Source organism: Phaethon aethereus, assembly GCF_964289735.1.
Source record: "Phaethon aethereus genome assembly, chromosome: 2".
In the NCBI taxonomy this organism is placed as follows: Eukaryota; Metazoa; Chordata; class Aves; order Phaethontiformes; family Phaethontidae; genus Phaethon; species Phaethon aethereus.
This window is the reverse complement of record NC_138582.1, coordinates 35,729,054-35,873,232: the sequence shown is the minus strand read 5'-3', so window position 1 is coordinate 35,873,232 and position 144,179 is coordinate 35,729,054. Positions and strand designations below refer to the sequence as shown.

Below are 144,179 nucleotides of genomic sequence, written 5' to 3'. Positions count from 1 at the left end.
GGAAAAGGAGCCAAAGTGCTGGGGTTTGGAAAGGAGTCTAACCAGGGAGAGGAGGCCTAAGTCATCCATCTTTATAAACCCAAGAGAACTGAACTTCCACACAAATTGTGATTACCAGACTTAAAATAGGGACAGAAATAACCTGCTCAGGACGTAGTCACCTGTTAAGAAAAAATATGTTAAATATCTCCTCACACAAGACATTTCTGCCATTAACTTCAGCAAACATTTCCCCCTGACCTTGAGGGTCAGTATTGTGCGCATAGAGTTATCACCATCAGGTTCTGACAGTAGAAGATACTTTCGGTCATGTGCCAAAAGCCTTTTTCCATCAGTGCTGTTCAGCTTTTCTCACAAGGATGGGGCTCATGGCTCCAGCCTGGCCCATCAGACCCAACTTGTCACATGTTTCCTTCCAGGGTATCCTCTGTCTGAAGCACCTTCTCTAGAGGAGAAGGTTAGCATCTGCTTTTCCCTTCTTTGCTAGCATCTATACCTTTGAGTGGCACTAATATCCCCTATATATTCAGCTAACACTAAAAGGTGGTTTTATTGACCATCTTGTAATTATTTTTTTACCCATGTTCTGAAACTTGGAAATTAGTGATTTACAGTAAGATTTCAGGTTTTTATCCACAAAGAAAAGAGCATCTCTAGACCACATGGTTCTAAAGGGGCAAAATGAATTAATGAGTCTGATTTATGATATTTTATCATTTTTGGTTGGCTTGGGATTTTGGGGATTATTTAGATTATTTGCACAACTAGGCAAAAAATGACTAACCTCACAGAACAGTAAAGGACTTCAGGTAATGTCAGTCCCAAGCTTTGGAAAACAATCAAAGCCCTCACAAATCAAACCCTCATACATGGTATTAACTTAAAAATTGACTGTAGATATGGGTTTTTTCCTCCTAGCTTTTGAGCTTTCAGGTGGTTTTATTTCTGATGTTTTATTCCAGCATCTTATAAAATGTCTCCAAAAGAAGATTTAGTTTCCTGATGGACACTTTGCTCCATGAATTGTGGCTACATGAAAAAAAAAAAATTGCATATTTTGAGCTTCATAATAAAATCTTGGAGCACCAGCAACACTGAAAATAGTGTTTGTGCCCTTTTTGCAACAGGTGTGTCAAGGCATTATTGACTGGGAGATCTGCAGAAATACAGGATTCTGACTAGTTTTAGGTCATATCTAAGGCTAAGGGGAACCTCAGACCTGATTAGAAACAGGGCGTAGCAAACTCTGAGAACAAATATGACCTCGGGTTGATTGAAACTATAAAACAGAGCACACAGACATAGATGTCCTGGTAAAATGATGCTCCAGCATATTTAGAGCCCAGATAAGCTTCCTATCTTCCTTTCTGTAGAAGTATGTAAAAGTTCCTGTGTACCTGCTTCACAACCTTCTTCACAAAAAATGTCAGGTTCAGTTACAGACAGACCTTGAGAAATACCAGCTTATCCATTTACTATACGTGTTTAGCGATGCCTTTTCCATATTGTAGCCAGTATAGTGTAGTACCACAGGACAGATCTTATTATGAAATATTTCATAATTTGTGTGAATTTTTCATAATACGTGATCAGAAATTAAAATCGATAATAAACTTGATTTATTAATATGCCCCATTTTTAGTAGACTAAAAAGTCGTCCCGCAATATGCAGGTTTGCCAGGAGAGGGAGCAATCTACCTACGGACTCGCAGAGCTTCAGCAGCCTTGCTTCGCCTTCAGCAACTGAGGAAGGAATGGGACTTTGCTTTCTTTTAGAAAAGGCATTTGTCACAGGTTCCTTTGTGCCTAAGAGCAGGAACATAGAAGGAAGAGAAGCGGGAAATATTTATGCAGGTGAAGAAAATAATTTGTGAAGTAATCTTCAACTACATCCTGAAGAAGAAAAATTTGCTGCTGTTGAAGTCTTGAAGGGCGAGAGGCCAGGCAGCAAAAACTGAAATTAGTAGAGTAGAGGTGGGAACCTCATGGTTCGCTACAGGCAATTCTCTAGGTGTTTTACAATCTGGTTTGGGAGGTTATGCTAAACCTAACAAAAGGGCATCTTGTCTGGGCAAGTACTTCTTGCACAAACTTCTTGTGTAGAGTAGAAAACTTGTCCTCATATGAATCAAGGCATCACCATTTTAAAACTTAAGGGCAGGAGGAAAATAATGGGCATTTTACTTTGCATTTGAATGTGTTTCACAATATACTTGAGCTTTAAATACAAAACCATTTTAAATTTATTCACTGTGTCATACAGACTCTGTGTTCTCCTTAAACAAACAACACTCCACTCAGAAGAAGAAATGTGTAAAAATAATAATGTAAACTTAATCTGAAATCCTTTAAATATCTTTCCTTATTTGATTTTCTTGATACTGTAAAAAATATTTGTGTTTTGCTGTTATTGAATGTTTCGTCTTTTTATGAAGAGCCTTTCAAACGCACATGTAAGCACATTGCCTTCAGTGACCCCCCCATCAGGTTAATATGCACAATTTTTCCACTTGTATCAAGGAAAATTCTTCCAGCACTAGTCTGAAGGGTTTCATTAAGAGCATTTATTGGCAGGCTAAATTATTAGTACACTTTAAAACAGTCTGCTTTGCAGCACTAAGAATATGTCCATGTATTAATATTTTAACATTTATTTATTGATGGCTTTCCTAATGATGGACGAACTGCAATTCTTACTCATGTGAGTAGCACTCTGGAACTTTTGCTGTAAAATGGCATAATTCATACGAGTAAATGCTGCCTTTTAGAGCCCTAAATGCTTTGCTAAGGTCCCAGTCTCGGCAAAGTTTACCCAAGAAAATAGTCATTACTCAGCGTAGGGAATACTTTGAAAAGTGAATGTTCAGAATTTTATCCTCAGTGAATCTTAATTAATCTTAATCAGTGCAGATGAGATAGCTGATACTTTCATCAAATAAGACCTCTGAGCTGTTGAACTACCCCTTGTAATCACTGGGAGCTGAATCACTGTTACCTCAGCAGCTAATTGATTTACACCTTGCTAGGAGGGTCAAGGCTGTGCTAAGTGCTCAGCATGCACTGTTGCCTCCTGCCATCTGAAAATGTGGAGACGGGACGAGTTGTAGCTTCTGCCAAGGAGAAATATAGCACTGAGTACACATCCTTCACAACCTCTCCCTGTGCTTTTTCCAGATACTGCAACATCAGAATATGGAGAAGGCAAAGTTAGGAAACAGAAATGGAGTGCTAAGTCAGATAATGATGGGTGAATAAAAAGCAAAGAACACTCAGCAAAAAGTGGGGGTATAGAGCAAATAGTGTCAGTCAATGAATTAATTTGGAAATGTGTTATGTGTGGTGCAGGGCAGTGACTGAAATTTGGAAAAAGACACTACAAAAGGATAAGTAGCCTTTTCCCCTTCAGTACACTTTGAGCTGACAAGCATTAAGAAGAGAGGGTACCCTTTGCTTCCTACTTCCTCTTCTCTCAGAACAGCTGTTATCCCCAGGACATACTCTCTGCACCAATCCATTTTTTAACTTAAAAATCTAATCGTGGACATGTGACCTGAGAGGGCTCATTGCTACCTGCAGCCCTTCCGCATAATTTGGTTGCCGGGTTCCTGTTCATTTTATCACACTATATCATTTATTTACTTATATTAAATATTTTATAATCTATTGTATATTTTAAATATATTTAGATATATTTCATAACGAGTCCCAACTCAAGATATTCTATGATTCTAGGAATATACAAATATATGATATTATTTATTTATTAAAAACAGCCATCATCTTAACAAGTCATGTTCCTGGCTGGTCCAGGCACACTTTTTCAGGAAGTATTTCTTTGCCAACCACTTACCTTAAAGATCAGAAAGAACTTGTGATAGACTTGGAGGGATAAGGTGACCCAAAGGAATTAACAAAAGATAAGGAATGTGTAATCTCTCTTTGAACTCCGTGAGACAGGTTCGGGCAGACGTAAGAAAGAGGCCCTTCTCTGGCAAGAATTCCACTCACAAGCACCTTGGCTCTGATTCAGCCAGGTACTTACACACAGGTCTGACTAGAGTTGCCCCACTGAAGTCACTTCCTAAAATTAGGAAAATGCCTAAATTCTTGGACAAGCCAACACTTTGAGTGTTAATATTGGTAGTAAAAGCCTGTATAAACAGTCCAAATACAGAAGCATTCAGACATGGGATCAGAAGGCAGGTTAAAATGAAGCTGTAACTGCACTTGTGTAGATAAGATGCCTTTTTGTCAGCCCAGCCTGAGTGAAAGTCTGTTATTTTCCTTTCCCATTACAATTCAGGTGGCTGGGACAAAGACTGCCACAGGAATTAGATCTACCAAGGGAATGGTCTGGATGTCATTTTCCAATATGAAAAGCACCAGAGATATTTTTCTATACAAATAAAAATAATCAAATACTTTGAAATAATGTACAGCTTTTATATACATTAAAGGTATACATAGATCATAGAATCACAGACTATCTCAAGTTGGAAGGGACCCATAAGGATCATAGATGACGAGGTCTATCTTCTGTTAGGACAAGAAAACAGGTAAACACACTTTCATTGGATCCATGTGGTTTCTTATGTTTCCCATGTTTTCTTCTTGGCCCTATGAGTTACATGACAGTAGCCCACAGGCAGAACATGACATTGCTATCATCTGGAGACCAAGGACAGAGTACGTGTTTAAAGTACTCACTGTTCAAACTGGTGATATATGGGCTGTTTGGGGTGTGTGGAAATGTTTGTGCGTGTGCCTGTGCATGCGATTGTGCAAAGTCCTCCATACTCTCTCTATTATCTATCCATGGTCAAGAACAATTTATTTAGGATGCCACTCAGTGTTTACCATAGCCTTGAGCATGTGGCAACCAGAACAGTAGAATATCCTTTCGATAGATACACAGACACACAGATAAAGGCATTCCTTACTACGACTTTGGATTAAAAAACCCCTGTGGCATCACCTGGGAGATCTGCACAACAACTTGCTAACTGAACTATTTCTGTGCCTAATACACTTCCTTTATGGGCCTTCATCCAACACCTTCCACATACATTTTTCTAAAAGGAAAGAAAAAGTTCACAGCTTTGAAGCAAAGATGTCCAGGTATTTTCCATAGCTATACTTTGAGGAGCTTGCTATAGTTAATCTTTCTCTTCAAATCAGTGCTATTGTCCTCAGCCTCACAACAGTTGATCAAGAAATAACCAATAAGCAGAATTTGCAGAATATGTGTACACATAGATCTTCTGTTCTGACAGAATTTCACTGATGATAGGATTAGCTGGTACCTTTCACTAAAGGCAATGAGAGTCAGTGATAGTTTTGCTCTTTGATTAGATAATGTCGATCTTACCTAAAAAGGACTGAAAGGGACCCCCAGGCCAATATACTACAAAAACCCTGAATAATGCCAGGTCATATAATTCGTTTTATAAATTGCTGAAACTCTGACAAATTATTTAAGCTTTGCCCCCAGATCTTTTTCTAAAACCTACTTGATAATCTCATGTTTGTCATTAAAAACTTTCCTCTAATATCCATCCTCGATTCTGTCATAGCTAATTTATGAGTTTGTCTTGTTTCACCACTGTCCTTTAGTTTAAACAGCTGTATTATCTTCCTGGTGTTGATTGAAAAAACACCCTCGATACATTTTTATAGAGAATATATCAACCTTTAATTTGTTAAAAAAATTGATTGCTGTCAGTTGTCATATAAAAGGCTTTTATTCTTGTGATCTTCCTAGTAGACTTTCTGTGCCTCTGTCCTATTCTGAATCCTCCTTCCCTGGACATGGACAGCTACTGTTATACATGGAGCCCTACCAATGATTCGTATAAAGGCACTATTATTTCATTCCCTCTTAGCAGATATATCCTTCCTTGCCTTTTTCACAGACACATCACGTCATCCAGGTTTCCTGTGACTGACCAGTATACACAAGTTTTCCTCCTCCTCTGTCATTCTCAATGGATAAGCTCCCAAGTTTATAGCAGAAATTCTTGTTATTATTCCCTAAGTGCATGACCTTATACTTTGCACTCTTGAATTCCTTCCCGTTTCTATTACTTGGGTCCTCAAGGTCATTCAGCTTTTGTGCTAATCCCTTCCTTATCCAGCTCAAATACTAGTTTCCCATAAAGCACACTATAACACAGCAGGCTGTCCTGAAGTTTGATTATAGTTTGGTTGAAGTCCCATTTGTTTCTGTGCTCTCATTTCCCATTAACCATCCTGTCTTTGCCCTTATGTTCAGTATAATTACTCTTACTGAGAAGGAAAGCAAAATATTAATCTGGTCTGGGACTATATTTTGATTATCTTTAAACAGTACCTAGTCATCACAGCATGACATAGTGATTCTTTATTCCTTGACCTCTTTTCCCACACATATACAGGTCTGGCAAATCTGCTGTTGGTTTTAACTTTTTTTTCTTTAAAGATACAGCTTAGTTTAGCCTTCAAAAATCCTCAATTTATCTCAGTATAGCTTGACTTTCTAGGCAGAGCTCTCTCTACTGACCTTTCTGCTGTATGATTAATCCTAGTGTGCCCCTCTCGGGCTTCAAGACCCTTCTTCATTATTTTGCTTATCTACAAGCTCCAGACAGCTTTCACACAGGCAAACTCAAGACTTCTAGTGCTTCTCACCAGTTTCCTTCATTTCTAAATTTGGCAGAGTCCCACACTGACACAAGTCATAGGCAGCATTCATGACTGCTATGTTTAGACAGACCTTTCTGAGAGTCATGAGAGTCCCATGTGATGCACAAAGGATGTTGAGATGCATTTGCAGGGTGACTTCCCATGAGACCCTGCCCTAACAATAGTTTTGGGATTTGCAGGTGTAAGATCGCAGGAACAATAGAACCAGAACAAAGGAAAAATTCTGCCAGAGAAACTCTGGAGAACACTGGTCAGGGCAACTTGAGTGATGCTGCAGAGCTGCAAGTGAAAAGCAGGCTACTGGATTGCAAATGGAAGGTCCTTTGCATTACACAGGGCAAAACATTTAAGGCAGTGTGCAGCACGGATTTCTGTTATTCTAGTTTCATCCGCTGTGTGAGTACTTTGAGAATACTCATTTTGTTGCTAAAGCTTGTTATTATATTTTTTTTCTCCTGACCTCATCTGTTTCTAGCTGTGTTAAGATACAATACCCTCAGTAAATGCATTGCTCTTGTCATTATTATTACACATTTCCATCATGTTGTCTCTTCTCTTACTCTTCAGTACTTCTTTTTCTGTTGTAAGATCTCCATTCATCTGATCTTCCTCCAGCTGTGCGCTAAACCTATGTGTGAATCTACACATTTCTTCCAAATGTATCCTACCTCTTTTAAAGATCTTTTTATCAATAGTTCCGTTGTTAATACTAGAAGACCCATTCTCCAAGAGCACAGGTAGACAAGATTTCCTGTTCAATGAATACCTTCCACTTGTTCACCATTCCAACAGCTTTCCTTACTCAGAATCACAGAATAGGTGAGGTCAGATGGGACCTCTGGAGGTCATCTGATCCAACATACCTGCTCAAGCAGGGCCATCTAGAGACAGTTGCCCAGGACCGTGTCCAGATGGCTTTTGAATATCTCCAAGAAGGAAGATTCCACAACCTCCCTGGGTGACCTGTGCCAGTGCTCAGTCACTCTTACGATGAAAACCTGTTTTCTGATGTTCAGAGGGAACCTCCTGTGTTTCAGTGTGTGCCAATTGCCTCTTGTCCTGTCATGGGCATCACTGAAAAGACACTGGTTCTGCCTTTTTGCATACTCCCTTCAGGTATTTACAGACATTAAAAGGTCCTCGTTGAGCCTTTTCTTCCCCAGGCTGAACAGTTCCAGATCTCTCAGCCTTTCCTTACAGGAGAGAGGCTCCAGTCCCTTAATGATCTTAGTGGCTCTTCATTGGACTCTCTTCAGTATGTCTGTGTCTCTCCTGTATTAGTGAGCCCAGAACTGGGCCCAGCACTCCAGGTGTGGCCTCACCAGTGCTGAGTAGAGGGGAAGGATCACCTCCATCCACCTGCTGGCAACACTCCTCTTAATGCAGCCCAGGATACTGTTAGCATTCTTTGTTGCAAGGACGTATTGCTGGCTCATGTATTCGTCATATCATGTACTTGTCCCTAAAACTATCTGTTATTCCTGCTGCATTCCTATAAATTATTTGGCATCTTTCTGAATTTTCTCAGTTGCATTCATTATTGCTTTTATAACATTCCCACTCTTTTTTTTTTTTCTTAATTTTAAATTATCTCCTTAGTGTCTCTGTAATAACTCTATTCCTGTCCATTGTATCTCCTTTTCTTTTCCCCAATGAATGTTTCCTCTTCCTGAATAAATTTACTTTTCTTGATATATGGCCCACTATTTTTTTAATTGCAGCCAATCTTGTTTAAATTAAAAAAAAAATCAATTATTCCTTTTTGAAACTTCAGTAGTTCTGCGTTAATGCTCTTCCCACACTTTTTAAAATCAGTATTTTAAATTTCATAAAATGACTAGGAGTCCAGCATCATTCACATTTCTTTTCAATGGCTGACTCAGACAAGGTATTAGGTCTAGAATAACTCATGAACTAATTTGACTATGCTAGAAGGAAGCAACATTATCTTTACTTTCTGAATATTTTCCTTACCAGCTATTGTTTCCCAAATGGTCTTAGTCATTTTAAATCCCACATGATACATGCTTTGCTTTCTCCCAGTTTTTATTTTATGATGTTTCCAACACTATGTTCTCCCTCTTTTACCTTAATCACAACTGTTAAGCCTTCAGCATCCAAACCACTAGTCTTTCTTTCATATGGCAAAGCACCAATCAAGTAATATATGACTTGCCACAGCAGATCAAACCAATGGCCTATTTCTTTCAATGTCTTTTTTTGGAATTGAGAGAATGCCAGACTTTTCAGAAAAGAAAAACAAAAGCTAAAATATCACTACAAAGGCTTGCAATAGCATGTTGTTGAATAGTTTTTTCCAGTGCAGGAATTTAGAGATGGATAACATCTTGAAGCATGAAGGTATGCATCTTTTTGTAATACACATGTTGTATTTTATTGAGTAGAATTGCAGACATTCTTAACAGGTGTAAAAATGCTGAATCCTCCTTAAAGCCCTAGTCTGCTCTGTAACATCTTGTGCCAGGGAGCTCCACAGCCCAGTGTGCAGATGGTGGTTCCCAAAGTATCATCCATATGACACTGGGGTCTTGTGAGGTAAGAGCCCATGGTCTGCAGCACATTTGCAGTCAGCCTACACTCTCTGACACGTGGTTATATAGGGCTCTGGTGACCCAGAAGAAATTCTTGCATGCTTGTCTTTTGTCAGTGGTGCCAAACTATGCCTGTAAACACATTCTTCTCCTTATTATTTTTATTGTTATTATGTAACATTTAAAAAAATAAAATCTCTTAGATGTTCCTATGCCCTTTCATTGTGAAATAATTCATACAGATTTAAGCAATCTCCTCTTAGAGTACTGATTATCATAAATGCTTGTCTTGTCAGATCCTGTTCCTTCACATAAAGATTATTCCAATCTCTAGTAATTCGAATTGCCTTCTGCTGGGTCTTTTCAATACAAGTGACTAAAACCAATGCAATATTATAGGTAAATAGTAAAGTTATATTATTTAATTGCAGCATTACCTCTTGACACACGTTTGTACTGTGTAATACTGTATATTATTTTGTACCTTATGTCAAAATGAGCACTTATTTTCAGTTTGGGTCACAAAAAATTTGTTAGGAGTTTATCTGAGTGGGTGTACTCGATGTAAAAGACATCAGGAGCTCTGAGTGCATGAAATCATCCCTCCCACTATCACTGATGCTGAATATTCTTTTCTGAACTTAACCTATCACTGACTTGGCAAATTACCTATGTAGCTTGGTTTCTGTAACAATGCTCATATTAACGTCTTTAATCTGCATCATTCCCATTTTTGCTTAATAAAGTCTTCACTGAATTTTAGGAATTCTGTAGTCAGGTCCAATTAGATAGGAGAGATATATTAATTATGTGAGAAATTGTGAGATTTAATACAGACAAATATAAAAAAGAGGTCATAGTATGTGTGTAGTTTGGATTCTCTGCTACAAGCTCATGAGTCACACAGGAAGCTCAGGGACAATCTTTCCCAATGCAAGAGAAGTCCTAAAATGCTGGCACTGTAAGAGATACATTAACTATCTCCATTCAGGCACAATTTCTTTAAGAACTTTTTCAGATACCACATGGTCTTCTGTGGAAGACAAATTGGAAACATTGTCTATAAAACTAGTATCTTTTCTCAGAGAAAACAGTGAGAATAACTCAGGTGCTAAATTTATACCTATGGTTTTTGTTACACATTATCAGGCTACTCCAGAGCAGGAAGGGTCTAGTGAGGACCCTGGCAATGAAAGGGATATATGTATCCCTTTAACATAAAAATAGAACGGCTATTTCACTTTATCTATGTGATCTAATCTGCTATTGTCAGTAAGTATTTGGGATGCTATGCAGTATCTGCACAATTATCCATAAATTTCAAACGTTCACAGTGGAAGCACATTATTATTGGGTTGTATTCTTGTTGAGCATCTGCTTAAAATGTTTGTTATCCATTTAATCAGGAAGCAAACCTCCCTCCTGATCTATGAATTACTCACTGGTCAAATGCCAGATCACCATCAGGAGCCAACAGTAAATAATCTACATGATTAGCTTTTAGCATTTCAGAGAGTGGGTTTTGATCTCAAACAGTGAGTACCATATGCCTCATTGCCTCGTTGTATGACTCCTGGAGTGCTTTCCAGAAATTAGCATTACATTATATTTTTATGATACAATTACTGTCTCTATTTTTTTCTCCTACATTTTGGGTATCTAAACTTCACTGCATAATATGCAGAATATAAGGAGTGGAGAGATATTTCTAGTTCATTACTGCATCTCTGTAAATAATCAGCATGGGTGCTTTAACAAGAACATAAGACTAAGGCAACTATATAAAATTCTAGATAACATTTCCCAGGTTTTGGCAGTCTGTGGCTCATGGACTTCCTCAGGCATGAGAGATATATTTGTGTTTGATATCTTTTGATACTTTTTCCTTCTGTGAATTTTTAAACTCATTTTTTGAGCCCATAACAGCTCTTGTCATCTAAACTGCCACATGATGGTGAGTTTCATAGTTTAAATATGACATTGTGGTGGTTCCCCGCTTGCATGATAAGCCTTGGCTTATCGAGCAGAGAGTTTGGTGGTTCTTGGAGCAGAGAGTTTGGCAGTTAAGGGCCCCTTGACTGTATCAAGTGCTCTTGAGTAGATGGGAGTAACTCATCATCCCCAGACAGCCTTGGAGCATATCTTATCTAGCTGTGATTCAGGTGGATCAGTACCAGTGCCACTGGGATGTCAAGAATTCTAGCAATTACCGACAAATGATCTGTGGCAAGGATGGAAATTTATTGATGCCTAAAGCCAGTCATCTCCTAGTCCTATCAATAGCGGTCCCAAGAGAGACTCTTTAAGCTCTCCTGGACTGCAGCAGGCTGTGACCAGCATCTCCCTCTAGGTGGGACGCCTCTTGGAGCCCATGAACTCTCAAGTTCGCAGTCAACTCAGAGGCTCGGCTGATCACCCGTTGAGCGATGCAAAGCATTCCGTGTGAGTATTAGATCAAATTTGATGAGGGCATTTAAAGGTACCTTTGTACATACTTTTTTTTCTTTATATGTCTTTAAGTGTCTGATCTTAGTATGTTTCTATGATTTAGCACTGTGATTTGTCTCAACATCATTAGTCTTAGTAAGTTTTAGGTTAATTATGTTACTAAGTTATATATATATGATTTGATATTGTGATTTATCTCAATAGTGCTAGTGAATTTGATTGCTGTTATTTTAAAGTTACACCAAGCACTACACTACGCTACACATACCCTATCCCTTAGACATAAACCGTTGACCAAGTCTGGGACTAGGGGTGGATTCTGCCGCACCTAGACCCTCTCTGAGAAGGAGATTAGAATGAAAGGGGGTCCACTCTGAACTTTGTGACTCAATGGGAGGGCATTCCTTTGCTTTCCTTACCTAACCTTAGACATAAACCGTTGACCAAGTCTGGGACTAGGGGTGGATTTCGTTCCACTCTGAACCTTGTGACTCAATGGGAGGGTCTCCTCTACTTTCTCTCCTCAATATACATATAAGCCACATTAGCCCAGTTCGATCCGTGAGCAAATCATTCCAACCTAATTGTAACTTGTTTTCTCTTTGTACACCTTTTCATGTTAAGTGAGTAATAGAGTGAACCTTGCCATCGAATCCTGTTAAGTTGTACCTGTTTACAAATCTGTATTAAAATCATTCGCTTTCTGATATCTTTGGTGGTGACTCCTTAAGCAGCCCTACCACTTGCTAGGGACAGACAGGTATTAATAAATACCTCCGTTTGGTTTGGTTTTGGTTTGGTTTTTTTTGACTTGTTACAGCGCTATGAGAGAGAACTGCTGAGTTCTCACAGGTATCACTGAATTTATTTGCTGCAAGTGAAAGTGTTTGCTTGCACTTTTTTGAAGGCCTAAGGCATCATGAAAAGCAGAAGGGAAAAGCCTGAATTGCTGCATGTTGAGTAAAAGTTGAGTCAAGTAGAAATTCCAGGATCATTTAGAAATGATGACTGGACTTGCAAGACATAGTATATTTTCTGAGGCTCTTTGGAAGATTTCTTTTCAGGCTTGCAGGCTCCACATTTTCACCACGTGACAGACGACTCCAGCAGAGCTCAACGGAAAAAGGAAATGGAAACAACTCTAGTCACTTAGTAGATGACTGGCATACAATTAAGGGATGTATACCACTATGAAGGCTTCATGCTAGATATGTGTTACTTTAAATGTATGTTACAAATCCTTGTTTTTTTTCCTGGAAATTAGTAAGATATCTGACTATTTGCCCAGATATTATAACTGCCTCTGGCCATGTTTTTTTGTTGTTTGTTTGTTTGTTTGTTTTCTTTTCCTGGATGGAGTCTGCCATTTTCTTCAGACTGTAAAGAAACTATCTATCTATCTATCTATCTATATACACAAATTCAGGCTGAGAGGACACTTTAAAGGTTGAGAAAAAATCTTTATAAAATCAGAGTCTTTATGCATGCAAGAAAATATTAAAAAGTAATTAGTTTGTACTAAGTTTAAAAAATCCTAGCTGCATCAGCAAATATGGAAATTTGTTTAAGGAATACCAGTAAATCTATTGCTTGATAGTTTTGCTAAAGGAACATTGAAAGTATTTTCAAAACTGATGTAATTTTTTATTTGCACTTGCAGTTTTATTAAGAAATTAATAAATAGGAATATTATTTGGGTGCAATGCGTTTCCCCCTTGCAAAATCACCAAAGGTTAAAACTGTGCTTTCTGTTATATCAGTGACAGATGCTGATGTGAACAAGTAAAATGTAATAGCTGGATATATATTCTTGCTTCAGTACCTTCCATATTCCCATTATACACACACAACAGCTCTTAAAATTCAGGTTAAATGCGTTGTAAATTAGCAGATTAAGTAACCAAAACACCAACATTATATCAGAAATTGTTCTTAGCAAGACATAATTTTCATAACCACAAATTAAAACAACAGAAAAATAGAATAAGGATGAAAACCTTCACCGAGCTAGTAGGCTCTTTATCAAAAGCTCTTTGCTCTTTTCCTCTTGCTTAGAAATCCTCTATATGGACACACATACTAGAAAGAGAAAGAAGGCAGTAAGAAATTTCTTGTTTGCTTACTAGTATTCATGATGATTACACAACATGTTTTTTGGGCATGAGAAAAAGTTACACTGAAAAATCAGTGGCTGTGCTTAAAAATGTGGCTTATATCACCTTGTTGAAAAGCATACCACACTGAACAACAACCGTTCATGTAGAGTTCAGTTCTCTACTGCAAGGTGCAAGGGAGAAAATTTGAGAAAAGGGCAGTCATATGCAAATTGTTGCTATTTATCAGTAGAACACATACTAACACAAACTTGAAAGCAGTATGACTGCTATTTCTCCAAGGAAATACAGAAATGCTACATTAGACAGAAAGAGAGGTTGAAGAAAGGCTCTTAAACAACTGCAAGATTTTCTGAGTGAGAAACACCTGATTTTCTTCTCATGCATGTCTTCTGCAACGTCCATACTACATCATACCCTGCACTGCCAATTCCTCTCTCATGCTCCACAATACCACATCCCACTGTGGCTGCCTGGCTGGCTCTGTCATCAACCACTAAACTTACCCGAGAGATAGTAACTCAGTACAAGAGATGTTGTGAACATCATGCATGACATCATACACAGCTGAGGGACTTGAGGGACCCTGTGTTCACCTGATTGTACTGGTACACGACCCAGCATGTGCAGTCTTATACATAGGGTCTCCAGGATAGTGAGAGTACTACGGTATCAATAAGTAAAGTACAGCTGCTTCTCTGGGAAACTTTGTTTTTCTCAGATATAGCAATTAAATGCAACATGTCTTCTCAATATTCGCTTTTCTACATCGGTTTTTGAGCTGAAGCCAATAAATTAAAAGGATTGCCTTATAGTGAATACCATATGCCATAAAATGTCATATTATCACAGTATTTTAGCCTCCGAGATATCAGTGCTACCTCCTGTGGAACTCTGTTGAAAATGTGCTCACGCTTATATTTAACACCTCTAGTATCTGAAAGTCTATTTTTTCAGCGCAGGCAGCTTCTTGTATGTAGTTCCTTATTTTATGAATGCTAGTTTTGTGGTTGCGCCACTGTGGGGCTGTGGCTGCAGTGGTGATTACTGTTTGTCTTCACTGCCCAGCGTGTCTTTTTTACCACTTATACAAGCATCCTGATGTTGTGGTGGGGATAGCGGCCAAAGGCTAGCATGTGAAATCCAATATACAGAAGGCAATTCTGTGTGACTGCTTCTTAACATATTAACCTATAATTAGTCAAGAGCCAGTAGGCTATATGGAAGAGGAGAAGCTTAAAACAGAGCATTGAGTCAGATGGAAAGGATAATTCATAACTCAAATAACCTCTCTGAAAAAGTTCGCCTTTCGCTTCATGCAAGCACTGAAATCTTTTGTTTTGCAAATCATTTCCTCTTGTATAGCCATCTGCTTGCACTCCTCAACAATACCCAGCAACTTTTTTACTGGTGTGAGCTACTTTTATACTTCACTCTACAGGCTGTTTTGGTCTGGATTACAACTCTAAAGCTGCTGATGGTACTTGAGACCAAACTCTGAGTTGGAAAAGTGTGTACAGCCCTTCCACACATTTAGCTCCTCAGGGTTATGTTGCAGCCTCTCTGAAAACAAGAATATTACTTCCAAATTACCTTGTGTGTGCTTTTTCCTTTCAGACTGATGTGCCAGCAAGCCATGATGAACCTGGAAGCCACTGGAATCATAGTTTATCAGTAGCTATGTGACAGATGACAGACTGCTAAAATTTCCTATAACCTTAATCTAGGCCATATGATTCAAGCCAAAAAAAAGTAGCAATCCTCCACCTATATTCTTCTGCATTATAGCATTATGAAAAATTAGAAGTAAGCTAAGTCTGTGTCAATACTGGAAGAAATTATGTTGCTTGAATTGCTCACTGCATACAGGAAGCTATCAGAAAACTGAAGGAAGCATGCAGAGTGAGGTGCTTGCACATTTAATTTGTTAAATATTTTCTGAAGGAAATTGTAAATGTTACAATACACTGTTGATTATAATGGTAGAACTGAAGGTGCTAGAAATTAGTCCACTGACAACGTAAAGAAGATGAGGAACTGAGACAAAGTAGAAAAAGTGCTGGCGTTCACTTTAAACTTCATTGCTCAATGAAGGCAACTTTACCAGAAATGTAGCAGTCACAACAAAATGTGGCTGGAGGTTTGCAGGTAACACAAGTTTGGAGCTATCGCCAGGAAACTGCTCCATGGGAATGTGGCTAAAAAAAGAGCAACAGTTAAAGTGTCTTTGTGAATACTTCGTTTAATGATATCCGGCTTTTTGCAGAGACGTAGAGAAGAGGTTATTCGCACTGCCGAACTTCAGGCACCTAAACTAGGAGACTGTAGCTTCTGTATAGTCAATGTTGGCTTCTTTAGAGGGCTGGCCAAGACGAGGAGGTTAACTTTGATGTTCAAAGTCATCTTCATAATGGACATATTTGTCATAAGTGATGAAATAGGGACATCATCCTTACTTAGCTACCTATATCACGCTCCCAGTTAGAAGTTGTGAATAAACTCTATCAGATGCTGTCACATTAACAGGCAGCACATTTGCTCATGAAGCAGAAATCACATTCCAGGTGTGACCATTTGACATTATGTTAGGAACGTGTGTTCTGAAATTGTCACTTCAATTTGCATAATTAACAAATGGATTATTTGTTTTATTACTGATAACTAAGTCTAAATGAGGTTATTGAAATAAATTGACTCTGCTTTGTGAGGAGAGTGAAAACCATGCTTCCCCAATGAAAACATTAATAAGTAATGAAAGGACAGAATAAGATTTAATTAAAAAGTCATATAAAAGAAGACAAAAAGGCAGAATAAAAAGGCAGAGAAGCAGCACTAACTAATAAATGCAAATTAGATGTCTTATTCAGCACTCCAGGAAGGAACAGTGACAGAGACAAGAGTGTCTCTCTTATTTTAAACTACAAAGACTTACCAACTATAGTATAGCCCTTACCTGGAGGAAAATATTCTTCTTGTAGGTATGAAAAGAAGATGATGATGCAAAATCAGAGTTCTGTGTTAGATTGCTTAAAAAATGGTAAATTATAAATCCAGATTCTATTAATAGTTTTCTGGTAACTACAATTAATTTTCAAAAAACAAGCATCTCTCTGAAACTATATCTGCATAGACCTAAGATAATCTTTTAAGTAAGGAGGATTATCTCATTAATGAAATATTATTACAGGTTTTCTTTTAATGGGGGAAAAAAAGCGAGGTGCATTGAAATCAGTTGCCTCACCAGGAGACCTTGGCTAACAAATAAAAGAATTTAATTCATTATGAGTTGTCTTCATCAGCTTTTTCTCATCAGCTCATCAATTTACCTGTGCCATAGCAACATTTCTTTCGGTGGATTTAAAGGCTTACCAAAGAATTTCCTTTCTATCCATCTTGTTTTCAGAGCTTAGTAACAAATCTATGGATTTTCTTCAAAGACAAATAATCTTTGAAACAGTTACAATTAAATGGCACACCTGGAACTCACAGCAGTTATTATATTATAACAAGCATACCAGTTTGTTACTATCTGTGTAAGATCACTGAAGATGCTTTCAGAGAATTAACAGAAAACTTCTGTATAAACCAAGGCAGACTATATTTTTCAGTTCCTTACAGAAATCTGAAATGGTACTTACTGTTGTTCTTTACTCACCGATATTCCATAGTAGGTCTAATAACAATAAAACAAAAATCAAGAATCTCAAAGCCAGTATCCATATTGTATTCTGTAGCCAAATGAGAGACTGAAGAGTTGGGTCTCAATCAAGGAGGCAAAGAGAATTATCATGACACCAGAAAGTGATCGCACCTGAGAGACACAGTGTTATCTGTCAGAAGCTCCATACTCTCCCTACATACCATGCAGCTTCTACTTCTGTTTTATTAATTATTTTTTAGCAGTGTTATTAAATTGGTATTGTACAGCATTGCATCTTGAAGGGTAAAGATAAAGGTAGACCAAAATCAAAGAAAAAATACAGGCACTTGCCATTTAACAACAAAAAAATTTTTTTAACCTTTTTTTTTTTTTAAAAAAAGACGCATCTCTCTTCTGTCTTTACTATATTTGGCATTTATAGCTGGAGAAGATATGTTTTTCTCAGTCTCATTGAATGGTATTAGCCTGAACTACCATGTCAAGATGGTGGAGTAGGAGGGAAAGACAATGGAGAGAAGATGATAAAATAAAGGCAAGGAAAGTGAAAACAACTGCTGAGGAGTTGAAGAAAGAGAGACATTGAAACAAATGCCTGCCCTGTTCCAAGAATGAAAGGAAAAGGAGAGTGATCATAAGAAAGGTGACAGGGAAGAAGAGTTCAGGCTCAAAAAAAGAAAAATAAAGCTGTGAAATGAAAGAGACTGAGAAAATTCATTCTGGCAGGCAACAACTGGCTGAAACAATATTGTGGTGAACAAATTGTGGAAAGTATTTTTAAAGGGCTAACTGGAGAAAAATACGGAATTTTACAAAAGGCGGTTGTAAGTGCATGAAGTATAGGGTATAGTATTGAATACTGCACAAACAAATTTCAATACATTCCAGTTAAACTTAGTGGATTCCTTGTATTCAGTAGATGGTATGGAACTGTTCATGAGTTATTTATACAAGCCCTCTGGAAATGCTTCAAAATGTATCAGTCCTGGTTAGGCATTTTTTTAGGCTCTATCAAGAATAGGTGGTTGTTCACAAGGTCTGGACTGCCAGCTGGCCTTCCTGAGGGTTTCCCAGGACAACTGGATACTTTCCATTTTGACGGGAGATGTGTGAAACTTGCCTTGGCTTGTGTTACCGAATGTACCGTGAGATTAGGGGAAACGAATCACCAGGGCTCCAAAGCTTGGTCTGAAGAACATCTGCAGTCCTAGAAAGAACAAACGTTTCCCAAACAGATCTGGGAGTAGCATCTCATATGGAAGGGAAGGCTGGGACTAACCATGGAGATACCTCTAAGAACTTAGGAAGGCACTGTACTGAGAGCAGCAGCCTGGCGGGGTGTGCAAGTTGGATAAGCAGTTGGATATGGGAATTGTGAAATAGAACAGAAATACTTTCACTTGGGTGTATTAAATCACTCTTCTACACATGGAAATAGATACATTATAATTAAAGATTCTTATAAAAGTCTTTAAAATTAGAAGGACTTTGGCCTTACAGCAATCTTTATAGACATTACCAATGCCAAACCATCTTTCCTGCACTTAGTGCTGTTTCCTTTATGTGCCTTTGTCACTTAAACTGCCTTAAATGTTGGAAGAAGCTGCATTCCTAGCATTTTTAAAAGAAACATGCTATTTATTATACATCTGGAAATAATGCATTATATAGCTCCCTCAGAGCATTCTTTCTAATGTATATTTTGGGAACCTTAGAAATTTCAGTTATTTTTATCATGATTAGTTAAGTATAGATGTGAGTTGTGCTGACAAGTCATTTTTCAAAACCTTATCAAATGTCAGTGAATGGGTGGTCCTGATGTCAGGAAGTGATTTTGAAGGGGAAACCTGGTTGAAGAGAGAAAGTGTGTAGAGTTAAAATTTGCCCGGTGTCAGGTGGGTCACCACATTAGTGCATTGTGGCTTTTTATTACGATAATATTATTTTGACTATGTGATATGCTATCATTCATACATAGTAATTCATTTTAAAATTCGTATGATATGAAATATTTAGGAGAAAATGCCACAATACATAAAAAATGTCATCTACAAGTTTTCACCGAAACCACAAGGATCATGTTTCCCAATTTTCTCAAAAAACTTTCAACCTCTGAAAATTTTCTGAGAAATATTTACCCCAGGCATAAGCACCTTTTAATAAAACCTCCTTACTATGCACCCTGACAATTTTGCACATAAGTGGTAGTGTTTTACCATTTTACTATTTTTCGAAGTGCTACGGTGAGATTTTTTTTTAAACTGCTGTGCACTTATCAGATCTATTACAGAATATATTACAAAGCACCAAATATTCAAATATTAAAACTTTACTTCCCTAATGCTAGACCAGAGACCAGAAATAATACGCTATTCCATTACAACACTGACAAGCAATAGCAGAGAACACAAACACAGCAGTATTTTGATTTGCTAATTGCAAAGGACACAGAGACTATCAGCAATATTTGAGGGATAAGTCCTTTTTTCCTCCATTACCGAATCAATATGATTTGCACAGTGGAAATAAATGAATCAAAGTCTCCCCTTTCTAGCCACACACTTGCATGTGGGGAAGTTACAGGTTTAGTTTATTAGTGATAATGGATGCAGACAGTGATACCTTTCCCACGTTGCACAAGTGTCCAGCGCACTGGACCCTATCAGGTATACGTCTCAGTTGCACAGTGACACCGTGCCAGCCATAGACTCCTTGACACCCTCTTTGATGTGTGCCAAAAAACTTGAGGAAGCTGCCTAACTCCCTGTCCCCTGCTAGATCCAGACTGTGATTCCAGCAGCTCCACTGCATTTTGAACATTTCACACCTCCTCTGTAGTCAGTGTATTTCTTGCATGGTAGAAACTAAATAAAATGAAGCCACATCAAATTTCTTTTCCAAAGGAAGCGAACTTTGAGTAAACACTGTTGCTTCCACTTGGCTGCACTAAACTTTATAGCATCCTCAGGAGGACCAGTCACAAAAGACCATATGCCTCAGAAAGTTTATCCTCAGATTTGTCGGGTACCATACCACTGTAAAGATGCCAAGATCCCAAAGCTCTCATCCCCATCGGGAAAGACCTGTCCCTTTTCCCTCTTTTCTCAAGGCAAGAAGGAGCTGTGGTGTGAAAATATTGCAGTCCATACTCTCTGTAACTGTCTTGTTTGCATATATAAACATTGCTCCTTTAAGAAAAACAGACACTGGCACCCGTGTAAGAATGTATGTTTTAACATTTGTGCATATACAGATATCAGTCTGTTTAGAGTGAGAAGGCTGAAGAACAGGCACACAAAACTGGCACAAAAGGGAAGCTGACCTTTCAGTATTTACCTTGGTGGTGTTTTCAATGGCACCTACCTGGCTGACGTTGGCGACGCCGTTCCGGAAAGTGCCAATAGACTTTGCAAACCTGAAAGCTTCTTTGCAAAGCGTTTACTATACTGCTTGGTTGAACTTCCTTTTCTGGGGCCCCGCATTCTGTAAGCAATTAATTGTGTTTTATAACATAAGCATTCAGAGAACAGGTCAGTGTTTTGATGTGTATAACCTGCACTCCTTTAAAGGTGCTAGTCCTTCAAAGCAGCAACTCAAATCCCCACATACCCTCCTTTAGCTGTAGCTGTAGCTGTAGCTGGTTTGCTGCGCGCTGCAGCAGCTGTGGATGCGGCGTATGCCCCAGCCCTTGGCAGCAGTGCTCTGTTTTAACCGTGGGTCAGAGGAGAGAGTTGGGATTGCTGCATGCAGAACAGCAGAGTATGGAAGACTGCTGAAATGGGAGATGCCTAGGAAAAAGGAGTTCTCTAATAAACATCCATTTATATTTTTCAGCCACCAGTATACCTATGCCCACACTGCTGCCAAAGACAGGATTTTTTTAATGCATAACCCATGCTACACAAGCAAAAAGGTGGTAAATAAATGCTGTATCTACTAATATGTGCACAGTTATTCTGGGAGGTGAGATAGGAAGTTAGGGAATTGTAAAGAGGCTGCTCCTGAGGAGGAGAGGAGTCAGAGGCCCCAGCATGAGGCAAGTAAGTACATGCAATAACAAAGTTGAAAAGGCAGAAATAAAGGGCTGGGTCTTGCTGTGAGGGAGTAGGAGTGTGGGGTCTGGTTGCTTGTTGGTGGAAGGACACAGTAGAAGTGCGGAGGAAGGTGAGGGGAAAGTGGGGGGGAAGCATGGGACCGGGACAGAAGGAAGTAGAGAGGAGAATTTGGTGCTTGGCTGCTCACATTCATTAACATTTGACACCATTAAATTTAAAGAAGAAATGGGGGAAGAACAGTTCTTCCCACACTGCCTGCACTGCAGGCGCAAGGCTGGAAGCTGCTGCTGCTGCTGGTGAGAGTGGCACCCATCCACATCATGGTATCCCTGCAATGGTCTTACTCTTCTACGATCATATCCTTCTCTCCTTGACACAACCAAATGTGCCACGTGGATCAATTCCCAAAGCTATCATTGCCTCAAAAAAAGATCCTGCGTCACAGACCTTTTCCTGATACTGGAAAATAATTTATCCAGTGTGAGGAATGAGTATTTAGAGGTACTAACAGTCAAGGCTACGCACTGAATTGTAAATGACTGGCAAATAAGCTATTAATTAAAATAGAAATTGATTCCATCTTGTGGGATTTAAGGAGAAATAAGATTCTCACAAGGTCTCTTCTGAGTGCTCTTTTAGTACAGCTAAAGGCAGTATTTTAATTTTCAAATAATCCAACCCTATAATTAAAGTTACATTTTTTGCGACAATTTTTAAAATATTAATGAAACTTGAATAAGTCTGGCTAAAATGCTCCAGGGCAAAATATAGAAATATGTTAATGAGCACCTTCTTCAAAGATCTACTTCTGAAAGAGGCATATTCCAACTGACAAAGTTCATTGCTTTCATTGTCCTTTGTAATTCTAATTAAATCTTCCTTTATGAATCAATTTTTAAACCATTCCTTCCTTTCATGTGCTTGTGGAATTGTATATTTAGTTGCATTTATCTGGAAATCTACAGGAAATATAATAATAATAATAAAAATTAATAATATTAATGTCTTTGGTTTAAACATTTTGTTGATTTTTGCTACCTAGAATGAGTTGTTATTGAAAACTGAGGTGATATGTAGGATGACATAAATTAATTCTTAATAAGTGGTTCATAACAGTCCATGTTGGTATAATTTGTAAAGACACTGTTTTGCACAGCAGGTTATGAGTAATTTATATAGAAGATAAAAGAATTACTAACAACCTATAATAGAAGAATTAGCATTTTTAGTCATGCCAACATAAAATCAGAATTAAATATTCTTACTAATCCTTGAACAGTCTTGCTTCAGAGTGTTCCAGTTGCACTATCAGGATGTGGATAAAGGTAATTTCACCTGATCTTTAGGCTGTGGTATTGTGAGATACTAAAGGACTCCCAGCACCAACTCAGAAATGTAATAGCTAAATAATACAATTTTCCTGCCTGATCTATATGCCTGTACTAGTTCAGATTTGTTCAGGAGAAAAAAAAAGTGGATTAAATGTGTAAGAAGTTATTCTGTGTTATCTAAAACTAACCTGTGCTCTAGATGTGCTAGCTATATCACAGACATGATCTCCAGTACCACCTTTGTTCCTTTGGCCTCTGGTGCTCCTGAGGGCTTCTGCCACCCAAATCCCTTAAAAGTGTCAATCCTTTCTTTAGGGGAATGCTGTCTATGATCAGTGGAATTATGATGCCTCTGTCTGGTTTTGCCCACATTAAAAAGACCTGTGATTCAGACATAGCAAGGTCTGAGCCTTGTACATCATTCTGTATTTCTCTATGGGATCTGATATCAAACATCTATACCTAGGCAGAAGTGCTGGATGTACCAGATCTCTAGGAGAAAGGCTGCTGCCAAGGAGCCACTTACTAGGGTGGCATGGATGGTGTGGAACGTTACAGATACTGATGCAGATGATTCTGTATTTGAACCTGAACATGTTTCTCAGATGAAGCTGCTCTACCAGTGTCACTGTCAGCCTTGTTTGTTGTTCTTTTCCAGTCATAAGAAACTTGGTATAAGTAAGTAGACCTGTTCTTCTCCTCCATCCTCAATATGGCACACAGCTTTTAAGACCCAGGATGATGTGAGAAGCAGAAGCTGAGTTCAAGATAAGGGCACAGTTATGGCAGAGGCTGTCCCAGGGTGAAAATGGGTTTCTTAGAGTTAGGTTGTTCCAGGCCAGTCAAGACAGAATCATAGAATCATAGAATCTTGGGGTTGAAAGGGACCTTTAAAGGTCATCTAGTCCAACCCCCCTGCAATGAGCAGGGACATCTTCAACTAGATCAGGTTGCTCAGAGACCAGTCCAACCTGACCTTGAATGTTGCCAGGGGTGGGACCTCTATCACCTCTCTGGACAACCTGTGCCAGTGTTTCACCATCCTCTTTGTGAAATTTCTTCCTTATGTCTAGTCCGAATATACCCTTCTTCAGTTTAAGATCATTACCCCTTGTCCTATCCCTACAGGCCCTGCTAAAATGTCTGTCCCCATCTTTCTTACAAGCCCCCTTTCAGTACTGGAAGGCTGCAATAAGGTGTCCCCGGAGCCTTCTCTTCTCCAGGCTGAACAACCCCAACTCTCTCAGCCTGTCCTCATAGGATAGGTATTCCATCCCTCTGATCAGTTTTGTGGCCCTCTTCTGGACCTGCTCCAGCAGGTCCATGTCTTTCCTGTGCTGAGGTCTCCAGAGTTGGACACAGTACTCCAGGCGGGGGAATCTGAAGGAGACTGGCTGTCTGAAGGACATTTGAAGTCCTCTGATTATGCTCCAGGTAATTCTGAGTAAAGAAGAGCAGCCTGTGTAGAAGCAGTTCCATAGGTGCTTTTTATTATGTGTTTAATCTAAAAAAAGCCCCCAAAAAAACCTTACATAACAGAGACAAACCAGACCCAAACATTTCTGTCATCAGGAAAGTCAAACATTTATGCCTTCACACCGTTGCTAGCTCTGGGGTCAGGACAGTGCTACTTCCATTATTTCTCATCTCCATAACCAGCCATGCATTTCTCCCAGCTCACTTACAAGAGTCTATAAAACTCTCACCACTGAATTAATGATTGATCCCCCCCTGTGGGCCTGGTATATTAGGTGACCAGCATGGTCTGCAGCATGTAAGCACATGGGTCTGCAGGAAACAGGATTGCCAATCTGCCAGAGATGTCTTTGGGAGGAAGAAGTAGGCTCTGCTCCCCTACTGAGGCTAAGCTTGGCTGTAGGTTAGGTTTATGGAAACTTTGGTACCTATGTTGCTAAGACATAGGGGGTTGGAGGATTAGGGATAGGAATGGTGGGACCCTTTGCTGGCATAACATCCAGGTACTGTCAAGACCTCAATGCTCTAGAAGAAGATGGGACAGGGCAAAGATAAAGGCCCACTGGAAAGAGTTGTCTTCCCCTTGTGTCTTTTACAGAGCCCCAACCTCCCTAAAGAGGCCAAGTGCCTCTCTGTAAGAAAAGTGTAATGCCTGGTAGCTGTTGAGTCAATGCCTCAGTGGTGAGTGGAGGTGCTGTTGACACAACACCTCTGAGCTCTCCCCCACTAAGAGCTCCACAACTGGAGGAACAGCAGAGGAGTTGCTCCCTGCAGCTCTCTGTGCCTCTGTAGCCAGCTCTACCTCCTGGGCCTGCTCTGGGCCATAGTCACAGGCCCACAGGTTACCTTCTCAGGTGTTTTGAGACTTTTTACACCTTAGTGAGGAAGGTGCGAGGCCCATTATTTAAACTTGCTGCTTTTGTCCCTCTCCCCAAGATAACTGACTAGGGGATCTGGATTGAGGGTCATGTGGCAATGTATTCCTCAGAAGGCAGGGTAAGGAAGGAAATGTTGTCCCTTCTGGAAATGCTCCTCTTCCATGCCAGACACACGGTTTCTTCTAGTTTCCTGTTCAAAGACCCTGTGTGGCTTTGTCATCTCCAGCCTGCTTTACTGGGTGTAATGGGAAAGGTATAGGTGCTTGATTCTGCACCCAGGTGTGCTCTTTGGATAGCGTTACAAAGGAACGGTGACATTCAGCTGAGGTGAGTCAACAGCAATGATGTGGTCAGTGCAATCTACTGCCTGGCGCACCAGAGCTCCTCCTTGCTGCACCAAAGGGCTGTCCCTTCTGAGGTACTCCCACAGCCAGCAGGAACAGCACCAAGTTGCTCTTGCAGAACATTTCACTGGCTAGAAGGATCTCTCCTTGACAAAGAAGGGTGACAAGAACATTTCTGTTCCTCTCTGTCACACTGTGTGCTGCCACTGACATTTGGATGATGCTTTGCTGGCAAAGGGAGAGCGTGTGGTAGAAGGCAATGTATTTGCACCCCAGTGGGAGAGGCTGTGGGGAAACTGGCTTACTGAGGCTAGAAAAGGCAAGGAGAAGGGCAGCACAGGGAAGGGAAAAGAGGAAAGGTAGAAGGGGGCTGAAGACTAGTTATAACCATAGAGACTCAGAGGGGGTGGTGATGCTCTACACGGAGATTTCCTTCTCTACTGCTGTCAGGGTCTTATTCCCCAATACCAAGAAGACCTTCTTCTTGTACATCTTAGAGACTTATCACCACAGATGAGAGCCCCATCCTCTCCTCAACGGCTCTGTAGGTCTCAGATTGGAACAAGACATATGACCAATGAGGGTAAAAATTTGCCTTAACCTGCCACCAAACAAACAAAAAACATTTACCTAGACAAGCAGGAGGAGCAAAGGAGAAAGGTGAAGCAAGGGGGGAACAGGACAGAAGCCATCTGGAAGGATTTTTCTCTGTCCCTTCCCTTTCAAGGGGGGATAAACTGGGGAGGCTAGGTGTAGCAGGAGATATCATTCCTGGCAATAGCGAGACTGGTTGCAGCACTTCAGATGGTAAATGCTTGATTCTTCTTCCCAGGCCTCAGTCTGGCAGTAGGGATTTCCATTTCTGTGTTGCTGTGCCCAGCAGGCCCTGCCATGAACACAGACAGTGGGTCAGGGCTTGTTCTTCTGCCCTGGCTGGCCTCTGCTGGGCTGCAGCTCAGTCTGCAAGGGGAGCAGACAGCAGAAAGCTCACCTAAACTCCCTGCACAGCCGCCTCTATTGCTGGCAGTGGAGACAAGGTGTTGGGCTAGATGGACATTTGGTCTGACCCAGCAGGGCACTCCTTATGTCCTTCATTTATTCTTACTGCTTAAAGATTTCCTATGATTAGATTTAGATGTTCAGAAGAAGAAAGAAATGCTTCTAACTGCCTAAACTTCATAGCATCTCTGCGATACTCTTTCTGTGCCAGCCAGCTCAGGCAACCAATCAGGATGCTTGGGAAGATGGAATTTACTCCCTGGGGAAAAAAAACCAAAAAACCACCCAAATCCCCCAAAATTTCAGGCATTTTTATTAGAAAAGTCTTGGTCCAGGGACATACTTCTCCATAAATTCTCATTTTCAAACATTTTTCTCCCTTTTTATTTTGACTCCCAGCTGTAATTCATATATTCATAAAGATGCTACTTTTAGCAGTGATATGAAAAAATAATGATATTTCCATTTCACTTTAGAAAGGCTAATATGGCTAATCAAGCCATTTCTTTTCCAGACAGTAAACAATGAATTAATGACTCTCACAGGATCAAACTGGACAGGACTGCACCATTACAATTAAACTGTTAAACTGTTAAGCCAGTGCAATGTTAAATGCTCTGTTCTAACTGGTAGGAAGAGATTCAAACTTTGGTTTGCTCCCTCATACATGCAGCTCAAGTGATTCATACCTATAAATTTATAAATAAATTGTCAGCCACATTTCATATAAAAAAACATAAGAGAAATAAATGTAGTTTAGTACTAGGCTTTGTTCAAAACTTATCATGACAAAATCCACCTACCTTGAGTAAAAGTTTGTTTTGGGAAAAATGCTCCAATCCTGTTTCTGCAGCAACACTGAGCACAAAAGCAACATTTGACTCAGTTAAATTATTTTATGGGACAAATAGCTGGAGACAATAAAAACCACCAACAAACTTCTCAGTCCTATTCCAAATCAATCAGCAGCAAAGGGACTTAGAACAAACTTTTTCTGCGCTTTAGGCTTGAATTTGTTGGAGCTGCCTGGGTATATCTGTTCAGGCAGAAAAAAACAGCATGCTCATAAGTCCCCTATCTCCCCAGAACAAAAAAAAAAAACCTGAAAGTATATGGCTGTGAGCTTGAGAGTGAGCAGAAACAGGAGACTAAATGAACAAGAATATATATGGTACCATACACCCACCCTCATTAGTACTTTATTTCAAATACATGAAATGTAAATATCGGTTTTCAGTGTGATTTCATTTTACCAGAATTGCTCTCATCAGTAGGTTACAAAACCATTACTACACGTCTTCCTGGCTCAAAGTATACTTGATTATTTTGTGAAATGGAAGTGACAGAAAAAATGCCATCCTGACTCACTGTAATGTAGAGGTTGGGGGAATTAATCAAGGACAATCAGGCTCAAATCCTTTTAGAGAGGGCTGGAAATGGAAACTTACTCTTTCAGATGTTGACTGGTTATCTCTTGTGGTCCTGTGTAAAAGAAAAGGGCGTATGTATGTCAGCTGGCAGATCTTTAAGGATGCTTTCTATAGACCGAAAGAGCTCTCGATCTCCAGGTATAAGAAATCGGAAAGGAAGGCAAGAGGCTGGCAGGGCTGAGTGGAGACCTGCTGGTCAAACTAAAGGGCAAGAAGGAAAAGCACAGGCAGTGGAAGCAGGGACAGGTATCCTGGGATGAGTACAGGGATGCTGCCCAGTTGTGTAGGGATGGGGTCAGGAGGGCCAAGGCATGGCTGGAGCTGAACTTGGTGAGGGACACAAAGAATAAGAAGGGTTTCTACAGGTATATGTCAGCCAGAAAAGGAAGGTCAAAGGAAACGTACCCCCCTTGATGAGCAAGGCTGGCAGGCTGGTAACAACAAACGAGGAGAAGGCTGAGGTACTCAGTGACTTCTTAGCCTCAGTCTTCACTGGCAGTATCTCTTCCCACACCTCTCGAGGGGAAGAGCAACATCCCTCTGACTGTAAGAGAAGATCACATTTGTGACCACCTGAGGAACCTGAACATATGTAAGTCTATGGGACATGACCAGATGCCTCCCAGAGTCCTGAGGGAATTGGCTGATGTAGTTGCCAAACCACTCTCCATGAGATTTGAAAAGCCATGGCAGTCAGGGGAAGTCCCTGGGGACTGGAAAAAGGCAAACATTGCACCCATTTTTAAAAAGGGTAGCAAGGAGGATGCTGGGAACTACTGACCCATCAGCCTCACCTCTGTGCCTGGGAAGATTATGGAACAGATCCTCCTAGAAGCTATGCTAAGGCACATTGGAGATGATTCGAGACAGCCGGCATGGCTTCACCAAGGGCAAGTCCTACCTGACCAACCTAGTGGCCTTCTAGGATGGAATGACTACATCAGTGGACAAGGGAAGAGCTGCGGATGTTGTCTATCCGGACTTCTGTGAGGCCTCTGACACAGCCTCCCACAACATCCTTCTCTCTAAATTGGAGAGAGAAGGATTTGATGGGTGGACTGTTGGGTGGATGAGGAATTGGTTAGATGGTCGCATCCAGAGGGTAGTGGTCAACAGCTCAATATCCACATGGAGATCAGTGACGCGTGGTGTCCCTCAGGAGTCTGTACTGGGAGGAGTACTGTTTAATATCTTCACCAATGACATAGACAGTGGGATCAAGTGCACCCTCAGCACGTTTGCAGATGACACCAAGTGCAGTTGACACGCCTGAGGGATGGGATGCCATCCAGAGGGACCTGGACAACCTCGAGGAATGGGCCCACATGAACCTCATGAGGTTCAACAAGGCCAAGTGCAGCGTCCTGCACCTGTGTTGGGGCAACCTCCAGTATCAGTACAGGCTGGGGGATGAAGGGATTGAGACCAGCCCTGCCAAGAAGGACTGGGGGTCCTGGTTGATGAAAAGTTGGACATGAGACACCTATGTGCACTTGCAGCCCAGAAGGCCACCGTATCCTGGGCTGCATCAAAAGCAGCATGGCCAACAGGTTGAGGGAGGTGATTCTGTCCCTCTACTCCACTCAGGGGAGACCCCACCTGGAGTCCTGCGTCCAGCTCTGGAGCCCTCAGCACAGGAAAGACATGGACCTGTTGGAGCAGGTCCAGAAGAGGGCCACAAAACTGATCAGAGGGATGGAACACCTCTCCTATGAGGACAGGCTGAGAGAGTTGGGGTTGTTCAGCCTGGAGAAGAGAAGGCTCCGGGGACACCTTATTGCAGCCTTCCAGTACTTAAAGGGGGCTTGTAAGAAGATGGGGACAGACATTTTAGCAGGGCCTGTAGGGATAGGACAAGGGATAATGATCTTAAACTGAAAGAGGGTAGATTCAGACTAGACATAAGGAAGAAATTTCACAAAGAGGATGGTGAAACACTGGCACAGGTTGCCCAGAGAGGTGGTAGAGGCCCCATCCCTGGCAACATTCAAGGTCAGGTTGGACTGGTCTCTGATCAACCTGCTCTAGCTGGATGTCCCTTGCTCATTGTGGGGATTTTGGACTAGGTGACTTTTGAAGATCCCTTCCAACCCAAACTATTCTATGATTCTGTGAGTCTCTGAGTCTCTGATTCTATGTTTCTATGATTCTATTTGTCTTTTGTTCCATTTTGTGAACAGCCATATTGAAAGAATGAATATATGTGCTACTATCTAAACTTCAGAGATTACTTCTGTAAGAGTCTAATTATTGTTCATTTTCAGAGTATTTTTCTTTGGTAAACAAACTACTTTTTGGTCTTTATAGGCTTAAAAGGCAAGGGAAGCAAATTAACCACTTTTATAATAAACAACAGTTCAGAAATCAGAAGAATTTCATGTATCTTTCTTTTAAAATGTATCTTCAAAGTAATTTAAATCATGACATTTTTCTTCTCAATGATAACCTGCCTTCCATTCACCCCAGCTCCTCAGTGGCTTGAAGCTCTGACATTTCTCCATTGGCTAAAATCATTCTTGGATTTCATATTAGTTGCAGAATATTAAGTACTGATATCTTTTGTTCATTGTTGATCTTGGACAAAGTTAAACTAAAATAATAAACTTTTCTTAATCTCAATTACAGGCAAAGTAGAAGCTCCCCTTAGTAAAAATAATTGCTTCCAATCACTGTAAATGCACAAGAATGACTTTTTCAAAGTAATACAATATTAATAAAATTATATTTCTGTCCTCATGTAATCAATGTAATAAAATTTTAAAATGAAACTTTTTAAACTAGTAACATAAAAGTAAAATCTTCATGCCATCTATTCATAAATTAAGTTTAAAATGTTATGTTCAAATAATTGCTCTAGAAATCATTGCATGACTTTATTTCATGTATCTTTATAACCCAATTTTTATTTGACTGTTTACTTTGACAGACCTTTGTGATTACTTTTGCAGTCACTTGTGTGAAATAACTGGTGAGGCTGGTGCAGAAAAACATTTCTGCCAATTTTGCTCTTCATCATAGTGAAGGATAATACATGATAATAAGTATGGTTCCTTTTCCCAAAGGCCAGGAACTGTGGAATGTTACGAGTATCTTTAAGTTCTGTTCTTTTAAGTATTTTTCAAGCTTATTGGGGAGATAATGGGCAGCCATGATTTTTGTGAACTCTGCGGGTGAAATACCAAAAGCAATGGATATAAAATTTTGTTTCTGATGCTACAATGTCTAAAGATGATCAGCTTTTGAATGAATAGCATATTGCACAAACTGTACGGGAAAATGTATATTGATGCCTCTTGATAAAAGGAAATGCTTTGAAACGTTACCTGGTACATGCAAAGTGACCAGGCACTTATATGACTTCCGATAGACAGTATGGGATTTTATGCATCTTTTTACCCTGGTAAATCTGGCCATAGAAAAGGACGGCCCATTGCCTTTTTGCTGAGTTCTGTCTCCGAATCGCCAAGATAGCTGTGCTCTTCGAGAATAAAACAGTTCATGAGATCCTCAACAATAGACGTAGCCAAGACATTTTCAGCTGAAGGAATCATCTATCAAAAGATCTTGCAACATTGGAACAATTTTGTTTTGGATAGAGGCTTCCCACCACACCCAGAAGAGCACAAATACCAACACCCATCATCCTTTTATTTCACTTATTGTCCTTGCCAGAAGCCCTTTGTGACAGTTTTTTAAACCTGAGCAGGCAGAAAAAAAAAAAAAAAAAATGCAGAGGCAGCTTGAGCAAAAACATAAAGCAAGGTTTTGAGCACAGTTCCTCAATTGTAGCCACCAACTTGCAGATGGATATATTTACCTTTTCTAGCTCTATATATATTTAATTGTAAAGTGGAACAGATTAAACAAGAGCCACCAAAAGCAAAATCAAATCAGACTGCTCAGCAACATGGTGGGCACATTAGATCTCAGCAAAGGAGCATTCAAGAGCCTGCTCCACATCAGGAAGACATTACATTTGAAAATTTGTCTCCCACCTAGCAGACAGGTCTCCTGAAAAGTCTCCAGCTTGGCCATTTTCGTGGGAGTCTGGAGCAAGTTGCCACATTTTTAGGACAGATAGGCAGAGAGGTGCCTGATTTGGGAGAGTCACTGGAGCTTAATGTGCCTGACGGCAGGTTTGTGATATACGCAGTCATGTACACCTCCAGGGGTTGAACTTCAGGTGTATGGGGTGGTTTCTGGCAAGAACTGTTCTCATGATTACTATTTGCCTGCAGGACCAGGCAACAACTAAACACTGTTTTTGTGGGCCTAATTTTTGGAAAACAAAGTGGCACCAAAGTCCTGTGATGGATCAGACTTTTTAATAGTACTTTTTGGTTAATGCAGTGCTGTGATGCTGCAATGTCAAGCAGCAAACCAGAAAGCATATTAACTAAAGATATTTAAAATCAACAGAAAGATGGCCTGGAATTTTCTTCTTCCTTCTGTTTTCAGTTAAAAGCCCAGATCTTACCATTTAGCAGAATTGCTAAATATGTGTTTATATGTATTAGAGTCTTTGTCTGTCTTTCTTACTTGGTGGTGTCACTCTTTCTTAACCCAATTATCCTTACATGGGGGCCCTGTGTATTATTTCTATTAGGAAAACAAATTGATGATGAAGTAAAATATCTTTCATTTAGGCCATTGTTTACTTACCATGACTGATGGAATTCTGTCTTCTTGAACCCAGAAAGACTCAAGCAGTAGAAGACACTCTTTCCATCAAACTTTAAGTCATTTTTAGCCAAAATTTAGGTTAAAAGTCTTCCTTTCTAGGATTTTTTCAGTGCCATATTCTCAGTGCTTCTCCAACATGTACCTGGTGACCCCTTACTGGGGTTTTGAGTGGGTTTTTTTTGTTGCAATTGTTGTTGTTGTTGCTGTTCAGAAAACTATTACTGAAACCTGTAGCTATTCAGAAAACAGTTACTGAATCTGTCTGCCTGCATATGCCCCGTCTGCATGTGCCTTTGGAAAGAGAGGACAGTTAGTTTTAGTTTCTGGAGATGTAACGGTGCATAACTGTTTATTATAACAGTTTCAAATTATGGATGGCGGTTACATCCTCAGTGTCAGAGGTTTAAACCAATCCAGAAAAATGAAAAAGGAGAAAAGGGTCTCTCCCAACCTGATTAAGACAACAGATGCATGCAACTGTGTTTAATTATATACACAAAATTAGTGTATAGGTCAAAATATCATTTGTCAAAGTCATGACACTTTTATGCGGTCACAAATCATACAGCCATAAACCAAATACAAAAGACACAGTCATAGACCGTAAAGGGTTTATTCACTTACTGATAAATTAACAGATAAAAAAATCAATTTCAATAAGGCTCTTGCTTTTTGTTTTAGTATTTATTTTATTGTATCTAAAACCTGCATTAGAATATAATAATGTCTTCAGTCTGACAAAGACCAAATATGGTCAAGTGCTTTCTAAAAAGTATGATGAATACTCAAAATGAAAGAATGAAGGTGATGTTTCATGTATATTCTATTTGAAGCCCAGCAGAGGTCCAGTGCTGACAGAAAGGTGCAGCTACTGTGCTTTCCAATGATTGATGGGAACCCCATAAATATGTTCACTCTTTTATAATTTTTCAGCTTCTTGTGTGCAACCGCTAATGACTATAACAGTAAACCTTTTCTGATGCTTTATAATGGAATAGCATTTGTGTCTGTACGCACAATAAATGGTTCAGTATGACACATATTCTTTGCTAGGTGATGATGGTGAAGCAGTGCCTTGATGATATAGTCTATGTCTTGGCCGCCAGAGGTCTAAAACGGATAGAAGTCTAGCAAGACAAACGGGATGTGAGCATTATAAAAAACCCGATCTGATGTGTAGACTCCAGCAAGTCCTTCTCAATTCTGGTTTCCTTCCCCTTTCTTCGAACTCTTTTGATGGCCAGACTATAAGTAAGGCTCCTTCTTCCCTACCAAAAATGTCAGATGTTAAGGCATCTTGGTGAATAAACCCTGCAAAAACTTGCATCTACTCTGTGTACCCAGCTGCATGGTGGCATTTTACCTCACACAGTTTTGCTAGGAAAAAAGTTTAGTGCCTGATACTTGGGTGCAGAAGTCCACTTCCCAGCATTGCAAAGAAAAGCTCATCAAGATCAACCAATACAGAGCACAACAATTTTTGCTTACCACAGTGTGTAAGTAAAAAAGTACCTATAGCATCCTGCAAGACAGGTTAGTTTCAAGGTCTTTAGGGAAATTAAAACTAAAACGGAGAAAACGAGAGTACAATAAGAAGCAGTGTGTTACTTGCATGGCATTGTTTCTCTTGGGCTCATGAAATTTGGAAGCATTTGTAGAGCCGGTCTGAAGCCAGCTGGATTCTGATGAATTTTAACCTCAGCCTCTCAGTTTCTGAAAATGAAAATACAGAAAACCTTTGCAAGCTGGTACAGCAGTCCTGTGAAGACTGGAAGCTGGTCAATCCTGCCATTAGCTCAATGTACCAAATTATACTTAATAAATGAAACATTGTACTGATCAACATGCATAAAAAATTCAGGCTAGAAGACTTTGATGAGAATACAACGAAAAAGTACATATCCGATGCCCAGTCTTGCCGGAAGCAGAAATAAGTGATTACAAGCTTTTGAATTCTACTTTGTAAAGAGAAGTCTCAAGCGGCTTGTCCGAATCCACAATAAAACTCCTGTCCTGATACCTCCAGCCATATTCACACGTTCTGGACTTTTGCGGCGCTCATGTGTGAACACCCAGCTTTTTATCTTTGCTGTGCCTCAGCGGGAGCAGGCTGGCTTAGCATCCTCTTGCCAGCTACCGACGGGTGGAGGCGGCAGGGGACGGGGCCCCGCTCGACTTTTTCGGGGCGATAACTTTTGCGGGACCGAGGCCAGCTTCTGGCAGGAGGCAGCGGTCTCGGCCAACCCTTGCTGCCCGCGGGACTCCAGGCACCGCCCGGGGAGCCGGTGCGGGCTCCGTCGCCCTCGGCCCTTCCCGCCACCGCGCAGGCGAGGACGGGGGGTGCCGGGGCCGGGGGCGGGCGCGGTGCCCGGAGCGCGGCGCGTCCCGCCCCGCGGGGTGCCGGGGAGGGGTGTCCGCCGCACGTCAGCGCCGCCCGCGATAAATGCCCGGCGGGGCGGGAGCCGGGAGGAGAAGCGCGGAGCTCCTCGGGGCGGCGGCGACCCGGAGGCCAGCGGGGGAAGCGGCGGCGGCGGCGCGCTCAGCGGCAGCCCCTCGCCGCGGCTCCGCTGCTGGACACGTCCGCACCCGCCGCGCCGCTCCCACCGCGGCTGCCCGCCGCAGCGAGCGGGGCGAGGCCGTGCCTGCGCCCCCCGGCCCCGGCCCCACGCGGGCCTGGAGAGGAGGTGGGCGGCGGAGCGACGCTGGCTGCGGGGAGAGGAGGCAGCCGCCGCCGGAGGGGTAAGGGCGTTCGCTGGTGGGGGGCGCCCGGCGGCCCCCCGCGGCATCCACCCCGCGGCGGGGGGAGGACGGGGGCCAGCGGCATCCAGGCCCCGGCGGCCGCGGGGCGCTTCGGTCGGGGAGCGGCTGCCCCTCGGAGAGTGGGGCCGGGGCCCGGCCGCCGGCTTGCGAACGCCGGCGCCGCGCTGAGGAGAGCCCGGTTCTGCCCACTTCGCCTCTTTTTGTTTCCCTCCCGGCGGCGGGGTTCAGCGCGGTCGGTGTGGCGGGATTCACGCTTTTTTACCCAGGGTGACGAGTGACCATGGCTTTCCTACCTAAAGCACTCAGTCATGGAATAGACGGTGTTGGAATGTCGTGTTCTTGGAAGTGATACTACTTTTTCCGAGAGTTTTCTGTGTTTTCCTTTGTTCCGTGAATAGAATAACCCCATTTCCCCCCATTTTCTTGGCGGAGTTGAATACCTTTAGTTTTATTAGGTTTTTGGAAATTATAAACCAAAAGCTGTAATCAGAGTTGTATTTTGAAATGCACCAAGAGGGGACATTTCATATCAACTTTATTGTGTTTTGTAGTTTGCATTTTGGCAACGAATGCAAGCCTTTTAACTTTTTTTTTTGTTGTTCATAAATTCCAGTACTGGAAAACCTTATCAACAGTCTAATCTTCATCTATGTCTGGCTCCTTTTAAGTAGATATGAAAAGCATGCTTTCTTGCATTCAGGCAGTGAAACGTGCATGCCAGTGTATCACATAAAATCACTTGAACCAACTGAAGTTGGCATGGTTGAAGACAAGCTATCTTCCCAAAGCAACAGTGTATACTTATTAGAGTTAAAAAAAAAAGTAGCATCCTCGTTTCTCCCCCTAAAACAACAGTGGCAAACTCTGGACAAACTACAGTTTGACTTTTTTTGCTTAGTAAGTTCATACAGGCCAGTACTTCAACCTCCAAATTACATTACTCTCTCTTATGCTTTTACAGCCAACAGACCTGGAAGAAAGACTTTGTCTCGGAGCTAACTCCTGTGCATTTTGAGATCATTCATCATGAAGTATGTAGTACAGGAATGGCTCAGAGTAACTACCTTGCTATTCATAGCTCAAGCAGTTTCTGCAATGGTTCTTCCCAATGCCACGCTCTTAGAGGAACTTTTGGAAAAGTACATGGATGAAGATGGTGAGTGGTGGATCGCCAAGCAGAGAGGGAAAAGGGCTATCACAGACAGTGATATGCAAAGTATCTTGGATCTTCATAATAAATTACGGGGTCAGGTGTATCCACCAGCTTCCAATATGGAATATATGGTAAGGAAAAACTGATAGTGACATGCAGAAAGAAATGTTCTTAGAATAGTTACTGTCACTTTATAGAACAGCATACTTTCAGGCTTAGCTTGTTTGTTTTCTCATTTAAAGCGCTTATTACTTGTCTTTTTTTGTACAGGGGTGGACTGTGAGATAAAAATGCCTGTTTGTGGATCAAGTGTCATGTGCTACTGATATTAATCATTTTAATTGTGGTTTAATGTCTCACAACTCTCCCGAATTTAAATGGCAATTCATCAGTGTAAGGGGCCAATTTCCAAAATCGCATTACTCGGAATAGTCGATTGTGGCCTAAGAAGTTATCGTCTAAGAAGTGTACTGAACTATGAATCTTCAAAATAACATGAATTCTCTCCCATGCTTCTAGGTTGTATGGAATTTCTGAGCAAAATGAAGCTGCTATAACAAGAAAGTCTTCTATTTAAATTGACGTGTGCTGCTAGACTGGAGTCTTTTATGTTCCTATGTTTAACAGATTAATAATGTAATACATAATTTCTGTTTGTGTTTTTCCCTTAAGAAGCCTCTATGTTTGGTTTGTTATTGGTAGACTTAAGTCTCACATGTTTTTGAACTTTGATTTTATGCCATAGTTCAAGGCTAACTGTATCTGTCCTTGCTAATTAGATCAAATCAAGTCATTAGAGCTTTTAAGTCATCCAGAGGTCTGACAAGAATGGGCAACTTTTCTTCTGTATTCTTATTTCTGCAAAAAAGCTCAAATCTTTTTCCTGTGTCCACATTGTGTATTATTTATCTGTCCAGGCACCAGAGAAATAACATTACTATAGGTTGGGATGTTTATACCAAATATTACACAGGTTTCTTTACACTTTCTATTGTAAGGTTATGACAGAGGATCATATTATCACATTACAAGTTGTAAATGTCTTTCCCAGCTTGGAGATCTGATTGAACTGAGCATATGTGTTTCATGGGTTTCTCCATCCTTGCTTAAATCATCAATAAAAGTAGTTTAACTTAAGTTTACCTATATGAGTGTTACTATATTAGACTAAGAGCCATCAGAGAATTAGTTACCACATTCCATCTCCAAACAAAGGGATGATACTACCTGAAACCCCTTTAACCCTTTCAGTTACAACTGTCTGCACATATCCTTAAACTTTGTTTTCTGTTGTGACTTCTTCAGGCCTTGTTGTGGTATAGGTTAGATTTTTGTTCCCAAAAAATTAGGTTGATTTATTTCTGGAAAACTTAGGAAAAAGCTGTCCAGCCTTTTTGTAAAATGAGAACAGGGAAGGTTGTATTGTTTTCCCATGTTAAAATACTGCAAAACTTTTTCCCAAAATTCTACGAAAGGGTAGCTTCGATTTGTAGTTATGTGCCTTTTTCCATTCCTAATGCCATTCTACATTTGCTCGTGTAATATATCTTGGAAAGAAGAGTTTAGATGTATTCATTGGAGTTAGATTTTTAGCAGCTGTATTCTTCAATGATTCTTCCTGCACTGCACACACTTTGTCCTAGATTTTGTGTTAGGTCTACAACTGGAACAAATTTTGTTGTTGTTGTTTTTTCTGTGCTCCCCAATGACCCCTGACCCAGAGAACAAGTAGCATGGAAAAGAGATTATCCAATTATAATGTAGAGGAGGTATTCTTATGTCCTGTTACTCAGAGCAGGACAGGAGTTTTCAAGAGAGTGGGACTCAGTTTTTGGCATAATATACAAGAGAATCAGGGGTTGGGATAGGCAAGAGTTTGGGATTTGTGAATGTGAAGGGTCTGTATAAAGGGTCTGGTCAAAGGGATGGATACATATTCAGGGACAGGGATCCCTGAGAGGCTGAGAGTTTGGGAATCTGGTCAAGGAGATGTTGAGGAATTGGTGGTGTGGAGCATTTGATGAATACATGTGGTTAGGGGAAGAACTGTGACTCTCTGGGCAGAGAAAAATTGGGAGCAAGAGTTTATGGAGGGAGGTTAAGAGCACAGAAATTTGCTAAAAGGCTATTTTAAAAGACTAAGCCTGGGAGTGAGTGGGAAGGGAGATTGTACCTGGAGGAAGCAGGTGGGAGTCAGTTTTGGGAACCAAGAGAGGATGATTCAGGAGACAGTGAGAGCTCTCTGCTGCTTGAAAAGAAGGAGAAAATCGTGGAATTTCTCCTTGTTTGCACATATATTTTTATGATACAGTTTGTGATTGTGTGATTGTCCACCATCTTTTCTACATGAGGTGTGATAAAGGAATCGGGGCTGTTTTATTGTGCAATAAGAGCAAAATTTGAGTACAAATTGTAAACGAGGTGTGGAGCCACAGACTGAACAGCAAAGAACAGGCAAGAAATTATAGTTCATTAAGGAAGAATGATTTGTTATGTACAAAGAGATTCCCTTGGAAAAACTAGTTTCTGGTCATTATCATAGTGTATATAGGCAAGAAATAAATTACAGAGGCAAACTCCGTTCTATCATTTCATAATTTCTGACAGATATTATAGCTGTATAACTTAGTGCTAGTTTTTGTCCATAATTAAAACAAATGCCTCTTTTAACACTTAGTAGTCACTTTATTTTTCTACTTGCGTATTAATAATAGGATGGACAAATTCCACTTTTCCAGACAAAGAAATAAGCACTCTTAGATCTGGTTTTCCAAGGGTCTGTGACCTTTGGATCAGTTTTGTGAATGATAGAAAATTCAAACACCCAAATATTAAAACTGTACTTGGCTATTTTTTGTAAAATAAAGGATGGGGATAAATGAGGATGTTTAATTAAAAAAAAAGTTTCATCAGATAGACCTATACCGCTAAAAAAAAAAAATCCTTATAATGTAAATCTTTGTAAGGTAAATCCTTGTAATGTAAATCTTATATTACAGAAGAGGGAAACAGTCCCTCCAAATGTTTGCCTAGTGTTTAGCAAGCTAGATAAGTACAGCTGAAATACTTTTGTCTACTTTTGGAGTGCTTTATTAGTATAGACATGCTGGCAAAAATTCCTTGTAAATAGAGCCAACTGTGCTTGTGGAGGTGAAGTTTTGTGTCTTAGTGAATCCAAACAGAGGTGATCAAGGTCCATGTGCCTCACTTCTAGAGAGACAGCTTTATAAGTCTGTCGTATAGTTAAGTTTGAAATCTCCAAGAGTGCTTGGAGCTGGAAGAAGGTATGTGGAAGCTGCATGCTCTCATTCCACTATGTGTAGCAACTAAGCTAACCTAGGCAGCTCTAGCTGAAAATGTTTCTGTCCCACTCCTGCCACTGGGATGTATGAGTTGATGATGAGATCGATCCAAGTACTTAAAGAATAAGATTTTATTTTTTAAAATTTAATTTTTTTCCCAGTCCCAGTCATGGAATTGGCTCCCCACATGGCTGAATCAAATGAGTACCAGTGCAGATAAAAGAAGGTGGGAATGCATAGCTAAGGAATGGGAGGGATCAAGAACCACACTTTGGATAGGAGCTATTGGTTGTATGCCTTATTTGCAAAGTCCAGCCTTACTGTTGAGGGAACTGCAGGGCTAATGCCACATTTTAGTTTAAGATCTGCAGGGGAGAAAAGCTTTTGAGGATAGTCTCTGGCATATAAGATCTTGGTTCTATTAAAAAAAAAAGAAAACAAAAAGGTTAAATTACTGATTTTCTGTACAGCTATACACTTTCCCCTTATGCCTTGAAAAAGAAGAAGGGTACCAGCCTATCACGGTTCAGAGACCTACAGTTACTAGCTGTACTAAGACTCACAGTAGATATGTCTAATGAACAGAATGTTCTCATGGTTGTCTGGCTGAACTTACTGGATGAAAAGTTCATCTTCCCAAGTACTGTGGCTCTGGTGGTGAGCCATAATGGATTCCTAGGGCAAGAGGATAAGAATAGAGCATGTGAAAAGAGAAACTTCTGCAGTGAAACCTCCCAGCTTCCAGCAAACAGCAGCTTAGGGACTCCCTAAATCTGCTGTTGTACTTTTTGTGTCCAATAGTCTTCGACGGAGTTTTCGAATCTGAGTGCTCTTGAGTCCATTCGTATTCTTCGAATCTGTGGCATCAACATAAATTTAATTATGCACTGTGTGAAAAAGTACTTTTTTTGCTTTAAACCTGTTATTTTATTTGACACCTTGTTTTTCTTTATTGCAAGGAATAATAATTTCCTCAGTGTCATATCTTTTTCAGCTGAAAAGTCCTACTCCTCTTGCTTGAAAACTGTTCTATCTGAAAAGCTATTCTATGTTGTTTTCCTTTTCTATCTGCTATGGTTCTACTTTTTTCCTTTTAAGTCAAAGGGAACAAACAAAACTCTTGATAGTTGTGGTATACTGCAAATTGATATAGTTGTATTTTTTTCTTTTTTTTCTTTTTTTTTTTTCTTCCTAATAATTTATAGCATTCTTTTGCTTTTTAACTGTGGCTAAACTAGAGCCAACATTTTCACAGAGCTGTTAACAATGGCTCCAAGATCTTTTCAGTGTGCTAATAGGTCATTTACTACACTGCAGTGTATGTATAGGTGGCTGTAATCTCCACTAATGTCCTCATTATTTTGCATGTGTTGACATTAAATGTTATCTACCATTTTGTTTTCCAATCAATTGCTATTATCAAATCTTCTATCTTTCATTTTCCTATCTTATTTTTAACTACCTTAAGTAGTTAATACCACCTTGCATTCTCTTTCTTGGGCTGTCGTTAGAAGGTTATGTAGCAGAGGACCATGGACACATCTTTCAGGCAATTTAAAAAATGATTTCTTGTTCTTAAATCTGTTTTCTGTCTTTTATCACTTTTTTTTAATCTCATGGTAGCTTAATTCTATTCATTTATTTTTAAATAACTTAGGAACTCTGTAGAAAGTTTAACTACACAACCCATTTCCACATGTTGTTCACACCTTCAAAGTCTACTATATTTGGGAGGGATTCGTATTATCCATATATTTAATATCTTTTTTAACTTGTTCTATGAAAACATCTCATTAGAAGTCAGTTTTTAGTCTGCAGTTTCTCAGAATCTACTAGAAGCTTTTAAAAATATTAGCACCCATGCACTGTTTTTTGTTATTGTGGTAATAAGGCCATTTTAAGAGAGGTTGTGTACCACACAGTAATTCAGCAGTTTCATAATCAAGTTCTTCCAAAATCTTGAAGGGTATTGTCTGGTCCTGGCAATTTGATACTGTTAGCATCTTCAGTTCATCTCATGTTTCTTAAGTCTGATATGGACACTCCAACTCGCCTTCTGTCTCCTTCTCTGTAGAGAAGGATTCTGGCATGAGAACCTGTGTAAGTTCCTCTGTAGGGAACAGCAGTCCAACAAATTCAGTTAATTCCACTGCAATGGCCTTATATGACCTTATGACTGCACTTTAGATCATTCTTTCCTAGACTTTTTCCTTCAATGCTGAGGGAGTTTTTGAATTGTCAACATTATGACTTCAATAGAAAAAAAAAATCTGTCTTGAGATTATGATGAGTAGTTTATTACGAAAATGTATGGGAGATGCATACTGTATGTATGTTTATCCTGCCATGTGCTGTACACTCTTGTTTCCTAGTAAAGAAAGGAGTAAGGAACACTTTCTTTTTGGTGTGCACAAGAATTTAACAGCACTGGAAAAAGAACAGAGAGGGATGACATTTCCCTGCTGCCCTTCCAAAGCACCCAAACAATGCTTATCAGAGCATTGAATAAAATATCACGCTTTCGACATTTCCCATCCTCGGCCATTGACATCAGCATGGCCTTCAGACCATGGGGTACATCTGTATGGAAGAGATATCTGAGCTAGCGCTGAAAACTGAAGCTAACTGCTGCTGGCAGTAGTCAGTCTGACCGGAGCAGTGTGCTGTTGTGGCTCTGCCGCCCTGGTGCCCCTGCCTATTCCTCTACTGTGTTGGAGCTGCCTGTGCCTGCCCAGCCTCCCTTGGCAAAGACCTAGCCTTTAAGATAAAAATGGGAACCATCCTGCTTTGTTATATACTTGTCAATGTATGTAATAATCTCGGAATATATAAGGCAACATGTTCTTTCTGTGGTTAAAACTGCTATTTGGCAGATTGACTTTAGACAACCTTATGCACTCTATGCCATCAGTCCCACCCTTAAATAAGTATCATACAAGAGACTGACCAAATCAGGAAACCAGGTCATTGGTTTGTGTTCAGACTGGATTGATGTGGAAGGCCTTATTCTGTTATTCAGTTAGAAAGGGTTTTATTGCATTATTATTAAATTCTTACTAGATTGTAAAGTGTTAGTAAAACTTGAAAAACTTGTTTTAGGCACCATAACTCTACAACTTCCTAACCTTTTGATCTTTTTTTTGTAAGAATTATTTGTGTATTATGGACTGAATTTGCGAAAACTTTTTTTTTCCCCCGATAAATTAATTGGCAACATTGCACCTTAATAAATCTGAATGTATTAATGAAAACTGAGATTTTTTTCATGGTTATCATGGTCAATACTTTAAAAATAGTCATTATTATTGCATAGTGGAAGTTGTTGGTTCCTGTGTATTCCAAACAGTTTGTACTCTGCAAAATAAAAGGACCGACCAAGAATAAAATTTACAAAAGCAATTTTGATTAATGAATTTATAATGCATTCTGTTTTAAGCTGTTCCTTTAAATCCTTAAATTCCTTGATTTCATACACATTTTCCAAAATAAATGAGTAAGTCTAATAGCTCATGTGAGATCCTCATAACATGCATGTGCCGTTGCAGTACTGAAAAATGTTTAGGTTCCCAGCTTGAAAGATAGCAGTGCATTTCAACCTGGTATTTCTTGGCACCTAGCCACACACTGCATTTTGTAGTTACTGTAACTGGAGAGCATCAGTATCCTCCAGGGCAAGGAAGTATTTACTTCTTTAATTATTTTTATTTCTCTTTTGGCCAGATCCTGCCGATAAATGCTAGGGATGTCATTGCAAAGCCTGTGCCTTGCTTCTATAAAGTTTTATTTTGCAGACCTTGTGAAGAAAATACAATATTCTAGAGGTACTTTTTAAAAAGCTCTCGTTAGAATAATTTATGTGGTATAGCTGCATGGATCTTAGGGACAATTATGGATGTGTATCTGGCAGCAGTATTGGATCCATATTTTATTCACAGAGGAAAAAAAATATAAATATATTTATATTTATTCTTACGTTGTGTTGGTATAATACCTCTGAAGGTCTTAGTTTGAAAACCCTGATAGTGATGTGTTCTAAGTGCTGATACCATACGATTCCTTTCAAAACCATGACTGACTTGTGACTTCTATGGGGCCTTATATTTTGGGAGGCTTGAAAGTTTGCCTCTCCATTTCAGTAACTTCATGAAGACTTCAGAAGAAGAAAATTAAGAATGATTGTAAATATTTCTCATTTAGATTTTTCTTAATTTTTCCTCAGGCAAGTTCCTGCTGTGTTTAAATACAGATCATTGGACTTTGGATCCTATGAACCCATTACTGAATAGAGCTCTTGCATGGATAATAGTAAAATGTTGTTCATGTCATCATAGTGACTGAATAGCAATTCAAATACATTTTTTGCTCTTTTATAATGCTTTTAGATCCTATGATCTGCATAAGTCTGGATGTAACAGTTTCTCTCTCTGTGTGTATCTGTCAGCTCCCAGCTGAGATTTTTTTGTCTGTAGTATACTTAGTAGAATTGAAACAGCATTAGGGAACATAAAGGAAGGCCTTGTAGTAGACTTACACATTTTGGCAAATTTTTCTGTACTGAATAGAAGTACCGTGTTAAATTTCCTAGACCTTTCTGACAAAACATCTTCATGTCTCTGTTTAGTGTATCTTGTCCATTTTGCCAAAACTCTTCAGGGATGCTTGGTTAAAAACAATTCCCATTCCTTTTGAGCAGAGAACTTTGGTTTGTGGAATCGCTTAAGTGGCTGGAGAGCGCTTTGGGTGCCAAGAACAGAGCAGCTCTTTTTCAGAGTGAATCTGCATGCCTTCCCTCTGGTTTTCCACTTCTCTGCTCCACTTCAAAGTTTGGTAGAAGTGCTTCAGCTCCTTTGCCTGTGCTCAAAGGCTACTGACACTGCATCAAAGAACACAGTGACGTTGACTTACCCTCTTATTCTCTCTGGCAGTTTTAGCAAAGGATTGTGCAATGTGAAGTGGCCAAAGAAGCAAGTGGATAAGTCCACGGTATGACTTTTATTGATGTAATGCCAACAACAACTAAGCAACTCCAAGTAAAGAAACTGAAAGTGGAAAGTAGCAGAAAGGCTCACTGTCTCAAAGTTTAAGTAAGCTTTCCCAAAATAAAATAATTAACAACACAGGACAGGCACTGTTCATCTTTTATTTTTGCTGTCATCCTCCATATCAAAAAGATTATTAAAAATTAATCATTAGTAGCAGAATCAGAGCTGAAGTACAAAATACAAACTGAATACTGACAGAATCATTGAGGTTTATAAAAGTAACTCCATGTAGCCTCTCATCTTCATGATAGCCTGGGAATCTTCTTTAACTTAAGATTTTTTTTAATTGAGAAAAATATTTTTCTCTTAACATAATTTCATTGAAATGCTGTTATCTATAAATATAGTCCTCAACCTCAGATTTGGCACAAGTAGAGTGCCTATCATAGTTAGAAAAGTGTGATTCATTAAGACGACTATCTTCTGTCCATACAGAGAAAGACAAGTTTTACTTCATTATGAAGGAAGATAACAGTTTCTTAAAATGAATATTTCACTCATTAAAACCAGAATTTTGGCTGCCCGATACATATCACAATATATTTTCCTGAATTCTCTGTTGGATCTCCAAATGGTCAGGAACTCCTTTAATACATTTTCCAACTCTCTTTTTTTTAGATTTTATTTAAACATATTTCTAATAGTAGTGCCAAGTCACATATGATCAATGGGTGCTCTCTGGCAGAAGTGCGGTTCACTTGCATCAAATCACAGTGGTCATCTTTTAAAAGCAAACATTCGCTGGAACACATATTTGAGATACTGCAACTAATTCCTGTTCAAAGTCCAGGAAATTCTGTAGCATCTCTAAAACCACTGTATGAATGCAATCAGTTACAGCTAGTTTATCGTGGTAATCACGACTAGGATTTGAGGTAAGGACACGTGCTCTGGTCAATTTGTAACTAGCTATAAATATTTATGAATACTATTTGTAATGAATATGTGTAATTCATACTTTGACAATGGACAAAATGCAGAAATCAAGATGAGCTTTCACAGCTGCTTCTCTTCCATTTGTGTCAGAATATAGAAGTGAATAGATGATTTTTAGTCATGTTCTAATAGAAGGTCTTTATGCACTGCTTTTAAAAAGTAGCAAAGTAGATGTACTGTTTCAGAACACCTTGGAAAGCTGAATATTCCAGCAAGGTTTTTTTAACATGCTTAGAGTACACACAGAATTAAATGTGATTAGTCATGTCTGCTGGTTCCTATTCCTGGTTTTACTTTTTCAACAAAAATAGCTCAAACACATGAAACTGTAATAGGGAGATACTTCTAAATATTCGTGCAATTTATTCAGTGCTCAGGAACAATATTTTTGGCCTCATACCACTTTCCTGTTTCCAGGCAAAAGGCACAGTTTTCCTGCTTTTTACTCTTTTCCAAAAGAGTAGCTGAAACCTCAAGATCTATTCAGGGATCTCTGCCCAGTTTAAAGCTCTATAAACTCCAGCCTACCACATGGTAGCATCTAAGGTCCTTATCATTTCATGTCTAGACAGGCAGTAGTCCTCCAATGGAAAATGGATGCCTAACTTTCTTGATAGTGGAAAGCTTAACAATTTTAGCTATCCTCTTTCTTTGTGCTTAAATGATGTATCAGTACTAGTTAGTATGGTTGGTTTTGTATTTTCAAGGAGAGTTGTCTGGTGTTTCAGTACTCCTGAGTTTTTGTGCTCACTCTGCTGTATACTGTAAGGGATCTCGGGCTAGTATGGAGGCCACTTTTTTTTCAAACTCAAATGACTGAAGATAAGCATCTGAGTCATGTGCAATTTACTGACTTTTCGGTTGTGCTAATTATCAGTAGTTTCTATGGACTTCCTTCAGCAGCCTTGGTACGAATGAAAATGCCTCACCTAAGCATAGCTGAAAGCCAAGACGACAAAAATTGACAATGTCTGTTCATCAAGAAGAGATCATGTCAAATCAATTTATTTTACTTTTTGGGTTTTTTTTTTTTTTGACACAGTAATTAACCAGCATAGTGTATCAGAGGAAAGTCGTAGGTGTCATATTTTTGACTCTGGAAAGTTTTTGACACTTTCCACCCCAACATTTTTGCAAGTGAAAATTGACAGAAGCTTCCTGTTAGGTGGCATTAGATTGAAAGTGATGCTGTTGGAGCCCGCCCCTTTTTAATTAAGCACTTAGGTTATGACTTATGTGAGCAAAGAATGCACTTGAAAACTGCAGAATACATTAACATGGGCACAGGTTGGGGTTGTTTTAGGAACATGATCAAAATTAGAAGAACTTCACAAGTGGAAGTTGTGAATGGCCTGGGATGAACATGATGAAATTTAACTGCAAGGTATGGAATAAGGAAGGAATCAAACAGATAAAATACAAGGGATAAAAGGTAGAGGTAACACTGCAATAAAAAGGTGAAGGAGTTGCATTGAGTTAAAGAGTAATATGAGGCAGCAGTCTTTGAAAGGAGACTTCTCTGTGTGAAACTGGTGAGACCTTGTCTGAGATGCAATGTCCAGTTTCGGTCATTTTTTAAGAATGGTCTAGCCATTCTAGAGAGAATGAAAGAGATTAATGGGATTGTTTATAAACATGGAATATGTGATTTATGAAGAAGATTGAAGGAATGAAGCAGCTGCATTTGTTTAATCTGGGAAATAAACAAATGTTGTTACAGGAAAGAGAGTGATTGTTTTTTTCTTGACAATACAACATCAGCTAGCATTGCAGGGCAGAAGGTTTAGGTTGTATTCCAAGGAAATCCTCTTTAGTCTTACAGTCATAAAACTCCAAAAGAAAACTACATTAAATATTATTCCAAAACTCCTTCTATTAGTTTTAATTTAAAAAATGTGGATAATGCACATATATTTGGTTCTGGCTTGGTGGAAGAGGCTAGCTAGACTACAGTCAAGATCAGTCTCTTGAATTAATTTTCAGCTGTACTTTTCTGTCATTTTATGCTGGAGCCATGCAGATGATTTCTAATTCTTAATTGTATTTCTGGCTTATTTGCTCATGGCATTTCTCATTCTATGTTTCCTCTTTCCTTTTTTTCCTTCTCAGTGTCATTAGTCTTAAAGAATACAGTCGATTCTATTAAAAAATAAATAAATACCCATACTGTACTGTAGTATTTACTTTACTACTCTCTCCCTATGTTTAGAATGTATACAGCAATGAGATATTTATACTATGCCATGGTAAATGTTTACTTTCAGTGGTACCCACTGTACTTACTTTTCCATCTTTACTGAGCTTAAATTTTAGCTCTTTTTTTCCTTCCATGTAGTCTCTTTCCAGATGATGTTTTCTGCCTTCCTATGTATATGAAAATCTCTCCAATTAAAATGTTATCACTGGAATGTTTTGTATTTTACTGGAAGACATTTTTTGGGCTACTGAGCTTGCCAGTTCTGTTGTAATACCAGTTGGTATAATTGGTGGACTCACTCATGCTGGTCTGCCTTGGGTAAGAATGTACTCTTTTGATCTAACACTCACAACACAAATGGTGGGATTCATCTCACCAAGCTTTTGATGTCTGTGGTGTAGATGTTTGAATTTGAGCCAGTCTGCTTTATAATTAGTAGAGAAAATGAGAATTTCCAACACACAGTTTATCTCAATTAAAGGTGGGTAGCTAAAATTATCTCCCTCTATAAATGTTTATTTGTCTATGTAACTGCAAATGTAATTTAGATAATTAGCTCAGCTGTAGGTATCTGCTTTGAGGCTGTTTAAATTCAGGGGAGGTTAATCCCAGCCCATGTGATTAGTTTGGCTGTTGATGAATTGTAATTTAAGCCGTGGTATCTTCACTGAAACATCAGCTCCTCTATAAGCAGAACATTGGTTTCAGTCTACATGGTACCTGAATCCCATGTTGACAGAGGTTAAATACCACCATTTGTAGTCTGGTCTGTAAAATTAAACTGTGTTAGTTGTGGTTTATTTTAACGCGATAAGTTGGAAGCCGGAAGCATTCAGAAGATCCATATTGGATGCAACTTCCCTGCTGCAAAACTTGTAACCTTCTGGCGTAGAAGAAGAGTCGGCAGATGGAGTCTGCCGACTGCTACTACCATTCAGTTTCATCTGCGGCCTGGGTTTTAACCTCAGCTAGTCTAGCACATGTGGAACATGTGTGAAACACTGATAGTGCCATTGTGTGTGAATGTCTTTGATGCTGCACTAGGTTGTTTTTTTTGCCTTCATCATTGGTGATGAGGGCAATGCCTGTGTTGGCAAGTGTTGCAGTGCAATAGGAGCAAATTTGTAGAGCAAAAGAATTGGTGCTGAGGACCTGGCATTCATGCTGTCTGCTGTTTTTATTTTGAACTAGGTTTAATCTCAATGGACTGAATACCCATGAACAACTGCAAAATGTTAGATGCACTCCTGGACCACAACTCCAGGCATTTTATCTGGAAAGGATCCAGTTTGTACTCCAAGAGTGCTCTGTGATGCACAGTAAGTGGGAGTGATCAGGACTGCCATTTTTGAAAACACATTCCTGATCTAAATTTTAAAAAAGTACGAATCCACTTTGAGTTCAGTCATGGTGGTATTGCAACCCAGTCTAAAAGGTCAACATCATTTCCTAACTGCTGGCTTCATGAAAGGGAATGTTTTAGATAATAGATGTGCATGAATTCTAAGAGATGCAGCGGAAACAGCGTAAATAATCATGATACTTGGATGATATGCAAGTTGTTTTCCAAAGCTGAAACAGGAAGACACTAGATAAAGTATACAACCCTACTGAGACTGTAAGGCTGAAGTATGTAGAGCTAAATGGTTTCTTCTCTTACTGTAATATAGATGCTTGTGGGGGCTGGAAGTTTAGCCAATGCTCCTGCCGTACATAGTGGCTCGAATACAAGTTTGAAATAGCAGTTTTACTGTGTGGATTTACTGTTTTTGTTAGCAGAAGCATCTGAGCTGTAGACCATGCCATCTTGTCGGTGGTAGAGTGTTCAGAGTAGATGATGAAATCAAATTTAGAGCAGCACTGAGCCTTGAACTAAGGGGTTTTGTGTGTGGATGAATTATACCATGGGAGGAACATGCTTCATAGCAATGGTACCTAAAGAGTTAAGGCAGACCATTTCTGTCACACAGGAGGATACAAAAGTAAAAGGGAAGTGGTTATGCTGGTAACTTTCTACAGAGAAAGATGTGTCCTCTTGGATGGCTAAGAAGCTGGATTCCAGCACCTGGATCTTCTCTTCTGAATGTACATGTTTCATTAGATGAAAAAAATTGTTTGTCATAGAGAGGGGTATTACTTGAGAACTTAGTCATTTCTGCGTGACCTTGGGTTTTTAGGAAGAGTACATTTGGCAAGGTTAAAAGCTAAGAGAATATCTTGATTAAGTCCTGGATAACACTTGTTTGAGGAAGTCTGCCTTGCAGGATGTTGCTCTTGAATATCATTAAACTCAGTATTTCTTATGACTGTTTTGTTCGGTTTTGGTCCTCTCCTGAATTCAGAAATTTTTATATCAAAAACTGAAGCACAATGAACATCTCTAAAATTATGGTCAGAATCACTACCCTACCGCTCAGCAACGTCTGTCAAATATTTCAGTTTTTCATTTTATTCAACAGAGCACAGACATGCTCTTGTGAATGCCACAAAAAAATCATTAGAGTAATAAAAACATGATTTGTTTTTGTAGAGGAAGGTCGCAATTAATGAATCTGTCCACCACTTGGAACTAGACCAGTAGGCAATAATAGAGGAGGGATTAACATCATCTTTTGCCTTCATAAGAACCTAGATGTCTAAAGTGGCTTGTTGCTGCAGTCTTCAGGAATATGTGTGTACTCAGTGCTCCAAACAATAGCTATCAGCATAACAGTACCCAGACCTCTTTGTCTGTTAGCACCATTTAATGTACCAGAGTCTAAATTAGTTGTATGAATCAGAAGAAATGTATACCTGTATGCTCACATAGCAAATGTAGACCTGTGGTGATACCATCATCAGTAGCTGAATTAAAACAGGTGGGTTTTTTTTTTAATAATATAGTCTATTATAGTCTATCCTTAAAGCAGATGTGGAAAAAAATCTAAGAAAAATTTCAAAGAGATGAAGCATCAGATACAGACTGGAATATAAGAAATCAATGTCTTTCTAGTTAAAGCCAGGTCTATAAACTTGCAAAACCAGTACACGACTTTTAAAAGCCATGTACATGACTTGTAGAAGTTGATAAAGTGAAAGTCTGCAGTACTGCAGTTGTAAAGAAGTAAATTTGTTAGATACAAGTAGTTATTTGTGGAAGCTGAAATTAGGAAGGATTCAACACCAAAGTACAATATAGAAAAGAGGTAAGATAATGGAATCAAGTTTTCACAAACTGAAATTTCACATTTCATATTTTCAACTCATTATTTCCTGGAGTTTGATGCACAATTATTTATGTATACAGAAGGTTAGAAAGCACTGAACCAAAGGCCATCTTGAAAATTTTACTCTGGGAAAAGGTAGTTTATGATCCAGAAAGCTGTATTTGTCATGATAACACTGTGTTCAATAGTATCATCAGGGAAGAAACTGTGGCACTGAAGAGACTGTGGAGCACAAAATGGTACCATTTTCTTAGACTTGAGTATGTATTGAGTTGCACTTGTCTTATCCTCTTATGCCCGAAGTAGAGGAGTACAATGTGCATTTCTGAAGCCAGGTGCAGATGTGAACTTGATGTACATGAGATGGAGGGAAGGAGAGGTACATAACTTAGTAGCTACAATCACTTTGATGTCGTGACTAGTGACAGATGAGAGGGCAAAACACCTCTTTAGTTTCTCCTGATCTCTGCAGTAGCCCTGTGTCTTGCTTGCCATTGCTAGGCAACATCTTTCGGTGTTTATGGTTAGCATCACTGAGTGATCTTCTCTTGGAAGTAAGAAATGCAAGAAGAATTTGGAAAGTAGAAGGACATTTTTCAATTTAAGACACACTAGCAACTCCTTTTACAGTAAAATTTGTTGCTACTCTAACAGAGTTCTGTGAAACAAAAGGAATAGCTTCAAGTAGGTTTGTGTTGCTGAGCAGTTGGTCATATGTTCAATGTCTACCTGTCTCTATCTCAATGTAGAAGGCCAACCCTGATGATGATCCCTAATCCAAAAGGTAGACCACATGTAGTTTTCCGACAATGTGAGCAATACTTTTTCTTGATAAACAGATTGAATTACCTTGCATGTAGTACCAAACAATTGCCGGCCAAAATGCTTGTCAGACCTCGGAATCAGCTGCCTAGTTGCGCTTCCATCTTCTTGTGCTCCCATCAGTACCCTGTATTTACCAAAGAAATCTGATTGTGCAAATTCATTGAAACCTGGTCATGTCAGAGCATGAATAAGGGAACTAGCAGATAAGGAATCATGCAAGTAAGAGGACTCTGGCGTATAGCTATGCAGAGGTTTCTTTAAAACTTTTTCTGTTCCAATTCTTTCAAAGAGTTAAGTTGTTTTACAAGTGTTCTTAGTATAAATCTGTAAAATACCAGCTGATGATGAATGTTGTGGAAGAACTTTTTGAATTAAGTTTAAAGCATCAGAACTATGTCAGCTGGGTATATATTTCAGTAGCCAGAATTTAATATCACTAATGACATTGTGGTTAAAGCATGATAAATGCTTTTTATACTTCTGGTAGAATGTAAAATACCTATGTTGCTGTGACTCATCATATTCTCCCATTTTCATTATGGCTTTTTTTGAAAATGCCAAGCACCTTGGCATTTTAAAGATTCACTAATTAGTGCTGTATTTGTTCCAGGTTCTTCATTGTGTAACTTGCTCTGAATGGACCTTTCTGTGTTTTTGGAAACCTTTCCTTACACATTTGCTTTCCTGCCTTTATCTTTTTTCTTCACTGCTTTAAGAAGGAAGGGAACACTAGGAGAACAAAAGCCTTTTGAATTTTATGAAACTTGAAAACCTATGTGTATATCTTTGTATATGGAGATGTTTTCATTGTTTGAAGCCAAAAGCTTGCCATCATGTAATTGAAACAAGGTACTGCTCTTAAGAGCACAAGAATAAAACTCCTGTTCCGGTGAGGAGGTAGGTTTTATATACTTATACAGTTTATTTTATGTGTTTGTTTCATTAGCCTGTTATTTGAGCAAACACAGAACAAATATGATAAAATGTGTTATATTTAGAGCTAATCTGGCTGGATTGGTCTGAAAATACTGTAAAATTAACAGTTTTCTAGTCCTCAGAGTTAACATGCTCAGTTTTTGTTCATGTAACATCAATCAAAATAATTTAATTTAGGAAGGATATTTGGATGTCCTATTTTAGCTACTGGAAGAGAAGGGCAAAACTGAAGGTGGCCTCACTGATGTAAAGCAGCTTCTTCCTGTTCTTGATCCAGTCTCTGAAGCAATGATTAGGCATGTTGGCAAAGCAATACAAAACCTTTTGAATTGTTAAAGTTCCAACTACATGTAATTGTAGAAATTACCTTTAAAAATACCTTTAAGCTAATTTCCTTTGTATTAGCTGTGATATGGGATTCCAGTCTGTCAGATTTCCTTTACAAGTTTTTGTTTTGAGAAATTGCATAACTGTTCATAATGTTATTAACACCTGTGTAAAATTTTTGCATCACCAGCATAGTCAGATATAAATTTAAGATAAAGTCTTCTCAAGAATTGCATCAGAAATTAGGGTATCAGTTTCCCCTTTTTTATTACAAATCATTAGAGTGATCCTGGAGATTGAGAAAAAACTTTTTCACTTCTACATTGTGATTTGTATTGTATTGGAAACAATTGTGTTGTCTTGGTAGGGCTTGGAGGTCCAAGTAACTGTGACTTCTAATCTCTTCTACCTTTTCTACTGACTTTATGAGGTTATTGGTGGTTTATCCCCTTTTAATTTTCTTTTGAAAGTCTCTGGCAATCAAGAAAGTGATCGGATCTCTAGGAAGTTCTTTGGAACTGGGACATTGGATCATTTCTTCCCGAATATTTCATAGATTTGATGTAACTTAGGAGACGTTTTATTTTAATTCTAACTTCTGTTACAGACGTTTCAGGAAGCAGTGGCTTTGATAAGAAAATGAGACAGTTGGATGATGAATACTGCAATTAAAGAGATTGTTTCCTATACATGATTTACACTTCACAGATTTTTTACATCTGAAAAAGTAATGGTTTTGAGATTTACTCCATCACACCCCAAACCAGTACTTAAATAATTAAAATGAAGAATAAATTAAGCTATATCTTGGTAACCTACTTGGTGTACCTCCATACTGTGGACTGCAATTTAGCACAGAGATACCTGAAGTAGTTTTGAAATAACTGGCTCCATTAACAATAGTCATTGTATATTTGAGCACATTAGAACTCAAACATAGTCTTAATGAAGAATCAGCATTGCTAAGTTCTACCGTAGGTCAATATTTCTTCATGACCTCCTTCTCTTCCAAAAAAACCCTGAATCAAACTAAACATTGGCTGGCAGGATAATAGGCAGTGTTTTCTGACAATAAATTATGCTGGCTATATGTGCACAACATACATGCTGGGTAGCTTTTTTATATGGCTTTAGTATGATTATTTTTATCATTAAACTTTTTATTCACTACTTTTAATCAATATTTTAGTGATTAAACTTAAATAAAAATTAGTGAGTGTATGAAATTTATGCTGTGAAATTTTATGGCATATTTTTGATAAAAGATATACCTATCTTTTTATGCTTGCATTTGAATTCTGATTTACAAGATGATTCTCATGAGACAGTATCACAGATATTTTACAAAGGTACAGGAATACCAATTATTCAAGTTTTAAAAATAATATTTTTTCTCCAGTGTTATAAAGATTAGATTGTTAAAGCTTTTTTTAAGAGAACAGTTGATAACTGAATAAATGATACAAAGATATTTTTATATAAAAATTTACTATGCTAATGAAAACAATGTATCTTATTAGGCTAAATAATTACTTACTTAGTACATTTTAAAAATTTCCAATTTCTTTGACACACTAATAAATGACAATTTTCTAGCTTGTTAATGCTAGTTAGAATACTTTTAAATTTTTGGTTAGAGAAAGGAAATTTGAAAAATTTAAATTGAAACAAAATTTTTTTTAATCCTCTAATTATTTGTTTTCAGTGAACAATGACTAAAATTTTAATTAGCTCAGTTCTAACTTCCCTATTACTTCATTCCCTTCCATCCCTCTCACATGTCATGAACTGATGACTCTGTGGAGTTTCTGTCATTAGACCTGTCATTATGATTGACAAGGAAGGGCAATGATCAAGGAAGGCTGATGTTATCACTGTCTTGGAGGACTCCAGAGCAGAATCATAAATGAAGCTGCTTCAAGGAAGGTGCACTATGATGAAGCTCACTTCACCATAAACAGTATTAAATAAAAACCCTGGAAAGCACCAATGGGACATATTTAAACTCTAACATAAAAAGAAATAGGGTGATTCCTTCACGATGAGCCTTAAGCTATGACCTCTTGCCCTTAATTAATTGTGCAGATTCCTCTATGAGATAACCTCAGACACACAAACCTATTCTTGGGGAGAGTGGAGTTGGCTCTCTAACTCATACACCAACCTTTTCTGAGTCAGGAATAACTGTGCAACGAGCAAAAATATCCAACCGCCTTAAGCTCCTCATTGTCTCCTGCACTATGCTTCCTGCAAAGAGCTTCCCTGCATCCTCTCAGCCATGAAGATTATTTCTCTGATGCAGCCTAGAAGTCTGCCTATCTCTGGCTGGTCAAGCAGCAGGGAGTGAAGACAATATTTTATACTTGGATGAAGGCAGAGAAACAATTGAAAAAAGAACTTTTTTGAAGACAGTATCCAATCTCAACAATACCTTGTAGTGTGGGTGTTCATCTGTCAGGAGGATTAATGATGAATTTCAGTTTTTCATCAAAAGGCTATTCTTGCAGAATTTTGGATGGCTCTGTCTTGCATAGCTATCATCAGTCTTTAAAAGAAGTTTTTGTTAAAGATAACTACTTCACAAGCTTGCGGAATTGATTCAAGCAGCTACTATTGACTACCTGACTCTGATCTTCCAAAAAATAATTTCAGTTAAAATAGCTGCATAAAATATTTTGAAACTTGCATGGAGAAAAATAACCTACAAAACCAGTACAATTCCTTTAACCATGACTGCTGTTTTCAGAGTTGAAAATGCAGAGGGATGCTTTACAAGAGACCGTATTGTGGCATTTGTTTTAAAATATTACAGTCTCATGATTCCATTGTAGAATGATAAAGCAATTGTACTACAATTCATAAGAAAAGAATATGTGTGTGGAAGAAGTGTGTTAATCTTTATGTTTTTTACAACAAGTAGAATAGGAAGAACTATTTATGATGCTGTGACAAGGAAAGGGAAGAGGAAAAGATTTATACAAATTATCATATAAAACTTTCTTAATTAAAATTAGAGTATTTTCTTATGAAGCTTAAAGGATGTTATAGCTTATGACATTGAAATACAGGTCCAGTAAGGTAAATAGAAATTTCCTACTGTTTCCTAAAGTCAGTGGGGTTTGTATCCATATGTGGGTTAAAGGCTTTGTCCTCTCATTATTATACTGTTAAAGTAATTCTTTCAAAATAAATGTTACATTTTGGGAGTCAAAATGTACCTTGCAAATTTCTTATTTGCTGATAATAATAACAGACAAAATGGAATTCAATGCATTAGAGATTGCTGAAGAAGAGAACCAAGAACAGATATTCTAGGATGGGTGATATTAAAGTTTTTACGTAATCATGATCTTGCATGACCAAGGACATCTTTGTTTTTAATGAGTACTGTGATTGATAAGGTGAAAACTGCATGTCAAAATCAATAGAAAAATAAATTCTAGCACATGGAATTTGTCTGTTATATTTCTGTGTTCTTTGGCTGTGTTAAGGGTTTTTTTTACCTTTAATCTGTGCTAAAAATTTGTAGACATGCTCTCCAGTGTCGGCGTGGGAATTTCGGTTTGGATATACTGAATTACTGTTATTTAGATAACACAGTCTCACTCTAAGAAACTTAGACTGAACTTACGATGAAATAATTGAGCGTCTATCAAGAAATGTGTTTCCGTCCTGCAAATATTTCTGTTTCCTAACCTGAACATTGGTATCAGAGTCAGATATCTGGAAACTACTTCTGCAACTGTCATGAAATTTAAAAAGTCAAGCAACGGTATGCATACTTTGCACAAGAGGGACCACTTTGAGCAAAGCCCAGCTTAATGCAGTAAAAGCTATGCATACACAGTATGGTATAGTTGCTTTCAAGAAGAGTAGGTGTTCGTATGCTTTTGAAAGAAACAAACTTGCATTTGCCTTTCAGCTACAAGCCTATACTTCCATGTCCCTTAAAGAATAAAAAATAAGGATAAACAATTGTGATAAGCAATAATTCATAACCTTTATTGTTAACTTGTCCTAAGCATGACTCTTAACAACATGAATGCCTCCTTTTTTGCCAACCTATCCATAAAACCAATGAATGACAACCTTACTCTATTTTTCATATTTTGTGTTTGCACTGTGTATTATTTCAACAAAAGCTGATTATAGAAAAGGGAGAGAAAAGCACTTTCATTTCAAATAAACTATTGCTTTAGAGGAAATAAAGTCTTATGTTGAAAATGTGTTGGATAATACCCTTTTGGCTAAGAAAAGTGCTTATTATTAAAAAGAAATCTCACAAGACAGAAAATGCACTTAATTTAGCTTGGAAAGTTGAACTAAGCCTTTCAGTTTCATATTTGTCTTTTATTCACTGCAGCATTGGCTGCACATGCTTTTAAAGAGAATGCTGTGCAGGGATTAAAACTTTTTCTTGGTGAAAACATGTTTTTTTTTCTTATGTAACACAAATAGAGTCATCAAGTCTTGCTTTTGTTTGTTTTTTTTTTAATAAGAGATAACCACTACGTATTTCTAAGAAGATGTCCCTTTCTTGTCTTTCAAATTTCAGACATGGGACACAGAACTGGAGAGATCTGCAGAGGCATGGGCTGAAACGTGTCTATGGGAGCATGGGCCTGCAAGCCTTCTTCCATCAATTGGGCAGAATTTGGGGGCACACTGGGGAAGGTAGTTTAAGATACTGTCTTATACTATTTTTTTTTAAATCTAACTAAATTTGCTTAAAAGTAGAATGCTAGAAGCTACAACTTTTGAATGACCTAATAGACTGCTACTGGCTTTCATAGGTACAGACCTCCAACATTTCATGTCCAAGCATGGTATGATGAAGTGAGAGATTTCACGTATCCCCATCCTCATGAATGCAACCCATATTGTCCTTACAAATGCTCTGGTCCTGTTTGTACACATTACACACAGGTATGTAGGTGGGTTTGGCTTTTGTCAGCTATGGAAAAGAGCAGTCAAGACCTCCAGTTAGTTTGCTGTATGACATGTAGAACATATTAATCTTGCAGTATATAATATAGCACTAAAGCACAGAAGGGACTATTAGACTCCATAGTTACAAGCATTGGGTATTGGTGACATAGAGTAGGGTTGTCATACAAATCTTTAGAATTCATACTCATAAATATCACTTCCTTAACAGGATTAAGGAAAAAGCTCACAAAACCCAGTACTGAGTGCACTCAGTGCATTTTGCATAATCTAGTCTCTGTGCTGGTATGCTGCTAGTCCTTTCCATAATATGCTGAAGAAAGAGCACATTTAAAAAAAAAAACAAACAGTTTTCTTAGGTGAATTCCTCAGATCAAACAACAGTATTTAACACGTTGCTTTAACTTCAGCAAAATTTTGAAATTGCATAAGAACTAATTTATTCAGTACTCCTGAAATCTGTGTATCTATCTGGAATTTTTCCAGAGGAAAACCAGTCATGTTTTCAGTGAATGAGAAATATGTGATCCTCAGATTATACTAAAATCCATGTATTCAACATAATACTAGAAACTCTCAAAATTATTAATTTTAAAATCTTTATTTTGTTTGTTTACTAGCACAATTTACAATTGTGTCTAATTGTAAAACAGAATTAACTCCATATTTTTATTTACCATTTCTGTAAAAATCCCTGTAATTACACTTACCCATTACATGCGAGCTCTACAATGCATATATTTAGTTCTTTGTGGTACTAATTCTTCAGAGTACCTATCTCTTTCAACTCCTAAATCCTTTTGGAACTACACACTTGGCTTATCTTGAATTAATACAAGTTTAGCACCTGTCATACTTATCTAATTTGAATGTTTCATATTTATCTAATTTGAATGTTCAAGCCTTTGTCATTCAGATTATTTTGAGAACTGCAATGAAAATGGTTTCAACAGATGAAACAAGGAGCGCAGCCAGCTTAGATTGCAATGACATGAAAGCATATTAATTTAAAATCCATGACTTGAGTCTTTTCAGTGTATGAGGTTTTTTGTGAATAATTTTATCAATTATGTTACCTCCTTTCACTGCTGACAAATACCTATTCTCTCAATCTTACCAATTCAAACCCCGCTGAGTCCTTAGGTAGTTCTGAGAACTTCAGGGCACAGGAACCTGACTTCTTCTAACTCATGATTATTGACTAATTGTAATTCCGAAAATCAGTTCTTCAGATTATGTTCTGTAAATATTTTGCTAAACTTTCAAGTAACAGCTTAGGCCATTTATATAAAATGAGAGCCATATTTTTTGTATCAAGGCAAAGTTTTTCCTTCTAACAAGGATATAACTGAATGGCCCTTTGACAGTTGCAATTAGGTCACTTCAACCCATTTATAACACAGGGGAATATAGCATCACTTTTGTGATTTGAGTTTTATACATTGAAGTTTGGAGACAGTTTTGATTTTTTGTTAATCAGCTTTGGTTTTCACACGCCCTTCTCTTTCCTTTTCAATAGGTTGTTTGGGCTACTAGTAGCAGAATCGGTTGTGCAATTAATTTGTGTCATAACATGAACATCTGGGGACAAATTTGGCCAAAAGCAGTCTATCTTGTATGCAATTATTCTCCTAAGTAAGTAAGCTGACACACAATAATATCTTGAGTGGGCAAGATACTTTATAATAATCCAGAAAATAATCTGAAAGGAAATCAGTCTGCGTTTTCTATTTTTTGTGCTATTACAAAGTTGATCATTGTTTCCAAGGCAGCCTTTGGCTGCATAAATATTCTTGTGATTTTCTAGAGCTTTGGTTTTCTGGCCTGTGTTTTAGCATACATCAGAGATCTTTGTTGTAATGTAATATTTGTCTGAAAAATAAATGTATCTCCCCATTGTGACTTTAAGGAATGTGTGATGTGAAGCCCATGGTTAGGATCGAATTCTATAGAATGTTCCATTTAGGAGAGTGGAACCTGTTCTCATGTAATTGAGGAATTTAGTCTTACGGTGCTATGCCAATCTAAGAAGATCTTACAGCAACTTATGTCAGTACTTCAGTTTTTTCTTCGTGAACTTTTCAATTACTTCCTGTGCATTTGGTATATCAAAACAATGCGATGGTCTAAGTGTTTGCTGTTTTTCATAATTTATTTGTCCACATATTAAATGCTGCTTAATGTTAAAATGTTCATTTATTAAGGCATGTTTTGCTAATTTTTTTTTTTTTTTTTTGATGTAAAGGGGTAACTGGTGGGGTCATGCTCCTTATAAACCTGGCCGCCCTTGTTCCGCATGCCCCCCTAGTTTTGGAGGAGGTTGCAGAGAAAATCTTTGTTACAGAGGTATGCACTATTTCAGCAGTACAGCTATAAGTGAGCAGAGAAATGCAACCTTTCTTTTGCTTTGTTTCCTCATTATGCTTTAACATAGTGGAATAGAACATAGTATGCATGTGCCCAAAGACCTGGTAGAAGCCTACTTTACTATGATGAATGAGGTCATGTGCTTATGATGCATGAGTCCGAGCCTCACCAGAGGGAGTGGAGTGTACTGAACTCCTGCTGAATTAAAGTGCTGATTAAGGGCTTTTCATACACAAAGATGTAAGCTGTCACTGTGTGCTATTTGTATGCCGTTCTGTAATTATAGTGGAAGTCTATGCAGTGACTTGTTTATAGGAAAACATGTTATCTCGGTGACATAGCAGTGTCCATTACTATAAAAAAAATCAAGAACAAGACTAGAAGACATTAGTATTTAAACCACATGTCAGCTAGGATGATTATTCGTCCAGTTTTCATAAAGCTATTCATATTTTGTAGCGCTGAAACACAGCGTATTGTGAAGCTGCTATTTCTTTTTGTTTTATTCTGTGTACAAGTAATTTAGCAATTTTTGTAACTTTTGAAAGTTACTCATCTATTCATATGGACCATAAAAGCTGCACCAGCGTGCCCAAATACCTTCCTTATGGTTTTTACTTAAGTAAGAAACGTAGATTCAGTGATGAGTATTTCAAAATTATTGTCATTATGTGTAAATAGAAGGGCCTCATTTTCAGGTGTAAGGTTTTACAAAATTATTTTCTTTAATTACAAGTTGTCTATGAATTTGCTAAACCTCTTCCAATGTACAAGAGAAATACTGCCTTTGTTCTATTGTTTTTCTGATGGCATAAAGAAGATACTAAAACCAGCAGTGTTAAGACCACTTTCATACCTCAGTTGTGCTGCCTGCACTAGAAAAATTCTACCTTTTCTCAGCATCAGAAAGATATTTGAGATGTATTATTAAGCTTGAGGTCTTCATCTTACGAAGTAGCAGAAAGTTTTCCTTGCTTTCTTGCGTGTATTCATCCACCATGTTGTTAGAAGAAAGCCATCCTACCAAAATGTGGTAAGGGATTTACATTCCACAAACACTGAATTTTTTTGCCTGAGAGATTATTTTTTTCTGAAACAGAGGATTCAGAAAGGCCTTATTCTCCCCACGAACCAGAAGAGGAAACCAATGAGATTGAACGGCAGCGATCCAAAGCCCAGGATGCAATGGCGCAAAGCCGGCCGAGAACTCACTCACCTTCAGGCTCCACAGGCAGTGATGACAGTGAGAAAAATGAAGTAATAAGCACACAGCAAATGTGTAAGGAATTTACCTGATTTGCAAGTGGTTAACAAATTTGAATTATATAGTACCAAATTCATTGCAGTGAAATTGCTTTTTGCTTATTTTAGCTCAGATTGTTTCATGTGAAGTAAGACTAAGAGATCAGTGCAAAGGAACAACTTGCAATAGGTATGGTAACTTTTACAGTTGTCATTCTGCGATTATTATAAAAGGCTATATTTGTATGTGAGCTGGAATATTTTCCCTTTTTGTAATCCCAGGATTTAAGACCAAGTTGTATTTTATTTTCTTAGGTATGAATGTCCTGCTGGCTGTTTGGATAGCAAAGCCAAAGTTATTGGAAGTGTACATTATGAAATGGTAAACATTTTAAAATTAGATCCTGTATCAGTGGATTGTTTAATGAAATGTCTTTTCTGTTGGAATACTAGTTAAAATAATATTAAGAATAGATTTTGAAGGAATCCATATTCACTAAAAATAAAAGCCTACACCAAATGTTTACGATAGCATCCGACAATGCAGTTTGCATCTGCTGTTCTATATATACTGTTTGAATGTACCTCATACTTCTTAAACATGCACAGAAGTAAAATTTTTGTGTCTGCATGTTTGGCACCTAGAAGGTGCGACTTAAGGAGAAATACACCAATTTGTGAGTACACTCATATAAGTAAGGCAGGCCTACCTGTGTAAGCTTAATGCTGGCTAAAAATATATAATTTACTCTGTAGAAGTAGAAAAATTATATAGGTAATAACAGCTACTGTGAACAAGTATACTGTAAATGAGTATAGTTCACCTCTGAGTAAGGCAAAGTGGTGTTTTCTTCATTTGAAATAATACCTACGTAGACCACATCAAACTTAATAGACTATCTACCAAGTTTTTAATGACACATGGTAATTAAAACCATATTTTTTCACAAATAAATTACAATGTAAAATAGTGGCTTTGTCTGACATGGAACTACTTTTCTTGCTCTGTTTTTCAGCAATCCAGCATTTGTAAAGCTGCCATACATTATGGCATCCTAGATAATGAAGGTGGTTGGCTTGATGTCACTAGGCAAGGAAGGAAAAATTACTTTATCAAGTCTTACAGAAATGGCATTCAGTCAATTGGGTAAGTTTTCTTAAAATGTATGGAAAGTTTTTCACCTTTTTCTTTTTATTTCATGCAAAATATATGATTAATAACATTTTGTTCATACTTTTATCATAAAGAATATGAAAATGCTATAAATAAGCGTATGGATATACAGGTAGTGTATCCATTCTGAAACTTTAGCCAGTGTCTAATGGTGCACCGAAAAGTGATGCGATGAGGATGCGAAAGAAGGTGAAATAATTTGCAAAATCAGTTGGGCAGTAAGTTAATATTTGTGGTTAAATAATCTAAATATTTGTGGTATTCAGTTAATTAATTTGTAAGTGTATATATTTATTGTAGAAAACTAGTACATACTGGCACTGAACTAGATTGTTTTACATGTTTTGGACAGAGCTGGTAATATTTCCAGGGTTGGCCCATGGACACAGTAATCTATGACAGCTAAGGTGGCAATAATATTTCGTGTTTGGAATTTACCCTCTGGTACTGTGCATATGAGCAATATGAACCAAGTAGAAAATATACCTCTTCCTATATGTTTGATAGTTTCATCACAATTCCACAATTTACATATGATATTTTGTGCCAATATTTTTCAAAATTTCTGCATTTGCCAGTGATGGAATAATATCGCATACTGTGGAAGCGTCATTTGGAGAGACACTATGAACAGTGGTTCAGGTGCTTGCCCTAAAACTGTTATGTGAAAATAGGTCCAAGTACTTGTTGACATGCTAAAAGGAAAACCAGAGAAACAGAGTGTAAAAGTGGAGAATACTTGGTTGTTTCCATATGTAATTATCCAATCATAGGACATCGATATTAATATCGCTATCTTGAATCTAAGATATTAATAGTATTTGCAGATTACACTTCAGTGTATCTAGGGGTATTCTGCAGAGAGGTACTTTGCTATCATCATTTCTGTCTATAGCTAGTATATGTGTAATTGTAGTACGTGTGTAACAATTAATGTACGAGTAATGTCAATCTGAAAGAAAACAGAATTTTGCCGAGTGATGTTTGGCTCAGGTGTGAACCCGAGGGTAAGGAGATAGGTAATCGTTAGAGGCTGTTCTCACTCTGTGCTATGCAAACGAATGTCACATGCTATAACACCTTTCATAATTTCTCTTTTCAAGAGATTTACCTAGTCCTGGAAAAAAAGAAAGATCAGGTAGACTAAATTCACTGGCCTACTGGCTACTTGGGTAGCACTGAAGGTGTTGATATCAGTCGGTTTCTTTAGGTGATCTGATGATTTGACTGTGGTTAAGTTAACCCCCTTAAAATGAAGAGACATGCAGACAAACATCTCTTTTTTAAATGCTTTGAGACAAAAGAGAGAAGTAAATCTTGATTATATCAATACTAACATATTATGAGCCAGCTTTCTTACAAATGTAGGAGTAGTTAAACTGCATAAAATCTTCAAACTAGATGGAATTATTTCCCATCACTTGACAACTGTGTTTCTATGCCATCTGAGACAAAACTGTATGAGTGTCCAGTCTACAGAGCGTGTTTAGCACTTATCCTCTGAGAATCAGAACACAGAGCGTGGTAGTAACACTTGGTTTTGTTTGCTGTGGGCATGGATATTCATATCATTGCTGAAAAGTAAAGGTTTTGTCATTCGAATGTTGTAAAGAAAAATTAGATGCCTTACAGATGAAACACCATTAAAGATCTATACTTTCCTATCTACAAGTATACTTCAGGAAACACCTGCCTCTATGTGTGCACACAGATGACGTAATTCTTCATTAATGTCCTATAGTATTTAGGTCATCACCTTTTAGAGTAAATTTACAAAATACTGTGATCAGCCATCAGCTTCATAAGTCAGTCTATAAATCAAAGGCTTTGTGATAAATAAAGATGGTTTACCAAAGTTTCAACCTCCAAAAGGCCCATCAGTAAGGCCAGGGATACCCTGCAGCTGCCTGACTCTCACCAGTGTCACCAGATGGATCCTTGCATAAAGTACATATTTGTTCAATGAATAGACAAAATGAAGTGGATCTCGCCTCTAGAGCATATTCCAAAACAGAAAGGCAGAAAAGGGAATGTCAGCGCAATGTACAGCAAATTTCCTAAGCTTCAGCTTCATATTTATAATCAGGATTGCTAATACAGATGCTTTTTCTACTCTTGCATTTTCGTAGCATAGAATACCATTTCTAACAATATCTCAGCAAGCTAATCTACAATAGAATACAGTGAATTATTCCCACATCAGTGTTTGACGATGCTAGGGCAACGGAAGTATGAGCTAAGTCCGTGAAAGCAAATTGGAATCCAATAAATGAGCAAATGTGAAATTCATGGGCCATACAACTAAATAAACCAATGCAGGCAAACAGTTGCTGAATACAAATTGCAGTGCTATGGAGCACACAGGAATTATTTGCTCCAAAGGTGAATAAGGAGTAATTCCCTGGTGGTTTTTTTTTAAATAATTAATAACTTTATGGGTGCCAAAAAGCATCAGCTTCTTTGTTACAGATGAAAAATATTAGAGGCAGAGGCATAGCCAATGAGTTACAAGAGTAGAAGGGGAGTAAAATGAAAGATAAAGAGTAGTAAAATAGAAGTGTTTATCAATTGTAATGTAACAACAGAATGTATATAACTGACTATGTAACAACAGGAAACAGATACATCTGATTACCATATAATTACTGAGAAAAACAAACTGTTACATGCTATACTGGGTTTATGGTGATACTGGTAATAATTTAACATAGACAGAAGATCCAAAAATAAAATTTAATGAAATTTTTCAAAAAGGCTGCCAGGAGAACTCTTTTCAGTGTTGGAGCTTTGTAAGAATGAACCTTTGGGGGGGAAGCGAATGATCTCTTCTGGTAGATGGATGCTTCTGAGCAATTCTCAAACACAGATTTTGGTTCCTACATTTTAAGGGACAAATGGATTGCATAATTTGTTCCTCTTAGTAAGTTAAATTACTGAAAGAGTTTAACATGCATTCCTGGTTTTCAAACAGATTTACTGGGAGTAAAAAGTAAACTTATAGTAATAAATAGATTAACAACTGTGGGGAAGGGGTTGCTGTGAGTAAAAATTGGCTGTGGAAAATGTCTTGAGTTTTTTTTCTAGATTCTCTAATAATTGTCCCAGCTGGAAGGAATCGTTGAGAGGTGTTATTTAATAACTATTTGTATTATTTCTTTTTCAGAAAATATCAATCTGCTAACTCCTTCACTGTCTCTAAAGTAACAGGTTAGCATTTTTACTTAACTCAGTACTACTTTGAGTTGTTTTTTCTAAATATCACACATTTATTCATTTCTGTTTTACTTTCTTCAGTTCAAGCTATCACCTGCGAAACAACAGTGGAACAATTGTGCCCATTTCAAAAACCAGCCTCACACTGCCCAAGGTAAAATTCTTTGAGTCTTATTAATTCAAAGTGCTGCCATATTTTCTGTCCGTTACTAATTGTCTATAGTTGTCATTGATAAAAGTGACCACAGTAGCTGTAAAAATGAAGCCAGAAATGTTTTACCGGTATTATAATGTTTGGTGTAAGGTAGGTAAAGATGATCTGCAGTCTTTTTCATTAGGAGAATCTCACATTCTTTGGCCCATAAAGATTTTTCTTTGGTCCCTTGGCAAATCTTAGTGAAACCATTGTGGGTTAGACCAAAGATTGCAAAGTAAAATGCATTTTACTTTTTCATTGTCCACTATTAAATCTATGCACCTTGGGAAAAATACACTTTATTTCAGTTTATTTGCCTGTAAAACAGATACAATAAAAGGTTATGATACAGTTATTTATCATAGAAGTTATCAAGTTGTTTGGGAATTTTGGAAGATAGAGTAAGCAAATACATTTGCAAAAAAATTGAAATGTGTACTGTTAAGGTAAGGTATGTTCTGCAGGTCAGTTAACAGCTTTAAATATATATGTGCCATTTCTTTGAAGCCTATGTTTTAACTCTTCGAAAGGAGCCTGTGCCACAATATTTTGAGGAAGGAAATTGGTAACAGTTCTTAAAACCATGGATGAATCAAAGGTAAATACACTGTAGCATGATTTACCGCAAGCTAAGCTGGAGATATCCACAGGATTACTTTCATAGCAATCCTACAGCCAATACAGGAAGCAAGTACAAAGCCAGAACTGCTAGGAAAACATCCCTTCATGTAGCATTTGGGTCCATGGACTTGTTTGGTATTTGGCTATGACTCCTGGCTTTCTAGCTGGAAGATGTGGAGAAGTGGAGTGGAATGCAGGAACGGATGGGTACAATGTCATACTTACATTTTTTTCCTTTTTACTTTGTTATTAAAAAGTAAAACTAGCTTCATTAAGAGAAAAATAAGGTCTGTCTTTAAGAAAATTTAAAAATAAAAATAAAATTAAAAATGACTGATTAATTCTGATGCATCAATTTAAGGAATTTCACAAGAACATTTATTCATTCAAGACTCTGTGTATGCTCTTAACTTAATTCTGAAAATGTAGTCTCAGGAGTTACAAGTAGTAATCAGCTGTGGCATTGATTGCACAACCATAAATCAGTGGATCTTCAAAAGGCCTCTTTGGCATCTTAGCTGCTTCAGACAAAAATCCCCTTCCTAGCTGCATCAGCCTGTTTTAATTACTCGTTTGGTAAGACTGTAACATGCCCAAGTGGTGTGACATGCCAAATCTCAATTAGAGCATGGATAGCATCCCAAAGAACGCTTGCCCAGGGCTGCCCCGTGGAGGGTGGTTCCAAAGCCATTAGAGCATGACCCATTTTTTAAATGAAACAGCTCAGAGTAGACCTGGAGCTGACTGGCACTTCTTCCTTGTAGCATATCGCAATTGCCAAACAAGATGCTTGACACCTTCTATACTGCTGTTAGCTTCCCACGTGGTTTCCCTGTGCATTTTGGAGCTATAGCAGGCATGAATCACAGAGAGAATTTTGCGCAAAGGTTAACAAAATGCCATTTCATGAAGACAGTCTTTGTTTCAGTAGCTTTCTGATCTGCTAGAATCAGCTAGGAATGTCATCACCTTCCAAAGTTTTTCATTTTAGCCACAGGTGCCAAGTTCTCACCCTCATTATAACTTGCTGAATTGGCTTGCATCACCAGGTCACCAGCATCATAGAAGATCCATATTCAGATATGCCTCTCCTGTGAAGGTATTCAACTATACAGTTTGTATAGGATGCTTTAGAAACATAATAATATGAGTGAACAGTCTCTCTTCTCACTGGCTGTTCTACTGGACTCACATATGTTGAACAAGAACACCATCTTCTTTTACAAAGGGAAGAAGACCAGACGTGTTGAATTATGTTTTCAAGCACTTTATTATGAACCACAACTTACATCAGCAACACTTTCATGCGTATTGTCAAAGCCTCAAAAACTGACAGCTTTTTGTATCAGTATGGACCCATATGTATGCATCATCACATTGATTTATACTCAATAATGCTGATGCTGAATACAATATAGTAATACTCTGATATCATTCTTCCTAATTGTATGTGGTTTATTTTTGATATTTCAGGGTGTATTGTCCTCACAACTGTATGCAGGCAAATCCACACTATGCTCGTGTAATTGGAACACGAATTTATTCTGATGTAAGTATAGTGATTTATATTGCATTATACAATGAAGTATAAAATCCTATGAAAAGCTACAACGTAAAGATAATAAGATATAATACAGATATCTGTATCAATACAGATATTGATTTTTCCTCCATATGCTGATTTTTACACAGTCTTTTCAAAAGTTCTTTCTCAGATGCGCCCATTTAAGTTAGTAGTACTCAGCTGCTGAAGATAAAGAAAGTTATGTGAAAACTCAGTGTAGACCTTCAGTAGACTCTGGACTTACATTTCAGTTTTTTATCAAAATTCCCACTGATTTGTTCAGTATTGGCAGTGTTTATTCATTTAAACTCTTGCTCTTTAGACCCTGATGCAATCATAACTTCTGTCAGATTAAATTAACAAAAAAAAATTATTCTGAAAATAAATCCCCACAGTCTCATTATTTTGTATATTTCTTACCTATGTAGATAGCTAAATATTTGCAGCAGGATTTTGTTATGTTTGTGTAAAGTATCTCACATTGTCATGTTATTTTAACAGACTAATACTGCATTTTTTGTTGTTGTTTGGTTTCCTAGTCAACTTTTGTTTTCTGTCTTTTCTACCTCATGTTTAGTTCTGAAGTGGGTAGAAAGAATGAAAAGAAAATTCTTTTTCATGCCTCTCCTTTGTCTTTGGAGAAGCCAGGATGTAGCAGAGCGAGCGGTTCGCTTTTTTGCCAGTAAACTGTATGTTTTAACTGTCTTTTAGCTGTCATAAGGAATAGTTTGGCAACTAGCTGGGTCAGATTATGATTTTCACTACTTTACAGTGCTTTGAAATGTATGAAAATAATATGCAAATATTTATTCATAATTATTTTGAAACTAACTAGCGTCTATTAGATCACCTGAGTAACTTGGATCCCTGTCCTGAAAACACTCTTGTCTGTAAGTAGCGTGACATGTGTGAGTACTTCCAGTTCAGGAAGTAAATTGATTTCTGCATGTGGAACTGGGCCTATGTGTATCAGAGGAGCAGTGAAAATACATTCAGTGAAAGTCCATTTTGTGGAAGATGATTTTCTTTCAGTCCTGTGGTTGCAATCAAAGGTTACAGCCCAAGTTTCCCAGTGAGTTAGAAAAGACCTTGTTGGAGGAGAAACAAGATCCATTTCTGTTTAACTTACACAGGGGACCAACTCAGAATATCTATGTGCTTTGGCTGGAGAAGTAAGTCCCAGATGACTTGAACTGGCATTATAGTTATGCTTGAAAATTATTTTAGATGTACTATCTCATTATTCATCTCCATTGTATAGAAATGTGTGCAGCCATACTGCTTTTAGGAAAAATGCACATAAATACAGGTAAGAAACCAGGGATGGGCGTCTTCTTATCAACTTCAGATGCTGGCAGGGTAGATATCTACACTGAAGGTGCTATTCTAGGTTAAGTTTATAGTAGTTTGTACTACATAGAGTATAGTGGTAAAGGAGATAAATAGGCATCTGCAGAGCAGAATTCAATTGACCTTTTCAGAGTGTCTACTTCAGTATGAGATGACCTGCCTGATAGAGATGTCTATTCCTCTCCATTTCTTACAGGAGGGTCCTAAGGAACTTAGACAGATTTGTTTTACCTATATTTGTACAGATGTTCCCATCGATGGTATCAGTGTTATGCAGTTTGCTACAATGTTGCTTTGTTGCTAACATTTAAATTATTTTAAAACTAAGATGCTTTTTATTGAAAATTTTACTAAATAATTGGGTATTTTGTATACTACTGAACTAGTTTCAGATGAAGTATTTATAGACAATAATCTATTTAATAAGTGTGTCCTCTTTTGCAGTTTTTCATGTATTCACAGACAGATTTGTTCATAGATACAGAGAATTCATTTCCCACTTGTCATAGCAAATGTGTTTGAAATTGCAGTCCATGACCTACTTGGTTGATTCCACAAACCAGATGGGGCTTTTGTGATGTTCCTGCAAATTCTTTTATTTCAAAAGTGCGTATATACGTATGTGGATGCACATGACTGTTTATTTGCACTACAGCTTAGGCCACTTGCATTCAGTAAATGATGAAGATTTTGCAGAGATATTAAGAAAAAAAAGCAAGCAACATAATAGATGTCACTAATGCAAAAAGATACATTTATAAAACCATTTTTGTAGTATTAATGAAAATCTAGTTAAAATTTTCCTTTTCTGGCTTTGGTCTGATTAGACATTCATTCTTAAACTCATTTCATATTTTACAGTGACTTCTTTTCCTCCCTGTTCCTGGCAAAGGTTGTTCCCTGGTTTATCAGTAGTGGCCCACAGAATTTTTATCCTTTTTTCCTCCCATTGTTTTTTTTGCTTTGACATTGCAATGACTGTCCCTAACTTTATTGAAACAAACCCCCCATTATTTCATACTGCATTTTTCCAGTCTGCTAGCTATTACCTCTTTGTGGCAGATAAATTACAGCCATGTTTCATACAGCCAGCTTCTATAAACTTATGTGTGTGGGGAGTTTTCACATAATACCCATCTTCTGTGCTCTTTACTTTCTATTTTGATGTCCTTTTGTTTTACTTTTCTTGAGGTAGATTGCAAGCTCTTTAAAACAAAAATATCTCTTATTCTCAGTTTATGGTACAATTAGTTTCTTTGCTGAATAGAACTATTATGGTAATGAATAAGAACTGCAATATGTGTCGTTCTCAGCAGACAGAAGTACAAATTACTCATTCTTCATGCAGCCCAAAGGCATCGCCACGTTTGTGCTTTGTGTCCCTGTTGACCCCACTGCTAAGACTTTCCACATAGCAATGCTTTGTCTTGTTGGGAGACCAGGAAAAAAAAAGTGTTTCCTTCTATCTTGTGCTGGAAAGTTGGTTCCACCTTTCAACTTTGGTTAATCCATTCTGAGTCTTATGTCTGGAATTTCATAATCGTGTCATGTTGACAAGCATTTTAACAGTATATTTTTAAAGCACTTTTAAATATGACCTCGTTTGTGAAATAAAATAAAAACCTTCCCAAGAACTGAATCACGTCAGGCCCATTGTGATTGCCTGAACTCTCTTGGAGATGATCTTGCAGCACCTGCCTATACAGAGATTGTACTTTGTTGTTGCTGTTAGTCCCTGGATTATCAAGGTACTAAAATAACAAACATTTTCACAGAGAAAAGGAGAGGCTACAACAGTTCACTTGAAAATTCTTTCACTCGCAGATCTTTTTGATAAAATTTTATTTTAATGGGCACACCTTAGATGTGTATATGGTAGAAGTTCTTAACCACATTCCAGTTGCCTTATAAGAATTTCTAAAGAGATTAAGGTTTATATTTATCCTGCTGTTTTCACAGAAGGCAACATTTTTCCAAAGAGAATCTCTTACCTTACTTTACATTATGGGTGTTGATTGAGCAAATCTAAAAAAAAATTGAGCCTCCTTTTGGGGATTAAAGATCAACAAAGGTCTTTTATCTAAAGAATTTGATGGAGTTGTATATTTTCATACTGTCTGAGGACTTTGGACATTTTAATTTTTGTGTTAGTAACCGTATATGGAAATACTTCCCTAATACTTGTGCAAAAGTATCCATAATTCTCTGCTGTGGTAAAATATAAACAATATGATGTAAAAGAGCTACTAAATAGTTCTATAGTCCTGTGATGGTGAGGGAGAGATGCTTGTGGTTAAAATGCCTTTGCAGTGTACTGCTATATGTGGTAGATATTTGGTATTTTGCTGAGTAGCTGAAGAAGGAAAATAAACAACTTGCTATTCAGATTCTATGATCTGTTAAATACCAATGAATTTCAGAGGGTTCACAACACACCAATAAAGCAGGGTCATATAATGCTGTATGAAATGTTTATGTTAACTTAAAAATACTGCCTTATATATCCTTTGGAGTGAGTTCATCAAAATTAAAGAAACAAACTCAAGTATCTGATGAAGACTTCACGAAAGTGGTATAAGGTTGCTAATGTAAAATACCAATAATATGCTGAAATTTGTGGTAGACCTAAGTGTGAAATCCTGTTCTGCTTAAATTTACAGGCAGTTTGCCTTAACAGTTCAAGGAAGTATGATCAGGATGATATAATATTACTAAGTATAGGAAATATTATGGCATCAGTACTGGAATCTGATTCCATTTAGATGAAGATTGCCAAGCCCATGAGAAGTTCCTCAAAGCTCAAAGCAAGTGATACTTTCTCAAAAAAATTATATTCTGTACAGCTTGATAAAACTATATGCATTTATTAATCTCTGTTCTTACAGCCTAGTTCATAATTATGAATTTATACTAATTTAATTGTTCATATATTCAAAAAGTATGGACATTTGTTCTCCAATCTCATCTGGAAAGCAGCATCAGAATATCAGTTTATTTTTCATTTGAAAAACAATTTGTCATCAAAACCCCATTCTTCTGACCTCTCCTTTTTCACATATCCAATACAAGCGTCTTGCCTTTAGCTTTAAAATGTTGTGCATTAGCCTAGCCATACTTCATTGATCCAGTAACCAACTGTGGTACCAAATGACCCCATCCTTTATGGAAATAGTTTCTAACAAGTAGTCAGCCTCTTCTGTCAAAATCTCCATCCCCTGACTTTTCCTTTCTTTTTTCACTTGACTAGAAACTTCCAGATAATGTTGGAACAGCCAATATCTTAGCTACCCTCAAATGTTATGTGAAGGTGTCTACCTATCTAATGACATACCAAAAATGTAGCCTTTTGGTTACTATTACAGAGGTGACAAACTTTGATCTTTTGTTTGCCCGGTTGTACCTCTAGCTTTATTTAAATATCCAATATGAACTGAAAACAAAGTTGCTACTATATTATAGTATTGGTAATTAATAGCATTCTTCTAGTTTTTCACTGTAGTTAGTTAGTTGCTTGTAAACCTCATCTTTTGTTTCTTTAGACTGTAATCCTGTACTGCAGAGGCCATTTTTCCCCCTGTATTTTTGAAATTGCACACGATCAATCTGATCTTTAGGTACTGCCATAGTATGAGTACATAAAGGATGCTGTAATCCTAAAAATAAGGCAACTACTGGTGTTCAGGATATGACAGAAGTTTTGCAGCCTTGAGAGGAAGATAAAAAATACAGAGGAGCGTAAATGGCATCCCTTCTGGCATGTTCAAAAAACTGCAGCCAGCAGTGTGAAGAGAAAAACTCTAAAGCGTCTTTGCAAAAGATTCTTTGCATAAACAATTTCAAATCTTTACTCCTAGAAATATTCTTACATTAAATGACAAACCATATAACAGTGAAGCTGGCAAGTTCTGTGCTTGGAATGAGAGTAGGAAAATCATTGCCATTTTAAATTCCTGACTTTATATAGCATTGCAATTACAAAATAGCTACAGTAAGAGGTATAAATTATTCCAGTTATAACTGGAAGAAATGCAATTGTTGTTTAAATAGTGGTCTGTGTGACCAGCTGTTGATATTTGTATTGGCTACATATTTAAGGTTGGGTGTGGAGAGACCTATTGCAGTGAAGACTTTTTCCACAAAATAACTTGGCTTTAAGTGGAGATTCACTGTAGCTGGAACTACACTTTGCTGTGCTGTGTATTGAAGATTGGGACCTACATTCTGGAGTATCTAAGAATTTTCATTCTTCTGGTGACAAATTTTTAAAAAGCTGAAAGTTTTTACTACAAGTTTAAATCAATTATTTAAATGAACTTTATCAAGATTGTCACTGAGCAAACCTCCTGCAGATATTATTTATGCTACATAGGTTCATGAGAGCAATTAGTGGCCAGAGAATGTAGGTTTCACTCAGATGAATCTGCTGTTAACTTCACAGAGAATGTTCATAGAATCATAGAATCATAGAATACCAGCTTGGAAGGGACCTCAAGGATCATCTGGTCCAACCATTCTTGGCAAAAGCACAGTCTAGACGAGATGGCCCAGCACCCTGTCCAGCCAAATCTTAGAAGTGTCCAACATTGGGGAACCCACCACTTCCCTGTGGAGATTATTCCAATGGCTGATTGTTCTCATTGTGAAAATTTTTCCTCTTGTGTCCAATCAGAATTTCCCCAGGATTAACATGTACCCATTACCTCTCCTCTTTTCCATGTGACTTCTTGTAAAAAAGGAGTCTCCATCTTCTTTGTAGCCACCCTTTAAATACTGGAACGTGGTGATAAAGGTCTCCCTAAGCCTTCTTTTCTCAAGGCTGAAGAAACCCAGTTCTCTCAGCCTTTCCTCATATGGCAGGCTTCCCAGTCCTTTGATCATATTTATGTCCCTTCTCTGAACCCTCTCCAACCTGTCCACATATTTTTTGTATAGTGGGGACCAAAATTGAACACAGTATTCCAGGTGTGGCCTGACAAGCACTGAGTAGAGTGGGATAATGACTTCTTTATACCTCCCGGTGATGCCCTTGTTGATGCAACCCAGCATACTGTTGTCTGTCTTTGCCGCAGCAACACACTGTTCGCCTATATGGAGTTTGTCATCTACCATGACCCCCAGGTCCCTTTCCACAGAGCTGCTTGCCAGCCAGGTAGATCCCAGCCTGTGCTGCACTCCTGGATTATGTTTTCCCAGGTGCAAGACCTTACACTTGTCCTTGTTCAACTTCATAAGGTTCTTGCTAGCCCACTCTTCCCACCTATCCAGGTCTTCCTGTAGGGTGGCTTTCTCTTCCAAAGTGTTCACTTCCCCACTCAGTTTCATATCATCGGCAAACTTCATCTGGGTACACTTGATCCCATCATCCAGATCACTTATGAAGATATTAAACAGTGTGGGACCCAATATCAATTCCTGGGGGACCCCACTTGTGACAGGTTGCCAGTTTGAAAAGGAGCTATTTACCACCACATTCTATGTGTGGCCTGTCAGCCAGTTCCCCACCCACCGCACAGACCACTTGGCTAGACCGTAACACATCAGTTTCTCTAGGAGGAGGCTCTGGTAAACTGTATCAAAAACCTTGGAGAAATCCAGGTCGAAAATGCTTGCCCCACATCAACCAAGCAGGTTACTTTGTCATAGAACGTGATCAGGTTTTTCAAGCACTATTCGCCCTTGGTGAATTCGTTCTGTCTTTTCCTAATCATGTGCTTCATTTGTCTTGTGATAGCACCCCAGGAGGATTTGTTCCATAACTTTCCCTGGGACTGAAGTAAGTGATGTGCTTATAATTTCCTGGATCCTCCTTTAAGCCCTTCTTGTAGATGGAGGTGACATTAGCCTTCTTTCAGTCTTCTGGGATGTCCCCCATTCTTCATGACTTCTCAAATATTATGGAGAGTGGCGTCACAATGACATCAGCCAACTCTTAACACCCAAGGGTGGATATTGTCAGGGCCCATCGATTTGTAAGATTCAACTTCTTTTAATAGTTCACATACAAACTCTTTCTTCACTGACAGTGGGTCTGTGTTTGCATCAACTTGGAATTTTGTTCTCAAGGCCTGGGGCCCAACAATGCTGTGTAATTTTGCTTACATAAAGTCTATGGCATTAGACCCTGATTTAAAAATTATTATTCTGAAGCAATTGGAGAGTCTTCACCTTCTCACTCTATTTCCTCACTCAGATTTGAGGAGCTAAAGGCATTAGTCTGCCATTAATGTCTGTCATAGCTAAGGAATGATTTTAGACTTCTATCTTCTGTTTGATGCTCACTTTATACCCTTAATCTAAGTATCTTCTAGTATTTGTCCATGCTGGGGTAGGATATTGTGATGTTCCCTTTGAATATGGACCATTTCAGTGCTGTTTGAGGTTTTGCTCATAGAGATGGAATTATTGAAGTCTATCCGTCACCTTTGGGGTAGGACTTCCTCCTAGAAACACATGACTGCACTGTGCCTTGGCTGTTCTACGGTCCTCCTGTTTGGCTCTGGCTGGAGATTAAACTGAATCTCCTGGTCTATAATAATTGACTAAGGATTGGGTTTTACTACCTCTCTGCTGCTGAAGTGAAGGCTGATCAGGCCTTTCATTTTGAAAGGCTCAAGAATTCAAACATGTTCCTGATCTTTTAACTGAAATAGCCTGAAATAAATGATTTTGGAGTCATGCTGCAGGAGGTCTTTGAAGAGACAGTGTCTGTATTCCTATAAACTGGCCTGATTCCTATGAAACAGATTTAAATACTGTAAGATTAATAAAATTAGTAATGCAATAAATATAATTATTTTATCTTTCCTAGAACTTGGTTTAAATGTCTTTATTAGTTTTCTTCTAAACAGTTGTGAAATAAAAGGATGAATGAAAATTCATTTTCTCCTCATTCTTTCGTAGATATCCAGTATCTGCCGGGCAGCAGTACATGCTGGTGTAGTCCGCAACCAGGGCGGTTATGTTGATGTTATGCCAGTAGACAAAAGAAAGGTGTACGTTGCTTCCTTTCAAAATGGGATATATTCAGAAAGGTATAGAGCCCACTTTACCTTTCACCTCGATAAGACTTTGAAAGTTTTGCATTGTGTCTGTTTGTACCTGGGTCAGTGCTAGAAACCAAACAAATAAACCAACATAGGTGATTTACAGAGCTTGTGTAACAGCTGTGGTGACTTTGGAGAAGCTGTGGTACCAGAGCTGCCTGCCGCCTCTAAGCTCATAAATCATTACTCTAAAAAGCTGCTTATGAAATAAAATAATCCTCTTGTTTGCTTTGCTAGTTCTGTTGCAACTAACACAATATTTGATAAGAAAATTGCCCTTGCTTTCTTTTGGATTTTTTGATAATTAACATTAGTGATTTATTCTGTCCAAGTTAGAGCATCTGCAATAGGCGGGTACCAGTAGCTGATATGGGTTCATTGGTTCATGATGAAATGTTCAGTACTGATTTACATGGTGTTGAACCAATGAGCCTGGGTCATAAATAATATTCACAAACATTAAAATACGCAATCATTAAAACATATTTTTAATTTCTTTTTTTAATGGTTTGACTGTTTTTAATAGTGTTTTTCTGAAAGACATGGAGATGCTGTGAAAGTCTGTTTAGTTGTACTTAGTGTATTCGTGCGTTCTATATTGATATGGTTGCATGTTGCAGATTAAATTTAATCCGTGAAAGAGTTCTCCAGGTTCTAAAGGAAGAAAGAGAAATTACCTTAAAAAAAAAAAATTATCCCAGTCTTTCAGTCCTGTAAGCTAAGAATGACTGTTACCTCTAAAACTATAGGCTTTCCAAGAAATTTGTGTGGGAAAAAATCTCCAAAAGTTTCTGTAGAGTACGTGGAAATAGGAAAAGATAGAGTATTTTTTTGTTATTTTTAGTTGAGGGTGGGGGAATGTCTTGCCTCTTTCCCACAAACCTTTCAACAAACCTGGAAACTTGCAAAATACAGATTTCCTTTGCTTAGTGGATGACTTAATTTACATACTCTTTGGCCTTTCTCCATTACCATCCAGTTCCTTCAGAAAGAGTGCTTCTTTACTGACACTTTTGCTCTCCGTATAAATCTCCTCATTGGGTAGAGATGTAGCCAGGAAAATTGTTGCAAATTTAATCATTATTTGTAGTTTACCATCTTGGTAATTTTGGAAGGTCAGCTGTTTGGAAAGCAGTTCCGTGCAACTTTTCTGGGAAGCAGAAGATGATGGATTGTAATGCTGTTGCAGGCAACCTGTTTCATTGTGCCTTTCCGTATGTTCACCTCCATTTCCCTTTCCTTCCTCAGACAGATATGCCTCAGACAGGGTTTGCAAAACATAAAACAATGAGACCATTAAATATGACATGCTAGTTCAGTTTATAAGACAAGAATATTTATTCTAACAAAATTTAATTGCAGTTAGGTATTTTGTTTCATTTCTTTTAAAGCCAGATATTTCTCCATTCAGAAGGCATTTCCCTTGTTTTTGTAACATACTAATTCTCTTTAGAAATATATTCTTCAGCATATAAATAACTAACAAACAAATGATCTCCTAGGTCTGCAAATTCTCTCCAAATTAGTTATTAGAATAGTGAGAATAGGATGCATGCTTCTCTTTTTCCTAAAACCTTTTTTTAATATGTTCCTTCAATAGAGCTTTATTTTTTAAACCAGACTCCCTCATCAGAAAGGATTATTTGAGTATTTTTATGTTATGATTTGTTCCTAATAATCTGCTTGGGAGAAAAAAAAATCTTAAATTTATGTAAATTTTGTTTGTAAATGTTTTTTAAAAAATTCTTAGATATCCAAAGTTATCAGTAGTCACAAGAAGAGTCACAGGATCCTAGAATTGTGTTTAACAATTCAAAACAGTTGTCACTGGAGTGTTGCAGTCTTAATAATAACATCAGGAATGTTTTTCTCTTTCAGTTTACAGAATCCTCCAGGAAGCAAGGCATTCAGAGTATTTGCTGTTGTTTGAGTCTAGCAAGTAAAATGTAAAACAGGCAAGTGAAACCAGAGCACTTGGAAGAGAATAATAAAGGCCATTTCTTATAATTCATAAAATTTGTATAAAGCTGTAACATTATTGTACAGAAGATGTATACTGCTTTCCACCAAAAAGTTTAAATTACATATATATCTTAATGAAAAAAAATCTGTAAAAGTAAACATGGGAGAAAAATTAAGTTGAAAATCTATGATATATAACAATATTTTGAATCCTGTGTTAAATATTGCTATATTTTCTTAGCAGTTACTCCTATACAGTTAATTCAAAGCTCATAAATGTTCTTTGTTTTCTTCATCTTATCGTATGGTGCTTTATATATGCCACTAACAGTAACCTTAAAATTATGCCATAGGGAGGCCTGAGTTTTTATTTCCAATGTACATAAAAGAAGCCATCCAAATAATTCAATATAATAAATCATGCCTTAAAGTAAAATAAAAATACATATAACTTTTTGATGATTTACAGTAGCAATAGCCATGCAAGCATAAATGAAGAGCTAGACTGTTTTCAATTTCACAGTAAACATAACAAGTATAAATACCTATTTTGAAATGAAATGGAAAATTTAAAATATAGGGAAGTCCTTGGTCATATTAGCATGTTTCCCTCTAAAGAAATATTATTAAGAGACTGGGCCATTCATGTTTATTATTTCTTAAATATGTTAATAAAATGTTTATTGGATGCTGCTAAGCTCTTTAGTTCGAATAACGAATTCATTATGTCCCAGTCCTTCACAGATATTCAGCTAACTTGGGATGGGTGAGTGAGAGCAAGACATATATAACCTTGAAGGATCTGGGAAAATTTTTGTCTTGAGAAGCGGAGTAACATGAAATTAAGGAATAGAATCAGTTCTGCAATGCAATTCTGCACACGTACATGCTTTATTTTTCCCATGTGCTTTATTTTTCCCAAGTGACTTCTTCAATTTGCCTAAATTGGGTTTCAGCAAAAACGTAGAACTCTGCACATACATAAAAACTTGCAAGCTTGAGGCCTTAAGCTGTACATGGTATCCGTATACTATACATTAATATGAGGGTAAATGTTCAAAAAAAACTTAAAGAAAATGGTAATAAAGGCTAACCTTGCTCCTCATGACCTGGCAAATACTCCTGCAGGCCAGGAAGTATAGTGGTACGGAGCCCAGTGACAATTAAGTCATTTGTTGCTTCACCATTTTTAAAGATTCATTTATGGTGAACAGCCTTGTGCATTAATTTTACCATATTATGGTATATGAAGAACATGTAGTGGTGGTACTATGTTTCTTTCTATGAAAAGTGTATTGGTGCTTTAAGACTGAAAAGCTGTTAAACTTTATTTTTGGTATATTTTGTTTCTGTTGTTGAATTTATTTCCTTCCAACTTGTAAACTTATTCATATTCTTCATATTTCAGAATACTGTATTCTGCCTTCTGTTTTGCTACATGTACTACCTCATGTAGTTAGGCAAGCTTTGTTAGTTTTTTTAATCTGTTTTGAATAAAATTAATTCACATAGTGAGAGTACCTTTGACAACCTTTATTTTTAGAACTGTTTATCCTTCCTCTAGAAGAAAAAAATAACAGCCATGCCAAATTTACTGTTGTTTTCTCTGACCTAAACATTGCAAATGTAGGAACAAGCAAGTAGACATAGTCTGAGGTTCTAAAAGCTGTAAAGGCAATTTAGGCACACAGCTTCCATTAACTGCACTGAGAGTTTTGTGGATAAAAAATCTGGTCATTTTTTCAAGTTTTGACCAGGGTCTTTGGGAACAGACTGCTATCTCTTTTTAATCACAGAATCGTTAAGGTTGGAAAAGACCTTCAAGATCATCAAGTCCAACCATCAACCCAAGCCCACCATGCCCACTAAACCATGTCCCAAAGTGCCACGTCTACACTTTTTTTGAACACTTCCAGAGATGGTGACTCCACCACCTCCCTGGGCAGCCTGTTCCAGTGTTTGACCACTCCCTCAGTAAAGAAATTTTTCCTAATACCCAGTCTAAACCTCCCCTGGTGCAGCTTGAGGCCATTTCCTCTCGTTCTATTGCTAGTTACTTGGGAGGAGAGACCAACACCCACCTCGCTACATCCCCCCTTTCAGGTAGTTGTAGAGAGCGATAAGGTCTCCCCTCAGCCTCCTCTTCTCCAGGCTGAACAACCCCAGTTCCCTCAGCCGCTCTTTGTAACACTTGTGCTCTAGACCCTTCACCAGCTTCGTTGCCTTTCTCATCCTTCTTGTAGTGAGGGGCCCAAAACTGAATACAGGATTCGAGGTGTGGCCTCACCAGTGCCAAGTACAGGGGCACCATCACTTCCCTACTCCTGCTGGCCACACTATTGCTGATACTGGCCAGGATGCTGTTGGCCTTCTTGGCCACCTGGGCACACTGCCGGCTCATGTTCAGCTGGCTGTCAACCAGCGCCCTCGGGTCCTTTTCTGCTGGGCAGCCCTCCAGCCACTCTTCCCCAAGACTGTGACCGAAGTGCAAGACCCAGCACTTGGTCACGTTTAACCTTCATACAGTTCACATCAGCCCATCGATCCAGCCTGTCCAGATCCCTCTGCAGAGCCTTCCTACGCTCCAGCAGATCAACACTGCCGCCCAACTTGGTGTCATCTGCAAACTTACTGAGGGAGCACTTGATCCCCTCATCCAGATCATCAATAAAGATATTAAACAAGACCAGCCCCAGAACTGAGCCCTGAGTAACACCGCTTGTGACCAGCCACCAACTGGATTTAGCTGCGTTCATCACAACTCTCTGGGCTCCGCCGTCCAGCCAAAACAGCCTTACAAAGTTATTTGCTTTACTTTGGTGAGAAATTTGACCTTATTCAGCAAAAACATTTTGTTCTTTAGCCCCATTTTGAGGCCCATAGACATTATAGTGCGACCTGGTGTGTAAGTGATTTTTTTCCCTTACGGTGCCAGAATGAAACAGACCTGCCTCCTCCCACATGCACCTTTAAGATAGTGCTGTCAGCGTCCTCAGGATGCAGTTTTTATCTTTAACTGCTCTTGAAATGAATGCCTGTTCCTGAGAAACTCAAATTCTACTGACCTCTTTAAGCCTTTGTTGAGATTATAATCACTAAATTCATTCATTCAGGAAAAATAGCATGTGACATACAAGAATAATTACAATTAACAAGCCTCCAGTCATCTGAGACCTCCTCTGTTAACCAGGACTGCTGATAAATGGTGGAGAGTGGCTTGGCAAGCTCTTCCTCCAGCTCCCTCAGTACTCTTGGGTGGGTCCCATCAGGCCTCATAAACTTGTGGGTGTCCAGATGGCATAGTAGGTCCTTAATTGTTTCCTCCTGGATTATGAGGAGTTCATTCTGCTCTCCATCCCTGTCTTCCAGCTCAGGGGGCTGGATACCCTGAGGATGCTTTGTCTGGCTATTAAAGACCGAGGCAAAGAAGGCATTAAGTACCTCAGCCTTTTCCTCATCCTTGGTGACAATGTTCCCCCCCACATCCAATAAGGGATAGAGATTCTCCTTGGCTCTCTTTTTGTTGTTAATATATTTGTAAAAACATATTTTGCTATCCTTTATGACTGTGGCCAGATTGATTTCTAGCTGGGCTTTTGCCTTCCTAATTTTTTCTCTGCATGACCTAACGATATCCTTGTACTCTTCTTGAGTTGCCTTCCCCTTCTTCCAAAGATGATAAGCTCCTTTTTTCCTTGAGTCCCAGCAAAAGCTCCCTGGGGATCTCTGTGTCAGGAAGTGATTCTAAAAAAGCCACCACCTTTTATTCAGTCCAACTCTTTGCTGTTGTGGTAAAAGTTTTTAGTGCGAATATTCTTAGCTACATTTGTTGGGAACAAGCAGGTTTTTATATTACGCATTCTTTTTTTGCCTCATAAGACTAATGGTCAGCTTGGGAGTTCCATTTGGGAAATCTATTTAACTGATGAAGATGAAGAGTCTTTGATGTATAACCCTTTTTTTTTTGCAGGTGGTTGCAGGGGACCATTTAAAGAAACTTTATATAGATTTTACAATACTGGCATTAATCATTTTTCAGAACTGAAACTAAAGCGCAAGTAGACTTTGATTGCGATGGGACTCCAAGTCATTCAAAGGATTGAGGGAGACTTGCACTGCCTTTCCTTGAAAAGCACCAAAGCAGTTAACATAGAAAGGCCTTGCAATACCTACAGTTGGAGTTATCAGAACATAAAATGGAGGAAGGCCACTTCTGAAATTAAGGACACAAGAACTGCTGAGGGAGACATTTGAAACAAAACGGTGTGAATGGATCTGTACTGTCTGTTTCCACACAGGCAGCACACTTTCTTGCAGCCTGGCCTTGCCATCTAGCTGCTCTCCTGTCTGGCCCACGATCCCCAGTAGTTGCCTCAGGAACCCATGAGAAGCCTGTTGGGTGCTGCAGAGCCTGGGCAATGAGATAGCTCCCTGCACTGCTGACCAGGCAGTAGGGTGCACCCCTTACTTTGGGCAGTGCAGATCCTGGGGTGAGGGAAAGAACAAGACAGTTGCACCTTCAGTCATAACCACAATTTCTTCACTTTGGGTCGATGGGTGGTTGGAGTTCCATGTAGAAGCACAGTTGGGATGCTAAATTTCTGCCTTTTTCCTCCATTTGTTCCTGACATCTTTTTTGTTCTTCTGCGTATCTTTGCTTCCTCTCCTTTTTCTCATCTGTAAAGTCCAACACTGGAGTCCAACTCCACTGGCTGGGAGTTCCGACGTGGCAGGAGTGGACCCTTGGTGCCATGACAACAAAAGTAGTGCTTGGTTAGAGGAGAAGTGGGGGCTACCTCCAATATGTGTGAATAGTGGCTAAGTAACCACCTAAGTTAGCAGCTCTAATAACCAACACAGTGACAAGAAGAAAGGGAAGTGAATAACTTTTTCTGGTCACATCTTCTGTGGCACATATTTTAGAGTCCTGTTTCTTTTCCACATGCAATGATTCTATCCTGTTGTAATATGACTATTCCAGCTAACATCGGCTTTTTGAGAAATTCTCTTCTCTATTTACTGTAAGTAATAAGTCAACAAGTAGACATTTCCAAGCAGTTGTAGAGTGGGAGCTACACATTGGTATTTTTGTCTGCACCAAAAGCAACTGTATGCCAGATGGTCACAACTAATTCACATAAAGTCCAGATGAGTAACTAGCAGTATCAGAAAACTTGTTGTACCCTAATGAAAAATATAGATGAAAGTCAACTTTTAAATGCTGAAGAACTGTTTGGTTAACTGAACAGTTACAAAATTATGTTCTCAGCTTGAAATAAAAAAAAGGGATAATCAATAAGAAAGTAAAGCTTAATTCATACTATTCATGATATTTAGCTTGCCTCCCAGGAAAGACGTAGAAGTAGCCAAAAAGTATTACAACAACTGATACATAACAGTCCTTCGCCAAAAAAAAAAAGAAAAGGAAACTGTTTTAATACGGTGATATCTGCCATTTACGATTTTGAAAGGGCTAAAATATCAAGAAATGTAAACCCAGTAAATACAGTAGGCCTTTAAAAGCATATGTGAAGCAGGAAAGAGTACATATGAACCTTTTCCCATGACCCTGTGGTAATTTCCATTAGGAATCTTTTCGAAAGAAAAGCATAGGAATCATTTGGAGAGGAGTCAAGGATTTGTCCAGCATAGGTCACTTGCCTGATGAGCTTTTCAGTAAGGATGAATTGAGGTATTTCTCTGCTGTGCTGCATCCTTCATAGTACTAGCTGGACAAAAACTAAGGAAACTAAGAAACATTTCCTGAACTTTGTGGATAGTAAGGAACTTTAGAGAGTTTACAGGCTTCCTTCTGTCTGATTTCTGCACAGGGGACAGTCTGAACTAGAAGTTATACATAAAATATTTTTGGCACCAAGCCTAAAACACAGGTTTGGATAACATATGTTTAAATTTATAGGTTTTTAACTGATGAAGTACTCAGTTTCAAGTTTTATGTAAATGTCAGACTGTCCATCTGTCTATGGATTCTCAGTAGATTTAAAAGAAGAAAAGTAACATCAGCTTTTTTGTGTGTATTGATACATGTGCTCAGAGAAATGCTCGACACTTTACTCCATATGGCAGAGATGTAACCAAGTTCCTCACATAAACAATGTGGCAATTGCTTTTGCAGTATGTTTTGAATTTGGCTTAAAACTCGGATAACTCAGCTTCCTGTGAATATACAAGGGAAGGTTTATATCCTGCAATTTCTGCAGTCATACAAAAGGTCAGATTTAGAAAAGTAAATATTTGGAAGTTACAAAGATTGTTCATACAGTGCAATATTCTGTTCAGAAATTTATATAAACACTATATGAAATACTGTACTCTCACACACCTATGTCTTAAAGCTTTTTATAGTATCTGTGGAACTCTAGGGAATTATAAAGGAATGAAAAGCCTGAAGAGTTTTGTTTCATTCCGTGTATAATATGCATCTTACAGAGCTGTAGATATACAAATGATAGCATACATTAGTATTCAGAAAATTGCATATGATTTTATAAAGACATACATTGCGCATTGGAAGAAGAAGCCATGCTGTCAGCTTTAGCTTTAGCGCCATGTTAACATAGGGTGATAATGTGATACCTGAAATCTGCCATTAGCTGTTCAATGATCTGTGTTAAACGTCTTGTTCATCTCAGCCTGTTTGCTAGGAGACAAATGCCTACATCATTAAACCATTATAGCATTTTGCAAATATTACTAATAATGAGTCCCAAATTTTCAGAAGCTAGCAAAAGCCCCCTAGTCAGACCAGTTCAATATAAGGCATCACAGGAAAATACAAGAGACCGAAGGAAGAAAATTAAGAATATGCAACCAAAACAGCCAGTCAGGGTGCTCCATGTCTTACTATCCACAATGATTTCTGCAATAATTACCCTAATTATTCAATTCAGTATCTGCCCCCAGTGCTGTATCCAGTATTGTTTTTGTCTTTACTAACAATGGGGTGAGCGAAGGCTAGCAGCAAAGTTGTTGGTTAAGAACTGAGATATGCTGGCCAAGCAACATGAATAAGTTTGCAATACAGTATCTTTTAATAGGCACACAAAAGACTTCAGTTGCCAATGGCAGTAACTCTTGGGCTTTTAAATTCACTAATTTCATTTAAAGCAGAAGTACTATAACAAAATAAAAATGTCAGCACATGCTAACTGTTTAGTAAGAAATTCAGTTGTTCAAAGAATTTCCATTTTGTTCAGCTGAACAGAAATCGCTGTAGCTAAAACCAGCAATACTAACAACAATCTCCTAGTTTTATTTAATATAAAGACTGCTTATGCAGGTTAGCAAAATTTATTTGGTGTGTTTGCTGTTATCTCTGAATGAATGTTGTTTATAAAGACAATATCCTTATTAGGACTATCTTCTTAGAATAAATACAAGAACTTACATTAGATTTGCTTGCATATCTATTTGGAATTACTTCCAAAGGCTGTGAGACTTTTAAGAATTTCTAGTAATACCAATTATTTTCAGGATGCTCAAGAAACAAAAAGTGCTAGGAGGTAGTAAGACTTCAAAACTTAATCTACAGTTTGAAAAACAAGTACTTCAGTTGCTTAATTATTCACTTAAGCTTGTTTATATGCAACGTAAGTAGCAAGCTGGCAATTGCTGCTACTGTACATCCCAGGGACAAATTGGAAACAGTTGCTAAATAAATCTCCCTGTAGTCAGTTCAATCTTCATTCCTTATTTATCTGCTGAAATCCATCTGTTTCTTGTTGGTGGTGGGTGTTTTTTTTTCCTACTGAAAGATCATGTCTTCTGAATAAGCATTTCTTTTATTGTGTCAGAACTACCCCAAGACTTTTGGGGCTGCAGGCTGTACTAAGCACAGAAACAGAGCAATCATTTTATGCAAAAGGACTTAGTCTCAGATTTTGGATTTAGCCCAGTTCAGTACACAAAGAAGTACATTGTATGAATTGATTTAGTGCTTGCTGTACTGGAGGTGATAGTCCTACTCTGGCACAGCTATGACTGAGCCAAGGACTAGTTTTGTGAAATGCTCTGAGGCTCTCTCTCTTACCCAGTAAGAATTATGTGGTAAATTAGATCAGTTTGCATTTATAAATAAAAGGAATAAGTAGACAGATGGACTTGGTGGCTTGCTGATAAAGGCTTGCCCTTCTGGCACTGATTGAGGGTTTAAGCGTGTTAGATCAAACATGTTCAATGATGTGCAGATCATGCAGATGCAGTGATTTTTTTTTTGCTTGGCACTAATGTTAAAACAATTTATATTTAGAAGCTTCTGCTCCAGCAGCTTAAAGGCCCACATAATTTTAAAGCAGTTTTCTAAAAGTTACAAGGCAATAATTTTGTAACTTGTTATTATTTTGTAATATGTAAAGATTTGTCCTAGAAATGAGGAAGTCACACCTTGAATGAGTTGCACTTGTTGCATTTACTACACAATAAAAATAACATTCTTTGATTTGGACTTCTTTTCTGCTAATGCTTCAGTTCAGTTTGTAGTTTTCGTCACAATCCCTGGAGAAGTACAGTCTAATCAAAACACCTAAAGTATACTTAAGGAAAACCACCATCTGTACCATGGTCTTTCGGAAGACGTTCAGCTGTTAATTATCTCACATCAGTACAGCACATAAACAACTCAGAACCATTCCTGTAAAAATTGCAGTCTATGACTCCCCATAAGGCTGAGTTTCCAAGCCAGCTTCTTATTTAGAACTAGTCAAAAGCATAGGCAAATGACTCAGAGTCTTTTGTAATATACTGAATAACTTAACATCTGCAGTCTGTCAAAGAATTAGGCTTTAACAAGAAAGGTGAGACTAATTTGCAGTGGAAGGCTAGAATAGCTGAGGTCTCAGAGAATATGAGAAATGCCTCTTACAGGGAAGCAAGGCACTTTGATGTGTTAGGAGACAAACTTATGTGCTTGTATCCATGAGTAGAACAGGTAGATGCTGCTACTGGTTACTATCCCAAACCAAATAACATTTCAAAGCTCATTGTTTTTCTTTGGTGTGTAAAAATAGGCAAATACTGAGGTCCGTGGGGCTGAGAAGGAGAATTTCTCTGAGTTTGACTGGTAGGTGGATAAGAGCTTGCTGAGGTATACTGATGCACAAAAATCTGATGCAAATTTTAAGGTTCAATCAGAAGCACCCAAACTCTCTGTAAACAGTTTTCCAGTAAGCTTTGTTCTTTGTGCAAACAAATCACATAAATGGGTGTCCATTTGAATTACATTTACCCGTTTTGTAGGACTGGCGGGGAAACTGATTTGCAAAGAGTTTTTGCAAATATGGCTCTAAAGTTATTTAGTAATAACTGTAAGGTGAAATAGGAAATATTCCTCATCGTATTTCAGAAATACATCTTCATGCCTTGAAACTACTTATCATAAAGAGCTACAACTCTCAGTATCCTCTAATGAAATAAAAACTATTGGGGAATTCATACCTTTTAGAACTCTCTAGGAATCCGGAGGTGATGGATCATGAAGATCAAATTCTTCAGAAAAGGATCCACTAAACAGAAGACAGGATGGAAGATGGTTTGTTTTGTAATTTTACCATAGAAGGTTTCCTAAAGTGCTTAGATTAGTTAGCAAGTACATCTTGTGATGTCTTCTAAACTGAACAATCATCAAGTTTCTCTTAAATTTCTAGAGCTAGATATTTAATTATTTAAATTTGTAGCTATAGAGGTGCCAACAGATAATTTTATTTTTAATGAATTGACAAGAACTTAAAAATTAACTTAAATTCCTATAGTCTGTTCAACTCAAAACTCTTCCCTTTGCTTGTTCCTTCCAATGTAGCTGACTCTGTATGTCTACCAGTTCATTGATTAACAATACTCTCCAGACATAGGAATTCCTTGACAGCAGTGTGTTAGGAGTGAAAATCCAGAGAATGTGCATTGGTAAAAAGTTATAAAAGATGCAATAATATGTGGATTATCCTCACAGTGCAAGGAAGATAATCTGCTCCTGAGGAATGCAGTTTGTGTCCCCAAAAAGTCAATGTAAAAGAAAGAACCTACTAACTAAATGTTATGTGTTAGCTCAAAGACTTGTTATTCAGTACAACTTCTGGTGTGACCCTGGAGTTACTAAAAGTATCTTCACAGTTGAAGTTGCTGCACAACTCTCACTCTCATAACTCATGCCTAGTGACAGAAGTGACTGTGAAATAGAGGTAGTGTCTCTCCTCCCACCTAACCCAGCTGCTTTGAGTCTCAGCAAGAGCATAAATGCCTCTTTTCCTTCCTAGTCAAAGGTGGAAGTTACAAAGAAAGAGAAAATCTTGAGAAGATGTCTGGTGATACTGCGCTGCACAGCGGGGCTAGAGGGATGGCAGACCCCTTGCAGGGCTCTGTCACTAGAAATGTTCATGTGAAATCACAGAGAGGAGAGGGAGGGAGGGAGTCCTGCCGCACCATAAGCACGTATGAGGAAGCATGATAACAAAGGCATCTTCAGCACAGTAACAATCCTGACAGACAGTTTTCGTGCACTAGAAAATTTGGCAAACTGTACTATGAAACAGTCAAGCTGTTTATTGTTAGACATAATGCTGCAAATTTGATAAATAAAAGGTTGGGTTATCTTTTCAGTTAAACTGGTGTAAATCATTCAACAGAATGATGACAGCAGTATCTGTGATGCTCCTCTAAAACTGCTTTTCTTTTCCTAATTATAAGAGTACTTCTGAAAGAAGCCAGTGGTTCACCGAATTATGACATCTTCATAAAATTTTAGCTATGTCAGTGTTTCAAATATTTTTAGTGGAAGAACAATCAGCACTGCCTGTTCTGAATAATGTCTTATGTTAGTATTAGGTGCTCTGATAAGAAAAGACCTTTATAAAAAGGTATCCATTTCACTGGGATATCCAAGTGTAGATTGATCATAGAATCACAGAAAGCCTGAGGTTGGAAGGCACCTCTGGAGGTCCTCTGGTCCAACCCCCCTGCTCAAGCAGGGCCACCTACAGCAGGCTGCTCAGGACCATGTCCAGACAGCTTTTTAATATCTCCAAGGATGGAGACTGCACAATCTCTCTGGGTAACCTGTGCCAGTGCTTGGTCACCCTCACAGTAAAAACATGTTTCCTGATGTTCAGACAGATCATCCTGTGTTTCACTTTTTTACCATTGTCTCTGGTCCTGGCACTGAGCACCACTGAAAAAAGCCTGGGCCCATTCTCTTTGCAATGTTTCTTCAGGTATTTACAGACATTAAGAAGATCCCCTTGTGCTTTCTCTTCTCTATGCTGAACAGTCCCAGCTCTCTCAGCCTTCCCTCATAGGAGAGATGCTCCAGTGCTTTCATCATCTTTGTGGCCCTTTGTTGGACTCTCTTCAGTATGTCCATGTGTCTCCTATACTGGGAATCCCAGAACTGGACATAGTATTCCAGGTCTGACCTCACCAGTGCTGAGTAGAAGAGAAGGATCACCTCCCTCAACCTGCTGGCAACACTTTGTCTAATGCAGCCCAGGATACTATTAGCCTTCTTTGCCACAAGTGCACATTTCTGCCTCATTTTCAGTTTGATGTCCACCAGGACCCCCAGGTCCTTTTCTTCAAAGCTGCTTTCCAACTGGGTGGTCCTCAGCATATATTGGTGCATGGAGTTGTTCCTCTTCACAGAATCACAGGATTGTTAAGGTTGGAAAAGACCTTTAAGATCATCAAGTCCAACCATCAACCCAACACCACCATGCCCACTAAACCATGTCTCGAAGCACCACATCCGCACATTTTTTGAATACTTCCAGTGATGGTGACTCCACCACCTCCCTGGGCAGCCTGTTCCAATGTTTGACCACTCTTTCTGTAAGAAGTTTTTCCTAATATCCAGTCTAAACCTCCCCTGGTGCAACTTGAGGCCATTTCCTCTCGTTCTATTGCTAGTTACTTGGGAGGAGAGACCAACACCCATCTCACCACAACCCGCTTTCAGGTAATTGTAGAAAGTGATAAGGTCTCCCCTCAGCCTTCTCTTCTCCAGACTAAACAACCCCAGTTCCCTCATAAGGGAACTTATAAGTTCCTTATAAGCTCCTTATAAGACTTGTGCTCTAAACCCTTCACCAGCTTCATTGCCCTTCTCTGGACATGCTCTAGTGGTTCAATGTCCTTCTTGTCGTGAGGGGCCCAAAACTGAACACAGTATTCGAGGTGTGGCCTCACCAGTGCTGAGTACAGGGGCATGATCTCTTTCCTCTTCAGTTACAGGACTTCACACTTCTTGTTGAACTTCATGGGATTCCTGTCAGCCCATTTCGTCAGCCTGTCAAGGTCCCTGTGAGCGGAAGCATGACCTTCTGGCATCTCAGCCACTCCTCACAGTTTTGTGTCATTAGCAAACTTGTTGAGAGTATGCTCTCCCCCTTCATCCAGATTATTAATGAAGATGTTAAGCAGGCTTGGACTCAGTATAGCCCCTGGAGTACACCACTAGTTACTGGACTCCAACTAGACTTTGTGCCACTCCCTGGGTGTGTGATCATCACTCCCTGGGTGCAGCCATTCAGCCAGTTTTTAATCTACCTTACTGCCTGCTCATCAAGGCCATGATTCATTAGCTTCTCTATGAGGATCTTAAGGAAAACAGTGTTGATCTATTGACAGAAAGTATGCCTTGCCTCTAGTGCTTCCTACTAGTCTGCAAATAATCTACTCAAAGAGTGGCTGCAGGATCAGGAAGTTTAATGCAGGGGTAAGTAGGGATTAGTTGATGTTTCTCATTCTTTAGGTGGGGGCAGTCTACAGACATGGACAAACACTATTCTTGATGTTATACTACAGTAATATTTTCATATTACTCTCCATAAAAAACCTAACCAGTCTAATCATATGACTTTTCAAGCTGGGTATATGTAAATTTCCCTGCCAGGAGCCAAAATAACCACCTGTGAATATGTCCTTTACAAAATGGGACAACCTGCTGAAAGTGTTGATCAGCTTTGCTATTTCAAATGGGCGTTACTCAGTCTTGTAGTTACTGGCAGACCTCTTCAGACCTTAAGTATTGTGTCAGTCTGTTCATGGCTATTTACATCAACTGAAGGCTCAACTCAGAAGATTTAACGTAAAAGTGGGAAGACTTGCAGTACCATGAGAGAAGATAATACTCTGCAAAAAGCAAATCTTTTCTACATTAGCTCCATAAGCAAAACAGAGAGATTTGAGTCTGATTAATGAACTGATGTAAGAAAATGTTCTTTGTCTGATTTCACTGGAAAGCTCTGTGTGGAACAGAGGAAGTGAAGCATTCAGGGTTAGAAATGTTTAGGAAGTGACCTGAATTATAGAACATTCAAAACAATGGGAAATTATTTCAGAGGAAAAAAATACTAACAAGGACTTGTACAGATTATTCAAAATACTTCGCTTGGAGACAGATCATTTGCTTCTCTATCACACACAAGAATGACTGGCTCTGATTTTACTTCAAATAGCCTGAGTAGTACTGTTTATAATTCCATGAATAGGTTTAGACTTCTTAGATCTTGCTCCTTTCCCTCCATTATACACATTTTCTCAACAGTCTTATATGTCTTTTTGGGGTGCTATACTATGATCCAGTTGGGTATATCCCTCTGGATACCAGCTTTTTTACACAGCAAGCCAACTAATCTTGTTACCTCATACTTCTGTGAATAACATTAGTACACCAAGACACAAGATCTTCCAAGCAAGGTCGAATTTACTTTACGCAAAGGAATGAAACAGACATGGGGATGGTCTCATTGCAAGAGGCCTCTCTGCCCAAGATATGCCTTGAGCTTGGCATTCCTTGCCTTCTGTTATGTGGGCTGGTCTCAAACTTGGTATGCGTGAATCTTTTGGGGATGAACTTACAGTTTCTTTGCTTTCAGACAATCTCTGTGTTTGACACAGCTGACAGCTCCCTTGACGTCTTTCTGCCAGGGCATTTATGCCCTGGTGTAATGAACAGGGTTTATTGTTTTAAGGGACACAACTTTAGTAAAAAAGATCTGCTAAATTTAGTGGCATGTGGAAGAAGCAATTCCCTGAAATGGCCCATTGTCCCAGCTGCCTTTGAGATGCTTAGCTGAAACTTTTCTATCCCTGAAGTTTTTGCTTCTTTTTCCGCTTTGGCAAATGATATTACTCAAGAAAAATAACACTAACATTTAATCACAGTGATTTTTAAAAGCTCAAGCTAGATTTTCAGCTGATGTCAATCAGGCCAGTTATCTTGACTTCAAAGGAAATTTGCTGATTTACAGAAGCTGATGGTATATTCTACATTCTTCAAAAACAAACAGAAAATAAACATTGGCAAAGCTTCTTAAAAGGACATCTATTTGGATTCATAGTCTGTCACCCCCATAAACTTATACAACAGAGCATGCATTATTTCCCATTCCCAGGCTCATTTCCTGGTCAACAACACAAAATAGTAATGCAGGAAGCAAGCAAGACTCTCTTTAAATTGATGGTATTTTAAAAAATTTACTACTATTGAAATAAGTGTTTCATAAATACCTGGTTATACAATGGCGCATATCTCTTCCAGCATGAAGATTTCAGGAAACAAAGCAGGAAAGAATTGAATTTGCTGCATGGATGGGACAGAAGCTCTAGCCTGCACCATGAAGCAATTTTACTGTCATTAATTTTCTTTGACTGTGAGAGAAGAGTTCTTTTTGCAACCCCTGCAGAGCCCCCAGCACACAGCCTATTTATGCGTGCTGAAAGCAGAGCCAGAATTTAACCTAAGCACAGTAAAAATAATGGATAATGTAAAAAGCCAGCTGTTTAGAGCAGTCTCACACAAACTAATAGATACTTGTTTTTACAGGCATGGGGGACTCATGTTGAGTCAGTTCTAGATGATATTTTGCCTGCCCCCAGAAGTGTCCCAAATCCCACGGGGGTGCTCTGATTTTTTCTCTGCATCTAGTGAATACTTATGGGCACTGAACAAGGACCTTTTTAAATTAGTTGTGTGGATTTACTCTCTGCTGTTATTAGGTGGACTATAGATTACATCCTATGATTATGTATAGCATTGCAAACCCTAAACCTCTCATCATTAGCACTGCTTCAGGAACACTCAAGAGGGCAAAATATACACACCTCTTTGTTTCCATTGATCAGGAAAAAAATCCAACGATGCAAAGGTTCTGAAGTGAACCTTAATGAAGCAACAACGTTTGGGTTTTTTTATTAAATAGGTTCTCATATGTGCTTGTTGGTATTTCGCAACCTGTACATTTAGGGACAAATTTTCAAAAAAGTTTGATTTCTGGACTACAGGGTTCGAAACTACAGGTGAGGACATAAATTCAGAATAAAACACCACCTAATGCACCAAGTCTTTTGTAAAATCTGTCCCTTGTAGAAGGCACTAGATGAGATCAGAGGTCTTTTGAAAACCTAGTCATTATAATAAATTCTTCTGGGAAAAAATACACTGAATCATGAACACATTTAAACTGCAGTAATGAAATTAACAATGTGATAGTCATATTTTTTCCTGTCCAATTCCATCAACTTTTCTTGTTTGTACAGGAAGAAGATAAGAGAAAAAGTGGAAAAAAAAAATCTTTTATATACTGGCAAATTATTTCTATGTTGAAAGATGTGTGACAATTGTTGCACTTTATATTTTTGTGAATTGCCCACAAACTGATCATGATTTTCTGTTAACTGTGGTTGTTAGTCTCAAGGATTCTCCCAGTATTTTGTGAACAAATTTTGGTCTTTCTGTTTTTTCCAACCCTTCACAGTATCTTTACTCTACAACTACCTTTCAAAGATACAACAGAAAAGGAGAATAGTGAGGAGTACTGAATACTGCTGTACATACCGGAATAACTTTCACAGAAGGTTGACCTCATGCTTGAGATGAATTTTAGTTTCTCAAAGTGACAAAGGTCAGGAAAATGCAGCAAGCCAGTGAAACTCAGGCTAACACTTGTCATCAGGAATTATCTCACACTGCATTATAACACCTGGCACACGTAGCTTAGAAGAAAAGAGCACTCCACATCTCCCTAAGAATTGGTGTGTGGTACAGGGCTGGGTAGGCATTAGGCCAACTTCACAGGGCTCTCTCAGACAGGAACAGCATGCCTATGGTTATGCCAGTCACCCTTAACAACAGGAAGAAATGATGGTGCAAGGAAATATGAAGGCTACAATCCAAAGATGAGGAAAGTAGTTGACAGATTGAGAGACAAATATGCAAAAAAGGAAAGGAAAAAAAAAGGTTCTGTGTACTTTTGATCAGTTCCAGGAGGCTGTCCATTAATTTAATTAAGCTAAAAAGCTGTCAGCCTTTTCCTGTGGCTCTCACAGATGGGTTTTATGCAAAATTTTACCTCTGGGCATTGTTTTTCCTGAGTGCATCCTGCAGCTGGGAACCTACCTCCCCTTTCTCTTTGGCTTTTGTTTTTTTTCTTATTCCTTTATTTCTGTTTCGGAGATAGCAACCTAACACTTAGGTAGCTTTACACTTCTTTTAAGGGTTATTGATTTTCCTCACCTGACTTCAGAAACGTTGCTGAATCTTGGGAATGGATAAGCAGAGTCATTTTCTAATCAGACAGTAAACAAAATATGCTAATAATTGGGAAGGCATTTACTTCTTTGAAATCAAACAATTTGACGACTAAAAAAATAAATATACTGCCATCTGCTGAGATGGTTTTCAAATCTCAGTAATAACTTTGTACATGGAATACTACAATTCATGTAAGCACTATTGACCATTACATTTCACAGAATCACAAAATTGTTGAGGTGGGAAGGGACCCCTGGAGGTCATATTGTCCACCTCCCCTGCTCAAGCAAGGTCATCTAGAAAAGGTTCCCCAGGACCAGGTCCAGATGGCTTTTGAACGTCTCCAAGGACAGAGACTCCACAACCTCTGAGGGAAACCTGTTTGCAGTGCTCAGTCATCTAATGCAAACATACAATAGAAAACAATGTACACAAGACACCACCACTTTCAAGAGGAAAAAACATTACAAAACATTATGAGGTATTGGTTGGTTTCTGGTGAACCACCCTCAATTAGGACATCTTTCTATTTTTCGTAACTGCACCAAGTACACTGCATCAATCCAAGGATGACATAAAATTGACACAAAGCAAGGTGAAAACAAGACTTTCACATCTGAAGGCAAAAAAAGATGATGTTTATGATACTGTACCCAACTTATGACTCAGTTTCTCTGTATTTGGGATGTGGCTAAAAATTTGACTCATATTTTTTATCTTGAAAAATAATCCTGTATTTTTTTATAATGCCCTTTGCCATTAGCATAATTTTCTTCCGCCCCCATTATCTAAAATTTTATTTCTCGTTTCATTTATTGTTCAAACTTTCTCAATGCTGCCGTAATAAAGTGAGAGACCACCTTTAATACCAAAAATATACATACACATTAACCCACTGAACTTTCCTGACTCTACTGGTGGTAACCTCTCCATGAAATTGTCTCATGTTCCTTAGCTATGGTCTCCACATGCTTAAAAAAATATAATTAAATTGATTTGGATTTCTTTTATTGTTTCTTTTGCTGGTTTTGTTTTTGTTTTGTCTTCTTTTTCCCTCAGATGTTTTCCAGCACATCCTTTTAAATAATTCCCAGGATTTTTCTTTCCAAAATTTAGTAAATGATATTGTTTCAATTTCCTGTGAATTGATTTGCTGATGCTGAAGTCTCTTAGTGTACATATGGAGCAGGATAACATGTTTTATTTTTTTCTCACTGCCTTTCCCTTACTGGATTTGAGAAGTGGTTAAATAGTTACCTTTTTTACTGACTACTGAGAAGAAAAATAGAAATTAGGAGAAAGACTGCAATATATCCAAAATATCTCTCTTCTTATGTCTGTCTTCCTTTTTTTTTTTTTTTAGAAGGAGGAACTTGGGGGAATTAATTCATTAATTCATTCAAATTCTTGAAGGGGTTGCAGTGTTTTGAATCAAATAGTGGACTCAGTGAGTTTGAAGTTTTCTCCAACATACTAGGAATTTAAAGCATAAATCTTATGCTACCCTTCCCTGAATTTCTTGTGGCTGGGTCAGAGAAGGCTTGTGATGAAATTTCCCAGTTGTCCATACTGTTTGACTGCATGGAAACCCTTTTAAAATAGCCATGGCTTGTATTTCATGGGTCAAAACATAGCAGGAATCTGGGGGGTAGAATTCACTTCATGGTACCTCCACATACTCTGGCTAGTCAGTTCTCCCCCATGTATCCCATCCATTTTTGCACTATTTTCACAGGACTGATAGCAGCCAGATGAAATAGTCTGAGTAAAGGAAGAGAGTTATTCTTGTGTTTCTGCCTTCTGTGACATTGCCTGATTCTACAACATGCTCTAGAAAGACAACTGGGATTTAGAGGAAGCCTGAGCTTTGACTTTTAGACTGCCAGAAACAGAATGCAATTGCAAAGATGCTGCTGGGTACGGTGCAGATGTAGCCTACTGATGTATGTCAGGGTATGAATATAGACCACTTAGGGCCTCATTTCATTTTGAGTAGGCTGAGGCTTGTTGAATCATAATAAATTACATAATTGCAACATTATTTCAGATTGGAAATTTAGTTTGGTTTAGGTTTTGGTTTAGTTTAGTTTTGCTGATCCTATTCTCCCAAACAATACTTGAAACTGGTAGTTTCCATTTGTCAGTTCTTGCAAATTTTATCCTTTGATTTCTCATATCTGGCAGTTGCCTTCAAATTTTTCTTCCTGGAGTCATGTGAGTTTGAAAAATTCAAAGTTCATTTAATGTAAAAAGTCATAATAAGAAGACATTGCAATAAAGATCTGCCCTTTTGCATATGTATAAAGGATAATAAACTCATAGATGTTAAACCTCAGTCTGCCCATTGAAGGTCTAATTTTTCTCTTCTTACACCCATGAGTTTCAACATAGTACTGATATTCACAGGAATGAACAGCATAAATTAGGTCCTAGAAATTCAACTAAAGTTTTCTCCTTTATCACAAATGTTTGTATTCATTACTCACAATATGACTATTATAATTTATTGGGTTTCCTTGTCTTTTTCATATTGGTGATGAAAATAAATATGGGAACCCTCTCTGCATTTAACAGTGAGAGAAGTTCCATAAAGAACCCTAGATAGAGCACAGCCATTGTGAAATCTACACATTTTGAGCAATAAGACAACCCACAGAAAGCACCTCTCCTATGAAGAAAGGCTGAGAGAGTTGGTGTTCTTCAGCGTGGAGAAGAGAAGGCTCTGGGGAGACCTTATTGCAGTTCTTTCATTACTTAAAAGGGTCTTATAAGAAAGACGGGGACAAACTTTTTAGCAGGGCCTGTTGCCATAGGACAAGGGGTAATGGTTTTAAACTAAAAGAGGGTGGATTTCAACTAGATATAAGGAAGAAATTTTTCACAATGAGAGTGGTAAAACATTGGCACAGGTTGCCCAGAGAGGTGGTAGATGCCCCATCCCTGGAAACATTCAAGGTCAGGTTGGATGGGGCTCTGAGCAACCTGACCTAGTTGAAGATGTCCCTGCTCACTGCAGGGGGGTTGGACTAGATGAGCTTTAAAGATCCCTTCCAACCCAAAGATTCTATGGTTCTATGATTCTATGATCTCAATATAATTCTCTCACTCTTATCAGAGAAAGATACTCATGTTTTTGGCATAATTGAAATTACCTTCAATAACATTAACAGCAACACCTTTAAAGATATTTGGGCAGGAATAAGTATGCCCGTCAGGTGTGTCATTTGAAGACACACCTTATCTTATATTAGCATAACTCCCCCCATTAGAAAATCCATCCTACACATTGGTTGTGGATAAAAGGGCTGTCACTTGTATTCACAAGTCCCTTCTCTCAAATCCGTTGGAGTTTATCAATATCTGGGCCTTTAGACTGTTGGGCACCCTGCAGGACAGAAGGTCCCTCAGCCAAGGGGACTGGGGATAGTGAAGGCTCCCTGGCACAGCAGGACAGGGGCTGGAAACCCAGCCGAGAGGAGGCAGCTGGGGGGCACAGAGACAGCCCTAGCCCCAGTCATCAGGCACCTTCCTAGGAATGGGGATAGGCCAAGACCAGGCTGGGACATGGGTCAGCACGTGGGCCTGGCTCAGCAGGGCTCATGGCCAGGTGGGTTAGGGCTGTGGGGAACTGGACATCTGCCCTACTGTGTGACTTCTCATTGGGCATTATGAGGTTGAGCACAGTGACGGTGTGGTTACAAAGCTTCTTGCCCCATGCCAGCTTTATCCTGTATGATCAGAGCACGGGTGGTATGATCTCAAAGCTGTCTACTAAAAGATAACCACTATGTGATTGGTGCCCTAAAGGCTACAGTAATATGGAAGACAATGAAAACGCAACAAGCTGATGGGTAGCTGCAACAGTTTCAAAATGCATCACTCCTCAAACTGAATTAATTTTTTTTCTGACACAAATTTTTTAATAAAGATTACACAGTAAAAATGAGTGTAGTGCCTTTGGAGATTGATTTTTCCCATTCTGTCTGCTATGTCCTCTATAGGTTGTCATTTTACAACAAAGTCCCTTGAAAAGTGTTTTTGTTTTGAAACTGAACAAAGTATATTATTAAAATTTACATATATTTCATGTAAGACTAAGAAAATAGTTCCGTATATAAAGCTACACTTCCTTCCTTCCTTCCTTCCTTCCTTCCTTCCTTCCTTCCTTCCTTCCTTCCTTCCTTCCTTCCTTCCTTCCTTCCTTCCTTCCTTCCTTCCTTCCTTCCTTCCTTCCTTCCTTCCTTCCTTCCTTCCTTCCTTCCTTCCTTCCTTCCTTCCTTCCTTCCTTCCTTCCTTCCTTCCTTCCTTCCTTCCTTCCTCTCTTCTTCATTCTCCAGCCTTATATGACTTATGACAGTAAAAATAGGGAGGATACATACCATAACAAAAATTTGGTAGTCCTGTTTTGCAGAATGCATTATGCCATGAGAGATGCAATTACGTATTTGAATATAAAAATGTTAATTATTACACTGGATTGTTCTTCAGGAGAACCAATTACTGCCAATGTCATGTTTAGCTAGCAGAAGAGGTTTTATTTTTAAAATGGTCATTGAGTCCTCCTTCAATGTATAGTTTTTCTTCTTAGTAAATTTACTCCAAAAATTATTTTATCCTGTATGTTTTGGTCTTTAAAACAAACCCCGCTAATCCTGATTAAGATTCCATAATAGGAGCTATCAAATTACACTGAAGTAAATGGGAGACAAATTAGACATTTAACTAATATTTTTTCTGTTCCCCTCTTTGGTACTTTACCTATAACATATCCTATATAGACCTAAGGTTGACGAGTGTCCATTAAGCAGGCATCCAGTTGTGTTCAGTTCTATTGCTCTGCACTTCCTAACAAGCCAGCTACTGAAAAATCATTGAAATTCTTGTCAGATCCATACCCCTCTACAGACATGGGGCTGTACACTAAGCATTTAACATGATCTTCTGGAAAGAAGAATCAATAATATTGTCACATACATTCATTTTGTTAATGTAGGGTTTGCTATCACTCATGAAACACATAATTAAGAACCATTTTTCATAAGCAAATTTCCTTGCAGTCTAGCAAATAAGAAGCATACTTACTGATTACTGTGTTCAGTGCATTTTTCAGAGAACTTTTAGAGACAAATGCTAAGCACACAGTACCTGTTAGTAAGATCTGTTTGTGATACAAGTTTATGTAGAAGTCATGAACAGGCTTCTTGCTTAATGGACAAGATCTTTGCAGTTACTGCATTGAGTGCAAATATTTTTGAGTCGTCCAGGGTGGCAGTCACATTAGTAAATTGGCCCTTTAGGGAGGGGTGTGAACACTTGGGGTAGGCGCAGTTGATTCCCCTGAAAGGTTTTTGTGGTGAGTTGGCACTTGTTAATGGAAATGTACCAGCTGAGAAGCTGATCCTTGCTTTTGATCAAGACACTGACACCAATTTAAACTCCTAAGGAAAGATACAAAATCTTACATTTTCTAAAGGAATTGTCTAAAAATGAGGTATTTGAACCCATACTTGGGCAACTGAGTGATTAACTTATCATTCACAGGTGTTGAGCACTGGAGGTTCTTTGTGAATTTTAATTTTGTTGAGAACATAAATAAGGAGTAAAAATAATAAATCTAAATAAACTTTTTAAAAAATTGTTTTTGTAATTTATTTTTGTTTTATAGTTGTCCCTGTTTAACCACACAGCTGCTTGCTCACCACCCCCTCCAGTGGGATGGTAGAGAGAATTGAAAGGGTAAAAGTGAGACAATAGTCGGTTGAGATAAAGACAGTTCAATAGTTAAAACAAAAGTCGTGCATGCAAGCAAAGCAAAACAAGGAATTAATTCACCACTTCCCCATGGGCAGGCAGGTGTTCAGCCATCTCCAGGAAAACTGCTGCATCACACATAACGGTTACTGGGGAAGACAAATGCCAAAACTCTGAACTTCCCCTCCTTTCTCCTTCTTCCCCCAGGTTTTATTGCTGAGTGTGACATCATATAGTATGGAATATCCCTTTGGTCATTTGGGGTCAGCTGTCCTAGCTGTGTCCCCTCCCAACTTTTTATCGACCCCCATCCTACTCGCAGGAAAGGCCTTGCCTCTGTGTAAGCACTATTCAGCAATAACTAAAACATCCCTGTGTTATCAACAGTGTTTTCATCACGAATCCAAAATATAAGCCCACAGAAGAAATTTAACTTCTTTTCTATGAATTTATCTTCTTTTCTATGAAGAAATTTAACTTTATCCCAGCCGAAACCAGTACATTCTCCACCCCTTATCCCATACCCTTTACGTCATGCTCAGGTTCCATGCTATCTAATACATCCTCATTAACCACCATCCCCCTTCCCATCCTCTGATATATACACAGATATTATTCCCTTAGTCTATGGACCATCACTGTGAAATGTTCATAGAATGCCCATAAATGTCCATAACATGTCCATTGATTGTTTTTTTTTTAGTCTATGACTTCAGGTGCCATCTGTTATGGTTGTCACTCAGGACAGGAGAGGTGATGTGTTGTGTCGAGTTACTGGGCACTAAAGCCAGGTCAGGTCGGGTCACTGCTGCACTTGCACTCCTTTTTGTGGGGCTTATCCTCCACTGGTACCTACTATGTTCTGTCCACCCAACTAGTAGGCACTAAAATTTCACAAAAACAAAATTCCTACCCAGGAGACAGTAGAACTTGCCCACAACAATAGATATCTTCTCTATCCATGCAAAAAGGACAAATATTTGTTCTTAATCTTTCAGACTTCATTGTAAAGTTGATTATAGAAGGATGCTGACTCTCCAGAATGAATTACTTGGACAATGTGTTTTGATAGTTTGAGTTTTTATAAAAGGAATATGCACAAAGGGCATATCTATGTTAGTCATAGAGTACAGACAAGGGTTATTTTTGGTGTGAACTTGCCTCATACCTACACTTGCAGTCTTTCTGTATGTACTGAAGTGCATTACTGGTGGTCTGAAAATGCACCCTCTATGCACCTAGGTGCTATCTAGAATGTCCTGCTTGCAATACGTACATGAAGTTTTTCTCATTACTGACATATGGTGTGAACTAGAACTGGCAAATGACATAAACTTCCTTGCTGGTAAAAATGAGTTCAAGACATTTGGTCTTGAAATCATAACAGACCACAGGACATCAAACCTCCTACCCTGCACCATTTGGAAAGGGAGACATACCCAAAGAGTACCGATAAAGAATTTCTCTTCTGTCATTCATCATTTCATATGTGCAACCACTTCCTCCCTTGAAGACTTTTCAGTAAAGTTATATCTCCAATGTTCAGTTGATCATGTGCTACTGGTGAAAATCTCCATCATATTGGATTGCTATACTACAACCAAGTAACCACTTGCAAAGACGAAGTCAATTCCTGCACAAAATTAGCAGTTGACACTGACTCCAAACAAGATAGAAGTAAAGCTCAACATCAAAAGAAACTATGCTCAAATTATTTGTATTTGAGTGAGTAATTCTTTCTAACCTCATAAAAGAGGACCAGGCCTCAGTTTCACATTTCTGCATCTTTGCAAAGAATTACAGAAATGCAGGAAAATCAACTTCAGGCATAAAGGCTTAAGGATTTGGAAAACTCCAGCTGTTGTGAATGCCGCTACATGTGAAGCAATGAAGAATACAGAAAGTACATTATACTCATCCTCTGCTTCCTATACTGGTTGCAGTATTTTTAATTAGGTTTATAGAACCTCGTATATATATATATGTTTGCTATAAATCCAAGACAATTTGCCCCTGGAAAGGCACTTCCAAAGCACACCAAAACAAAAACACTGCTGAAACGAGAAACTCCACTTCTCTCTCTAGGGAGAGTGAAAGAACAAATGACACAAAACAGATGTTAATCATAGCAGATGCTGGTTCTATCACTTAATGCACAACTGGAAGAGACTCAAATACAATGGGCAGGGCATCATTATAGAACCTGTGTGAAACAGAACAGAAATAAAATAAGGTAGAATTCACATTTCTTAGATGCACACAGAACATGACTGAGGAGAATTGTTTATTTTGTGGGTTTTGTGCAACTTTGTTCAGGAACCATCCCTGAACAGTAACCATCATTGTTTATGACTCACACTTTGCCATGTAATTTTTAATAACCTCTGCTCTTGTTTTGTCAACAGCTTCATTTAGAAGCTGCCTCATTACTTTCCAAATTACAGGAGAAAGTAATTCAATTTAACGAAAGCTGCTAGCACTTTGAAGTCAATATTGATGTAAAGCTGCGGGGGAAAAATAGCTAAATTTAATAAAAGCAGCAGTTTCTAAATTAAGCTCTGTGGCATCTATGCTTTTAAATTGTGTTATGCTCATTATGGATGTAAAATCAAAGATGTTTTTCAAGTACACACCTGGATGCCAACTCTGGTATAGAAAAATTCTGAACAAGGCACAGCAGTGCTGGCTTTTCTGGGTGAAGATTCTAGATGGGATTTAGTTCATCTGTAAAACTCATGTTTTATATAATATAATTGCTAGTACAAAAGGCCAAAGTTTCCTCCAGGTGAAATTCTGTTTTAGAGACCAAGCGTAAAGATGGTATTGCTTGCACTACTGGGCTTAATAAGCAATACAATCATCTGTAGTCCTTTCATTGTCCCTTGAACAAAGGTGAGCAGCATTAGCAGAATTCACTTCATTGCAGTTATTGAACATTTTGATTGGAGAGGACAATCAAACCGTGAAACTTTGCTTTTGCCTCTTGCCCTTTTTATAATAATGAAATCTATACTAAAACATCATTGAAATCTTATTCATTCCATAAGAAGAATGAAAGGACTCTTACACAAAACTCTCCTCATGAGTCTACCTTGCTCCTTCACATGCTGTGGTTAAGGTTAAGAGATATAACAAATATTATGATTCAGTGCCCAACACTGACAATTTTACAAAAGCAATCTTCCACACCATTTTAGGTATTTCTCTGACTATGAGCAAATGGATTCTAGGGTAGGAAAAAGAAGTTATAAGAAATATTTTTAAATCCCTGTTTATTTAAGTGCCCTCTGTGAGACTGATTTATATTACTCTGCATACGTCTCAGCATAAATCCTTGCCTAGTGACTTCTTGCATGCCAGTTTATATGCTTTTATATAAAAAAAAAGCTAAACCAGGTTTTTATTTCAAAATATTTTTTCTCATTTGTGGATGGGAGACAGAGAAAGGAATCCTTCAGCTTCTGTCATTATTTCACCTGCCTGTTTCTGACATTTTTATACCATCTGTTCCTTGGAAGGATGCCTCTGCCTCTTATTTTGTACTGCTGGTAAAGACTGATAAGTTCAGTTCTTAAACCACAGCAGTTGTTTTATTTTCTGTATTCTCTTAGGACAATTTATTGTATATTTTAAATGAGTGTTTTGCAAAAAAAATTTATCTTTAGATTTGTGCATGAAATTCACCCTTATCTAGAAAGGTGTGAGTGTCAAAAGCTACTTACATTGTATTGTAAGTTCTTAGGTTTAGGTGTTTCTTTGGTCTCAGACTAATTAGGCACAGTGGTGATTGTTGAGGTAATTCTAGGCAACGAATTACCTTTGCTTATCTGCACACTCATACAAATTCTCTATATAGATGGATAATAACATTGACTTAAATTTCATTCTTAACCAATTTTGTGTGAGGAATATTTATATTATAAACTGTGCACAGTTTTGACCATGTAAGAAAAAATTATAGTAAGTATAGCAATTAAAAAGAATGTGTTTAAAAATCTGATATATGATGTGGATGTTGCTATTTTTGTATTAGAACTGTCTCCACATATACATAATGGAGAAACAATTCAGAGAACTGCAATTCATTCTGAACTTTTTTTTACAAGTTTTGGTTTCTCTTTTAATTTCCTTATAATAGTTTTTTATTATTTTGGGCATAAAATAATTTTTAAAACCCAACACTTGTATCAAGCCATACATTTCATATTATGTTTGAAAACATGATCAGTAACCCCAGTAAGAGAAATATTGATTATGTCTGTTACGACTTTTATAATCAGTTAGCCAGATGGCAGTTTATTCATCTGTATGTAGTTGGCTTGAGATTGATATTCATTCGATTTAGCATTACAATTCCACAGGTATGCAATTTCCATTATCCAAAAAGTTGTATTGGGCTGTACCATTTTACTTTATTAGATACTCAGAACAAGAACATGAAAAAAACTTAGTCTGGCAAAATCTAGATGCATTGAAGAATGCTGTACATCATGTAACCAACTGAACAGGTAAACCAGTACCATCTGCACATGCACTTTCTTAGGACACCTGTACCAACATATCAATATGAAACTTTGCAAGGGTAATGTGAGATGCTCCCTGTGAAAGTCTTAGGTACATATACTACGCATATAGTTTATGACTTTACTGGAAGGTTGTTTCAGTCAAAATACCCAGGGTCGGAGGCTTCTTTTTTCTCAGTATCTGAACAAGGAAAGTGAAGCTAGCTCAGATACGTATAGGTAAGATGCAGAATTACATTTGAATTGTAATAAAGATTTAAATAAAAGGGATTAACAGGTTTATCTGGTGATTGAAGTGTCCTTTAAAATTGCCCATTACCAATTTCTTCTGACAGAATACAGACATTTTCCCCATACCTTCTCCCACACATTTTTTTCCCAACTCAGACTTTGTTGTCTGGCTGCCAGGAAAAGGCAATCTTTCTGCCAAGCAAATCCTCCCTTTCCTTATGCACTAGCAAATCTGTGACAGACGAATGCTTCAGGACATCTATATTAAAGTTGTGATGAACCAGAGCAGCAAAGAGTGGAGAAATGTTCAATGAGGTCCAAAAGATTTATTTGCTCAAGTAGAAGCAGGTATGAGATTTGGATTTTACCTTTCTAAGCGGTTATTTTTAACACATCAAAATAAGACTAATATAGCTGATAATACACAGATGAGTATCAGAGAACAAGTCCTGAAACAGGTCTACTAATTTTCCACCCGTGAAAGATGATCCAAATGAATGATTAATTAAATATCTAATTAATTTCCTCTAGAATAGGAAACTGGATATCTCCAGTGACCCTGACTGCTATTGGCAAGTTCAGGAGGAAAATTCCTTGAGAGAGGACAGAAGAATACAAATCTCCAGAGCTCACAGATGAAGGGGCTAAACCTGCTTGCTGGCTTTCCTGGTTTTGATTTAAACCTAAAAATAGATTTATTTATTATTCATAGTGTATCTGTTACTACAAACATAATTTTGAAGAAGATACACAGAAACCTAGCAGCTTCCCCTGGATTCCAGTCTCCCCAAGCTGCTAGCACCTGGTGATATGAGTCCTCCAGGCTGCAGCCCCCTCCAGTTGCTGGTACTCAGACCTCCTCACACATATACACCCCCTCCCCTTCATGCACACTGTGGATCCCTCCAGTAACTGGCCTTAGACACCCAGTCTACCCAGTAGCCAGCCTTGGATTCCCTGGCCTTCAGCTGCACACACACACGTGCACATGGGTCTCTCAGTCGACCCCCAGACCCACAGTCTCCCCAGCAGCTGCCTTGGACCTCCTAGTCCCCCCAGTAGTTCTTCAGCCTGGCTCCCAAGACTCCTTTCCTACTTGCCAGCTAGTCCAGCATGTCTCACTAGTGATCACACACTGACAGATGTACCCCACAATGCACACGCACTCCGCTCTCTCTGGGCACACGCACTCCGCTCTCTCTGGCTACTGGCGCCCCACACACACGGGCCCAAAACCACCTTGATCTCTCCCTTTTCCCACCTTTGGTTCCGCCTCCAGCCATCCCATAATAAGCTTTGTGCAATCCCCAAATGCTTTTCCTGACATCTCATAAAATGTCCCTCACCCTCCAGGTCTCTCATAACCCCCCAGTCATGGGGTGCTCTGGAGAGCCTTTCGGTTGACTGCTGGTGGCGGGTGTCCCCCTGGCCCATGGGGCTGAGGGTGCCCCGGGACAGCCAATACAATTTGGACACATAGCTGAGATTAAAGCAGAGATCAATCTCAGCTACTTGTATATGCGTTCTGGTATACTTAGCCCATAGCTTTAACAGCCTCCTTCAGAAGAAGGACTGTTTGTTTGGGTATTTTTCCTCTTATTCTTTCTTTTCTTTTTCTTTTCTTCAGCTGGCAGAGCACAATGTCCATGTACTGCTCATCATATATATATGAAACGTACCACATAGAATCAATAAAAAAATTTAAAAAAACATATAATTTGCTATTTTTTTTACTTAATGGGACTTAGCTTTAGGAGTTGATTCAGTTGTATGTTTGTGCTTTTGGGTGGAAAGACACAACAGGAAGCAGAGAGAAGGAACTGATCAGTGACTTCACACATGAAAAATTGCTTGATGCTCCTAATTCTGAATTTCCTCAAAGTGTCCCACATATTACTTTGTGTGTAATACTTTTAAAAAATATTTAGCGAGTAAACTTCGCTAAAGTATTTTGGTATTAATACCCAAGGATATCGGTAAAGCTACCTATTGTTTTTTGTTTTAATTTTTTATTTTTGGCTAATAATGCTGGAGCATTTTTTTCACATTTTTAAAAAATATTTTCAATGTATTCCTTTAAAAAAATTTACATTTTCAAGCATAAATCACCTTCTTTCTCTTTTTTAATACCTTAAATGCCATTGTTGCTGTAGAGTTACAGCAATGCAGCTGATATTTTCATATAGAATTGTAGGATGATTTGGGTTGGAAGGGACCTTAAAGAACATCTAATTCCAATCCCCCTGCCATGGCGTTGGAACACCTTCCACTAGACAAGGTTGCTCAAAGCCCCATCCAACCTGGCCTTGAACTCTTCCAGAGATTTGCTTATTTAATCCCCCATGGAAGGTGTGGCAAAGGTGCATGATTGAGAGACACACAAATGCCTCCCACTTCCTTGCTTGATTCAGCAGCAGAATAGTTCAGGCAGAAATTTTCCTGGATAGGTGATCTCCCAATTGCCTCCCCTCTTCAGAAGAATATGTTGGCAAATCTTGCCTTACTGCATACAAATGTGTTCTTGCTTGTTTTACTTCATGGAAATATCTCCCATTTTTCATGAAAAGGGGTTTAGCATGTCCTCTAAGACAGTGCTCTACACTCTACCCAGTATATGACTGATAAGATTTCTCTCTGGGTATTACACATAAATATATTATTTGGAGTTTGTTCTCCACTATGCTTTCAGAGAATAGTCCTTTCCACCAGAATACTGTCTTTTTAAAACCTAGCTCATTAGAGAGGTTCTATTTATGCCCCAGTCCCATAAACAGGCTTTTATGGCATTAAGGGGAGTTGCATTTAATTCTGGTGAAAGGAACGGGAATCAAACAGTTTTGAGAGGCAGATAGGGCAGGGACAAAAACTTCCCAAAGCTGACATGGAACTAAGTCAAAGACTTAGCATGTAATTCCACTTGGAACTACTCAGGAATACTAAGGTATAAGCCTTAACCTCGTGCATTTATTCTCACACCAACAAAGGTATCAGTTACTAGGCCATGCTAGGAAGCAACCTGTAGAAGAATTCAATATATTTTAGGACTAGAATACTCCATTATTTCCTGAATTTCAAAACAAAAATAGGAGTTTCTGTTAGTTCTGTCTTATTTATTTTTAGATACTGTCCTGGTTTCAGCCAGGGTAGAGTTAATTTTCTTCATAGAAGCTGGTGTGAGGCTATGTTTTGGATTTGGGATGAGAAAATGTTGATAAGGTGCTGAAGTTTTGAGTTGTTGCTGAGTAGTCAAGGACAGTCCAGCTTCTCATGCTGGCCTGCAGCGAGCAGGCTGGGGGTGCACAGGAAGCCATCTCCAGGGAAGCCTGCCTGCCCATGGGGAGTGGTGAACAAATTCCTTGTTTTGCTTTGCTTGCGTACACGGCTTTTGCTTTACTTATTAAACTGTGTTTATCTCAAACCATGAGTTTCCTCACTTTTACTCTTCCGATTCTCTCCCCCGTGCCACCGTGGCAGAGTGAGCGAGCGGCTGCGTGGTGCGTAGTTGCTGGCTGGGGCTAAACCACGACACATGGAAGCCTTTTCATAAGCAACAGCAGGATCAAAATCCAGTAAAATAGAAAAAGGCTTCATCAGTGAATCAAGCAGCATTGTCATACAATGGAGCCATTAAGAACTGTCCTTCGACCCTTCTACTCAATAAGGTCTTCACTGATAGAAGGAGAGTTTTTCTGGATAATATTTAAAATAATTAGAACTTTTACTATTTTAGGAAGGGCTTTACTCTCATCTGATCAGGTTTGGGGATTAGCCAATTTAAAACAACTGCAAACTGCCTCTGTTTTTCACATCTATATGTGCAGGGAGAATAAATGGTTGTGCCATTTGAAGCTGTTTGTCTTCTTCAGTCATCTGGCAAATCCCCTTCTAAACGGAGTTGATAATGGTAGCTTCAGTTTTTCCATTCAGGATCTCCTCTAATTTATAACACCATTTAATAATCAGTCTCTATTATGAACAATAATCTTATTGTGTGCTGCCAACAGTACACAAGGTCTTACACAAGTTGTGTTATCTCTACACAACTAGATGCCTTCCATTAGTCATTCTATTCCCATTCAGGGAATAATCATCAATAGTAAAAACTTCAAATTTTAGACCAGAAGACTACCAAAGGCTTTAACTGCTTAATGTCTTGATTACTTTATACAGACAAATATGTGAAAGTGTTTAACAGTACACAAAATTGCTGGATTAAAAGAATGTACTCCATCAGGTTTAGGTGGGCATGATGCATTACACCACTAAGTGTTTTGTGCTTACACTTTAAGTGTTCAGCATCTCTAACTTAGGAAAACAGGGTCAAACACACCACATATACAATTTAAAGAAATTGCAAAATTCAATAAACTTATGATAGCTTAAACCCTCTGAATATATTGCCTATATATTGCCTGTATATTGTTGGAAACAACAGTGTTTTTTCCTGCCATATTGGGCCCCTAATTTTACTAACCTGAGATCAAAATACTGTACAAGATGCTGGACTCAGGTTTCAAATAATTTTCAAATAAATATTAATAAAAAACCCCACAAAGTTTTAACTAAATAAGCAAAAGTTAGGAACTGAATGATAGTTGTTGAAAAAAATACAGATGCTTTCCTGGAAAAATAATTGTTATGTTTGATGATTGCAGATTGATTTCATACGCAGACCTTTCCAGCTGGATTTGAGGAGCTGGAAGAAGCAGAGCATTCACTATCTTCATTAAGAAAGCCATGAAACAGCAATTAGAGTCTATATCACTCTGTCCTTAGGTCGTGAAGAATTACCTCATGTCTGGTGTCTTAGACACAAACCGGATAATCCTTATGATAATTATGTATTGGATGAAATTAAACTGACTCAAACTTATGAGTCTATATGTAGACTTCTACATACATGCCAGGTCCCATTACAGTCAATACAGAACTCATCATTATGTTTAATAGAGCCACAAAAGCAATTTAGTTCACCCCAAATGCACACCTACTGGCCTGTTCCCAAGGAGTCTGATAATTCTCTTTTTGTGACACTGATGATACCTTGTGCTTCCTGGGTATTGTGCCAAGGAGGTGGAGAGTCTCCCATAACTCCTGTGTCTAATCTACCACTATGACCACTATTATATTGCTATATACTATGTAAACTATAAAAATATTATATGCTATTATATACCAAATGGTATACTAAAAGTCTGTACAATTTTTACTGATGTAGCTGCTGTGGGGCCATGTCATGGGCTCTAGCACTGCTGGCCCTAAGAGTTGGTAGGATTTTTGTAGATACTACCTTGCCAAAATTTTGTGAATAGCATTGTCCAGAGATTATTCCCGACGAGCAGTGAGAATAAGTGTGTCCTATCTTTTGAGAGGAAAGGCGTATAGATTTAGAAAACATAGGAAATCATTTGTACTCAGGCTGTGTTGTGCAACACATCCTCAGTGCTAGAGAATTCACCCTGGGTCCATGGTTAGTTTACTAATAAAAATGTTGCATTTGTGTCTCGTCACTTTGAAATCAGATTTAGATGTTCATTGGGGATGATCTAATATTGCCATGTCATCTTCTACCTGTTTCAGGTTATTAATGCAAAGCATTGAATTGACATGGAGGAAAAACATGTGTGTAAGGGCAGGATCCTTGTAATGTCTCAGTATATCTATATTTCAGAGGAAGTACCAGTCACATACTAGGGGATTTTGGAATAAAAATTTAGCCACATGTAATGAAAATTATTAATGCCCTTAAAAAAAATTCTGTACTATTCTGTACTGTTCTCAGCTTCCATAGGAAAATCTGCCTAGAGCTTTTGGGTGCTTTAGGCTTTCTGAACTAGCATAAACAAAAATAATAGGGTAAGTTTCTAGCTTTATGTACCTGAAGATTTTTTTTTTTTAATATCAGAAAAATAGTATATTGATATCACAGTTTAGTGTCTTCTAGTTTTGAAAGCTTGAACATCAGCAAATTTAATCTAAACCTTCCTTATGCTTTTGTTCACTGATTGAGTCATTACTATATATAACACAAAGAATTTACGTAGAGCTTTTGCCAAGATATAATTCTATACAGTCCCTGTTGAATTTGCATTTAACAAATCATCCTGACACCAACTTAGTTAAGACACGATGCAATGACATTGCTTTTTATTTCAGATATTCTGCCACTTAGCTGTTTCTCTGAAGATTGGACTTATTACTAATGCATCCATGGCCCTCTGAAGACAGTCTAGGATTAAAATTAACACAGGACAAGCATCAGATTATAATTTTTCTAAACAAGATATCTGCCTAAGGACAGTAGGGTACTTTTTCCCTGAAATCACTTTAGTCTTACTGTTTGTAAACAATTAAGATATTCAAGCATTTTGACCAAGGACTTCTATCAATTTCTGTTCCACCCTTCACACTTTATTTCTCATGAGTTGTCATACAATCAAAATATTAACTAAATATAATATAAACATAATATAGGTTGTGTATCAGTCATTTAGTAGTTGACTTGTGCCATATTAATAGGATTAACCTTCACAGCCTTCATAGATTAGCCATATAGATTAACCATGTGAAGCAGCTTTTCTGTCACTGTTTTATAGGCATGGCGTTGAGGGTGTTATGCTGTACTTCCAGTAGAAAATCCAGTAGGAATTGGGAATATTTAATTGCTTCTTAAGAGAAGCTGGCTTTCAGCAAGCCTACAATAATCTCTTTTAGGAACTATTATCTCTCTCTCCCAAATATTTCCCCATCATATTTAAGTAGCTATAATGAAATATTACAACTCCTAGTAATTATAATAACCTAGTCCTCGGTCTAGGTATTTTTGCAAGACAATGGGAATTCAGCTGCAACAGATACAGTTTTAGCCAGTTCCTCTGAACTCTCCAAAATAAGTAGGCGTCCTGAATGAAATTCCAGTGTTACAAACAGAACATATCTAATTATTAATTCGACGGCTGAGTTAGGTGTATTACTGTCTGGAGCTGATCTGTGAAAAAAAGTTTGTCTGTTTGCTGGAAGCTTTGTTTTGTAACCTGTGATGTAGTGCCAGGCCTTGGCACGGAAGTGTGATCCTGGTGCAGGCATGCTGATCTGTTTATATACCTATGAGAGCAGATAGTCACAGCCAGACAGTTCTAACTCTGTGAATACATTTTAATAAGGGTTTATTTCATGTCAACTCTGGTCAGTGACCAGCAATGAGAAGTATGTGTGTAATTCGCTGTTCATTCGTGATTGTTTTGTCTTTATTTAAATAATAAAAAAAAAAAAGCTTGCTGAAGTTTATAAATCTTCTACCTAAAGCTGGCAGATAGATATAAATATACTTGGCTCTGGTTTGTAAGTAAAAAGGTAAACTATATGAGAGAAACGCACAAATGATCTAAGGTTGAGCGTCACATTTTGTTTTACATCACTGCAGAGAATAATGATTGTCTTTAGAAGGAAATAAGAGATTCTATTAATATGCATTATATATTCTATTTCCAGTTCCTTTCCTCTAAATAGTAATTAATATTCATTACATATCAGGAAACATCACTAAATTAAGTATTACTGCTGCAAGGAGCTGCTAAAACTAGTTTCTTGAAAGTATTTGTATCTCTATATCTCAGGTAAGTGTTTAACTTGTCTTCCTTCACTTGGAAATAGGCACTGTGTGTAGGTATTAGACCTCTAAACATCACTGAGGCTGAAGGCCTTTCCAGTTTATCTAGAGAGCTCATTGCAGACCCTGGACATGTATTTTATTCCTAGCATATGAGTTAAACACTAGAACTGCTATACAGTCCAAATACTGAAAAACACCTGCATGTAAAAAAAATTACGTGCATCCCTAGATCATATGATGTGTACATCATACTTGCTCACAGATCCTTTGAGAGGATCACGCTCAAATAGTTTTTCCATTCCATTTTAAAAATATTCTTGCAGTCCAGGTCCTGTCCCAGAAAAGCACTGCCAGAATGATCTTCCGGTGTCGATAAATTAATGATAATTTTCCAGGACACAGAAGAAATTTCATTTTGCTAGAATCATTTAGGAACAGTGTTTGTAATGTGCTGTGTACTTAGCAATTAAGAAAAAAAAAAAAAAGAAAACAACCCCAAAAAGGAAAAAAAAGCCTTGCTTAGAGAGGACTTTGTGCACACAGTAAGAACAGAGGGAGCTGAAGTAGAAATGTTCTCTAAGCTTCAGAGGCCAACTCTTACTAACTTGACACCCAACCAAAGCTCTTTCAGCATGGTATTAATTAGCAACCCACTTAAGTAACAATGTACGTGCTAGGAGCATTACATCATCTGAACTTGTCACTGGCTGTTGAGCAAATAGCTGTGAGGACCGGATACTGTTGCATTACAATTTCTTTGAGTCTTTTCATAAAATCCCAGGCATGGATTTAACAGGGAAGATAATGGGTTTTAGCCCCTTCTTCCCCTCCATGCTACCTCCTCTCCTCACTAAGAACACTGTTCCAGCATACATGGGGTGTCGGGTGATGAGGGAAGTGGCGGCATCTAACTCTGCATACAATTACCAAATTCCTTCCCATTTTCCTTGAAGCTAATAAAAGACTCCCACTGAAGTAAAAGGGAGTTGCGTAAGAATCTTACACTCTGAAAGAGTAATTATTCTAGACAATGAGCAATCATAAAATTATCAGTTCAGTAGTGTTTATGCACATACTTGCCTTTAAGCAAGGGCATAAATACATTTCGTTTTGCAATCATTTAAGTATGTACTTTCTTTTAAGATACCGGACTTCAACATAACCTTTAGGCTCACAGGTACTTTGCTGACTGGTTACCACAAAGAACATTAATGAGTTTGTCTCCTGTGGATTTTCGACAGAGATGCCCTCCTTCAGAGAAGATCTATTGAAACAAAAATGTAAATATAAAGCCTTTAGAATAGCTTTGTTCACTCAGTTAATGTGTTCATGGCATGAATATAATGTACTAGGTTTGACAGGAAGCTGAAGATGATCTTAGCATAGTATAGCCTGTCTTTTTTTTTTCTTTCTTTCTTTTCAAAACTATCCTTGCATTTGTTCTTTCAATGGTGAAATTTGCAAGTTCTTACTGAGAAATCTGTAAGGCTCACCTAGCGATAAACAGTGATGTAACTAGGAGTACTTTCTTTGGAAAGTACTATTTCAAAAGACTGTGAGAGAAAAACACCACACCTGATGTCTGTGGAACGTAAACTGCTACGACGGAGTTACCCAGGATTCTGCAAGGAGAACTAATTTTCTGGCAAGTCTGTAGTATAAAGATGATGATGTGAAGAGGCTACGGGCATGTTTATGTTTTCTTTCTTAAGTAAAGAGCATTTGTGTTCAGAATTCCTGCCTGTGTTTGTATCGGGTTAAGAAGTGAAACGTAACTCCACAAAGACATTCAGGTTAGTGTGCAAAACCAGCAGGGAAGACTATAACACACTGACTTTAGTTTCAAATCATGAATGTTTCGGTGTGGGGCTTCTTCATGAGAAAAGAGGTTTGAACTATAAAAGATCTGCATTAGCAGAGATCTGAAACTGAGATCAGATCTGTAAAGAAAACTACATACATTTGACATAAACTTAAAGACAAATTTGTAATTATCTTTTAGGACCTCATTTAGGACTTTTTTACTCTAAACTGACAGCTCTATCAAGAGCAATGCAGTGAAGAAAAGACCTTGGCTCTTGGTATATATCAATTCTGATATATTTTTGCAACAAGTGTGCAACTTAATTGCTTAAATCCTCAAGCTATTTCAAATAACTTCCCAAAAACTATTTTAGAATTTTAGAATTTTTGTTTGCTTCTTTATTCATTTCCCCAATCTGTAAAAAACTTTTAAAAAAGCACTCAAAAGATGTTTTTTATTTTGTAGCCCTTGACTGATCTGAAAAAAAAACCCCTCAGAACTTTAGATGAACTAGTCTATCGTTATGGTTCAGGAGGTCTATTCTTTCCAAACAGCAATTTCTGAGCTCGTATAACTTTCTGGAAAGGTAATTCTTTGGGCTGAAATTCATCATGTTTATTTCAGTGTACAGCCATTTCGGAAAGCATTCAGCAGAATGTCGGGTGGATGCGTATTATCGCATTTGAATCTCACAGTGCACATTGAAACAAATTACTCTGCATTTATATCAATTTGCAATCAAGCAAGCTTTTTCTTTTTTTACCTTGCTGGATTTATCTCTTTTTTAACATTTTAATATTGCACACACTCGAAAGAGACACAGAATGCTTTTCCATTTTATGTGCAATTACTCATCACAGTTTTTAAGAGCAAGAGAATTTTGTGCAAATAATATGTTAATGCAACGTTAGTCATGAGATGTGTTGAGAACTTAAATAGCACAACTCAGTAACTTATCAACTGGATTATGATTCCCACAGCAATGTTAAGTTAGCATATTATGCATGTATGTGAGACATAAATTAAAGAAGGTTCAGTTTGTAGAGATATAAAACTCTACATATAAACAAGATGATGACATTTAAAATTAGAGGTCGTGAAACATCTATAACTTAGCCTGCATTAGTTACAGCCGCTTTGGGAACTGTCACATTGAAATTTGTGATTTCTGTCTGATTACTTTCTTGTGATAATGCAGATAATGCAGACTTTCCCCAAATTATTATGTACTGCAAACTTCTCTGAAAATACTTTTTAATCGGTTCATCAACTGATGGATGGTTAAATAATAATTAACTCTGGAAGATCTTCTGCTTAATTGTTATGGGCATTTTACAATAATTTAAATTCTGCAAGATTCAGAGAAGAATCTGACATGTCCAGTTGTTTGTCATGTAAAATGGCACCTAAAATGAAGCAAGATTAAATGCTTCATTGGATAAAATTGGTAATATTTAAGGTAATCTTTTGGAGTAACCCACACTTTATTCCTAGAATCTCTGTTCCCACATATGCTTGCTGGCTGGCCTTGACAAAAAACGTGGTTACAGCTTTTGTTGTTTGAGAAGAAATGCAGAGTGAAGAGAGAAGTAAACTGACAAAATTTCTGAGATTTTAATGCATTTCGGGCTCTATATGTCATTCAGATGAGCCTGTGATTAACTCTCACTTAAGGTGGAGTGGTCTCCACTTAGGAACCATCTTTCCGTAAGTCTTGTCAGTTTCTAGCTCAGTAATGGCCACATAGCTATGATGATGTCAGGAATTAAGTACTAAATGTATTTTAAGTAATAATGGTAAAAATTACAGATCCTCCAAATATTTTCTTATTGTGCACAATTGATGAAAACAACCAAAGAAGCTAAAAGGTTAGTCAGAGTTTTTTTTCTTTTGCTTACTATCTATCTTACTTTTGAAATACTATTGATTAAATTAAATTATTTCATAACCTTTGGTTTCTTGATTCTTTATTTCTTGTGTAAGCAATTCATAATCAAAGAAATGGAAAGAGATGAGGGATGACACCCATAATGGAGAGGATAATTTGTGCCAAAAATTAGCAGTAATTTTTTTTGCTTTAAAAAGGTCTATAAATGCAGTGATTTTTAGGGAATAATAGGGAAATTCTGTTTATCCAAGTGATACTTGCTTAAGACAATGTAGTAATAACATATAAAAGATAACCACTCCTTATTATTTCTTCCTTAGGGGCATTATTTCAATGGCACTGAATAGGATTCCTGCCTGTTGTTATTGATGTTTTTTATTTTCATCTTTCAGTTTAGCAGTAAAAAGAGGCCTGAAGAAAAAATCATTTAACCCATCCAGTTCTGTGGTTTAAATATTTACCAAGTGTCCAATCAACACTTCTTGGCTTGCTCCAATAGCACTCAGTATGCCCTGGAGGTTTTGATCCATTTACTAACTACATCTGGGTTTGACTGCTTAGCCACCATGGTTAGATAAAACACTTTGTGTGACCATAGACTATTTTGAACATAACTTCCATAAAAAAAGCAAGTGGCACTCTGGTTGTGAAAGCTTTCAAATATCAAATTACAATGGAAAAATATACTTAAAGTTAGATCTTTTTTATACTAAAGTAAACATTATTAAGGTTTAGCACAAATCAAATAAACAGTAATTGAGAACACAGGTACAGGACGTTTTCAGTCTATGTTTCTCTTCACAGTTTTCTCAACAATTTTGTGCCTGAGAAGATTTATTGAATTACAGATTGGGCTAAAAATATGTTAGCTATGGATTTATAATTTGGTGACACAAAATTCTGAAGCGAAGTTGAAAACGTGCTTACAGCTAGTCTGAGTGCTAGTGAAGAAAAATGGAAAAGACATGTTAAAAAAAGAAAGCAGTATCAAGGGTGTATTTCTTTGGTCTTTGAAATCATGTAAATACTGACACATTTTTATAAAAGTATTTATGTATCTCTATCTATGATGTTTCGATTCATTCTTGTTTACAGGATGTAAATAGAACCATAGAATCATAGAACAGTTTGGGTTGGAAGGGACCTTTAAAGGCCATCTAGTCCAACTCCCCTGCAATGAGCAGGGACATCTTCAACTAGATCAGGTTGCCCAGAGCCTCATCCAGCCTGACCTTGAATGTTGGCAGGGATGGGGCATCTACCACCTCTCGGGGCAACCTGTGCCAGTGTTTCACCACCCTCAACATGAAAAAATTCTTCCTTATATGTAGTTGAAATCCACCCTCTTTTAGTTTAAAACCATTACCTCTTGTCCTATCACAACAGGCCCTGCTAAAAAGTCTGTCCCCATCTTTCTTATAAGCCTCTTTTAAGTACTGGAAGGCTGCAAGAAGGTGTCTCCAGAATCTTCTCTTCTCCAGTCTGACCAATCCCAACTCTCTCAGCCTGTCCTCATAGGAGAGGTTTTCCATCCCTCTGATCATTTTTGTGGCCTTCTTCTGGAGCCGCTCCAACAGAGAGATAATTATTAGTGTTAGACCTTTCAAGATCATTGAAGAATTCCAATGTAACCCCTTTCTGTTGTAAACAGAGCTGATCTAGGTAGAAGATAGAATTCAGATGCTGCCTGCTGCATAATCAGACTCAGATGCAATCATCAAGGTCTTGATATTGAATGAATTCTACACAGTGCACTTGGATTTTTTTTCAAAACAGTACTATGCATTATGGCAGGGAGATGCTACGGATCCCCTAACCATCAACAAATGCACCAGCAGTCTTGCTTAGACTAAAATTCAGACTGGATCTTTTTATCTGAAAAAAACTTGAAGGATATTTTTGCTAGATTTTGGCTCATAGTGGAGCAGTTGCTGTGAGATTGCTCGTAGTGTCTTGTTTCAACCATTATGAATATGATAATCAGAATATAACATTATTCACAAGATTTCAGCAATTCTGGGGAAAGTATTTTGAAAACAGACACAAACTCCTAACCACAGTGTAAGTACTTGCCTAGTCCATATTCCCTCCCTAAGGCAGGATAGATTATATATAAACCATAAGTAAACTTAATCTTATGATGGAGATACTGCAATATTCCTGAACTGTCTTTGCCTGTGCTCAGCTTTCCCATCTCTTCGAGGGTTTTTTTGTGTTGTTCAATCTCCCCTGTTAGTTTAAATCTATTACCTTTTATTTCCAATGAACATAAAAAGCAATTAGTATTTTTTCCTTTCTGTGGTGACTGCATTTTTATATGAGGATATTTCTCATCTCTCCCCTAAGCCTTTTGCTCTTTAACTATATCTTTGCTGATTTACCATATTTTCTAGGCAATTGATCATTCTTCTTGAGCTTTTCTGCTGGTGCTCCAAACAGGACTCCACTTTGACACTCTTCTCTCTGGTGACTACTTCTTACATTTAGTGATATATATTTAATGTCTAAAATATATTATTCTTTAGCGAATTTAGATTTTTTTCACAGGGGATATAGTAGTGATATCTCACATTCAGTGTGCAAGCCGCTAAAACCCCTCTTGATCACTGTCTACCTACTTGTTTCTCACTGTACGTTTATTCAGATGATTATTCCAACATAGAGGAAGCATTTGATTCTCTCACTGAACTGAATCCTGGTTTTTTTCAAGCCAGTTCTGTTGAGACAACTTTGAATTCTGAATCTGCCTTGCCAAATATTTGTGGGTTGTCCCTGCATGGCATTTTTTGTAAATTGAACAAATATGCTCTCTATTTCATCATCTATGTCCCTAATGAAAAATAGACCGCACCCAGTACAGGCAATACAGATTCTGAATGTATTCCTCTAGTTTAATAGTAAGCTACCAATAAACTTCTTCCAATGAGTTGTTTACATTCATGCTCATGTTGTACTCATGTAATGTTAATTTTTAGCTGTTAGACACAATTTTCAGTTTGTAGAACTTTTGTTGAGCTTCAGGTCCTGGAAGAATGCATCTTTCTATCTACTAATTGCTTTCTTTAGTTGCTATTCTAGATATTGTTGAGGATGTCCCCAAATGGGATAGTCTCTGTGCCCGGTAGATGTGAGGTTAGCTGCCTTCCTTATGGCCACAAAGGCTTGTGCTTTGGATGACTCTGCTATATAAATGGGTCTTGTTTATTTTATTTTCTTGATTTGATGAACAGTAGTAGACTGTGACCTCTAAAGTGCCTTTGATCTTTCCTCTATGTCTTTGTTTTACAGAAGAAAATAATTCTGATATAACTTTTGAATATATGTGGCAAATTTCGATATGGGTTGGTGCTTTAGAAAACAGATTTTTCATAGCTCATTCAGACAAGCCACTGCTAACTCAGCTGGTTTCATTTAACATAGCTGGTGAAGGAAAGAAGCAAATGCTGAAGAATATTTAAACAAAGCTTGAGGATTATCTGGTAAAAGCAGAAATAACTGCGTTCCAGTTGTGGAATGGATGCCAGGTCTTAAAATTCTGAAGTGAATATTTAACTTTCAGGGTTTTGTGCTATACTACAGATCCTCATGATTTTGGCTGAAAATGGATCCTTTCTTGCTGGCTGCATAATCGCAAAGGCTGGCTTTACACCTGTTTAACATTTTGAAAATAATAGAGTTTTCAAAAGACAGCTTGAGAATTTAGGAAATGAAAGAGTAGAAGATTTTCTTTTGAGATCTGCCAAACTGTGTGTGACAAAATCGAGAAGCTCCAAATATAGCACTACCTGCCAACTTATGGGTTAGTTATAAAATAAAAGATTTGGTTAAGTCTGAATTTGAACATAACACATCAGTACCTTTCAGGAAAGGGCTGTAATAGAGCACTGCATTCTACTTTAAAAAATGAATTTGTATTTTAGGAAGAAAAAGGTTGCAAATCTGGAAATGCATTCTTGAAGTAATCCAAGTAATCTTGTATCTGCTTTGCACAAATTACTTGTATATTACCATCAGAAAAGTAGCATTTTATAGTCATTTTGCATTGAAGTAAATGAGTGTCAAAAGGCATCATGCTGCAAGGATTGAAGTTTAGGGAAAAGAAGAGGGAATTTGCTGAGGTTAGCCAATTTTGCTTATGCTGGCAAGCTTACATGAAAACTCAAAATATATTTGTTTATTTTAGGGTCTTAGGGCAAATCTTATGTTCTTAAATTGCTTTATGCATATTTGCAAAATTTGTTCATGAACTTTGCAAGGGCTATGTGTGTTTACAGTAAAGTCATTTTGTAGGTAAACATGCATAAACATAGCAAGCACAACAGTAAGTAGATGTTCCTGAGCTTAATCTCAAGTGTGCCAAAAATCTGTTCTATTACATTTTTATATATCTAGGTTGTCTTCTTCCATGTCTGGTCTCTTTATAACAGAACTTTACACATTCTTTCAGTTCTAGCTATTGGAAATTTATTTGAGTTTGGAAGGAAGATTGGAGCCTGTAGGGGCACATAGCAAAGCCTCTTTTTACTTCACTTCTGGGCTACCTCTGCCATGTCTATCTGAAAATATTCACAGCATTATTTCAAGTCGTCATTTAAGACATATACAAAATTGTGTATTCACCAAAAAAATGGTGAATTTTAAGAGGCTGTAAGGCTTTTTCTCTTTTCTTGATCACTCATTTACAGGTTGAGAAATTTCTTGCCTACTTTAGATTTGTATAACTGAATTTTCACTTTCAGCAGTGCATAGTTAATATTATAGGATTAGCTGCATAGCTGACTAATTTTTCTGTTTTGTTAAAGTTTCTGTCTGCTTCTGTGATTTTAGTCTGAATTTTGAATATTTCGTTATCTAGCTTTCAATGGACAAACCAGCACATTGTTAAAAACCCTCTGATGATACTAACAGTCAATACTTCTGACTGAACTCAAAAGAATGTGATATTTTTAGGCTGAGTTATTTGGTTTTGAGCCAGAAAAATTTTGGAAACATTCCAAGAAATCAGAAATACCAGACACTTAAAATTCCAGTATCTCAAATAGGAAACAAGTAACAGCAGATCGCATTTAGAAACACCTCAGAAACTGCTGTTCCCTTGGAAAAACTAGAAGGATTTTTATATCAGAATCAGATATATAATGGGATGGTAGTATTAAATGTAGACAGGAAGACATCAATACCCTTCCATATTTAGATATTTTACTTGCTGTACTTCCATTAAAAAATGGAGTAAGCCCCCTGCATTCATACCACATACATACATTTTTTCCTTCATGAGTCCACATCCTGAGATTAACTGGCCAAAACTGCCACTGAAATCAGAACTGGATCCAGGACCTTTTTTTTTTAATATGAAGACATTCATTTCTTTTTGGCATATATATGTATACATATATACATATGTGTATATTCCTCTGTATTATAAGAATTCCCTATTCTCTTAAACATGGTGTCCTACTTATGTAGCATGGCCTACTTGACATAAATAGATGGGTCATGTCACCACATGATGCGTCACTGTGGACATAGGAACAGATGTGCTGTTCAGAAACCTGTGGTTAAAATGTCTGTAATATGTGATTAAAGAAATATTTATTTTTCAAAAGTAAAAGATTTACTCCCCACAAAAATGTTGCTCTGGTAAAGTTCACATCTTTCAGTACTTTATGGTTTTAGTAACTATGGTGAATATTGTACAATAAAGCTCCCGTTAGTTAAACTGCATTAGAATCATGCTAGTATCTTTCAAGAAATTAAAGACACCAAAATATGTTTCAGACACCTGTGTAATCATTTGAGCCTAATAGCAGCCTTTCCTTAGGAAAATATTCCTTCAAAGATAAGGCAAATTTTGAGCAATAACTGTGGAATGGATTTTAACTGATACACTTAGACTTCTACAGAAAATTTAGTCCATTGCTTTCTAAAAAGAAGAAAAAAATGCTGTGTTTCCAGCAAGTAAATCTTTTTGCAGGATCTAAACAGCATAAAACAAAGGTGTTTTCACACTGATTTTCTTTAGTACTCTAATGTTATTTCATCCATTGACTTTGAAACTGAAAAAATTGTTCACTGTTGAAGAGAAGCTAGGATGGTAAAATTTAAGTGATAGAATCTAAGCTTTTGAGTTATTGATAATAAATGTATGACTGCCATGTATTTTATAAACAAACTCATGCTTATTGAGAAAAAATGCAATCCTTGCTTACTGATATGTATTTTCTTTATTACTTGTAAGTAAAATTGTTACTTAAATGTGGTTAATGAGGGAGCATTATATAAGGGAGTGGCTTATCTAATTATGTTTACTTTTGGAAGTAGGTGAAAAGACAAAATTAGAAGGGGAAAGAAGCTGAAAAACAGAGATTTCACATCTGTTAGAGGAAAAATATTGAGCAGGCCCTAAGCTCCCCAACTAATTATAAAGAAAATTATTGTCGTTGGCTATTAATACCTTACTCTCTATTCTCTTTGTTGTTTTGCACAGAAATACCAAAATATGGGTACAAGGTTTGTGACAATAGGAATGAAGAGATGTGACCAGATCATGATGGCAAATACTATTTTCCAAGTTTGACAAGACCTAATGTAAAATAGTTCTCAAGATTTATGATTCAGAGTACTGTGCTCTAACATTGCTGGAAACAAAAAGAGTTTTCATGTCCTTTGCCACAATGCCTGTTAAGCCCTAAACAATGGAATTGTCTTGCTTGGCAGGCAGAATAGACGATCTGAGTTGTCTTCGCTTGGGAATGAAATTGAATGTTTCTTGCTGTGAAGAGTTTTCCATTTACTCCATTGTTCAGACTGCATTGATTCAGACAAATTGATTGTCTCTGTGGTAACAGATCCATGCCAAGGGATGACAAAAGTTAAGTCATCTGTGATTAAGATTTAGCCAGTTTTGAACACTGAGTTTCGGAAGGCACTCGGATGAACTTCTGGAAGCATCGTAACTACTGAAATACAGAGGGTAGGCAGTGGTCTTCTTAATAGCACTGGCTATGAAATGGGATTAATTTTCTTTTTGTAATTTGGAGGTTTTGTCATGTGGCTTTAATTTAAGAAATCGTATGCATATTAATTTCTGGATATGGATTTTCTTTTCCAGATCCAAACTTTCATTTACACATAGACAGATACTGGTCAAATGACCTTAAACTTTTCATCTAGTTAGACAAGGTATTCTCCAAAGACCATTTTTCTTACAGTTTGTAACCTCCATAGATCAGCATTATAAACATCGACCTGTGACACTTATTCCATTTTAACCAAAAGTTTAATGTATTATTCCTTCACAGTCTGTTTAGTTTGTTCTAATATGTATTTTTCTTACAAATCATGTACTTTAAATAATGATAGTTACATGAATACATTGTAAAATAAACAATAAACACAAATGTTTATGTCATAAGAGTTTGTTTACAAACAATTTAGGTTGCCGAGATGTGGATTTTGACATTTACAAGTAGTACAGCCTTGACTTTTCCATTGAGGGATCAGATCTGGGCTTGGTGAATGTAAGCTTTCAGTAGGCATAGCTTTCTCAGTTACCTTTCATAGACCACTTATGATCCAGGGGATTTCCCCAGGGACCCTAGGCTATAGTTAAAAAACTACTTATTTTAGAAGCTGAGAGGTTGTGCCACTCAAGAACTTTAAAAGAAGGCTTTGAGAGGATGGTACTAGTTTTCTGGTGAAAGAACATCATACCTTTCCTAGGAAAAAAGAGGAGGAAGCACAGCACTGTCTGGAAATACTCTCTGTTGTGCACAAAAATGTGTAACAACATTAAACTTTTCTTATGTGTCTGGGATTGAGTCACTGATGATTTATCTTTAGGCATTTTATTTGTTGTTTATTTTTGAATATATAGAAAAATTCTGCCTTCTTTGACCTGATGAAAATGTAACTCAAAAAAGACAGAAAAACATGGAAAAGGTATTAAATCTTGGAATCTGAAAAATAGAAAACAACTGAAGTTCCAGCAAGAAACATATAAATGGGAGAAAATCACACATCTAGATCTCAGGCCAGTAATTTAACATCTCATTTTCACTGTTCATCCAGCTTTTACTGGGTATAATCATTATAGCTGTTGGAAAAATAGAGGACAACATGGAACAGAAAAGCTGAGTTCTGTTCTTTCTTTAATTGGTGAAAATATTTCATCAAAGTTTTCTGGAAACAGAATTTCAAAGTCTTACTAGCTCTAAAATAGATAACTCACAGAGATTTTAGAAATTGCAAAATTCTGTGAACCCTGTGGATGAATGACGTTTCCTTGGGAAAATTCAGAGATGAGAGCTTTGAAAGGGAAAAAAAAGACTTGGAAGGTAACAGAATGTCTTCAGCAGTTTCAGTGAGCTGGTCTAGAGAAAAGTCTCAATGTTAGATTTCTTCTCATCCTCAGTGCATAAACCTTTTTGTTTGAATGATAGTCTAACCCTTCCAGAAAACCCCTTTTGCAGAGTTGCCGCTTTTTTCCTTTTACAGATAAAAATTAAGTTAAATTTTGAATGTTCATTCATGTCTTTACATAATTCAATTTGTTGAGTTGCTTGCCTCCTGAGTGTAAAAGTGTGATTTCTTTGTCATTTCCCAGACAACCTTCTGACATATTGAGAACCAGAAGCTGTTCACAGACTATACTTTGAGAAAGAGTATCCTGGAAGAACTGTAAAAAATTAAGTTATCTGTTCCAATAACCCTTCTTATTGTGTTGACACACAGCTAAAGAAATAAACAAACAACACAGCATACCATGGCAGTATCTCTTTTTCAAAGTTCGTTCTCACTCCTGGAAAGGCTGAGCAGTTGATTTTGTGACAGACAGCAATACAGGTTAATTAAAGAATTTTCTGATCCTTTGTTAATTAACATTATGTATGTGGGGAAAGGTAAGATTGTGTTAAGGATTAAATTGTTACTGATGTAAAGGGGACTTCAGCCATAAGCTTAAAAACAACTGTGCAAAGGGAAAGGTTCAGACATCTACACCTTTTTTATTAGTAATGAAAGAGAGAAGAAATTGAAAGATTTTCTTTTCCCTGCTAAACATTGAAAAGGATCACCTGCAAATATGAGTAATATTCTAAAAGTGTCTAGAAGAAGACGGGGTTGAACATGTGGTCACATTTGGATGTTTTTTCAGTCCTGCAGTTCATAGGTTACTAAAACAGTTGTAACAGGTACAGAAAAGAGTAGCAGCTACACATGATAATTTTGCTTGCTCTCCCAAGGTTCTGAATAGCCTGTATAGCTTTCAGAAAAAGAGATAACCTATGTAAAAAAAACCCCAAACCATCCAATACAGCTGCAAGTAAAAGTTTTTTACCATATAACTGTAATCTAGTTATATAAAAGTTATTACATGCAATTCAAAAGTTAATCTTCTAAGTTAAATAATCAAAAGATATGAAATTTGGAAATTAAATCGGTTTATAACCTTGACGCTGTGGTATAATATTTCAAATCACAGAGTCATAGAATCATTAAGGTTGGAAAAGACCTTTAAGTTCATCAAGTCCAACCATCAACGCAACACCGCCAAGACCACTAAACCACGTCCCGAAGTGCCACGTCTACATATTTTTTGAACACTTCCAGTGATTGTGACTCCACCACCTCCCTGAGCAGTTCTTCCAATGCTTGACCACTCTTTCAGTAAAGAGATTTTTCCTAATATCCAATCTAAACCTCCCCTGGTGCAACTTGAGGCCATTTCCTCTCATCCTGTCACTAATTACTTGGGAGAAGAGACCAAAACTGAACACAGGATTCAAGGTGCGGCCTCACCAATGCCGAGTACAGGGGCACCATCACTTCCCTACTCCTGCTGGCCACACTATTGCTGATACAGGCCAGGATGCTGTTGGCCTTATGGGCCACCTGGACACACTGCCGGCTCATGTTCAGCCGGCTGTCAACCAGCACCCCCAAGTCCTTTACTGTCTGGCAGCTCTCCAGTCACTCCTCCCCAAGCGTATGACCGAAGTGCAGGACCTGGCACTTGGTCTTCTTAATCCTCTCCTCATACAGTTGACCTTGGCCCATCAATCCAGTCTGTCCAGATCCCTCTGCAGAGCCTTCCAACCATCCAACAGATCAACACTGCCGCCCAACTTGGTGTCATCTGCAAACTTACTGAGGGAGCACTTGATCCCCTCATCCAGATCATCAATAAAGATATTAAACAAGACCAGCCCCAGAACTGAGCCCTGAGTAACACCGCTTGTGACCAGCCACCAACTGGATTTAGCTGCGTTCATCACAACTCTCTGGGCTCCGCCGTCCAGCCAAAACAGCCTTACAAAGTTATTTGCTTTACTTTGGTGAGAAATTTGACCTTATTCAGCAAAAACATTTTGTTCTTTAGCCCCATTTTGAGGCCCATAGACATTATAGTGTGACCTGGTGTGTAAGTGATTTTTTTCCCTTACGGTGCCAGAATGAAACAGACCTGCCTCCTCCCACATGCACCTTTAAGATAGTGCTGTCAGCGTCCTCAGGATGCAGTTTTTATCTTTAACTGCTCTTGAAATGAATGCCTGTTCCTGAGAAACTCAAATTCTACTGACCTCTTTAAGCCTTTGTTGAGATTATAATCACTAAATTCATTCATTCAGGAAAAATAGCATGTGACATACAAGAATAATTACAATTAACCAACACAGTTTTAATTTGGATTATCTAAGACTGAAATACTCAATGAATGATCAATCCCTGGTGGGGAAATTCTCATCAAATAAGTGTGAAGTATAGTTGAATAATGAATCAGTCAAGAAAATTACACTTAACTAATGAACATTAGCTGAACAGAAAAATATGTTCGCTATGTGAGACGGTAAATAATTCATTTGGGAAAATGGATGTTTGAGGATGTCTGAATATTTCCAAACACAAACACTATCCTGCCTGAGCCTTGTTAGAAGACCCCTTCTCTAAAGCAATAATTTATCTTATCCCTCCTTTAAAATAATTTTCAGTACAATTTTCAGTTTCTATTCTATCGAATGAAGTTTATTGTCTTTGTTTAGTCTGACCATATTCTTTTAATGGCAAATCTCTGAATGAATTGTGGAGAGGAGATTTGTCATGTGAACAACTTTAATTTTGGCAATTTGAGGCTAAAATACTCTTTTCCTCTTAGAAGATTTGGTACAAATAAACACAACTTATTTTCCTGTGCTTGGAGAAGGTGTCAACTGTGGAATAGCAAGTTAGTATTTTCAGATAGTTTATAACAGAAAAGGCATTGTATACAGTAATAATACTTTGTCTCTTTGCATATATTGAGTTCCTTACTCTTCAGTCTGTATAAATGCTCTCCTACCAAGATCACAAGAAAAAAGTGAACCTCAGCTTCTCTCAGAAGTTCATGTGGTTCCCACATTAAAAAATAGGCCACTTTGGCTTTAGGTCACTCCTCCAGCCAGCAATTGTTTATTTTACTTCTGAGTTCATAACACTAAGAATTCATCATGGATGAGAAATTTTGCTCATGTCATTACCACCAGTTTGTGAACATAATTAGTACTGAATCCTGCTAAACTATGCATTGCTTATTTACACTTACAAACCGCTTATAAGTATTCTTAGTAATCTTTTGAGTTACAAAAAACGACTAAACCAAGTAACCTGAATCTGCTACACAGAAGTTTTACTTAAAAGTAAGGTTCAACTCTTCTCAAGCAAAGAAATGCATCACAACTGGTGCAGTTGTACTATATGAGTCAAGATAAGAACAATCATTGTAGGGCGTAGGCAGACATGTATTTTCCTTGAGGCATAGGGATCTGCCCTCTGGGACTATGTTTTGTGATGGAGAAGGACAGAGATGATGAATGAGTGGGAGGGATTATCAGTTGCTGCCTCCATGGAAGTGTAGCTACCAATGTATATATTTACAAGGCACCCAAGCACTACTTCAACGATCTGTAATTACAGGTCGTACATCCAGGGCAGGGTGAAGATCGTGGTGCTGGGTTGATGGATGGACTTGATTATCTTAAAAGTCTTCCAGCCTTAATGATTCTGTGATTCTATGAAGATCACATCATGAAGCATTCATGACTTGTGACAGTCTGTAGAAGAAAACAAATCCATAAAGAATTTGCATGACACAGGCTACTGTTGTATACCTCTGGATCCAGGCAGCTCGCTCAGTCTTATTGTATGGCGTTTGCGTGGCAAGGTTTTGGTAGCAGGGTGGCTTCTGTGAAAAGCTGCTAGAAGCTTCCCTGTGTCCTATAGAGTCAATGCCAGCCAGATCCAAGACAGACCCACCACTGGCCAAGGCCAAGCCCATCAGCTATGGTGGTAGCACTTCTGGGATAACAGAGTTAAGAAGGGGAAAAAAAGACACTGCGCAGCTGCAGATGGAGAGAGGAGTGATAATATGTGAGAGAAACAACTCTGCAGACACCAAGGTGAGTGAAAAGAGGTGCGCCAGGCACCGGATCAGAGATTACCCTGCAGCCTGTGGTGAAGACCATGGTGAGGCCGGCTGTCCTCCTGCAGCCCATGGAGCTTCATGCTGGAGCAGATCTCCACCTGCAGCCTGGGGAGGACCCCATGCTGGAGCAGGGGGATGCCCAAAGGAGGCTGCAGTCCCATGGGAGACCTGCATTGGAGCAAGCTTCTGGCAGGGCCTGTGGACCCATGGAGAGAGGAGCCCAAGCTGGAGCAGGTTTGATGGCAGGACCTGTGACCTCGGGGGGGACCCAGGCTGGAACATTTCATGGAGAATGGCAGCCTGTGGGAAGAGCTCACATTAGAGAAGTTCATGGAGAACTGTCTTGCGTGCAAGGTACCCCATGCTGGAGCTGGAGAAGAGTGTGAGGAGTCCTGCCCCTGAGGAGGGAGGAGCAGCAGAGACAACTTGTGATGAACTGACAGCAACCCCCATTCCCCCTCCCAATGTGCTGCCTGGGGGGAGGAGGCAGAGAAAACCAGAAGTGAAGTTGAGCCCAGGAAGAAGGGAGTGGTGAAAGGAAGATGTTTTAATGTTTGGTGTTAGTTCTCATCACGTTACTCTGATTTGATTGGCAATAAATTAAACTAATTTCCCCAAGTTGAATCTGTTTTGCCCGTAACGATAACTGCTGAATAATCTCTTCCCATCCTTATCTCTAACCATAAGCTTCTCGTTATACTTTTCTCTCCCCTGTCCATCTGAGGAGGAGGTGTGATATAGTGACTATGGTGGGCACCTGACATCTAGCCAAGGTCAAGCCACCACTCTTGCTTAGCTGCCTAGCACCCAAAAGCAGCAAGTTTGGAATGAAATAAGAGAAACTACATGAGGTTGACTACTTAAGAAATACTTTTCAAATTAAAGGTTCAAATACATTTGGAGTGTGCAAACACTTGTAAAGGAGGTTTGGTTGAATCTGACTCTTGAGTGCTGCCAGGCCTTTGTCTGAAGCCCTTGTCCTTGTAATATCCAAGGAATGGCAGCACTTTCAGGGGAAAAAAACCCTAATTGCCATTGCTTGATTACAGGTATCCATCTGGCACAGGTTATGTGCCCTCAACACACACTGTCACCTTTTTTATGGCTACAAAATGCTTTAACAGTGCACCAAGTTCTCAACACATCTGTGCTATCCCTTTGCAGGGGTGCAGTGCTGAGGAAACTGGGGAATGCAGCCAATCTTTCTTTAGACTGTCACCACAGGAGAGTACATTTCACTTTTAAAGCTGAAGTATTTTGAATGTAATGAAAGTAGGTAAGAATATGATTATATCAGTCCTTGAAGGCAGTCCTTATTGATAACCCAGATGAAGACAACACACATGCTGTACAGTGCACCTCTTCAGTGCTGAATCAACTTTTATCAGCATCTGTTAAAAAAAACAGAGGTGGTGCCAGTTACTTGACACAGACGTCATTGGGGTCTTTAGTTTAGTAGGGTACAAATATACCCTAAAATTAAAACCCAGTGCTCTGTTTATTTCTGCTGTTCATGAAGCCATCAATAAACTTGCAACAGCATGGTCTCTCTAGTAATGTTCCAATGTCAGCTGCTCCTGTGGCCAACTTTAACCTACTGTGAATGGGTTTCATTTAGTTTCCCCATCCTCTGTATACAGTAGCTGACTATCCAGGAACCATATTTTATTTTCAGCTTCAGTTTCTTTTCCACTGAAAATAAAGAACAAAAATGTATTCATCCCTCTGGGTTCCAGTGTTAGCATGCTTTAAAATAATATAATATTTTGCATTTATATAATATCAACTAGAGGGTTTTGCAGAACCTAATACAGAGGTACCTCTTTACATCCCTCTGAAGAACAGCCAGTAAGTTGAAAACCAAGAACTGTTTAGCTGGGCACAGTAATCCTATACAATAGTTCCACTCATTGCATCCCACACTAATGGGAGGAGTATGAATTCTTTAAAACAAATGCGTCGTATGGAAAAATACTGTATCCTCTGGGGGGTGCTAAATCTACAGAGCTATGAATAAAAGGCAAGGCGCTGTGGGAACACCACGTACAATGTACTTCAGGCTCATACCTCAGAGTCCTTCCCTGTGAGCTCCGTTCCTGTTGGCTTCCTCCTCTCACTGTGCATCATTTAGACATTTCTTGCCATTTGTTTTCTGGGACTGGCTCTTTCAACTTTACACAGCCAGGTCTCTATAGCCAGTTTTATGTAGGGTTGGTTCCTCCTAACATTCCCTTTGAGCTAGTAAGAATTATTATTTACATAAAGCATTCCCTTCCTTATGGGTTTAAGACAGGTATGTTCTCATAGCAGGTCTGACTGTTGCCTCAGATTATGCAAAACAAATACAGAAATTAGAACAAAAGCTTGAGGGACCCAAGGTAGGAAAAGGAGTATAAACTTTCACTGTAAATCCTGTCTCAAGTAGCAGCTACAAATAACAGGCTCTGGTGTGTAAAAGTACATCATACATGGAAAATAAGATCACATCTATCGTATAGATGTGCACAACTCCCATGCTTTGTTGTGGTTTTGCATCAGTTCGATAGTGACTATCATATCTTTTCAACACAAACAGCTGTGACCTTCTGCCTGTGACCATACTTTGCACTATGTCCTAAACAGCAGAAGGGATTCTTCATTTTCATGGTAGGGGTTTTACAAATCAAAGAAACAGCAAGTACTCTGTGGTCTCTGGTATCTACAGAAAGATACTTGGTGGACAGGCTTATGGTGTCAGCAGACACACAAGCTGGAAAAGCTGGCACGAGGAAGGGTGCATGAAGTATGCTGGGGTGTGAGGGGCTGAGACCTGGGGTGGCTGAGGTAAACACTTCACTGTGCAGGGTTGTCTGTAAGATTGCTAGGGCAGAGCAAGATTTCTAAGGATGACTTCTGCTAGCACTGACTCCACACCTGTGCATCTGCTCATCACCATCCTTACCCTTCTGTGGCCTGACAGGCAGAGGAGGGAAAGGAGAGACAGGGGAACAGACACCACGGCCACCAGGCCAAATGCTGTTGCAGTCTTTCATGGCTATCAGGTGCAGCAGCAGAAGTTCTGAGTGGGTGCGTGACAGGATAAGTAGGATGCAAGAATAAGGAGGAGCTGCCAGACTGTTGCAAGCACTTGGCAGCCCTGCACATGTTACAGAAGCAAGGCATGGTTTAGGAGGAGGAGCTGCTCCTGATACTGGAACAGTGCTCCTGACACGGGTAATGAAATATGGCCATGGCAACAAATCCAGTGTCAGGGAAGTACAAGCAACTCCTCCTTAGTCTTCTCAGTGATTAACGTGTGTGTCTGAAAGATAAGACACTTCCGTATTGATCCTTAATAACCATTTTCCCCTGGCTATGACAGAAAGCACTCTCAGCTGCAGAAACACAAGTGCGGGTCATATCTATCCAGTAACAGAAAGCCACAGCTGCCTTACTGATACAAAGAACACAGAGCCGCCTGCGATGACTTATGCCAATTCCTGCAGCCCCCTCCTACGCTCAAGTGTACCTAAAGGTGGCATGTTTTCCACGTGCTTCTGATTTGCATCACCACTTGGCTGAGAAACCTTTTCCTCTGTATCTTTACTCAGTTTCACCCTTGCATAAGAAAGCCCATTGCACTGTACCTTGGCATTAACGGTCACAGACCTGAGTGATCTCTTATCCCACTGTCCGTTGAGAAATCTACTGAATGAAGGAGTAAATTCAGGCAATCGGCAGGCGTACTTGGTAAAGCACTAAGAAATATAATACCACATTACTGATTTAGACAAGCTATATCAGAAATAATGCTTTTATTGCCAGGGAGAGAGCAGTAGTGAAGATGAGTGCCTCGGAATCTCATGAACATTTAATTAAGTGCAATTTTTCCCTCCACACTATGGTACAATAACATCAATATGCTGACTGACTTTGTCAACTTTTAAACAAATGCCTTCCGTATCAGAGTGGTACAACACACATTTGTTGACCTAAGTTTACCAAGCTAAACGCACATTGCTGTGTATTATCATTCGTGTTGTTTATATTTTGATCATTAATGTGGTGGTTGGGGTGACGGCAAGAACATATAGACAAAAGCAATCTTTATCCTCCCATTTATATGAGAGAGATGGGAACAATAGTATGTGTTTCAATAGAATAAACAAAGTCTTTCAGAAAGGACACAATTTAAAGTTTTTTTCATTGCCGTAAAAAATTCTGTCCTGGTTTCAGCCCGGGTAGAGTTAATTTTCTTCATAGAAGCTAGCGTGAGGCTATGTTTTGGATTTGGGATGAGAAAATGTTGATAAGGTGCTGATGTTTTGAGCTGTTGCTAGGTAGTCAAGGACGGTCCGGCTTCTCATGCTGGCCTGCCAGCAAGAAGGCTGGGGGTGCACGGGGAGCTGGGAGGGGACACAGCTGGGACAGCTGACCCAGGCTGGCCAAAGAGATATTCCCTACCGTATAACGTCATGCTCAGTGTATAAAGCTGGGATAAAGAAGAAGGAAGGGGTGGAGGACGTTCGGAGTTATGACGTCTGTCTTCCCAAGAAACCATTACACATGATGGAGCCCTGCTTCCCTGGAGATGGCTGAACACCTGCCTGCCCATGAGGAGTAGTGAACAAATTCCTTGTTTTGCTTTGCTTGCGTGTGCGGCTCTTGCTTTACCCATTAAACTGTCTTTATCTCAGACCGTGGGTTTCCTCACTTTTACTCTTCCACTTCTCTCCCCCGTCCCACCGTGGGGGAGTGAGTGAGCGGCTCCGTGGGGCTTAGTCGCCAGCTGGGGCTAAACCATGACAACAGATTTTGTCCAAAACAAATTCTACACGCTTTACATAGAAGTAAGGATTCTCTGCAGCAGTTTGGAGCTATAAATATCTTTCAGTTCCTTCTGTTCAGTAACATCATCTATTGATACTGTCTTTGATGAGAGGGACAGGTGAGAAAAATGCAGTATGTTTGAATGCAATGTAAAAAGCTGAGAAAAGGTTCTGGCAAGATCTCTGATGGAAACTGATAAAACAAAATAACAGTAAAACATTTTCCACCGAAATTTTCATTAAAACTTGTATACTGAAATTTCAAAATGACATTTAGATGGTAAAAATATTGGAAATTTGATTTTCTAATCTTTGATTCCAGAAAGAAATCAAAGTTTACTCTACCATACATTTCACTGTAAGAAAGATGACTCATGATCTGTCCCTTCCAGACCTTTTTGATAGAGTTAACTAACAATGTACCATGGTGACAATCTTGTGTTTACCAAGCCAGCTTTGCAGTTATGCTTGGGAATGGCCATGGCTAAGAATATGAATGTTCATATTATCATATTCATATAAATATCAAGTATTCTGGGAAGACAACATAAGGAATAGGTCTAAGTTCTTGCAGACTTGTCTTTTTCTTTTTGTATTGTTCCAAGTGACTCACCAAAAAAAAGTATATGTAGAAATATTCTGCATTTGGCAGCTGAATTTCCTCTCTCCTTTTTCTTCCATCACAAAATATGTTGCCCTACATGTCCAATTGTAAATTTGCATCTTAATTCCTAGAGTTAACTTAATTCCTTATATCAGAGAATTCTAAATCAGTTTTGATTACCTTTTTTGGTTTGTTCATTTTGAATGATTTTAGAAAAGTGGCCTGGTAAGAAAAAATGCCAGTTCTTTGGTGTATATTTATTTTAATCTATTTCATTCTTCATTTTTTATTCATCTGTTTCTGTTTATTTTATGAGCAAAAATCATAAGAAAAGGCAATGACACTTGGTGATGTATTTATTTATCTATATTTTAACTTTAAAAAAGCCCAAACTTTTAGAAAATATCTCAGTTATGAAAAACTCAGCTGATTATGGAAAAATCCTTTATTTTAAACTGCATTTCCATCATTTGTAATAAGAAATTCTTAGGTAGAATGGCATTGAGAGACATTCTGCTAAGTCCTTGGAAATACATCTACTGACTTCAGATTTGATTCTTTACAGAATGCCTAATGGCTGTTGCTGGAGATAAAGTAAAAAAAAAAAAAAAAAAAAATCTTTCTAATGCTTACCAATATTCAGTGTGACTTCAGGAGATAAAAATACTTTCTTTTCTACCCGAGGAAAATTTTAATACCTTGAAGATTAATGCTAAAGCTCTGTTAAATTCTCTTCTGTGTTTCCTATTGGCATACCTGAGATTAAATTTTCATGGCTATAGGGATAATGAAATTTGCAATAGGAACATTGGGTTGGACACGTAATATGGGTACAGCAAAAACTTATACAGAGTTCTGGAGTGTAGAGAAATTGAAATACCAATGAAACTAAACTTTTTCTTTTTTTTTTTCAGGATGCTTGTAAAAGATTGTCTAACCTGAAATCCTGAGAATTTTAACTGCACCCGTAAATGTAATCCTCACAGAAGGTTGCCTACCCTGAAAAACTGGTCATTGTTTAAAATACAGAACCATTGCTTGGAAGTAGAAACGGGACTCCAGATTGTTACTCAAATGAATGCCCCACTCACTGTGCAGTTCACTCCTCTCCTCATTAAATTCCTTCCTGTGGCAGTATAATTTTGATAGGAATAGTGGAGAATCAACCCAACCTTGAACAGCCTACAGATGGTCAGTGACAGGGGTGCCCCACTGGGCATTGGTGATGTGATGGGATTTTCCTCACACCAAGTCAAGAACTCAGTATTACTGTTTCACACACATCCTGAGGCAGACCTTATGTGGAGGTGGCCAACAACATTGATAGTATTTCTTCTACTTGTGTTTTAAAGAAAGTAGGTGGAAGCATTTCACTAGGCAGGGAATGCAGCTGTATTTAAATTCCTGGATTTAACTGTGTCCAGAGGACACAAAACAATTCAGGGTAGTCAGACTGGGGAAAGTCTCATTTTTAGGCCCCAGCTAGGTTTAGCCCTCTGAGAAAAGCTCAGAATTGCACCGCTTTCTTCTGAGTGGGTGCTTTTAGATGTTCACAGATGTAGTCACACGGGAGATTTTATAGTTTAAAAAAAACAAAAACAAAAACAAAAAGAAAATGAGAAACTATTCCTGCAGGTTCCGGTACTGCTGAAAAGAGTTTTTTCTGATCAGAGTTTAGATTTAAGCATCTCGTTTCACCTAAACACCACATTAGAGATCTTTGTTTGGACCAAGTCTTTACTTACTAGCACCAAGTCTCACAGGGCATCGTTGAGCAGGGAGATTAGTGCTGCCCTTGGGCTGGCATCCTCAGCTGGTACCCAAATGACATCTACACGGTAAGTACAAGCTGCAGTGGGATAAACGGATATGGAGTACAAAAAGTCTGTGATTTCAGTTTAAGATGTCAGGGTAAATTTGCAAGGATTTAGTTGTGAAAGGATGTCTCTCATGTAAAATTATCCTAGTGAGGAGCATAGACGTGGGCCTTGAACAGGGTTACCAGAATTTTAACAGGTCCACACACAAAATACAAACGAGATGAGCTTGCCTTCCTAAGCCAATGAGTACCTGAGCCGTTCAGTCATTTATTTTAATGCCTGTATGTTTTGAAAAAGTAATTTCTGTACCTAAGGAAAGGATAAGTACACTAATGCAAAGTACAGAATGAAAACTATGCAACAGTTTTATCTGTATCCATTTGCACAGTTGCATACGGCTAATTTTTTCTTATTAGGTCTGGCAGTAGCTATAGATTGGCAGGCTACATTGCCAAGGTTGGTGTAACTTTGGCTGTTTACAGCATGTAATATTGAATGATGGCAAATTTAGCCTTTTTCTGTCAAATGTTTTTCATGATAAATAATTTCTGGGTTGTTCTGATCCAGCAACTGGGGAACATTCCAAGAAAAGAGATTAACTATAGCTGCTTTACAGGAATCTCTCTTAGAATTACTTGAAAATACATAGGAGTGAAAACATCACAACACCATGTTATATAAATATTCTATTTAAGCTTCTGTTGCAAAATACAAACCAAAAATAGTGCCATGGGTTTTTATATCGAAGTTTAATTCCATCTCTTTTAAAGGTAAAGCCACGCCATCATTCTGCTAAAACATTCTGCTTGCTTTGATGTCATGTCATCATTACCCTGTAGGAAAGCCTTCCATTGTCAGATGGTAACACAATATTCATCTGTGCTGTGTATTCACTGTGATAGTTACGCCTGTAGCCTGAAAGCACAAGAAATGAGAAAGGAAACAATATAAACAATATAAAGTACAAAAAAACCCGATTCATAAAACTGCTCAGTCTGTAATAGGAACCCTCTTGGCAGTCTTAATTATGTTCTCATCAATAAATTGAAACTTCTTTGAAAGGGTGAATGTTATGGCACTGCATAATCACCATGGCTTTGATTTTTCAATATTATATTGCTCTACCTAGATCTTACCTACCTGTGCAACAGCAGAAGGCTACTCAAATGAACCTAACTCTGCAACAAATGTCAAAAATACCAGAAATGAGAAAAGCATATACAAGAAATTATAACATCCAGCTTTTTCTCTGTTTTTCAAATTCTATTTTCCACTTCATCTTTATTTTTTCAATGCTGTCGCTTCCCTTCCCTTCCCTGAAAATCATTTGTCCTTCTCTTCTGCTACTTAATGCCTTTTTTCCCCCAACAATTCTTTTTTTTCCCCTTGCTCTAAAAGCATCATACAGAAGGACAGAGACATTTTAATAAAGGGAAGGTTTTCATGCTCTAAGAGATCATTTTTATGTGATATGTATATTTTTCAACCAACATTCAGCATTCTCTTTAGCCTCTACCTGCCAGGTGGTCTTTCTTTTCTAACCTGTTTAATCACGTGTGACAGTTTGTTGGATAAATGCTTTTTCTTTTCCAATAAGCTGCTCTGACTTCATATTTCAATCTTCATATATCTTGTAAGCTCTCTCCAGTGATTGATTAAAACGGATATATATTTATAGCCTACATAAGTGATAACTTACTATAACATTCTAAAGTATCTCAAGCACGCAAAACCAAGGGTGAAATTCTGGCCTCACAGCAGCAAAACTCTTATAATTTCTGAGGGGCTGAGATTTCACCCCAAGGATGAACAGAAATTATTTATGGAGGCACAAGGGAATATAACTATGAATAATTTGATGAAATTAAGATGGAATAAATTCCTATCAGTGAGATATATTATGTCAGGGATCGGTATATCAAGGAAAGTAATGGAAGATCTATAGATTCAGACATTTTAAACTAGCTTTGAAGAAGGACTAGATAGTAATGCAGAGAGAAACTAACTTAATGGATTGCTTAATAGATTCAAACTCTCTTCAGTTCTTATAGTTCAGAAGAGCTCCTATTGCTGCCTGCTTATCACATTTCAGTTAATTTTCCTAATAAAATAAAACTCATAGCCTGCCTGATGCATTTTTGGCTGTTTGGAATTAAGTGATCCAATAGAATCCTATTTGAAGAGAGTGTTAGGGGTTAAGAAGCTAAAGACTTACTATAGGCATTGGTGGAAAGAGGTAGCTAGATAGAAGATGACAGGCACAATTAATAGCCTTGAAGAAAACCTAATAAGACATCAGAGAATCCATATGGCAGAGAAATTCTGGTAGCCAAGTTTTATTCATTCCATCATTCACATATTTTTTTAAAAAATTCCTAATGCTAAATGCATTGAGGACTGACATAATAAAAGAAAGAAAGCAATTCAAGAATACAAATTCAGGGTCAAGCATTTAAGCTTGCTAACAAGAATTTATGCTATAAACTGGGATCTTGTCCGTTAGAAACCATGCAAGAGAAGAAAGGTCCAGATGTATCAGCTGATATGGCTATGAGAGAGCAGAGTGGTGTAGAACAGTAAGGTAATTCTAAGATATATTTGTGGTGAGTTGACGCTGGTGGGATGCTAGGTGCCCACCAAAGCCGCTCTATCACTCCTCCTCCTCAGATGGACAGGGGAGAGAAAATGTAATGAAAGGCTCATGGCTCAAGATAAGGAGAGGGGGAGATCATTCACCAATTACTGTCATGGGCAAAACAGACTCAACTTGGGGAAATGAGTTTAATTTATTGCCAATCAAGTCAGGTAGTGTGATGAGAACTAACACCAAACATTAAAACACCTTCCTCACACCTCTCCCTTCTTCCTGGGCTCAACTTCACTTCTGGTTTTCTCTACCTCCTCCCCCCAGGCAGCACAGGGGGACGGGAATGGAGGTTGCAGTCAGTTCATCACAAGTTGTCTCTGCTGCTCCTTCCTCCTCAGGGAGAGGACTCCCCACACTCTGCCCTGGCTCCAGCGTGGGGTCCCTCACACGCAAGACAGTTTTCCATGAACTTCTCTAATGTGAGTCCTTCCCACAGGCTGCAGTTCTTCACGCACTGCTCCAGCCTGGCTCCATCCACAGGTGCCATCCTGCAGAAACAGCGTGGGTCCCCCGCGGGGTCACAAGTCCTGCCATCAAACCTGCTCCAGCCTGGGCTCCTCTCTCCACAGGGCCACAGGTCCTGCCAGGAGCCTGCTCCAGCATAGGCCTCACACAGGGTCACGTGCTCCTTTGGGCACCCCCCTGCTCCGGTGTGGGGTCTTCCTCGGGCTGCGGGTGGAGATCTGCTCCAGCGTGGAGCTCCATGGGCTGCAGGGGCACAGCCGGCCTCACCATGGTCTTCACCATGGGCTGCCGGGGAGTCTCTGCTCTGGCACCTGGAGCCCTCCTGCTCCTCCTTCTGCTCTGACCTGGGGGTCTGCAGAGCTGTTTCTCTCACATAGTCTCACTCCTCTCTCCAGCTGCCATTGCTGTTGCACAGATTTTTTTTTTTCCCCTTTTCTTAACTCTGTTATCCCAGAGGCGCTACCACCGTTGCTGATGGGCTTGGCCTTAGCCAGCAGCAGTTCTGTCTTGTACCCATCTGGCATTCTGGCATTGGATCCATTGAACATAAGGGAATCTTCTAGCAGCTTCTCACAGAAGCCACCCTTCTACCAAAACCTTGCCATGCAAACCCAATACAGAACAAAATTTTTATGTATTCCTCTGACTTACATTGATTTCCAGCTGAAGTAATTTTTGAATGGAAGAGATTTACCCCTGATGAAGGAAACAATTTTCGTCCTACTCTTCTGTTATCTTCCAGAAAGTTTCTGGGCATTTCAGTACAGTTAGGGAAGTCACACTTTCATCACAATATCCCTCATCCCAACCCCATACCCAACGATATATGCCCAAATACAGATGGCTGAATTTTTTTCACCAGTGGCTCAGAATGGAAAGTTGAAAGGCAGATGTAATTCTACAGGAACATGTATCTGTGTCATTTGTGAAGAAAAGCATGATAGAAATGAGTGTGCTTATATTTCAGTTTAAATACAATGATGGGGTACAATCTCTAGTACAAACCTTGTTTTGTGGACTAAGGGCCCACTCATGCTGGATTGGGCAGAGAGCATTAAAAATAAAGCTTTCTTGTTCTTGACGTAATCTGCACTCTTAGGCATAAATTTATTTTTAGCTGTACACACCCACAATCTTTACACTTTCCTCTTATAATTCCATGTTCCTTACAAATGTTTTTCCTCTTAACTCACAGCATTTTAGATCTTTCTGATTGCTTTTCCTCACTCAGAAAACAATACCATAATTTTGCTTTTTTATACAGTTAAGAAAATAATTCTTTGGGTATGTGCAGTAAAGACATGGCAGATTCTGTAGCCCATGGCACAAATAACGTAGATGCAAATTATCCGGATTCCTTTATTTTCCAGATTGAAAGATCAATTACTTAATACATTTATACAAGGTCAACTTGAACGGAGAGGAATATTTTTTCACATCCGTGGAACTCCTTGTGACAGGACACATTGTATATTTGTAAAGCAACTAGACAAACTTATGGAAGAGGTATCTGTTGATGCCTACTACATACCAAGATAGACACCTCTTTGCTTCAAAAAAATCACATTAAAGGTCAGCAACACTCTGTGGAACCACCAGCGCATCCTTGCCCTTCTCATACTCTTGCCTAGCCTTCTGTGACTTGCCTGTATCAGAGACAGCATGCTGAGCTCAGTGTATGCATCTGACCCTTAACGATCCTTGCAAATGCTTTTATGTTCCTCCTTTCCTCCCTTGTCATCTCCCCAGTAATGCTGCTGAAGTTGTGCTTTATAATTATCTTAACATAGTCTCATCTGCATGAACACAAAGTAAAACTTTTCCCAAGAACACTGTGAGACATCTCACGAAAAAGTAAATAAATAAATAAAATAAAATAAATCTAACTTCAGTCAGGAACTGGCAATTTAGGTTTGCCTGATGTGCAGATTTTCATATATTGATCCTTAGACCGGTATCAGAAACAAAAGGACAAACAATTTTTCAGTCTTATCATTCTTCAACGAATGATAAGGAGGGGAAAAGTCATAGTGGTTTAATGTGCCTTACACATTATTCTTCTGCTGTAAAGATAAGAGCAGGGGATTTCTGATTTCCAGATAATAAGGGCTATGTAATTAATTCATACCAGATAAAAGCTGAAATCCTTTCTAAGAATTTTTTTGGTAAACATAGTTTAAAAGATGAAACAATTAGAATTGTAGAGGAATGCCATCAAGGTCAGATATTATTTATCATGCCAGCACTATAAAGCTCTCATCAATCATCAAAATCTAATTTCAAGCCAGGACAGTTTCCAAACTCTAATCCTAGGCCAGCTAGTCAAAGCAAACTAGAAATAACTCAGCCCTTTTCCATTGCATTTTAATATGGACTTCTGATATGAAACATGAACATATGCTTCCTTTGCAGTCTTTGATAATTTTATATTGTGGACTTGGTATTTTAAAAAACAGAAGCAATTTTCTATTTTTTATTTATTGTGTTATCACACAAGAAACAATTGTGAATGTTGGTCAGGTCCCCACTTCTACAGAGGTCCTTTCAGCCTTTCAGCCTCCGGAAATTCCACAGAGCTCAGATTGCACAGCCTTTATGCACCCATACCAGCAAGGTCACTGGAGAATCTGAGTCATTGAAGACATAGTCAAGCTATGAAAATATGGTTGTTATAGTCCTCAGAGTAATTGTGTTTTAAAATGAGTGTCAATAGGACACTATCTTAAAATACTAGGAAAGATAAAATGAACAAACAAAAAAAGAGTGATCCTCAGCAAATCCATACTGATGTAAGCATGACCTTTTAAAAGCAGTAGAGGCATGGGAGTGTTTTTCTTCACACCTTTCTCTTTGGGTTCATAGAGATTGTGTTCACTCGTCCTTTTCCTTTTACATCCCAGAAGAAAAATATTCCTTGCATATGGCCTGATCTAACTCCCATGGTTCTCCATGAATGTCAGACTAAGTCTCATAGCCCAGAAACAATGAAAAGTTGTCTAGGACAGTACACGATTTTCTCTCAGAAAGAATTAGGCCCTTAATCTTTCTTTTGGTTCAGACATTAGTCTTTTCTGATGGCCAGGATTTATCAAGTCCTTCTGGCAATAAGCTACTAAAATTTCTTTCATGTAACTTCTTTGTTCCAGTTTCAAACATCAGATAACTGTTGTTCTCATTTGGGTTGGTTTCTTGCATGTTGTAGTTGCTCAAGGCTGACATTTTTGCATGTATGGTAGTCACAGTTCTAATACAAAAAGTGAGTGGTATAGGTTCCACTTCCAATCTGCAGTATGCTCATTCATCCTAATGACTCCTACCATTTGAGCATATCTTTGAAGTTTAAGGCTTGCACTACAGAATTTGTAGACTCAACATCAAGAACATGCTCTAGAGTATTTCCTATTTCAATATTTCTTTGTTGAAAATTATGTCTGGCATGCATACAATCTAGACAAGGGCTGAAAACAGAAAAGAAGGAAGGAAATTATAAAGTAACCAATGTTTGAAAAATCTGCAGAAGTCTGGATTTTTTTATACCACACATAGAAAATATGAGATATGTGTTCCTTCACTTCACTGCAGTATTGGTACCACTGTCAACAATAACCACAGAAACCTCAGAAAATAAATGGCAAGTCTAGAATTTCTATGAATAGACTTAAAAAAAAAAACAAAAACGTGGAGATACAACTGTGTGTGCGTGCATATAGTCATGTTGGAAAGATACTTTGATCTTAAAGTAGGGGTTTTTTACTAGGCTATGCGTCTCTTACCATACTGGTATGTAAGTAAAACTTTAATTGAAAGACAATCTTGGTGAAAACTGATATTTCCCTTACAGACTGACTCCCCTGAGACCTGGGGCTTATTTGAGAGTTTTTAATTCCAGATGAGGAATATTTTACTTTGACCTACTAGAGTAGTGTGTTGAGAATAATTTCCTTCTATTACTACATTTCACATAAAATGGGCAGTGCTATCAGTTTTTTAACTTTGCAGGACTGATTTCAGAATTTG

General features: G+C 38.2%; 1 protein-coding gene across 1 annotated transcript; it reads left to right on the top strand.

Moving 5' to 3' along the window:
- Positions 1-36,435: 36,435 nt before the first annotated feature.
- Positions 36,436-78,980, top strand: CRISPLD1 (cysteine rich secretory protein LCCL domain containing 1; the record flags this gene model as incomplete). The annotated part of the gene is made up of 14 exons (XM_082015261.1): positions 36,436-36,693; positions 57,889-58,007; positions 58,127-58,259; positions 59,800-59,915; positions 60,526-60,626; positions 61,747-61,926; positions 62,019-62,079; positions 62,205-62,271; positions 62,906-63,036; positions 66,227-66,270; positions 66,358-66,430; positions 68,567-68,642; positions 76,908-77,038; positions 78,929-78,980. The coding sequence occupies 14 exons, from the start codon at positions 36,436-36,438 to the stop codon at positions 78,978-78,980; spliced, it is 1,542 nt and encodes a 513-aa protein (XP_081871387.1).
- Between the last annotated feature and the right edge of the window lie 65,199 nt (positions 78,981-144,179).